This window comes from Homo sapiens, chromosome 8 (genome assembly GCF_000001405.40).
Source record: "Homo sapiens chromosome 8, GRCh38.p14 Primary Assembly".
Lineage (NCBI taxonomy): Eukaryota > Metazoa > Chordata > Mammalia > Primates > Hominidae > Homo > Homo sapiens.
In genome coordinates this window covers 85,425,397-85,569,575 of record NC_000008.11, presented here as the reverse complement: position 1 = coordinate 85,569,575, position 144,179 = coordinate 85,425,397, and the positions used below count along the sequence as shown (strand labels likewise).

General features: G+C 38.4%; 2 protein-coding genes and 2 long non-coding RNA genes across 8 annotated transcripts, besides 8 other annotated features; 1 reads left to right on the top strand and 3 right to left on the bottom strand.

The window, feature by feature from the left end:
* Positions 1 to 34,815: 34,815 nt before the first annotated feature.
* LOC105375937 (uncharacterized) lies at positions 34,816 to 73,883 on the bottom strand. The gene is made up of 7 exons (XR_929129.4): positions 73,760 to 73,883; positions 72,508 to 72,603; positions 68,391 to 68,521; positions 45,451 to 45,715; positions 44,717 to 44,999; positions 35,927 to 36,053; positions 34,816 to 35,174 (listed from the first exon to the last, which is right to left on the bottom strand). It is a non-coding gene; the product is annotated as an uncharacterized LOC105375937 (long non-coding RNA).
* Positions 88,083 to 105,569, bottom strand: CA2 (carbonic anhydrase 2). 2 transcript variants are annotated; one of them, NM_000067.3, is made up of 7 exons: positions 105,461 to 105,569; positions 104,107 to 104,304; positions 95,765 to 95,883; positions 95,160 to 95,252; positions 93,716 to 93,778; positions 92,301 to 92,456; positions 88,083 to 88,906 (listed from the first exon to the last, which is right to left on the bottom strand). In NM_000067.3, exons 1-7 carry the CDS (start codon positions 105,492 to 105,494, stop codon positions 88,787 to 88,789), a joined length of 783 nt encoding a protein of 260 aa, NP_000058.1. In that variant the 5' UTR covers positions 105,495 to 105,569; the 3' UTR covers positions 88,083 to 88,786. The 2 variants fall into 2 exon arrangements, with proteins under 2 accessions (NP_000058.1, NP_001280604.1); NM_001293675.2 differs by lacking the exon at positions 95,765 to 95,883.
* CA3-AS1 (CA3 antisense RNA 1) lies at positions 104,661 to 127,770 on the top strand. Of its 4 annotated transcripts, none has more exons than NR_121630.1 (3): positions 104,661 to 104,994; positions 106,775 to 106,840; positions 127,339 to 127,770. It is a non-coding gene; the product is annotated as a CA3 antisense RNA 1 (long non-coding RNA). The 4 variants fall into 4 exon arrangements; NR_121631.1 differs by lacking the exon at positions 104,661 to 104,994 and adding an exon at positions 105,243 to 105,348; NR_121632.1 differs by lacking the exon at positions 104,661 to 104,994 and adding an exon at positions 106,522 to 106,644.
* Positions 104,961 to 105,460: an enhancer, noted in NCBI's record as "H3K27ac hESC enhancer chr8:86376345-86376844 (GRCh37/hg19 assembly coordinates)". NCBI's record gives its function as "activates a minimal SCP1, AML or CMV promoter by ChIP-STARR-seq in primed H9 embryonic stem cells {active_cell/tissue: H9 hESC(primed)}" and the evidence as "EXISTENCE:reporter gene assay evidence [ECO:0000049][PMID:30033119]".
* Positions 104,961 to 105,573: a biological region, named in NCBI's record as "H3K27ac hESC enhancer GRCh37_chr8:86376345-86376844".
* Positions 105,104 to 105,573: a silencer, noted in NCBI's record as "silent region_19340". NCBI's record gives its function as "represses an Ori minimal core promoter by ATAC-STARR-seq in GM12878 lymphoblastoid cells {active_cell/tissue: GM12878}" and the evidence as "EXISTENCE:reporter gene assay evidence [ECO:0000049][PMID:35858748]".
* Positions 105,684 to 106,003: a silencer, noted in NCBI's record as "silent region_19339". NCBI's record gives its function as "represses an Ori minimal core promoter by ATAC-STARR-seq in GM12878 lymphoblastoid cells {active_cell/tissue: GM12878}" and the evidence as "EXISTENCE:reporter gene assay evidence [ECO:0000049][PMID:35858748]".
* Positions 106,074 to 106,333: a silencer, noted in NCBI's record as "silent region_19338". NCBI's record gives its function as "represses an Ori minimal core promoter by ATAC-STARR-seq in GM12878 lymphoblastoid cells {active_cell/tissue: GM12878}" and the evidence as "EXISTENCE:reporter gene assay evidence [ECO:0000049][PMID:35858748]".
* Positions 107,361 to 108,056: an enhancer, noted in NCBI's record as "OCT4-NANOG hESC enhancer chr8:86373749-86374444 (GRCh37/hg19 assembly coordinates)". NCBI's record gives its function as "activates a minimal SCP1, AML or CMV promoter by ChIP-STARR-seq in naive and primed H9 embryonic stem cells {active_cell/tissue: H9 hESC(naive and primed)}" and the evidence as "EXISTENCE:reporter gene assay evidence [ECO:0000049][PMID:30033119]".
* CA3 (carbonic anhydrase 3) lies at positions 120,536 to 130,717 on the bottom strand. Its single transcript, NM_005181.4, has 7 exons — positions 130,633 to 130,717; positions 129,667 to 129,864; positions 127,385 to 127,503; positions 125,450 to 125,542; positions 124,358 to 124,420; positions 123,279 to 123,434; positions 120,536 to 121,542 (listed from the first exon to the last, which is right to left on the bottom strand). The coding sequence occupies exons 1-7, from the start codon at positions 130,664 to 130,666 to the stop codon at positions 121,423 to 121,425; spliced, it is 783 nt and encodes a 260-aa protein (NP_005172.1). The 5' UTR covers positions 130,667 to 130,717; the 3' UTR covers positions 120,536 to 121,422.
* Positions 130,358 to 130,880: an enhancer, noted in NCBI's record as "H3K4me1 hESC enhancer chr8:86350925-86351447 (GRCh37/hg19 assembly coordinates)". NCBI's record gives its function as "activates a minimal SCP1, AML or CMV promoter by ChIP-STARR-seq in naive H9 embryonic stem cells {active_cell/tissue: H9 hESC(naive)}" and the evidence as "EXISTENCE:reporter gene assay evidence [ECO:0000049][PMID:30033119]".
* Positions 130,881 to 131,404: an enhancer, noted in NCBI's record as "H3K4me1 hESC enhancer chr8:86350401-86350924 (GRCh37/hg19 assembly coordinates)". NCBI's record gives its function as "activates a minimal SCP1, AML or CMV promoter by ChIP-STARR-seq in naive H9 embryonic stem cells {active_cell/tissue: H9 hESC(naive)}" and the evidence as "EXISTENCE:reporter gene assay evidence [ECO:0000049][PMID:30033119]".

Genomic DNA, 144,179 nt, shown 5'->3' with positions numbered 1-144,179 from the left:
GGACATTATGAAAATTTAATAAAATCCTTTTCTGAAATAAAAAAAAAAAGCTGCATATATACATTATATGGTTTTTTTCCAGGTTATTCATTCTTCATTTCTGTAATTAAATGGGACAGAGAGGAGATTTATTTAGCTCTGAACTTGAATTTTCCCTTTCTTTAAGGGAAGTGGGTTCAGTTAGAAGCCAAATAATTAGGTTTTACATTGGGAAGAAAGATTCACAGAACACAAAATACCTGGAGTACAACTTTTATTTCTCCCTCAGATAACAAGGAAAGAAATAATTCATAGCACCAACTTCAGTGAAAATAATCCCTCTTGGAAGCCAGCTGCTGCCAGTGTCATGTGTCTGTTCAAAACGGCAGAAACAGGAAGAAGAGATTCTTCTTTTTTTTTCCTCAAAGAAATGCTCGAACTCTCTGGGCCTAGAGCTCAGAGTAGTACACAGAAAATCTCCACAGTGGAGTCTACAGTCTGGAAAACAACCATCTCACACAAATGTAGACTTTGGAGCCCTGGGTCCAAGGGTCCTTTGAGTCTCAATTAACATTAACTAATGGAAGAAAAGTCTTAAAGTCCTCAATACCTAAACCTTTAATAGATATCAAGACATCTCAAATGCCATCTGAAATGCTTAAAAAAAGACACTTTAGATTTATAGACAGGCTTTTTCTGAAAATAAAATTGCACCAATATGTATTTCTGACCTTACTACACCATCTGGAGAATAAGCATTATTTTATTATTAGACCAGTCCTCCGGCCCCCCTTGGCCATGGGAAAAAGTAAACAAAGAAGGAATTCATACATGCAGTTATAGCCTGTCAGTTATGGTAAGAATTGGAATAAACAAAATTCATATTTAGCAAACCATGTGTATTTCTAACCTCACCCTCAGAATCACTAACCAGACACAAACAATAAACTGTTATTCCTAAATCCAGAAATATAACAACATCCGTAGATTTTTGCTTGATCTGTGCTTCTTAGGTCACTCATGGTGGCTTAATAAGTGTCTTCCAAATTTTTCCTGACCTCATTAACCTGTGGACTCAAATGAGATCAGTGTGTTATTTAGACTCCCCTTTAGCTCAATGACACTCACTACTTTGACAAATTCTGAGGGTCCCTCTCCCTCTCTCTTTCTTCTGAGCGTCCCCAGGGACTGTCTCTGCCAGCTTCTGGATGGATCTGGACCCATCATCTCCCTGGTGTACCCTAGACCAGGGCTTGTGAAGTTCTACTTCAGCAGATGCCAGTTATTCCCTTGCAGCATCCTCAGAACTATTGTTCTGTTGTGTGCTGCTGCTCACTGCAAACGGCCGCTTAGGTGGTCTACTCAGAAACTTTCTCCTTTGGGAAATTAGGAGGAAGCCCCTTCCTCCTCTGGATCAGCAAACTTGTGTGTGACCCAAGCTGCAAGAGCCCACTACATTTAAATACAAATCTTCCTCCCTATGGTATTAGGAAACTTCCAGTTTGTCTGGTATCAGGGTGGGTTCCGGTTCCAGCCCTACACCAGTTCCAGATGCAGACCCTTCTCCGAGTCTCCCCACTTTGAGTAAATTCTTTCAAGGGGCCCACAATTCCTTCTTATAATTTGCTTTCTGTCATTTTTCCCTCTTCTAATTAATTGGGCACATATATATATTTGAATTCCTATCATAGACCATGTTCTGGTTCTTCTCACAGGTGGTTCCTCTGCCATTATAAAGTTGGCCAATGAAATTAGATAACAGATAGGAGGTGTTACCTAACCCTATATCCCAAGTGTATATATATATATGTGTGTGTATATATATATATATGTGTGTGTGTTTGTGTGTGTGTATATATGTGTGTGTGTATATATATATATGGTATATGTACATCCAATTAGATGTGTGTGTGTGTATATATATGTATACACACACATACATATATATCTCCAATTAGAAATAATTGCTATGTGTATCTCTAATTGGATATGCATATATATATAAAATATATATTAGAAATACATATTAAATACATCCTGCCTTTGCCACCCTAACAAATATAGAGAGTAAACATACATATATATATACACAACTAGTTTTCCCAGATCTCACCACCTATGATGCAAATGAAGTTATCTTAATAGATATTCAAACTCTACTAGCTTTTATATCTGTCATTCAAACTATCTATCATTTTACATATATATAATGGGATATAGGGTTTAGAATCAAATCCCTGGATTTGATTCTAAAATTTTGGGTTCTGATCTTAGGACTGCCACTTACTAGAGGTACAACCTTGGCAAGTTACTTAACCTCATTGCAGTTCAGTTTTCTCATCCCCAAATTTAGAACAATTATACTTAGTAAACACTTCTGCTTTGATATTTGAAAGAGATAATACAATGGGAACTTTGTAAAAAGTTCTTAGTATAAAGGATTTCATATGTGGCAAGAGTCCTCACTTGACCTGTAGCCAGGGTTCAAGAGCACGTGAATGTGTCTGGGGAACTTGCCTGCCTGGGCCAGCTAAAATCTTTTTGCAAGAGGGCTGAAGAAACTTCCGAGAGAGACTCCAATCTTACCAAAGGATTCAGATACAAGGGACTTGACTCAGTAAGGAGATTTTGGTCTTCAAAAAAAAGGGTTTATTTTCAGTTTAAGATGATAATATACCTCTCTTTAAGCTCAATCCCCAACTATGCTCAGGTCTCCCTAAACACCTATTGAGGAAGCTAAGCTTATTTTTGATCAGGGCAAGCTTTTAAAAGCTAGTAGAGTTTGAATGATATCTATTAAAATGACTCCATTTGTATCATAGGTGGTGAGATCTGGGAAAATTAATTTTGTGTGTGTGTATATATATATATATGCTTACTTTCTATATTTGTTAGAGTGGCAAAGACAGAATGTACTTCATGTGTATCTCTAATATATATTTTATATATATATACACATATCCAATTACAGATACACATAGCAATTATTTCTAATTGGAGATATATGTGTATATATATACATCTAATTGGAGATATATATATGTGTGTATATATGTATACACATATATATATTAGAAATACAAATTCCAATTAGAAATACACATTAAATACATTCTGCCTTTGCCACCCTAACAAATATAGAAAGTAAGCATTTCCTAAAAAATTATCCTGTTTACTTCATTACTTTATACAATTTTTTCTGATACTACTGAAAGTTATAGTTTCCATTTCTTTATCTTTGATCTACAAAAGTACAGAAAAGTACAAGGTTTAGTTGGTCACCAGAAAATGGTTTGGGCAATTACAATTAACAATGAATTACTACTTTAAAGGAAATTGTATATAATGGAAATGCTCTTTCCTGTTTTGGAAGGTAGTTATCAACTAAGATGAATCACTGGTAATGTTTACTTCTTTGTGACTTGGCAAGAAAACAACAAACAAATCTCAAAGGAAATTGATGAATAAAGTCTCAAGGATAATATCATTCTTGCTTGAAACCGTAACCAACTGAAAGACTAAAGGTACAAAATTCAGAATTTCAATGTTCTTCAAATTGCTAGTGGACAAATGGGGAAAAAACCAGGATATTAATTTAACTGTTCACAAAACAACTGAAGGCAGTTACAATAAGTCAGTCATGGCCGGGCACGGTGGCTCACGCCTGTAATCCCAGCACTTTGGGAGGCCGAGGTGGGCGGATCACGAGGTCAGGAGATCGAGACCATCCTGGCTAACATGGTGAAACTCCATCTCTCCTAAAAATACCAAAAAAAAAATTAGCCAGGCATGGTGGCAGGCGCCTGTAGTCCCAGCTACTCAGGAGGCTGAGGCAGGAGAATGGCGTGAACCTGGGAGGCGGAGCTTGCAGTGAGCCATATAACAAAATCTTGAAAGCAAAATTACTGTCTCAAAAAGTAAGGTGACAACCCTCTTAATGTGCTGAGTCATGCCTCCTCAAAATTCATATGTCAAGTCCTAACCTCTAGCACTTCAGAAGGTGACTGTATTTAGAGACAGGGCCCTTAAAGGGGTAATTAAGGTCAAATGAGGTCATATGCATAGGCTCCAATCCAATAAGACTGGAGTCCTTATAGGAACAAAGACAGGATTAGAGGGAAGGTCACATGAAGACAAGGGAGAAGACAAGGCAAGAGAGTCCTCAGAATGAAACCAGCACTGCAACACTTTGGTCTTGAACTTCTAGCCATCATCAATGTGAGGACATACATTTCTGTTTGTTTAAGCCACTTAGTCTGTGGTATTTGTTATGGCAGCCCTACCAAACGAATATAGTCCCCTACACCAAAAGCCTTCCCTAAATTTCACACAAAGGAGGGAGGGCCATAACTCTTTTTCTTGAATCATGAGGTTGTAATCATCTCTTATGTTTGGATCTTGCTCATAATTTTGCTTCGTATCTGTTATCTCCTGTGTGCCCCATGACAGCCCCATTTAATGGATGGCAAGATGGAGGCTGAGAAGAGAACAATGATTTTCCTTGCTCAGTGCCAGACTAAATACCACAACAAAACCTTCTGGTTCACTTGTACGGTGGCAGCTAAGGTTTAATGAGGACAGCTATACCATCCCTCCATGTTTACTGTTGGGGAGACTGAGGCACCATGTGACTAGGTGACCTACCCAAGGTCCGCCCAGCAGGAAGACTACTGCCGGGGCCCAAAGCCAGGTCTTCAGATGTTGGGTCCCATAAGGTTTCCACTGTTCTATGAGAAAAAGGCATGCACGGCTGAGTGTGGTGGCTCTCGCCTATAACCCCAGCACTGTGGGCGGCAAGCCAGCAGAATCACTTGAGCCCAGGAATTCAAGACCAGTATAGGCAATATACTGAGACGTCATCTCTACAAAAAAAAAAAAAAAATTTTTTTTTAATTAGCCAGGCGTAGTGGTGCAAGGCTGTAGTCCCAGCTACTTCAGAGGCTGAGGTGGGAGGATCATTTGAACCTGGGAAGTGGAGGCTACAGTGAGCTATAATGTCACCACTGCACTCCAGCCTGGGTGACACAGTGAGACCCTGTAAGGAAAGAAAGAAAAGAAAGAAGGAAAGAAGCAAAAAAAGAAAGAAAGAAAGAAAGAAAGAAAGAAAGAAAGAAAGAAAGAAAGAAAGAAAGAAAGAAAGAGAGGGAGGGAGGGAGGGAGGGAGGGAGGGGGGAGAGGGAGAAGAAAGAAAGGAAGGAAAGAAAGAAAGAAAGAAAGAAAGAAAGAAAGAAAGAAAGAGAAAGAAAGAAAGAAAGAAGAAAGAAAAGAAAGAGCAGACATGCATTTTCTCTGCAGTCCCAGGACAATTCCTGGCATCCTTCCTTTCCTTCCTGCTCCTTTCTTTGCCAAGGAGATGCCAGCCCTCAGGCCTAAAGAGAGAATAACCGGTTAGGTTAGGCGTATACTTATAGCTTTTGAAAGAAATCTTTACTACAAAGGCGAATTTGTATTTTTCTGACTTTAACTTTCGTTTCTAATAAGAAAAAATTCAATCTCTACATGACAAAAACAAACATATTAAACATATAAGTAACTACAATCATACATACATGTTATTGTACCCTTTTAGGGAGGGAATAGATTGTTTTACATAAAGAAAATCATTTAAAGAGACAGACTGGGGACTAGGTTTGGGGGTTTGTAGAGATTTATATAACCACAGAACATTTGTGGGAAAGGAAAGATGTCTAATAGAGGTTTTTAGGAAACTTAATTTGTAATGTATTGTGTGAACCCTGCTGTATCCCAGCCTCCTTGGATGTCTTCAAGGACTGTTCAGTAGAGGCCTACATTACTTTTCAATGATTTTTGGAGCCAGAATTGTATTTCTTTCTTTGAATGTCATACAGACAAATATAATCCCCTAGGACTGGTCTTAAAGAAGGACAATTTTGTTTAGATACAATTATTTCCCATTAATTTCACTGAGGAATAGAAAGCAGCTTCTGCTGCAGAATGAGATAGTGTGAATTCAAGGGAGCGGGCAGCTGGTAACCAGCCAGAAGAACCTGGAACTCTCTAGACACCAAAATGTGACTACCGTACAGAGTCTCCCAGATTACCCAATACCTCTTAGCAAAAGTCACTGAAGACTGAAAAGGAGCAGTATCTATTTATCTTTCTACATTTATGTCTATATATTCTACTAAGTAGTTTCTGTATACAGATTTTTGGTTCACAAAATTATCCCATATGAAAGTTCCAAAAAAGAAAAACTATCCATGACTAAAATAACTGTAAAATCAGAGCTCCTGTTTATAGCTCAATTTTCCCCAGTTGTTGACAATCGACTTCCTGTCTCTCACCTTCATGAAATACAGCGCCAAACGGTGAAGGAGTAAGGATAACACAGTCTTTAATCAAAAAGGGGAAAAAACCTCTAAAAAATGGTTCCCAATTCTCTTAAGTGTTCTATCAGAATCTTCTCTTAGTCTTTTAACATTGTTAGTTCACATTTATCAAACAAAATCATCTGGAAGGCAATCAAATCCAGCCAGGGATTGCCAGAGGGGCTGGGCAGGGTCTTGGAATGAAGACATGCATCTGAGCACTCTTTTAGCATGTCCCTGGTTACTCGTGTTAGCATCTCTTGGAGAATTGGTGGTTGTTTGCATGAGAGTCATTGAGATTCCAAGTGATCTCTAGAGACTTCCAACTGATATCCACCAGTTAAGGAATTTAGCAAGAAGGCCATTGCCAAGAGTTAAAATGCACCCCGCATGTTAATGCTCAGGCTGCAATGGAACTGCGTCCATGATGTCAGACACAGTCAGCAACTCCTATAAAGCAAGAAGAAATGGACTTTGGCTGAAAAGCCCCGAAAGAGAGGCCAGAATTTCCCAGACACAATCTTAGATTCAGCCTTTCCTGGTGTTGTTGTGGCAGAGAAAGCTAATGCTCTGGCCGTAAGGAGGGAGGCTCACCTTTTCTGGAAGGTCACTCCCTCCAGCAGCCCAAGAGCTTTGGGCACCTATTCATTCTTTATTTAGTAATAGTCTACTCTGCAATCTGCTATTCCCAACTGTCTCCTCTATTTTTATCCATGTCAGAGCTGGCTCTACCTAGCTTATATGCTGTCTGTATCCTGACCCTCTCATCCACCCAACTCCATCCCTAAGGTGCTCCCATCAATAAATACACATAGTTCAGCAGAATGTCTGGCTGTTCTTGGCTGAGTTCTCCTTCTCTTGCCTTAGCTATGTGCTCACCCTTCAACCCCTCCCTTCTTGACTCATTGTGTGGAGGGCTTTCTAGAGCACTTTCCTCAGACATACCCCTCCTAGGAGAAGGTTAGTCTTAAAATAGTTCCCAGTTTGGCAAGGCACCGTGGCTCACACCTATAATCCCAGAACTTTGGGAGGCTGAGGCGGGAGGATTGCCTGAGGTCAGGAGTTTAAGACTAGCCTGGCCAACATGGTGAAACCCCGTCTCTACTAAAAATACAAAAATTAACCGGGCTTGGTGGCATGCACCTGTAATCCCAGCTACTCGGGAGGCTGAGGCAGGAGAATGACTTGAACCCGGGACATGGAGGTTGCAGTGAGCTGAGATCATGCCATTGTACTCCAGCCTGAGTGACAGAGCGAGACTCTGTCTCAAAGAAAAAAAAAAAATTCCTAGTTCATTGCCCATCTTCTCACCTACATGGTTTCTATTTTAAGTCTCTAAGGGTTTTCTTTCTTTTTTTTTTTTTTTGGTCAAAAGATTATCACATGGAAATCCAAATACTCCTGGAAATTATAAAGCCTTATTAGCAAATGAGCAAATATTTTAATCAGAAAACAGTTGAAACAAGACCCTATAAATGCTTGATGCCAAATAATGGGTTAATGATACTCACATTGGATTTTCAGCTCCTATTTTTCTCCTGTGCTTTACACTTATATATTCAGCCATAAGCTAGGTATTTCCTCCTGGATATTGTCCATATCCTTCACTCTCTACATGTCCCATGTAGATATGTCTACATGTACATATGTACATATATATGTATATATGCATATATATATATTTGTCTGTATATATATATGTATTTGTGTGATGATGATAAAGCTAAACATAAGATAGCTTTATTTGCATTTATGCAAAAAGGCTTAAATACTATATTCTTTGAAAGGGATAACAAACATGTAAATCAATCCCAAAGTAATTTAAACTATTTGATATAGCACTCTCCCATAGAAATAAAATGCCAACTACATTGTAATTTTAAAGCTTTTACTAGCCACATCAGAAAAAGTAAAAAGAAACAGGTAGGATTAAGTTTAATATATTTAACCTACAATAACTGTAATAGTCATTCTGACATGTAATCAATGCAAAAGTTATTAATGAGATATTTCGCATTCTTCTTTTTGTACTGTTTGGTAATAGGTATATAATTTACATTTACAACACATTTCAACTTGCACTAGCTACACCTATGACTAGTGGCTACCAAATCAAATAGTGCAGAACAAAAATAATCTCAATTACGCCAGGTATGATGGCTCATGCCTGTAATCCCAGCACTTTGGGAGGCCGAGGCGGGTGGATCACTTGAGGCCAGGAGTTTGAGACCAGCCTGGTCAACAAAATGAAGCCCATCTCTACTAAAAATACAAAAATTAGCTTGGTGTGGTGCCACATCCCTGTAGTCTCAGCTACTCGGGTGGCTGAGGTGGGAGAATCGCTTGAACCAGGGTGGTGGAGGTTTCAGTGAGCCGAGATCACACCACTGCACTACAGCCTGGGTGACAGAGAGAGACGCTGTCTCAAAAAAAAAAAAAAAAAAAAAAAAAAACTCAATTAAAATATAATTTGAAAAAAACTTCTGACATTATTCTAAAATTTATCAACTTTAAATTTCAGAAAAAAATCTGAAAAAGAAGAAAAATAAAGTATTAGACAAGTAGAAATATAGAAACTTAGATTAACGGGGGCAGCAAACATTATAGATTCAGTTATAAATAAGAATGTAGTTAACTCCAAACAAAGGAGAAAGGGAGAAACATTTAATAAACAGTTTTAAGATCATTATTCAAGGAGGTGAGAAAATAATATTTTTAAGACTCCCACACCTTTTTTACCATATATAGAAATAAATTGCAGAGCATATAAAGTATTACGTTTAAAAGGAAGAAAGATAAATTAATCAAAAATAGAAAAATTATTATATCTTCAGAGAACTACTAATTTTCCAATAGATGATATGATAAAATAAATTACAAAGGAGAGGACTCACAGATACAATGACAAAACAATTTAACACATGTGTAGAAAAAGAATGTAGACAATAAAAATATGTGAAAAATTTGAAGGAAATGTTCTTTAGATTTACAAGAAATGATTAAGATACCAATTAGAAAAGAATACAAATAGATCATTATATTTAAAAATCAGTAGCAAGTATATAGAATCACCATTAGTCAAATAAATGAAAACAACTGCAAGTAATACTTTATATAGCTTAAATTTACTAAGTCAATATTTATAGAGCATGTAATGCATGTAAGAAATTCTTTAAGGTTCTATGGATGTGCAATTGAACGAAACAAGCAAATACTACTGCTGTCATGGAGTTTATATAGTCTATTTTTTATATTCCATTGTGGAGAGAGAAAATGAATTTATAAAGATGTAAATACATTCTGTAGGTGACAAAGACCAAGGAAGGCAAGTACCCAAGAGTATGGGTCAGGGAGCAGGAAAGAGGGGTGCTGTCCGGGAAAGCCTTGCTGCTAAGTGCATGTGAGCAGAGAACTGAGGGCTGTGAGTGAGTCAGTGGCTGATGAAAAAGAGGACATTCTATGCAGAGTGAAAAGCAAGTGTCAATGCCCTGAGTAACAGGGTAGAAGCTAAGGAAAGTAGGGCGGTTGGAGATCCATTTTGTGGGTGTTTCAGGCTATCATAACAACTTTGGCTTTTACACTAAATAAGATGAAAAGCCATTTGAAGTTTTTAATCAGGGGAGTGATTGATCGGACTTTGTATTAAAAGCAGTGCTTTTGCATGTGGAGGGTAGCATATGGAATGAGGGTAGCATATGGAATGCAAGGGTGAAGAATAGACTGTGGGACCAGAAGTAGAAGCAGGAAAAGACCTGTTTCAATACTTCAACAGAGAGGCCACGGTGCCAGGATGAAGACGGTGGAGACGGCAAGAAGTAATCAATTCTGGGGATGTTTTGAATTTAAAGTTCTGTCGATAGATCATGTATGAGTTGTGAAAGAGAAAATTCAAAGATGAATGGAGATTTACGTCCAAGAAAGGGGAAGAACTGTTCTGTTCCCATTTCCAAGAGGGGAAAGATACATGTGAATAGAACATGTTTCAAGAATGGAGGTGGGGCGATGACATTAAGAAAGTTAGAAAAAAAATCAGCAATTTCTTTTTGGATATGCTATTTTTGTGCTACATAATTGATATCCAAATGGAAAAAGGTTAAGTAGGCAGTACATTATTAGAAAATGTATCAAACAATTTAGTAGAATAAAGAACAAAAGAAGAAAATCATTTTAGAATCTCAACAGGTGTAGAAGAAGCATTTCTTACAGCACTTAGCTATGAAAAAAATGTGAGTTTTTTTTTTTTTTAGAAAGTCAAGTATGGGAGAGTACTTTATTAACTTGCAAATAATATATTCCAAAAACCTATTGTGAATATAATACTTAGGTTAGTTTCTTTAAATTTCATAATTGTCATAAATGTCTGCTTTCTTAGATGTTTTTGCATTCTAATGGAATCTAATGGAAATCATGGCCAACAAAATAAGAAAAGAAAAGGGAACGAATGGTGTAAGAATTAAAAAGTAAGAGATAAGCCATTAGTGCTGACAACTCTTCAGAATGACCACATAATACAAGATCAATAGAATGCCTCCACTCCATGTGCTTGCACACTTTTTCTGTAAAAAACAAGTTAGTAAATATTTTCACCCTTGCAAGCCATAAGTCTCCATCACAACTATTCAACTCTGCCATTGTGGTGTAAAAGAAAGCAGCCATAGACAATCTGTAAGTGACTGGATGTAATTGAGTTTTAATAAAACTGTGCTTACTTACGAAAACAGGTTGGTGGGCCAGATTTGGCCCCTCAGTCATAGTTTTCCAATGTTACGTCTTCTCTATGCCAATGTTACCAACCAGAAAAGGGAATCAAAAATGATATACCTTTCTTGATAGCAGCAAAAACTGTGAGGCTTTTAGGAATTAATTTAAACAATATGGCACAATACTTTTATAGAGAACATTTTAAAATACTCTCAAGGATATTGAAAAAGACTTGAATAAGTGGAGAAATATACTGTGTTCACAGATGGGAAGTCTCATTGTGAAGGTATCACTATTTCCCAGATTAATCTCTAAATTAATTTAATCAAATAGAAATTTTAGCCACATTTTTCAAAAATATGAAAACACTTATTCTAGAATTTATGTGGAATATAAAAACCACAAATAACTAACTCAATAAGGCAAAAATAAGAGCAAAGCAGGTTGCATCTTCTACTATATTTTAAAGCTATAAAGGCTTAGTAATAGAAACAAAATTATATTGGTGGAGAACAAACTAATGAAACTTAGTAGAGACAATATGCATGCATGCATATATATCCTATATATACATATACATATGTATTAAAACTATATGAGAAAAGGAGCATCAAAACCAATGAGGAGAAAATTCCCCATTTAGTAGATTATACTGGAAAAATTTCATTCAGTATACAGAGCAAAATAAACTAGATCCTAACTTTGCTTGTTGTTTGTTTGAGACAGGATCTCCTGTCCCCTTTTCTCAGGCTGGAGTGCAGTGGTGCAATCACTGCTCACTGCAGCCTTGACTTCCTGGGCTCAGGTGATTCTCATGCCTCATCCTTTTGAGTAGCTGGGACCACAGGTGTGCACCACCACACCTGGCTAAATTTTTTTTGTGTGTTTTTAATAGAGATGGGGTTTCTCCATGTTGCCCAGCCTCATCTTGAACTCCTGGACTCAAGCAATAGCCCACCTCAGCCTCTCAAAGTGCTGAGATTACAGGCATGAGCCACCGTGCCCAGCCTAGATCCTTACTTTACAAAATATACTATAATGAAAGCCAGATTAAAGATATTAATTTAAAATTAGAAAGTCAAAATAGTAAATATAGTGGACTATCTTTATAATCTTGTAATGGAAAAGAGATATATTTACACGAAACACAAGATATGCTTGTCAATTTGACAAAAATTAGAGATACCTTTTTTACAAATAATATTATAGGCAAAGTTAGTAACAGATGACAGAATGGCAGAGGATATCAATAATATCTGAAACAGTCAAGGGATTAAAATCTTAATAACAGGAAACTCTTGCACATCAAAAGAAAAGAAAATGGACAAGTACTGGAATAGAAATCACACAAAAAAGGAAAACTGAATGGATTAGAGATCCTAAAACTCATCAGTAACCAAAGAAATGCAAATTAAACAACAATATCACTTTAGAGCCATCAAATTAGCAAATTTTTAAAATTCAGATACTGCCCAATACTGAAGAGAATGTAAGTCAACTGGAAGCTTCACGCCTAATTGATGAAAAGATTTGAGTCACTCTGAACAGCAGTCTGACAGTTCCTAATGAAACCTATTGTGAAAAAAGCCTGTGACTCAGCAGTCTCATTCTTGGGTATAAATCTCAGAGACATGCTCTCAAAGTCCATTATGTGATATTTGCAAGGATATTCATTGCAGCATTATTTGTGTTTCCTGGAAATACGAGGCAACTTATACAACAAAATGCCACATATGTACATTTAAAACTCTTGTAAATATCATGTTTTAGAAGGGTGCATACATATCCAAAAAGCTGATGTCTACTAGAGAAGGAAATGTGTTTGCGAGTCAGGAATAAAGGGAATTAAGAAAAGGGGACAAGAGAAAGGTCTCAATTGCACTGAGAGTGATGGAGCTTCATAAACTGAGTGTATGATCAATTCTACACATGAGGCTCAAATAGAGAAATGTCTTGCTTCTATATTGCAACCAAAAATTGTTGAAAATCATAACTAAGAGTCATACAAGAAAGTAGTGTAGAAAAAAGCAAAGATTGGTGTGTCTGAGTGATAAAATTATGTGAAAAAAATTTTCCTTTGTTGTTATAATGTTGTTAGTGTTAATGAAACTTCTCTTTAAGCACAATACAAGGTAAATGCTAACAATGATGCTTGTTGTCAGTGCTGAACATTTTCCAGGGGTAGTGGATAAGCAAAATTAATAGTCTGAGTAAAAGTACTAATTAGTTATTTATTTGGAGCTTTGTTAATTTTTTTTTAACCTCATAATACCATGGTAAGTATTTTGGCTATTTCTAACATGTCACAATAACTTAGTTTCATTCGTTTACGTAGCACATTTTTGTTCGGTTTTAATTGCTGAGTACGGTAGCCTCCGGTAATAAGCTTTGGGATTAAGGAAAGGCAGTGGTGCTCTGCTTCAACATCCACTGGCAGATAAGTCTCGACAGTGGGAAGATTTTAAACCCTGTACATGACCTCCTAAACCAAGAGTTGCAAACCCCTAGTCTAAGTTTTTCTTGATAAACCCAAAAACATGAAAGGACTCACTCAAATCCACTACAACCTGTTCTCCTTGTTAAATCCTCACAGAGTGGACTCACATATCCTTAGCCATCTAAGAACATTTGCCTCTCTCTATACCTCATTTTTTTTGTTTCTTTGTTCTCCTTTTCTCCTGACCAATTTCCATTGCTGTAACATATAAAACCTCTGTTCACTACCAGCCAGGGTTGTCCCACTTTGGGAATGACCTTCCTGCTAGCAGCAAATAAAGGTTTTCATGTGGTTGCTCCCTGTGGCAGTCTTTAGTTTAGGACCTTTCTAGAGTGGCCAATCCGACATAAGGCTCTGGAATTCAGCCTATACCTATTGTGGCACACTTTTATAAATTTCTGAAAGTCTACCCTTAGGACCAACAGGTTTCAGACCAAATAGTCTTTTTGGACTAGTAAGTCTTCAGTATGCCTACCATTCTGTGGCTTCTAAGTCTTGAAAAAGAGCAGATAATTTTTTTTCTTAAAGGGAGAGAAAGTGATTTTCAGGCCCATTGTGGTTTTCACTCTCCTTTTCTCTAAACTAATGGTCAAGCATGAGCCTAAAGCCAGATGACTGGGTTGCAATACCATTTCCACCACTTACTATCTGTGTCCTCTTGGGTAAGTTACTTGGGTAAGTTACTCTTGGGTAAGTTAACCTTTCTGTGTCTCAGTTTCCTCATATGCAAATTGGAGAAAATAGTAATAATCTCATAAATTTGATGTGAGGATTAATTGAGCACCTAAGTAAGTACTCATTGCATTTCTTCTATTATCATTGTTACTATATGCCAGCCACTTCAGGCTCTGTGCTAGGTTTGCCGTGATGAATCAGACATAATCTCTGTTCTCATATTGCATCTAACTTAACAAGAGTCATCAATCTGTTATTTAGCAGCAAGCTTCCATTGACTAAAAGGCAAGGCCCTAGTTGCATATCCCAAACACTAGGATTCTTTGTGCCTCCAAATACCCTCTTCTACTTCATTTGTTGGGACCAGAGCTTTCAGGGATTCCTATCCGCTAATCTCTCATTTGTTGCTTCTCAGCCTTCAGGGGTTCTTAATATCAGAGCCATCTGCTCCAATATCCCCACTCGCTAGAATGGCAGACCTAGTTATATAAGAAAGAGAACACCAGGAAGAAGGTTGTGAACCTGTTTGTAAATAGAGCAAAGGCAACACCCTTATAGCCCCTGTAATGATAAGTCAACAACTTATGTTGCAATTGAAATCTTCCTCATTGGATTTATGTTAATGTGTCAATGAGGAAAGAGATTAAATGTAGTACCAAGGGTGAATTAAGAGTAGAAAAGTTTTATGAGAAATTACAAATTTAGGCTGGGTGTGGTGGCTCACGCCTCTAATCCTAACACTTTGGGAGGCCAAGGCAGGTGGATTGCTTGAGGCCAGGAGTTAGAGACCAGCCTGACTAACATGGTGAAACTCAGTCTACAAAAAAATAAAAAATTTAGCCAGGTGTGGTGGTATGTGCCTGTAGTCCCAGTTACTCAGGAGGCTGAGGCACAAAAATCTCCTAAACCTGGGAGATGGAAGTTGCAGTGAGCTAGGAGCATGCCACTGCACTGCAGCCTAAGCAACAGAGCAAGACTCTGTCTCAGAGGAAAAAAAAAAAGAAATTACAAATTTAAATTTGGCTCAAGAAAAGCTGAAAGGCAAGTAGTCCAATCAGCTTGGCTACAATATGTGATCCAGGCAAGGCTCCATCTGATTTAGATGCATCCTGGTGTAAACCTAGCACCAAACAATAAAACTAAACAATACTGTAGTACAACTGATAAGAAGCTAGCTTCATCACAGACAAGAGATGCAGAAAAGAAAATAGATTATTGGGAAGAAGACACTGAATAATTCCAGTGAAGACTTGACGGCTGCAAAGGTTTATTCAATCCCTCTGGGCTTATGAAAATAAATCTCTAAGGCATATTATTAACACTTCAACCCAAATGGACTTTTCTTACCCACTGTTCTCCCTTGGAAACTACACAGAACAGGTATAGTATGTGTGAGAGTGTTGTGTATGTGTGTATATAAATTAAGTAATGGAATAAGTAATGCAATCAAGACTTTAAAATTTGAAACTTGAATCTCTTGGTGAATTATTCTAAACCTATCCACCTCCCAGCATGTCTTACACTTATAAAGTTACTATTTGCCTTTTACTTGCAAGAGGATAAAATTTGGAATCTTAGACTTCATTAGGCTGAAAGGAAGCATCTAGATAGACTGATAGGATGGTGATGTGGTTGGGATATTATCCCCTTCAAATCTCATGTTGAAATGTGATCCCCGGTGTTGGAGGTGGGCCTAGTGGGAGGTGATCTGGTCATAATGATGGATACCTCATGAATAACTTGGTGCCTCATGAATTGCCCCTCTCTCGCTGTGTAACAGGCCTACTCCCCCTTTGTCTTCCACCATGATTGTAAGCTTCCTGTGGCCTCACCAGAAGCTGAGCAGCTCCAAGCACCAGGCTTGTACAGCCTGCAAAACCATGAGTCAAAAAATCTCTTTTTTAAAATAAATCATTCAGCCTCAGGTGTTCCTTTATAGCAACACAAAATGAACTAATATAGATGTCCTGTCCTTAGGGGAAAGTTATCCAAGTCCTAGGATTAGAAATATATTTTCAATAGCCTAGCCTCTGGAACAAATTATATCTAAAATTTAAAAAATTTGAAATTAGTTGAATCTAGAATCTGGTAGGTAGATAGATCTAGTGGGCTGAGAGGAGGCCCAAAGTGTGCAACTCATTTCTTTGATTAATGAGGTACTAATGGCTAAATGTTGTTCTAGAATCATGTGTCTCCAGTCCTGCCTGAGGCAGGACTGTATAATGTATATATACTCATGCCTGAGTGTACTATCCAACCAACAACAAAACAAGCTGCTACATTTAAATGCTAACTTCTGCAGATATACAAATGACCACACACTGACACTCAAATATTTATTCTTATTAATAATAAACCTCAAAATCTAGAGTACTGGTGCAGACACCCTGTTTATTTAAAAATATTCCAAGATAAAGCCACTGCTCCTCTTGCAAATATATGTGCTACTTTGTTGAATAATTTGATAGGAATTTTAGGTTAAACAACTATTACCTTTTGTCCCAGGCCAAGTTGCCTTTTACTGATTTAAATGTTGACTACAGCAAGTGGAAAGCATAAAAAATATAATGATACAGCCCTATAAAAAAATCAAGAAAGGAGAGGCGCAGTCCTGCCTGAACAAATATCATTAAGCCTAACCATACCTAGAGGGCAGGGATTTGTGTCAGTTTTGTGTCTCCGGCGTCTAAGAGAATGCTTACGAGCTGGAGACACAAAATACATATTTCTTAAATGAATGGTCTTCAATTTTTAAATTCTTTTCCATTTCTAATTATAAACTCTACATCTCATTCTCTCATTTATTTTATTCCATTTTCTCCTTTTTATGTGTAATATCTTCAGTATCTCTAATAAGCACATCTCTGTCTATCCCCAAGACACATGCTAAGCAGCTTAATGTGATGCCCATGCATCTCCAAGGTGTTTCCTAAGGGAAAAGGGAGATTTTGGAATCTTGCAGGATCAGATTTTGTTCTTTGGAAATAATAACTGAGTAGATGAAAATCTGTAAGACAATCACTCTTTAAAACATTTACTACCTTGGAAGACCGGGAGGATTGAGGGTTGAGTCAAGAACAAGCATCCTTACTAAACATATTTTATTTAAATAAGAAAGCTTTTGACCACCAACAAAATTGTTTTTAAAAATACAGCAACAACAACAAAAACCAGTGATCCTGTGAGATGTAATTACACCTCAGGACACCACATAATTTTAATTATGCCAGAATATGTTGGAATATGGTGAAATGTATAGAAAACGTGTCCATCTGAAACCCTTTACTGGACGAAAATGTATTTCACAATAGCAAGCTCAAGCAGTAATGAAACCTGCAGTGTATCAGGATGACCTTTCAGACTGTGCCAATATTGACAAAATCAAGGAACTCTTTGGAAACCTAGATAGGACAAGCAAATAAGAAACGCCAAGAGATCACACTACATACTTAAGTCAACCAAACAAAGTTTGTTTGTAACTTGACAATATTCCTATGAATCAGAAATTATAATGCCTTTAAAAAATGTGTTGGGGTTCTAAATTTTAAATTTGATCTCTTGGAATTGTTCATATTATTTTTAAGAAATTCCCAGACTAGCAATTAGCTCAAATAGCTTTTTAAAAATCAACTTGCATTAAAATTAGTTAGCATTAAAATGTTCTATATTATTGAAATATGTCGAAGCCACTTCAGGTGTTTGCCTGGAAATCATGGAACCATATGTATGCATATGGTTATGTATGCATGTGTATGTATATGCATGTTTATGTATGTGTATATTTATGTGTGTATATACCTATATATGTCTGTGTATGTATGTGTGTGTATATGCATAATGTTTAAATATCTTTAAGTATAAAAACAACAAAAAATTCCAACGCAGTGCTTGTTTAGGGTAAAATTCAATGCAGATTCTCAAGCCTTAGCATATTAATGCTCTCCAGCTCAAAAGATCAAATGTCAGCATCCCACAGTACTTGTAGCAGATTTAAGACAACAGGGAACAAGAATCCCAGATGCTTTGCCTTATCAGCAAATCTTTTTCAGGTAACTAATCTTTAGCTCATCATGCAGTTTTGCCACCTAAGAGATTTCTTTTACTCCCTCTCTTAAGTGTCTGTCTGACTGCATTTGTTCTAACAACTTAACTGCAGTGTCCTGTCATTATTACCTGATTTATTAAGTAGCCAAGGGTCAAACATGCTTGAATGTCTACAATAGGTATCAACAATGTGGGCAGCATAATAAAATGAGATCCAAATAAATGACTGTGTTATAAATATTTTATGTTAGTGAAAAAAATGGTAAAAGCTTTTGGGCTTCTCTGAGTCCTTCTGAAAGGATGTGGTTTTTAAACAACAGAGCCACTTCAAAACCAAACTCTAATTTTAATTCAAAGATGATGTCTCTCAGTGTTCCACACCTGAACTCCAGTTGGTATGTAATTCCTAATAAAATTTCTAGGTAAAGGACGTCACTGTTTTTGTCACTGGATAATATTCTGAATACCATTTCCATCTCAGTAGCCTGTATTTGGCAGCTTAATAGTGCTATGAAGTGAAAGGCATGAAAGAGGACTACAGTGCTGGTGTTTGGGGAGTGAAGAATATTTTTAAAGCAGTTAAGGCAGGAAAGAATAGTCTGGGTCTAGGGAAAATAACTTATTCAAGATTATTGGAAAAAAAAATGCAGATAGCATCACAAAGCTAAGTCTCCTGCTTTCATGTTAAGGATGAAGGATATTTCTTAGCAATTTTGAAAGTCAGCCAGCCTTTAGTTCTTTTGCATTATAATGAGCCACTTCCTTATTCCCTGCGTATGCACCCTGTTGTCCTTACTGACCTTCATTTCTTTCTATAATTGTGGTAACATTTAACATGAGCTCTACCCTTTAAATAAATTTTTGAGTGCACAATACAGTATTGTTATCTACAGGTGCAATGTTCTATAGCTGATCTCTAGAGCTTTATTCATCTTGCCAGACTAAGACTTTATGCCCATTGATAAGTAACTCATTTCCTCCTCCTCCCAGCCCCTGGCCACTATCATTCAACTTTTTCTATGAGTTTGACTACTTTAGATAGCTGATCTAACTGGAATAATGAAGTATTTGTCTTTCACACTGGCTTATTTCACTTAGCACAATGCCCTCATTGACACATATGGCAGGATTTCATTCTTTCTTTAAGGCTTAATAATATTCCATTTTTTGATATATATCATATTTTGTTTATTTACTCATCCTTCAGTAGACATTAAGGTTGTTTCCACCCTTGGCTATTGTGGATAATGCTGCCATGAACTTAGTAGTGCAAATATCTTTCAAGATCCTGATGTCAATTTTTTTTAATAAATACCCAGAGGTGGAATTGCTGGATCATAAGGAAGTTTATTTCCACACTTGCTCTCATCTTCATCAGGGTTATCCCTATTCACTCATCAGGTCACATCTTAGCTGTCACTTCCCAAAAGAAACTTGTCTGGCCCCACCCTCTCACAATTGTATTTCTTGACTTCAAAGTGTTACAACTCAATAAGCATAGACCCAAGGTCACCACACTTCACCAAGCCTTCTTATCTCCTTCTGTGTTCTTCCCTCAGGGAATGGCTCCACATTCATGCAGCAAATCCATCCATCCACGCAGGGGCCCAAGACAGAAATGTGGATGCCATCTTGGTTCCCCTGTTTTTGTTCCCAACATCAACTTGGTAAATAAGGTTCTCAGTCAAATCTGCCCACTTCTCACCATGCCTACCCTGACTCCTCCGATTCAGGTCACCATCATCATCTCTCACTTGCTTGATGACAACCTCAGAGTTTCCTGTTCTTGGCTCCCTGATATCTGTTCTCTACTTTATTGTCAGCCATCCTTCTAACATGTGAATCTAATCATTTATTCTTCAGTGCTACCCATTTACTAGTCTCCGTTGCCTTCAGGATATAATCGAAACTTCTCATCACGATTTACAGGGTATTTCATAATCCCTAATCCATAATCTGTGTGGTAGATATTATCACCCTTAGATTGATTATACAGAGATACACCTTTGATTATACAGAGATAATCAAATTAGAGTCTCCATGATATTGAAAACCTTGATTAGTATCATACAGCCAGGAATTGGTGGTGTTAGAGGTGAATTCATATTATAAGCTTGAATAATGCATTCAAGTTTGATTCATATTTAGAAGTTTTAATTTATTTTTTGCCCAGCAAGATATACATTCTAGGGTCCCACTTAACATACTTATGATTTTATACACAGTATAGCACGGTTAAATTTCATTAGAATGTTACTTGTGTATAAGTTTTTAGACAACCCTTACTTGTTATCTTAGTTGGGTTCTCCTCAAAACAGAATCTGATAAAGGATTTGTGTGCAGGTAATTTACTTGGGAGGTGATCCCAGGGAGCAGGAGTGGGGAGGATTTTGAGCCAGGGAAGGAGAAATAGTCAACAGAAGTATGTGTTAAGGAATGCCAATGCTATGACATTGGGGCTTAATTTTGTAAGGACCTCATAAAAAGTGTCCTGGATGCCTCCCAGAATTCCTACCTGAGGGACAGAAAATGGAGAACTTTCCATCAGCTTCTGGCCTCATTGGCTAAGAGTAGCCCTCAGGGGTATTAACTTCCCCCAAGGTTCTAAGCTGCACATATGCAACAACCAAGCAAGATCCTGCCAGCTCCTGGGATCTGCAGAACTCCAGGTCAGAAAGCAAAAACAGGCAGCACACATATAGTCTCTCTGCCAGAATGATGTGAATTGAAGACCACATAGACCTGTCTAAAACAAAATCCGAGATAGTGGCCTTGAGGATAAATCTGGGCACCAGGCATCTAAAACATCCATCTCAAGAATGAAATAATTTAGAAATAGAATGCTATTTACTAACATTTCTAGACTCAGAACAAATTTCAAGTACAAATCATTGGTTATGGATTAACACAAATACGTTTTTCACTGATTTTTCTCTGCAGAAAATAAGTATAATTGAATTATGTGTATGTGGTCTTATTAAATGATTCATTTATTGCAAATAAGCACTAGGTATTTAGCTGCAAAGCTGGGGTTAATTAAGAAATCATTCTTTCTGGAAAAGGAACAGAATTCTCCACTATAATAGTCAATTTATGGAAATATTAAATATTAAAAACTCTAGGCCCTGAATTTTTCACACAGAAAATGGTTTTAACCATTGGTAAGAGCCTTTGAAGTCATATGGCTGACATTTTTCCTTCTTTTTATTCTCAGTCAGTTCTCAAGATTCTTTGCTGACTTATGTGTTAGGGCATTAAGAAGTATGTCAGGATCATCTATAACTTTCAAAAATGAAATATTTCACATATTTTTGAAACATAAACTCTTTATATCTATTTTGCTTCATTTAAAAATGTATGTTAATATATCCCCAGGCAGGGATAGGGACAAGATAGGAATAGGATGTAATTTAACATAGTAACAAAAGTGACTGCTTGATGTTGGAATTAAAGGAATTTTATTTTCTTCCTTGTGTTATTTCTGGATTTTCTATAGGTCTTACACAATTTTTGTAATATGAAACAATCCTACACTATACATTTTTGAAAGTTAAATTAAAAAGAAAATACTATGGTAACCACTTTTAACTCAAATGTGGCCCAAGATACTTTTTATGAAAAACTCACAACATGAGCTCAAGTAGAAAAGTTTCCCTTGCTATGAAAAAGTCTCAACCATTTGATTGTGTACTGAGTTAATCTATTTCCCATTTGTCAGAGGTGTTAATATCTTTGGTTTGGAGCCCATGCAGAAAGGGCTTGAGAGGTGATGAGCAATATGTATACAGAAGTGGGAGCTACAGTGGGGAAAAACTACAGTGTCCTTTTTGTAAGATAGGTTGCAGCAGAGCCTTCCAGGCAGGAATGAGGGAAGAACTGCAATATCCCACTGGCCTTAATTTTGACTAGATAGGGACACACATAGCATTGTACCATTTGTCATTTCATGTCATGCCTTTCTGGGTTGGTGATGACCTTGCAGTTTCTGGATAGATTTATCCATATGCTCCTGTTAGGAAGGTTCTTCTGGATATATTCCACTGTATTTCTCCTCCTGTGTTAATGGAAACTTCTGGGAAAGAACCAGAAACTTTTTACCTAAGGGAGCTGGTGAGCCCATTAATCATTAACCACTGTAATCACACCAAACCAGCCAGAAAAATAGGCTGATAGGCATAGCCGATAATTGCGTCAGGCTCACTGCTTACCACTGGCAAACCCTAGGTGGATCTTTATGCTGTTAACATGAGTCACTTCCGAGGCTCTCCTTTTCCACAAATTTCTGACATTGGTCAGCTGTCGCAGCATTTCTAGAGCTGCAGCACCTTGTCCTTCTCTTCCCCATGGCTGGCTGCAGAGTGGAGCTCCGTCTTTCTCCTCTGCCATGTCACTTTCAAAGACAGTCACATAGGCCCTTCAAGTTTGTCAGAGTTTTTGGTTTTTGTTTTTGGGAGGTTTGTTTGTTTGTTGCTTTGCATCATGAAAAAAAATGGGCATAACTGAAATAACAAACAAGGAACAAAATCTAGTTTCTGATCATCATAGCCCTCATGCTACAATGCTGATGCATTACTGAGATGGTATCTAGTTCCAGTCTCTACTTTCATTCTTCAAGTTGTTGTTTCCCAAATATCCCATCATTTTCTGACCTCCTCATTAGAGAAAGGAATGCAGAGTCTTTCCTATTCAAAGTTTTTTTATTCTGTGTATGTTGGCAAGGAAAGAAACTAGGACAAAACAAATGTGCCCTTTGTCTTTAGTGATTGATTTGCCTCTCTGTGAATGTCAATGCTAGACATTAGAGAGGCTTTACCTAATTCCCAATCTCCCCACCAATATATGCTCTCTAAATACTACATATTTTCCCTTTACAGCAGGGTTTCTCAACCTTGACACTGTTGACATTTTGGGCTGGATGATTCTTTGTCATGCAGGGCTGCACTATGCATTTTAAGATGTTTTGCAGCATCCTTGGACTCTACCCACTAGATGTTGGTAGCACCACCCCACCCCTTATCCTGGTCATTCATTCCTCAAGTTGGTGCTCTCCAGATATCCCGATTCTGACCTTCTCATTACAGAAGCGAATGCAGAGTGTTCCCTACTTGAAGTCTTTACTTCTGTGTATGTTGGCAAGCAAAGAAAACAGGGCAAAACAAATGTGCCCTTTATCTTTAGTGGTTAATTTATGACAACCAAAAATGTTGCCAGACATTGCCAAAAGTCTTCTGAGGGGGAGGGGGCAAAATTACTCCTGCTTGGGAGTAAAAACCACAGCTCTAGAGAACTTATTAAATTTGTAATTATATGTTTATTTGTGTAATTTTAAGTAATTACTGTCTCTTCCACTAGACCGTAAATTCCAGAAGGCTAGGATCATCTCCATTCTAAAACATGCCTAACTTATCTTCCTGGCACATAGTAGCTACATATTGAATATATATTGACTTAGTTAATGAATAAATGATATGGTCCATTTTATGAGCAATTACAATAATTCTGAAAGATCCAGGTTAGTGTCTACATCACATTTCATGAGAAAAATGACTATTCTTGTTATGCAACATAAATTATATTTACAAACTTTAACAATATATAAGGGACATGACATTTGAGACATATGAGTAACTTTTTTCTTATATTATTATTTGAAAAACTTACAAGTAGAAGAGTTAAAATTTTTTCAAAAATTGATTTGAATTTTAATTTATGTTGTATTTCTCCACAAATTATATCTGAATGTTTTTGAGTATGTAAGTACATTTATTAATGCTGATGGCAGAATAATTGTTTAGTTCTCTTAAAACATTTTATTAACCGGGTGTGGTGGCTCACACCTGTAATCCCAACACTCTGGGAGGCTGAGGTGGGCAAATCACTTGAGGTCAGGAGTTCAAGACCAGCCTGGTCAATATGGTGAAACCCCGTCTCTACTAAAAATACAAAAATTAGCTTGGCATGTGGCATGTGCCTGTAGTCCCAGCTACTCACGGAGGCTGAGGCAGGAGAATCTCTTGAACCCAGGAGGCGGAGGTTGCAGTGAGCCGACATTGTGCCACTGCACTCCAGTGTGAGAAACAGAGCAAGACTCTGTCTCCAAAAAAAAAAAAAAAAAAGCTAAATTTATTATAATTTTAAAAATTTTAATTACAAAATTAATATTCACACACTCTAAAAAAATAATTTAAAATAATTTAAACTATACAGATAAAGTAAATCCCTTGACTGTTTCACAAACTAGTGTTGTCCTCATAGTTGAAAACCGTAGTTTTGTTTTTTAATAAGTATTAAGATATTAAGGTTTCTTCCCCATACACACATTTATTTCCTGGCCCTTGACTCCAGTTAGCGGCATTCATCACCTTGGAGGAGAGCTAGCACACTCAAATGAACCAAACAGCAAGTCTAGTTCTTACGTTTCTAAGCAAACTTTTAAAAATCATGACAAAAACCATAGTCTTGAAAACCTTTTTTAAAATTTTTGATTACAAATATGGGGTTTTCGGTTTTGTTTTGAGTTTTAAGACTCAGAAGTAAAATTTGGGCAGAGCTGAGTAAAAGGGAAAAAAGCCACAAACAATAGCTTGAAAAGAGAATAGCTGAAGATTCAGAACAACTACCCCACTTCCATCCCTTCCCCCACCAGCATAGTAGATAATACCAGTCCTGGGAATGGAGATAGAGCAACAGTCAGACGTCCATGTAGGTCTTGAGGAAGAGAAAACTTTGACCAGGTGCTACAAAATTGATGGAAGGAGGGCTGTTGCAATGATCTATTACTGCATAACAAATTACCATAAAATTTTAATGGTTCAAAACAAAAGTAATTATTTTATTACCTCTCACAGTTTCTGTTAATCAAGAATTCAAGAAGGGCTGGGCTGGGTGGTTCTGGCTCTGAGAAGCCTATATATTCAGTGACCATTCCTGAGAATGGTATGATACCCCTGTCTGCGTGGGCAGACACCAAGTGGAGACCATTCCCGAACGTGATGGCCCTTCAGCACCTGTGAATATACATGACAGCTAAGGTAAGAGAAAGTCCTGAATTGATATCTGGAAGTGACCAGATTAAGTTTTCTACCATCAGTCCACATTGGAGCTCAACATATAATCTCTATGTTGATTTACAGAAAAATAAAGAATGCTATTAATTTCATTTTCGTATGATACCCACTATATTACTATTCCCTCTTGGGTGAACATTTAGATTGCTTCCAATTTTTTACCATAGAAATTATGCTGCAATGACAACTTGTACATGTTTATATGTGTACATGTCTATTTCTCTAGAAAAGATAAAATTTAAATAAAAATTCAACAGATTCTTTGTGCTTTTCCACAAAGAATTATCCTGCCCAACCGTTCATTGTATTACTAGAATATGAGCTACTTGAGGACAGGGATTTTTGTGTGTTCTGTGAATATTACTTGTACAATAAACTTACGTTGAACACAGTTATCCTTTATGTATCAAATAACTCTATTCTTTCTACTCAATATGTTTATCTTTGGAATAATCTCATGAGCCCTTTTTCTCAGAGAGCTCCATGTTTCCTGAATAAAACTAATGCCACAAGCAGTCTTACAAACCAGCTAAGGAAGATTGAGTAGGAATTTGAGTAGGAAGCTGGCTAGGGGACCCTTGCTCAAGAATATCAACCCTGTCATCTTTGAAGCTGTAATTTTTACAGCATAGTTGTTAAGGGTCTTGAGGAGGTTTGATCCTCTACTAAATGCAAGTATTCTCAGTAGATAATAAATCTTCTGCCCCCACCCATCACCACCAATAAATTTTACCATAATTATCAGCTGGTAATTTAAACATGGCTTGACAGAAACCAAGAGGACCAATTTTAATTGAGATTTTTTAAAAATAAGGAGACCAAAAAGAAGGACACCAAAGACATAAAATCTCCTAACTTCATTTTGTCTGGAGCCCACTTTGCCTGGGATTAGAGATGACAAAAGTTTATACTTAGAGAGCTTCAGTTGCTTGACAGTTACATTTCATTTGTGAATGTCACTCACTCTCTACTTCTCAGGTTTTCTTTTACCAATGTAAATCCACTGGATAAGTGCTATACCTACTTCTACTTAATGTATGAAGAAGGTTGCATTATTAGACATCAATAAGCATCTGTAATGTCACAATGCTGTCATTAAAATGTTCAGGTTTTATTTCTCTTTTCACACAGGACAGCCCAGGCAAGTAGAACAATAGTGTTTGCTCTCTCATCCACACAGCACCACCATAGTGGATATTGGGTTTTTTAAATCCCAAACCAGTCTGGGTGCAGTGGCTCACGCCTGTAATCCCAGCACTTTGGGAGGCTGAGGCGGGTGGATCACGAGGTCAGGAGTTCAAGACCAGCCTGGCCAACATGGTGAAACCCCGTCTCTACTAAGGATACAAAAATTAGCCAGGCATGGTGGTGCACGCTTGTAATCCCAGCTACTCAGGAGGCTGAGGCAGGAGAATTGCTTGAACCTGGAAGGCAGAGGTTGCAGTGAGCCAAGATCGCACCACTGCCCTCCAGCCTGGCGACAGACCGAGACTCTGTCTCAAAAAAAAAAAAAAAAAAAAAACAAAGAAAGAAAGAAATCCCAAATAAATGACTAAACAAGAAAAATGCAGACCAAGGCTTTTTCTGGGAGATCTTAAAACTGTTGATAACTTTTGTCAGTCAGCTTCAGATTTACACTTTTAGCTAAATATAATTGTGGAATAAATAGACCTTGGGAAAAAGACAGGTGGGAGGGAAAGGGAGATTGCTCATGCACCCTCAAGGATGTTCTTGAGACTTTCAGGATTACAAAAGGCATGTTTTCTGCTTCTCTAAATCAACCAATAGCAAAGGTTTCACATAAAAATGTTCTTGGGAAAAAAGCAAGACTAGTAAAACAGTAAAACAAATAAAATAAAAATCTATATGAAAAGAATTATTTTTCATTCTTATTTCCCTTTGACAATTGGCTAATGATCAGTTAGAAAATGAGGATATGATAGATCCACTGGCAGTCTAATAATTTAAATTTTTTTCTGAACTTGGCTTCCATGTGTGTTTCTACAGAAGGAAGCTCTTGGCATTTCAAAAGAGTATTAATAACCCAAGACTTCATCGGATTGCACAGACCTGGATGATTCCTTCTGTTCCTGTGGCTCATTCTTAGCTGATCTTCGAATGTCATTTAGATGACATTCAACAGCTATTGTATGTCCATGCATATTGAATATTCACTGTGTGCCTCATAATTTATGCAGCTATCACATTTAATTATCATAACAACTTTATGACTTGAACACCAATGTTAACCCCATTTTGGAGTAGAGAATGGAGGCGCATGGTGCTAAAGTCATATGTGTTTAGCTGTGTGTATGGGATTAAAATGCAGGTAGCCTGACTCTGAGGCCTATGCTTAACCTTCATGTAATCAATCCTTCAATCTGGCTATATGCTTTCCTATATGCACCCATGCATCCAAGCACTTACACTATTCTTGAACTTTTAAAATATCACTGTGGCTGCCTGCTAAATTGCCTGTCTCTCCTACAAGATTACAAGCAACCTGAAGGCATAAATATTTTCAGTCATAGTCATATTCCCAGTGCCTAGCACATTGCCTGGCACATAAACAAAAACATTTCAAATGAATATTTTTCCCTCTAGTGATAATAATAGTGAATAGCTTTAACAACTAATCTACCTGGATTCAAATCTTGGTGCTGATAGTTACTTGCTATGTTGACCATGGAAAAATCATTAACCTCTTGGTATCTGTTTCCTTAGAGATAGTAATAGTCTGCTTCATAATATTGCTGTACAGATTAAATGTTAAAATTAGAGAAATTAAAATAGTACTTGGCACATAGGAAGCCATTTCATGAGGAATTCAATTCACAGACATTTTCTTTTAATGAAGAAGACAATACACTGACGTTAAAGAAATAAAAGAAATTATATTATTAAAAAGAGTCTATTAAGATTCAAAGGAGGATCACATGCTAACTAATGAAAGACAAGATTGATATCTTACACAATAGATGACTATTCTTTGCAATTTAGCTATAATTAGAATTTTACATATTAGACAAATATTATCCTTGGCTGCACTTCATGCTTCGGAATTATGGTTATTGACCTCTAAAAACAACTACCCATAAATCTCAAAGCATTACCTCTAATAGTTCCTCAAAGTGGCTGATCATAATAATAACTTGAGAGTTAAAACACACACACACACACACACACACACACAGACACACACACACGTTTCCTAGCCTTACCCCTAGAAAGTCTGATTCTTCAGAACTAAAGTGGAACAAGAGTTTGCATTTAGAGTGTTTTATTGATCTTTTTTCCATCTGGGAGTCATTGATTCAAGAGAGTTCTACTCTGGTTAGCTACAATATGCTCCCTTTTTGACCCTGTTTTTCAAGAAATACCAGCAGAAATCAGGCCACAGCTGAGAGATCATGCTGCTCCAAACTCCATCCTGGATTTCCTTGATGTTGTTCCTCTACCCCGTTCAAGGATTTCCCATCAACCACATTTTGCCTCTTTTGCTGGGATTTACTAAATACTGAAGATTTTTAAAATATTTTTAAGAAGTGTATTGGAACCTAATATTTCATTTTGTCAGTAATTAAAACTGTGGTTGAAATTATTGACTAAAAAAACACATTTTTTGGTAAACACTATCTTTTTTCAAACAATTAAAGCAGGAAAATTATTCATTTCCATGAAATAATAAAGATACTACTAACATTACTGAGCATCTACCCTGTCTCAGACACAAGCTGATTTTACTCTTTATAATAACCCTGCAGAGTAGGCATGATTTTACTGTCTTGTTGATTAGGAAATTGACATTCAGTTCAGTTGAGTAACTTGTTCAAGATCCCATGGCCAGTAAAAGGCTGAGCTCAGGTTCCAATCCAGATTTCTGATTCCACATTCACAGCCATTTCCTCCTTCACTGGCCAGTAGGGGCACATCTCCCTTCTGCAGTGAAAATTACATTCAATTAGGTTTTTAAAAAATGTAATGCATTGTCAGCATATAATAACATTTTTGGTAACCTTACTTTTTAATAGGCAATGTCTTTTTTGTTAGAATTACTCCACAGTGCACTGTGAATAGGCTGTGAAAATTGGCAGCACAGGCCAGAGTCTGATTTAGTCAAACATCAATCTACTTGTAAAAGTTCTCAGAAAACAAAAAAATGCCTTTAACACTTTGCCAAGCATGGGGAGGAGGCTGGCTTGAGGGTTACATGTGCTTTCTTCCTACAGTACAGAACAGTCTACTTCACATCTTCAAACATCAGTACATATATTTTTCCTCTTGTTTGATCACTTTGAGTACGCTTGGAAATGCATTTGCTCCATAAGACACATGAAACTGCCAGGTAGCCCTCCAGGTGCCCACAGGTGCCCAAAACGCATCATTTTGGGCTAGGTGCCCTTCTCAGCTTGGTCAATTTGCTGCCAACAGGAAGGGAAACATTCGCATCCTCTGAGTGGGCAGCCACTGCTCCCAACACCTGCTCCAAGACCTTTGTCTTTCTTCATGTAAAGCCTTTTTCCAAAGTTCCTTGGCTGAGCAAGATGAGGAAAATCTCCTCAAAATAGAAGACTGAGCATTTATCACCCACTTTAAAAATCTTGCATGGCTGAGGTGAGCTAGTGACTTGGGGTCATTTTCCAGCTTCATCCCATTTTCATTTACTCATTTATTCACTCATTCATTTATTCAATGCTTTTTAAGGGGCAGCTGTGCGCCATGTGCTCTGTAAGCACTAGGGATGATTAGTTATCCACTGTCCCTCCTCAAGAAGCTGCCCGAGAGATGTTTCATAAAAGGCAGCCTGATAAGTCCAGTGATGGAGGAATGTGCAGGGCACTGTGGGAGGAACAGAAAAGGTTTATCCATCCCAGCAAGAGGAGGTGGGCCGAGGGTGAGGGAAAGCTTCCCGGGGAGGCAACCCCTTAGTTCATTCTGACAGGATGAGTGGGAGGAATCCAACTGGGGTGGGAGACTGGGACTTGCTGAGGGGCATTATGGACAATGAGGACAACATGAGCCTAGACTTTAAGGAGTTCACTCTGTGTGTGTGTGTGTGTGTGTGTGTGTGTTTGCATCTGTATGTGGGAGCTGTGGGGATGCGTGTGGTACAATGTGTGTTGGGGAGGAGCAGAGCTGCAGCAGCTCTGCATGTCTAGGGTGGAGGCTGAGGTAAGAAGCCCCAGCAGATGAGGCTGGAAAGACAGAAGGTGAGGCCACCCTGGTGCTCCAGAGACAGTTAATGAAGTCAGTTCATCGTGTCATCAGGGAGCGGAACAAAAAAGTTAAGAATGAAAGACTACACTCATAGCTGCCTTGTTATGCCTCTGTAGTTACTGATCAGAAATCCTGAGGTGTTCCAAGATCTAACAGCTTCCGAAAGCATGAAAATTAAGACTGACACTCCGGAGGATCCTTGGCAGCTCTTCCTCAAAGGCTTCTCTGGGCTTTCGCTTCTTAAGTGGGGAAGTGAAGAACCAGAATTCTGGAATGATTATTCACGAAGGCTCTGAGGTTGACTGCCTTGGTCTGCATCCTCACTCCAATAGCAAGTTCTATAAGCTGAGGCCAATCACTTAAGTCTCTTTGCCTCAGTTTCCTTGTTTATAAAATAAGAAAGATTATGGTTTTTATCTTTGAGTTGCCCTATTCACAAAATATTCATAAAGAGCTTAGAAGCTTACCTGGCACAAAAGAAGCACTCAGTGAATGTCCACTATTACTGTAATTGTTGCTATGGAAACTCATCTTAAATCTAATACTTTAGGACTCCCCAGTTATCTCAGATATTTACTGCATAATTTTCATTGTAAAAGTTTAGCAAAGGTTTAGAGAAAGAAAAAGATTTGTGGGCTAGAGTGTCATAAACTGCCACATTATAACTATGGAAGCATTTTTTGCCTGTTTTCTTATTGAAAATATAATTTATAATACCAAAGCTCAAGATATGTACATGTAATTTATATAGTTATTTTAGGATTAAATAAAAGGAAGTATGTAAGGATGCTGAAACGCTTGGTATAGGCATCTGGTATACATATTCAATATGAAATAAATAATTACATTCCCCTTTATTCAAACATAAATAGTTACTATTTCCATGAGAGGAGAGAGAATATAAAGAATAGAGCATATGTAACTTTTTGATAAGTCCTGCAAATGTAAGGACAAGAAGACACATGAAATTATAGGTATTTTATCAGAAACAAACAAGGTGGAAATACTTTTACAGCCACCTGTGGAATTGGGGTTATTGATAGCCACAGATATATATTTAATAACAGTGCTTTATGGATATCAGTGACATCCATGAGTGCTTTATGGATATCAGTGACATCAACATCATGCAAGCTGAGTGATGGCAATGACAGTTTAAAAACCTTGGGATGTACACCTGGAGGGTGCAGAAGAAATCTTCCCTCAATACAAAGCAAGAGGATGGAGACTTATAAAACAAACTAAAAACATGGGTGATCAAAAAGGTGTTCTTAGAAATGTTAATACTAACCATGATGCAACAGATATATTAAGAAAAAGTCATCTTGTAAATAGCATAGAATTATGTATTGAGTAGAAACAATGCATATATTTATGTACATGATTAAGCTAAAAGAAGAGCTTTTAAGTGGGATCTAGATAGAAGGAAAAATAATCATGATGAGGCTTCCCCACACTGTCACTGAATGTCCTGTGGGTGACAACAGCTCCCAGCATATGCTGAGAGAGTGGCAACTAATTATTTGCCAAACCTATTCCCATGCCTCAGCCTTCTCTTACATCAGCCACCCCTTCTATTCCATTCCCTCACTGAAAAGTTACTTTCAAGACCCCTGCAATGAAGCAGACTAGGAAAATACTAACTTACTCTCTTACTCATAGAGGCAGCCTCCAGTCCTGCTAGCCACAATAATGGGACACTTTTTTATTTAAATTACCAAACCCATACAGTCAATCAATAAATATCTGGTGTTTTTCCAGAAAGTTTCTAGGGAAACTTCTAGGGAAGTTTCCCAGGGAGCATCTAGGACTCATGGAGATGGCAAAAAAATACATTTCATTGATGATGCCTTCAGTTATAAGGTAAGCAATAATTTTATGTCAACTCAGAAGGGAGAAACACTTCCAACTAACTGATGACACAATGCCATACTGATAGTATGTATGCACGCATGAGTTGGTCATATCAATTTTCATTGTGTTACATTTTTTTCATCTATTAAGAGGTAATTAGCAATTTCTCCTTTTTTCATCACCTTGCCTTGCATATGATAAGCAGTCTTTTTGCCCACATTTTAATAAAAAGTGTAACAAAGCTTCAACCATTTATGGATATCTTTCTTAGGTCATGTAAAGCACTTCATAATTGCTTTGCAAGAAAATATGGAATTGTATTCATCCCTCCAATCACTAACATCTGCTTCATTACTATTACATGTATGCCCCCACTTTTCTATTTCTGCATCTTGCTATGTACAAATCACTTTCATTTCATTATTGGATTATAATATATTCTTTCTATATTCATTTTAAGTGGCAATTAAATTCAACATGTGGAGTATCAACAATGCCTCAACAGATGTGATGATATTGTCGAGAGCTACAACCAAGTTCACCCACGTGCAGGCAATGACAGCTCTGTCACCATGATGATGGTAACAATCCATAAATTATAAGACACATCCTGCTTTCAGAGATGCTAAAATATGGAGGTCTTGGATAAGCTCATCTTAGAGTGGATAAAATGTAATAATAAGCTTGATTCCTGTCTCCCAAATGTCCATACACCATAATTTGTAAATAAGACATAGGCATATAATATGACACCCACAAGTCAGTGACTTGCATAATTTCCAAAAGGCTGTCACAGACAGCAAGTTCTCTAATTTTTCAGTGCAGAAAGAAAATACTTAATATTGATTTAGATTCCTTCCAAAGAAAAGGATGGAGACCCAATTCTCTTTAGTATTTTCATTTCCTGTTGTCCTATTCCTACATGTCAAAATAGTGTACAGTAATATTTTATGCAAGGTAATCTGACACCTCCACCTTAATTCCCAGGCATTAAAGAGGTGTAGAGTGTTATAACACAATCCAGAGTGCAGCAAACATTTACCACACAGGCATTAGTGCAGCAAATAAAGAGGAATGGGGAGTGTGTGTTTTGAAGGTCAAAGTCTCTACACAGACCTCCTGCCAGGCAGGCCCAGGTGCTGTCTCCATTAGAGTTGGCATATATGTGGATCTGTACGTATTTATTCTCAAACCATGTCCCCAACTCAAATATTCTCACCTAGCCTCAAACCACCAATCATTTAAAGAAAGCTCAGCTTAAATCCTCAATAAGAAAAAATGAGGTTTGAGGATTACTGGCCACAGGAGGGTGATCAGGGCACTGGAAGAGAACAGATGGACCATTACTAATGGTATCACCCAGAGGACATTCAGCATCTACCAGGGCAGCCGTGCAACCATCCATCCTCTTCCCATTCAAGCCCTTCAGCCTGCTTCCATAGTAGAAAACATTTAAATCTGTAAACCAAAGGGTATAGTCCTTAAATCTGAGCATAATACCTTTCGTGTATTTTGTGGTTATTTCGAAAGATGTGTAGCCAGCATGTCATGGGTGGAATTGTATCTCCAAAAAGATAGGCAGAAGTCCCACACCCAGTACCTCAGAATGTGAGAATGTGACCTTATTTGGAAATAGTCTCTATAGAGGTAATCAAGTTCAAACGAGGTCATGAGGGTGGCCCTAATCCAATAGCACTGGTGTCATCATAAAAAGGGGAAATTCAAACACAGAGGTGGATACATACAAAGGAAAAATGTTGTGAAGATACAGAAAGAGAATGCCATGTGAGGATAGAAGGTTAGAATGATGGTTCTGCAAACCACAGAAACCCACTGACTGCTGGCAAATCATCAGAGGCTAAGAAGAAGCAAGGAAGGATCCTCTTTTTCAGGTTTCAGAGTAAACATCGCGATGACAACACCTTGACTCATGACTTTGAGTTTACAGAATTATGAAACAATAAATTTCTATTGTTTTAAGCCACCCAGTTTATGGTACTTCCCTCTCGCAGCCCTCCCTGGGACATGAATACAGCATGATACAATCTTTTTTTTTTTTTTTTTTTTTTTTGTGAGGCAGAGTCTTGCTCTGTTGCCCAGTCTGGAGTGCCCTGGTGCAATCTCAGTTCATTGCAACCTCCACCTCCTGGGTTCAAGCAATTCTCTTGCCTCAGCCTCCAGAGTAGCTGGGATTACAGGGGCACGCCACCATGCCTGACTAATTTTTTTTTGTATTTTTTAGTAGAGATGGGGTTTCGCCATGTTGTCCAGGCTGGTCTCAAACTCTTGGCCTCAAGTGATCCGCCCGCCTTGGCCTCCCAAAGTGCTGGGATTAGAGGCATGAGCCACCACCCCTAGCAATACAATCTTTTACTTAGTGGGTTCCTAAGAATGATAAAATGTCAACACTTCATCTTTTGTTCAAAATATTTTTAAACATAGAGGAAAAGTGTGGAGAAGAGGAGCCAAAATACATCTATTTATTTGTTACAAGCTACCAGAGTCCAATGAATGCAGTAGATAGCAACATTTTTGCCCGTGCTGTTTCCAATAGCTACCATAGGAAGTGCTGATGTAAATTTGGCTAAGTGGCTGTTTCTCACTGGAATGTGATTAAAACAAAAGCAATGCTAGACCACACCAAGGATTTCAGGCAAGATGCCAGCTTTTCCAAGGGAGAAAGTTGAAAAGTACTTCAGTGGTTCAGAAACTGTTACAAACCAAACACGTCACTGTTGCTGTGAAAAGGAAAGGTCATAAGCATGTTGTTCCAGTGTTGAGGAATTGTGGATGTAGCTGCAAGTTGGTTCCCTGGGAATAAAAGATTTTTTAAATTGAAAAGCTTGTGACTGAAACCTAACACCCAATACCAAAAGCTAATGGATTTATTGTTAGGGTATCCATATCCTATTATCTACTTGAGCATTTTCTAGACTCTAATAGCAACCCAAAATTCATTAAACCTTTCTATAATTCAAAGAAACACAAAGTCTGAGATATACAGGTTTCAAATCACAATCAAGGTATGCTATAACTTAAAACACTCTCAAAATATGAAGTTTCACCTTAATCCAAAAGATGTCAATTTTTCCAGAAAATGTAGCAAGATCTACAGATTTATATACTCTGTTTTTTGATAATACCAAAGATGAAATATACAGTAGGTTTTTTTAAAGAAAAATGTTATCATTCAAATATTTGTTAAGATGACATTTTAATCAAGTATCTTGAGAAATATACCAAAATCAGATTTTATTAACAGATATTTCAAAGTAGAAATGTATTTCATTATTACAGAATTACCCAGCATGGGGACACTATAAATTCTCTTTAGAAGATAAAACGTTATTCAAGTTTTTACATATCTAAAATAGTATAAGGAATAGTTCTCTATAGGTTTAATAAGATGCTAAATAAAACTTAGTTTGTGTTTTAATACTGATTAAAAAGAAAATGGTAGATTGTCTATAACTGTCTCAATTCAGAACACTTCTTTCATTTGTTTCATTGGGATTTGTCACTATTTTGGAAGTGAAAACTTTCACTTTCCGTTTTTTCCCTACCTGAAACTCTCCTGGACTTCTTTTGGTCATTACATTCAAGCCCAAATTGTTTATTCATTCACCATTTCTGTCTTCACTCTACAAACTCTTTATGTCATCAAAGCCATGTAGGAGTCTTTAGGTATGACTAAAAGGAAGACGAAAAATTAGTAATTTTTAACAGGTAGTAAGTAGTCTTCTTTATATAAAATTCCAAAATTTTCCTCTTATCCCAAACAGCTTTTCTTCTATGTCTTATAGAGCAACTGAGGCAATGAGTTACTGCTCAGCCCTGTGTTTTCTTGGAGTCCTAATAAAGATCACAGCGATGCGGAGGAATGTGGTGTCATGGCTCTTGCTTTTTTCTTAGGAGCTAGCTTGTGGGTCCTCCTTCTGTGCTAAATAACTTTCAATGATTATTGCAAGGGCTGTGCACAAGTTTGGATACCACATGAAATCAATTTGTTAATTTTCACTTGTTTCCCAAAGAATAATTAATCTCTGTGATAGAACCAACTTAACACTTCCATTTTGAGGGTCCGTTACCTGAACCATGTCAATACAGAGATTATTTTCAAAGTTACTGAGTCAGTTTTTTAAGGGCCACTGGATAGGTTTTAATCATGACTTTTAAAGTCAATTAATTACAAGTAACTCAGATGTGTTCCGTTCTGAGACTGTTTCCACACGTTTGTTAAAATTGATTCCCCTTTGGGGTCAGGTTGTACTTGCTTTGTTCCTGCTGAAATCAACATTTTGGACTCAATGAGTTTTCTTGAGTCCTATTATTTTCAGAAACTTTGCTATGGAAGAATTACTTTCTCTAACACTCAGAGTTGACATTCCATGAGACTGAGTATAACACATCCCGTACCTTCATCTACCCAAGTCAGGATTTACGCTGGGATCTGAAACTCATACCGTCGCTCAGTTCAAAATATTGCTTTTCCCCAGAAGAATATTTAGGAGTCATGGAGTCAGAAGAGATTAGCACAAGGGAGGCAGAGGATGATGGCAGTGTGGTTCTAAGAGGAATCTCAAAGGGCTCCTTCTCTAAAGGTCTCAAGTTTTACACCAATGATTGCCTGAACATGTGGGTAGAGTTGATTAAAAACTGGAATGAAAAGTATGTTATTCTTAAGGAACCAGGAGACCCAAGTTACATCTGGTAGGGCCTGGATACCATTTATATTCAGGAATAGAACAGCAACTATTTTTAGATGTAATTATTCATAATAATAAAAGGTAGCCTTATTATGCTCTTCACAGATGATACTCATGCTTCTTTAGTTCAACCAAATCTAAAATGCATATATTATCACTTCGTATTCAATGTCATTGGTTTTTCCTCATGTTTAGTTACTGTATTGCAATTACATTGCTTTATTATCCCTTTCATTTTAGATGAACAATTCCACAACCATATTAAAGACGTAATAATCTTTTCCTTGTTATTTTGAAAAACCAAGTATACAATTTCTGTTAGAATGTGCATTGTAATTTCAAATAAAAGATTTTAAAACAAAATTTTGCAGTATATCCATTTATGAACTGGGTCCTGATGGTCCTAACAGCTGAGTCCAAGAGAACTGCCAGAAGGGGAGAGTCAGTAGGGAAGGATGTGGGGGACCACAGAGATGAACTTCTTTTTATAGGGAGATACATTTAAAGAGGGTAGTAATTAGACTGGGTACGGTGGCTCACGCCTGTAATCCCAGGACTTTGGGAGGCCAAGGCAGGCGGATCACACGAGGTTAGGAATTCAAGACCAGCTTGACTAACATGGAGAAACCCCCACCTCTACTAAAAATACAAAAAATTAGCTGGGCATGGTGGCGCATGCCTGTAATCCCAGCCACTCAGGAGGCTGAGGTAGGAGAATCTCTTGAACCTGGGAAGCGGAGGTTGTGGTGAGCCAAGATTGTGCCCTTGCACACTCCAGCTTGGGCATCAAGAGCGAAACTCCGTCTCAAAAAAAAAAAAAAAAAAAGCAGGTAGTAATCGGTGAGGGAGTTTGGGGTTAGTGCTGATAAAGGGAAATTTATTGTGTTGAAGGAGAGCCATAGATTAAATATGTGTTGTCAGTGAATTCTGAAGAACATATTTCTCAGCAAGACATTGAGAAAAACAAACTAGATAAAGAGACTGTAGAATGTTTATATTCTTCTGACCAACCAAAGTAAGGCAGGCCAAGTTTATGGTTGGAATTACTCCAAATGGAGAGAGGTTCCAGCTACATTCAAAGCACTGGCACCTCTCCCAGTTGCTCTAGTGATTGACCCCCTCCTAACCTTAATGATTTTATAATATAAGGTAACATGCAAGCAAAATAAGTCTTACATAGGAGTAAGGTCTGCGGAGGAAAGTGTATGGGTGAAGGATGAGATCGTGAGGGAAGACACTTAGGTGAACTACATGGAATACTGTCACCCTGAGTGCTACAGCTTCTCACGTTTTAATGCACACACACATCACCTGGAGGTCTGGTTGAAATGCATATTCTGGCTTAGTAAGTCTAGGGTGGAGCCTGGGACTCTTGCATTTCTAAAAGACTGCTGCTGATCCATAGGTCACATACCCTAGACGTCTTGCCTCTCCCTCTGACATCAGTGTCAATAAATTATTCATTCCTGAATCCATCTCAACTGTTCTACTGTGTAGAATTGGTGTCCAGTAGGAAGTCCTGGAAGTGGGAAACTGGGAATCTTTCTCCCTGGGACTTTTGTGAACTGGCTTGACTGTTAGCTGTGGCCACTTGCTGTCTTCGCCAGTTCCTTGGCTTTTGCTATCATCAAACTCATCCAAACGGGTTAGGAAAAGTAGAAGCAGGCCCCAAAGGGGATATTATTTATTAAGTAAAAAATAATTTTGCTTGGATGAACAAGACATACAATATGATGTTGCTAAGAGTGCAAAGATTTATCAGGGCCTCCAAGTCCTAAGAAACTTTTGGTTTAGTACAGAGGTTCTCATCCTCTGGGGAAAGGGAAGCTTCTATCTTTATGTCACTAGCCATTAACTGAGATGTACTACTTCTTTCCAGTATGAAAGTATGTATCACCATGATATTAGAAGAATCTACAACTCCATCATTAATGGAAATCTCAGATATTTTTATATTACATTATTGTTGCAAATGTCTCTCTCTCTCTATATGTATATATAGAGAAAGACTAATGACAATTCCATCACTGTTTTGGAATTGCAGTCATTATTATACTGACATCAGGGTTCACATGATTCTAGTCTTTCTGCCCACAAATGTTATTGTAATATAAGTTGGCCAACTATTGGGCAGTTTTGAAATTCATTTTGATCAGCCACCTGACAGTGAAGTCATGTGTAATACCTTGGTGACCTCAGCATCCACATTTCTTTCCCCATCTACAATTTCGTATTAGTCAGTATGTGGAAAGAGATGGGTCAAGGACCACTCCACAGTTTAATAATCTTACTTTAGCTAAGCTACAGTAGCTGATGTTTTAAAAAATAAAACTAACTTGCTGACACTTTAAATGTCGTCTTTTTCTTCAATGTGTTAACAAAAACATATGTATACTACTATAACACAAATTTGTTTTTTAATGTTTTGATAACTGTATTTCACTATTTTAAATAATTTCTTTTATAATCCCATGCATTATATTTCATGCATTAAAAAATTACTTTGAGAAGGGGGCTGTAGGCTTATTGACTGCAAAAGGTGTCTATGGCCCAGAAAAATGTTCAGAACCCTTGATCTGGTAGAATAATGCCCATTTGAATAGTTCATTACCATAAAAAATACTTTTTTCATAGAGGTAAGCTAGTGACTAGAGCTACTCCAAGGTACTGGGCAGCTCTTTTGTTAAAAATTCTGCAAGAGGCCAGGCTCAGTGGCTCACCACGCCTGTAATCCCAGCACTCTGGGAGGCCGAGGTGGGTGGATCACGAGGTCAGGAGTTCGAGACCCGCCTCTATTAAAAATACAAAAATTAGCTGGGCACATGCCTGTAATCCCAGCTACTTGGGAGGCTGACGCTGGAGAATTGCTTGAACCTGGGAGGTAGAGGTTGCAGAGAGCCAAGATAGCACCACTGCACTCCAGCCTGGGTGACAAGAGTGAGATTCTGTCTCAAAAAAAAAAAAATCCACAGGAAACAGACACTGAGACATTAAGTTCTTGCCCATAATGTGGTGTAGAGTTATCCAGGGAGAAACTGGTTCTGTCTCCAAGGATCTAGTTCCCTCATTTTTTTTTTTTTTTTTTTTTTGAGACAGAGTCACTGTGTCACCCAGGCTGGAGTGCAGTCGTGCAATCTCTGCTCACTGCAACCTCTGCCTCCCAAGTTCAAGTGATTCTCCTGCCTCAGCCTCTTCAGTAGCTAGGATTACAGGCACATGCCGCCACACCCAGCTAATTGTTTGTATTTTTAGTAGACACAGGATTTCACCATGTTGGCCAGGCTGGTCTTGAACTCCTGACCTCAAGTGATCTGCCCACCTCGGCCTCCCAAAGTGGTGGGATTACAGGCATAAGCCAATGCACCCAGCCTCATTCATTTATTTATTTTTGGCTGGTCATGTGGCTAATGCCTATAGTCCTAGCACTTTGGGAGGCCGAGGCAGGCCGATTGCTTGAGCCTAGGAGTTTGAGACTAGCCTGAGCAACATGGCAAAACCCCATCTCTATAAAAATACAGAGAGAGAGAGAGAGAGAGAGAGAGAGAGAGAGAAAGAAAGAAGGAAGGAAGGAGGAAAGAAAAGAAAGAAAGAAAGAAAGAGAGAAAGAAAGAAAGAAAGAAAGAAAGAAAGAAAGAAAGAAAGAAAGAAAGAAAGAGAAAGAGAGAGAGAGAAAGAAAGAAAGAGAGAAAGAAAGAATTAGCCAGGTATAATGGTGCATGTCTATGGTCCCAGCTACTTGGGAAGCTGAGGTGGGAGGATCACTTCAGCCCAGGAGGTCGAGGCTGCAGTGAACGAAGATCAAGCCACTGCACTCCAGCCTGGGCAACGGTGTGAGACCCTGTCTCAAAAAACCAAAACAAACAAAACAAAGGTTTCTTAGTTCCTACCTACCACATGCCAGGAACAATTCTACCTGTTGGGGATAATAACAATAACAAAACAAAAAGACAAACAAAAATGCTATCTCCTGAAGCTTATATTCTAATGGGTCATCTTTCCTCCACTGCAGATACCTCAGATAAAGAAACCACACTTAAGAAAAACAGTGAGAAGGCAGGAGATAGAGACACAAACTTCAGCTAACAACCAAATAAGCAATACTCTTTTTGAGACAGCAAGAGACTATAATTTACTGCTTTCTTCATCCAAAGTGTCTTGTATTTTAAAAAGTTTCACTTTGGTCCTTTCAAAATAATTTATAATTATTTAAAATGAATAAGCAGAACACTAGAGTCAGGATATTTTCATGAGTTTTAGGTTTCTAGGGCATAATAATTGCAATAAATTTATCTGAGAGAATTTGATATTTATACTACTTGAAATTGTATTTTCCACTGGCACCTTTTTCTGAAATATTCCAGTGGCCACATAAATAATCTTTGCAACCTTCGCCTTAAAAACTCCCAGGCCAAGTTGTTTGAAGTGATGATGTGTAACCCGGAACTTTGGGGACTTAGTCACTAGTGACCTACACACTGGAGCAGCAGGAGAAGTGTTTTCTGAGGAATATCTTGTCCCGGCATCTAGGCAGTACCTTCGCCTACCTTTCTGCTACTGCAGGGTGGCCATTCCTTTCAGGCATGTGTCTTAGTAACAGACTTTACCCCTACCCTCTGTTTCTTCCATATCTGCACTGCAGGTTCTTGGCAGAAATGACAACTTCAACCATTTGTTGTATAACTTCTCAATAATAGCCTCATTATGAGAACTAGTAAATGTGTAGAAATGCTTGAAGAACATATTCAATTCTCCAGTTATTCTAAATGTTTTCTTCGGACCAAAACAGAAAATGAAAATAAAAACAACCGTTCTTTGAACACTTATTCCATATCACTGGCTAAGACATTTACTTAATGGTGTGCTAATAACAATGCCATGTGTAGCTATTAATTATCTTTATTTTGCAGATAAGGCACGGCGAAGTGATCTGCCTGAGGTTGTACAGCTAGTAAATGGACTACTATTCATATCAGTCTGTCTAATCCTAAAGAGAGTTACCTTTATCGCAGTAAAAGGTTCCACATTAGAGTACTACATGCTTAAATTATGTTGCTTCAGACCTTTATGAATTATTTTTACTTAAATACGGGTTAGCCTTCCTTTACCAGATGTCATTGCGAAGTGCTCCAATACATATCCACACAAACTGGCAATGTTGATGATTATTGTTGCATAAATGAGGACACATCAGAAAATATTCCCGAGGGTATTGATCAAATAAGTTTAAGATAATTCTGAATAACTTTTTTTTTAATCTTAAGGATACTGAATGTCATGTAACTGATCATGTTTTCTTCTTTACTTTGGCTACCAGGATGCACAAAGACAATTGATGCCAATCTCTAGCAACTGTACATATGCATTTCAAAATGTCAATTTTACCATAGATATATTATTTTTCTACTCACACTTTTCCTTTATCCTAGTTCTCTCACTTATTTATTTTAGGTATTTTTTATTGCATGTATTTTTAAGCCTGCTCAAATCCTTGGTGAAAATAGGCATAGTAGATTAAGTAAATAAATGCAGCATATTCAAAGTGATTCTAATTACTGTATTAGTCAAGAATTTATGAAGTGCTTACTATATTACCAAAATTATTCTAGGCACTGCATTTATATTGAAACCTAAAAAAAAAAGCCTATATATTATTCTGAGGTTTAAAATATAACTTCTACTTCTTATTTTACTAGCCAAGCAAATGTCTGGACAAAAATAAAAAACATGGACTAATAAAAACTTCCTAATTCTGGTATTCTGCTTTCCTGTACTATAATGTATAATGACCTTTTAATTTTTTTTTTTTTTTTGACAGTTTCGCTCTGTCACCCAGGCTGGAGTGCGGTGGCACAATCTTGGCTCACTGCAACCTACACCTCCCAGGCTCAAGTGATTCTCCTTCCTCCCGAGTAGCTGGGATCACAGGCGCCCACCACCACACCCTGCTAATTTTTTGTTTTTAGTAGGGATGGAGCTTCACCATGTTGGCCAGGCTGGTCTTGAACTCCTGGCCTCAAGTGATCCACCTGCCTCAGCCTCTCAAAGTTTTGGGATTACAGGTGTGAGCCACTGTGCCTAGCCTTAATACGTACTTCTTTTTTTAACTATATTGAATATTATCAGCCTGAGCAGTGTAATGGATAAGGCATGCAGATCAATTACAACCAAAACATATTCATGAATGAAGCTACAGTAGAGGAAAGCAAAAATAGAGTTTCTTTGACATCTTAACAACCATTAATTAATACTCAAAACTACTTTTTCTCAGCTAGATAATGTTCTTGCACCTCTAGGCTGAGAAGAGCAATGCATTACGCTTTATAAAACCTTTTCCATGAGATGAAAATGAAATGCAATAGCAGAACCCAGATGTAAGCCAGAGTTGCCTGTTATGACTACTAATCTTATTTTACAGAGAAAAGAAGAAATAAACTAAGAAAATTAGTCAAGATTACCCAAAACAGACATGTGTAATTCAGTTTTGTTATCCTTAAAGTTTATCTCACTGAGTGTTCTGACCACCTTTGAAAAAGTGAATTAATTATTAAGCAATTTCCATAAGGCTACTTGGTCAGCTTTTTCCTCCCACCTCAAGAGCAATAATGCACACAAACGTGTCACAGAGTGGGAGGCAATTAAACCTTCAAATGATTTCAATTATTGACAATACTTCAGTTAAATTAGGGGTTTAGGATTTCTTTCCCTGGCTATCTTTTATTTCCTAGAAAAGTGAGAAAATAGATGTTTTAAAAGTCTTGACCATTTACTTATAAAACACATATTTTAATGTTTTTTCAATACAGTAACTATTATCCACTCTTCTTTTATGAATAGAAACTTCTCTAATTAATGGACTTAGTGATTTTTCATAGTTATTTCCAGAGAAGATTGCTACTTAATTCTGTCAAGACAAAACAAAGTTCCTAAAAGGTCTTGAGAAAAGACAATGAAAATAATAAGCTAATATTATAATTATTGACCTCTAGACATATCTTCAATAATTGTTGAAATGTTCTGACTTTATCTATGGTAGCCTGGTAAAATGACTTTAGAATTAGATAAAATGCATTTTTATTTTAAGAACAAAACTGAGATATACTTAGGAACTCAATTAAAAAATCTTTTTCTGATGTGCAGAATTCTGTGTCAAAGTTATCAAATGTTAAATAATGATCCACTCAAGGTAGGGTTTACCTTTGAAACAAAAACATTTCTGTAGATTCATTTGGGCAACTCTTTATGATTAGTGTTACTGACAAATGAAAATTTAAAACAGTTTTTTGTTTGTTTGTTTTTGTTTCTTTTTTCATTTTTTTGAGACAGAATCTAGCTCTGTCCCCCAGGCTGGAGTGCAGTGGCCCAGGCTGGAGTGCAATGGTACGATCTCAGCTCACTGCCACCTCCACCTCCCGGACTCAAGTGATCCCACCTCAGCCTCCCAAGTAGCTTGGACTGCAGGCGTCTGCGACCATGCCCGACTAATTTTTGTATTTTTTGTAGAGACAGGGTTTCGCCATATTGCCTAGTTGGTCTGAAACTCCTGGGCTCAAGCGCTCCTCCCTCTTCGGCCTCCTAAAGTGCTGAGATTACAGGCTTAAGCCACCCAACCTGGCCTAAAACAGGATTTTAATCACAGTTAAAACATACGCTGTTTGAGTTGTTTTCTGTTGTGGGTCTCTGACAACGTTTCCAAACTCGCTTGAACAGTAACAAGAGGTTGATTGGCCCCAATAACTGAGGTCTGCCGGTGCTGGGGCTTCAGCGTTTCCATGCCACTTTCTCGTGTTCCTTCAGCTGTGTCCTCTGCTGGGTTTTGACTTTGTCTTTAGATGGAACTCCCATCATGGAGACAAGATGGCTCTGATGTTCCAGACATAATATTCGTGGACCACAACATCCAGGAAGAGATCATTTCTTTGAGTAGCTTTCTCTAAAGAGAAACAAGGGCCTCCGTGACCAAAGCTCACATCTCATGAGTTTGAACTGAGTCACTTACCCATGGGGCGGGGCTGCCCTGACAGGCGTGACCCAATCACAGCTCCCCACAGGGCGTGACGAGGGGCGACGCCCACCCAGACCACAGGCTGCCACGCGGGCCGAGTCAGGTTGGATGCCAAGCAGACAACTGCAGGGACCACTCCAGTCCCTAAACTTCTTTCTGCCTTTTTTCGTTCTACTGTATTTAAGGGTGGTGAGGGTTGGGGGCTATAACATGAAACCCAAGCATACCAAGAGAAGCTAAAAATAATTCTCATAGAGAGAAGCCTAGACATCATGTGAGTCCTGACTTTCCACTTGTGACATTTTGCCAAAGACCCAAACACCGAAATTTACTTAATTCTAGATCAAAGTAAATGTGACTTTTCATAGTATTTTCTCACCGTTCTTAAGAGAAACGTTACTGGCAAGACTTTACTGCAACTGGCTCCCGGGCTTCCTCTGATTTGGGAAAAAGCAGCAGGCATGAGGATTCCCATCTCCTTAACAACTTCCTGGGAAAGGCTGCTGCTCGGTGACATCTCGGTGTGAGAGTCCAACGGCAAAGAAGCTACTAAGTGAGCCAGAGCCCAGAGTTAGGTGATATGTCCTTGTCATGAGCACAGAGACAAAGAGGCCTGCTGAGCCAGCAACTCCTCGTGAACAGCACTGGAAAATAGAAAGAATAGACATGTTGAAGAATGTATCTAAACAAATCTGTAAATGAGTCCACAGAGGCAAATCATTTCTGAAATAAAAACAATCAACCGTGCCACTAAACTTTATCACTGAATTTTATGTATCTTAGCGACTGTTACAAAAGAGAACAGCAGTATCTAGGCATCTACTGAAGGATTCTAGTACCTCTCTTGTAAAGAAAAAGATATTGTATTCTAACCAAAATAATAAATAAATTAAGGAATTTGTCCATAGGAGTACGCATTACCTATTCATGTGACAAGTTGTCATTTAAAACAATAGAATTCACAGTGTTTTCTATTTTGATTCTTTCATTTTTAAGTCTCTTAAAATTGAGTTACTAATAAATTCTGTCAGCTTCACAAAAAACACATCACACCCAATTAATGAAATTCCTGTCAGTGGCCAAGCAGCAGATCTGTTAGTGCCTAGAGGAAGCCAGAGAAGTGATCCATCTTGATTTAGGCAAACCGTTAGACTGTCCCATTTGGCATGTACTGGAATAATCTAGGAAAATATGCTTTCTAGAATTCCACTGACTGCAGAACGGAATCTGTTCATTGATTCATTCATTTAGTCAGTCAGTCAACAAGCATAACATGTGCACCTATTGCGTGCCGGGCACTGGGCTTGGTGCAGTGGTCTCCAACTTCACCACTCCCAGAACCAAATGGAAGTTGCAAGAGAAGATAGTGAGGGATGGAAAAAATTGGGGGCAGGAGAGAGGGAAGAAGAAAGAGAAGAAGAGAACGAAGAAATGACAGGAGAGAAGAAGGAAGAAGTAAAATGTACCTATTAATGACCAATTAATGTTGCTGGCCAGACTTGTTTCCTGGCCAAGCCTTTGTTTAGTGAGAATGAACAGGAGAAAAGGGAGAATGGGGTGGAGGCAAAATGTGAAGGGGAGGAAGACCTGCCTTAGAGGTCTCTACCACACCCATTCATTAAGTCTCAGTGTCATTCTTAATTCTCACATCAACCCACCTCCTAGATTCAGTGTCATGCCTCTTAATACTGGTTACCTTATCCCAGATTGTTGGGAAGACAACTCTAGTGCCTTGAAACCATCAGTGATGAAACAGAAGATGTACACCTATCTCCTTGAGGCATAAATCTGAGCAAATATTCCAGTGACGTCAGCTAGAGTCTCTATTACTGCATACAGTAGTCCTGTAGAGTTATTCTTTAATTCATTCACTCATGCGTTGAAGATCTTCTATTTCCAGTCACTGTTTCAGGCTATTGAAGGCAATGTTGAACAAGACTTTCCCTCTTATGAAACTTACCTATTAGCTGGGGACACATAGAATGCACAAGGAAATTAACAAGAGAATATCAGGTGGTAGGTTTTTTTTTTTGAGCTATGCAAAGAATGGAAACATGATAACATGTTTAATAGAATGATTAGGTGGCTAATCTACACTGGGTGTCAGAGTAGGTTTCAGTAGGTGTCAGTAGCTAGGCTGAGTCTACTAAGCAGGTGCACCCAGTGACATTTTTCTTAATGTCTGGAGGAGAAGGAGTCAGAGAACTGCATTCTAAGTGAGAAAACAACTTAGGCAAATGCCTTAAGGTGAGAATAAGTCTGACTTATTCAAGAATCTTGTGGAAGACCAGTGTGACTGGAGCACAGACAGTTAGGGGAGAGTGGTGTGAGGTGAGGTCTGCAAGGAGGCAGAGGATGCCTCATGAAGGACATCATGGGATAGGGCAAGGGATTTGAGCTTTACTCCTAGGGTAAAAGGAGAGTATTGCAGTACAGTGGCATTGTACACCTTTAGCATTGTCCGTATATACTGCAAACATACAACATGCTAAAGAGGTTTGTGGGTTTTTCCGGGGTCCAAACCACCATATGAAAAATTGTTTCTATAAGAAATGCTTTCTGAATGCCAAACAAAAATTCTCACAATTTATTCGAAGCCTGATCAATTTATCATCAGTGCTGAGATCTTTTTTAAATATGGCTTGGGCATTATTTCAATATTGCTTTTATTCCTGATAATAAATTTGGAAAATGGGGAACTGCTGTTTGAATCTTCCAGGCCTCAAGAAGAAGGTGGCTTGTCATTTATCTCTCTCTTCCAGTGTACAACAAGGCTTACCACTTGCAGAATCTGTTTCGGGATGGTCATTTATATTATCTACTACTGAGTCTACAATTCTTAGGTCATTTAGTTTGTATTTGAAATGTTTTCTGACAAAAAATTTAATTCACACCATCTTCTCCTTCTTGATCTTAATTAAACCAACTTTCATTTTGAATTTTTCTGTAAGCCTTTTTGACCTAAAAAACATTAGAAGTAAATCTTTACCATTTTGAAAATTTCATTAGTAAGCAAAATGTGAAATGCAATTATATGTTTAGTTATTTGTGAAAATTATTCTCTAGGGTTCAATTATTTTATTTTGGGAAATACATTTCTTCTAGGATAAGAGATTACTCTAGTATATATCATGGGCCACATCAAATAATTTGAAACAAGTTGGAACTTAAATAAATATGTAAATGTAAAATGGTGTTTTCCACTAAGTCAATGACTATCTCATCCACAAAAGACTTCGCTTCAAGCAAGTTACTAAGACAGAAAATGATTATGTTTTGTATTATCATCTTAAATTGAAGCTCACTGTATCCTTACTGTAAATTACTTTCTGTAGGAAGAGATTTTGGGGAGTGTTTTTAAGACCTTAGATAGAGTCTTATAATGGAAGCTTACCAAGTAAATTTCACAGACTCAAAAATCCAGAAGCTAAATAAATTGATCAAGTAATATAATCAAATTAAAATAAATTTTATTTTCCAGTTATGGATACTCACCACACAATATTATCAAAATACTTTTTTAAAACTTCATTTTATGGAAAAGTTCAAACACTTCCAAAAGTAGAAAAAATAGTATAGTGAACCCTCATTTATACACCATCCAGTTTCCATAATTATCAGCATTTTGTCCATTTGTTTCAGTAACTCCTCAACTTTTGAGAACATTATTAAGAGCTGAAAATAATTATATGCATAAATTGGTCATTAGTTTGAAGTTAACTACAAGATCACTCTCTTTCCTAACACCATATATCTCTTTATGGTTTTTCTATTTTTAATCATAATTATTAGATTTAGTCCTAATTTCTTAAGCAAAAATATGGTCTTTAGTGACTTCCTGTCATAGTTTTTCAGAGCATCACATCTTTCAGTGCCTCGTGGGAATTCAGTAAAAAAAAAGCATTAATGGTTTTGGTTTTTCAGAGCCATAGTGCTTAGGTTAACAAGAGAGCAAAGCTGTGAAATAATACCTGAAAAGGACAAAACAGGAACTCCTTTTTGTCTGATAATTGTTGAGTTTAGGCCGTGACGGCGTTAATGACAGGAGAGCAATCTCACAAAATGAGAAGCAATGTAAAGGAATGTAATCTTCTTTTGTGCTTTTGCCTAATGAATAATCTTAGATTTGTTTCCCATACAGTAGAATCGAGTTTAATAAATCTTCACCTCTGCAGCATTATTTTATTTAGGATTTCTGTTATTTCCCCCTTGCAGCTCTGTGATTGACTGTCCCAACACCAGTATATTTTTGCATACTATCTACCTTTAGTCGGGGAAAATATTTATAAAACTCAATTTTAAACATGTTGAAATCCTGCAGAGGTTCCTCATTGACTTCAGGGTAACAGCCATCACTTTAGCATGACTTAGGTGAACATTTCAAAACTGACTCCAATTTCTCTGTCTGCCATCATAATATGTTGAACTTGTTGCATGAACTGGAATGACTGTCCAGAATGCCCCTTTTGGGTGAAAACTAATCACACCGTCTATTTATTCTTCAGATATTCCTTCATTTAGGGGCCCTGAGTCGTCATCTGTATGAAGTGCTCCTCCTCTGCTCTCACAGAACTGAGCAGGTTATGTTTGTTTGTTGGTTTGTTTTTTGAGACAGAGTCTCGCTCTGTCACCAGGCTGGAGTGCAGTGGCGCGATCTCGGCTCACTGCAACCTCTGCTTCCTGGGTTCAAGCGATTCTCCTACCTCAGCCTCCCGAGTAGCTGGGACTACAGGCATGCAGCACCACTCCCAGCTAATTTTTTGTATTTTTAGTTGAGACAGGATTTCACCATGTTGGCCAGGACGGTCTCGATCTCTTGACCTCGTGATCCACCCACCTCAGCCTCCCAAAGTGCTGGAATTACAGGCGTGAGCCACCGCGCCTGGCTGTGAGTAGGTTATGTTTTAAATGTCCATTTACATCCTCATTCCCAACCACATAAAATACTCCCTGAGGCCAGGGATGGTGTTGTACTCATCTTTACATCCTCAGTGTGTTTCCCGTTGCTCTGCATGTACTAAATATCCAATAAAGAGTTGTTTAATAAATGGCTGAAGTAATGAATGAAAGATGCACAATTCTGCTTTTATTTAGTAAAAGCATTTTACCAAAAGGAAAATGGAAAATCATCATTTGGAGTGTCATTTTCTGCCATAAAAGTTATGGTGGCAACTTACTTCTAGGCAAGTATAGGATTCTAGATCTATTTCTTAAATATACCTATTCCAGATCTATAATCCTAAAATATTATTCACTGATATCAGATCCATGTTAACAATGTACCCCGTCAAGATTTCAACAGTACATGTGAGTTTAATAAAAGTCCTCTGCTCTCTCATATCACATGGGTTGGTGAGCCACAACCCAGATAGCTATAGGTTCCCTAAGAGAGCTCCAAGGAAACAACAATGAATAAGAAGAAGTTGAGTCTATTTTTTCCCTCAAGAAAACAAGCAGACCTTTCCCAGAAACTGATAGACAAAAGTTACTTAGGTTTCTTGTGGGATTTATTGAGTTATGTTATGAGTGTGTATCATTGTAAATTTAAACCATGCGTATATTTATACACTGTCTCAAGTCCTTTCAGAAACAGACAGGAGCATAAATTTAAAACAAATAACAGTACAAATTTATATATAACTACAGAATTGTTGGCACATGCTACATGATATGCTGGCATACTCGTTTCATATTTGTAAGATCAAATTGATCAGTGTTATTACCAGCAGTATGGCTATATTGCTTTGCTTTATTTCTAAGAGATTTGAACCTTATTACTTTAAATAGAAAATGTGACTGCATCATTTAAATTGCTCTGATCGTAACCCAATGCAATGCATAACAGAAAAAAAGAGTTGAAAAACTGTACCCTTTTTAAGAACCCAGGGAATACGTAATTCTTTCCAATACATTTAAGAATAGTTTGTCTTGAATGTTGTAATTCAAGTTACAATTTATTCTTATTCTTTCTTATATGCCTTGTACAAAAAAAAATAAAAACGGTTTGCATCTGTCTCTAACAATGCATATTTATAATAAGGCTATGAAAGAACTTTCAGATTTAAAGTACGCAATATTTTTTTAAAGTTCTCCAATCTTTGTTTTTTGTTTTGCTGTGTTTTGTTTTTGTTTGGAGACAGGGTCCTAACTCTGTTGCCCAGGCTGGAGTGCAGTGGTGTAATCACGGCTCACTGCAGCAGCGACGTCCCCAGCTGAAGCGATCCTCCCACCTCAGTCTCCCGAGTGGCTGTGACTACCAACGTGGGCCACCACGCCCAGCTAATTTTTTGTACTTCTTGTAGAGAAGAAGTTTTGCTATGTTGCCCAGGCTACTCTCGAACTCCTGGGCTCAAGCCATCCTCCTACCCTGGCCTCCCAAAATGCTGGGATTACAGGCATGAGCCACCACACTTGGCCCTAATTCTCCAATCTTAGTCTAAGAATAATAGGAAAAATTATACGATTCAGATTCAGATTCCACAAACATTTATTGAAAAGCTACTACAGGCTGGGCACAGTGGCTCATGCCTGTAATCCCAGCACTTTGGGAAGCCGAGGTACAAGGATCACCTGAGCCTGGAAGATTGAGGCTGCAGTAAGCCATGATCCTGCCACTGCACTCTGGCCTGGGTGAAAGAATGAGAATCTAACTCAAAAAAAAAAAAAAAAAAACCTACTACATGCCAGCCACTGCACCAAGTTCTTCCTATGGTATCTCATTTGCTCTTCATAACAATGTGGTGAGGAAAGTATTATTACTGTTTCTATTTTATAGATGGGCAATTGAGACTCATGGGGTAAGATGCTTACTATCACACAGGTAGAATGGAAAACGCCCAGGAAACAGTCCAGCACACAGTAGGCATCAGTAAATATTTGCTGAATCTGAAAATACACTGCCTTTTAAGACAAATTTGCTGCTTTTCAGCATTCTTAGATCCTATCACAGTGGGTGAGTAAACATGAGGTTTGGCAATCATTTTAGCTTTTTGTGTATTTATTTTTATACGTGTTTTCTTTTATCTGAACAGGTTATTAAACTGTCTGCCAAATGTTTTACACTCTTTAAACATGTTCGAAGTCAACCTTTTCAAATTATATTGTATTATTAACCCACTACATTTCTCTGCCTTGTTGTTTTATAGAGTATCTAAGAAATTGAAGTAAAGTAGTTTGAGTTTAGTTTGATAAATCTGGGAAAACATCCCCTTATGTTCGATCAATGTTTATATGTTCTGACATTACAATTTGGACATGAAAATGGCAAATTGCTTTAAGGTCAACCTTTACGTTTTACTAATTTCTTGTCCCCTCAGAACATACCACAGTGCCTGGTACATCATAAATATTCAATATGTTTATTTATCAGATAAGTAAAATAATGAATGAACAACTCTTATATTGCATGCTACCTACATATAAAACAAGTAATTCTTTCCTGCAATGTTTGTTTTGGTTGCATTCAATCTGGCTATTTAAAGACAATGTTAAAACTCTGCCACTTACTAGCTGTGGAAACTTGATCAAATCATAGAAAGAGGGTAAGCCCCAATTTTCTCCTCTTTAAAATGGGGACAGTAAACTCTATTTGCAGAATAAATTATGAAAGTTGATGGAAGGTAGTTTTGAAGTTTGTACCTGTTGTGGATTGAATTGTACACTCCCCACAAGAATCGTATGTTGAAGTCCTAACCTAGATTACTACAAAAGGTGACCTCACTCAGAGATAGGATCTTTACAGAGGTGATGAAGTTACAATGAGAATAATATAGTGGGTCCTAATCCAAAGTGCCTCGTGTCCTTACTCAAAGGGAAGTTTGGAAACAGGTGCACACACACACACACACACACGGAGAATGCCACGTGAACATGAAGGCAGAGATTGGAGTGATGCGTCTAGATGCCAAAGAATACCAAAGATTACCCCAAAACCACTAAAAGGTAGGGAAGAAGCATTGAACAGATTCTTCCTCACTGCCTCAAGAACGAATCAACTCTCCTGACACTGGATCTTGGACTCCTAGGCTCCAGAATTGTGAGACAATAAGTATGTTGTTTAAGCCACTTAGTTTGTCACATTTTGTTATAGAAGCTCTAGGAAAGTAACACAATGTCTGATTATGATTATTTCCTGAGTTAGGAACTTATAATCGCCAGGTGCAGTGGCTCAAGCCTGTAATCCCAGCACTTTGGGAGGCCGAGGCGGGAGGATCACTTGAGGTCATGAGTTCGAGATCAGCCTGGCCAACATGGCGAAAACCTGTCTCTACTAAAAATACAAAAATTATCTGGGTGTGGTGGCAGGCGCCAGAAAGCCCAGCTACTGGGGAGGCTGAGGCAGGAGAATCGCTTGAGCCTGGGAGGCAGAGGTTGCGGTCAGCCGAGATCGTGCCATGGCACTCCAGCCTAGGTGATAGAGTGAGACTCGGTCTCAAAAAAAAAAAGTTAAAGTCACCTTCTGGGAGGAAGGAGTTGGCATAGAGCTAAAAGCTTGAGAAGAGAGACTCATTCTACCTGTAGTTACTGGACATCTCCCATGCGTCAGCTACTATGCTTTGTCACCAGAGATATAACCGTGACTAAGAGTCATGGCTACTACCCTCACAGAGCTGATTGCCCAGCAAAGGTTTGAAAGTGCTATGGTGGAGAACAGGTAAAGGAGGCAACTTGGGTTGAGTAAACTAATTGTTAAACCCTACCAAGTTCAAACTGTTGATAGGCACAACCTTTTATGAGTTAGATTTTACCTGCTTCTTTGATTTCATTTTCAACCTTCAATTGATTCCTTCCCCATCACTCCACATATTGTGTACATATATGCTTGTGCACATGTGCACACAGATGCGTGCACACACACACACACACACACACAGAGGTTATGCTGCCACCACACTCACTTGCATTTCCCAAAACTCCGATATTTTTTGTCTCTCACCTTTGTACATTCCATTCTCTCTGCCTGAAAGTCCCCTCTCCCATTTTATTTACTTGGCAGGTTACCAAGTTTTCCGGTGTTCTAAACTCAAGCATTATCCTCACATTTTAAATTTTCTGACCACAGCCTGAGTTAGAGGTGTCCTTCTGCTTCCATAACACCAGACACTCATTATTATACTGGATTGCAATTGGCTGTTGGTTTGTTTGAAACCAGAGGCTGAGTGTTTTTCATCTCTCTCCTTCATGCTAAGCACAGTACCCGGAACAACATAGATATGCAAAGCACATTTCTTGAGTCAAATGAATAATTAATTAATGCAGAAAAATGTCATATGCAAAGATATTCAGCAACCCATACACACATGGCAAAATACCCCTAGAGCTGATTTTTGGTATCACAGGCACCTGTTCCCTGATCCTGTCTCACTCTGTCCTGCAGTCTTCTGCACCCACCCTCCACATCTTCATCCACCACAAAGGTACCTCTCACCATTAGCCCAGCTTGCCATCAGGTGCTGAATGTGTGTCTCCACCCTTCATCATTCACTAGGAAGCCTCTGGAATGCTAGCATTTATCTTCTGAAAAGTTGCCAAGCACAACAGTAAAGCTGTGTGGTATTTTTCAACTGTGCAACTTTAACATGTCTCAAGGAGGCTCTGAAAAAGTCATAAAGTATTAAGTCCCTCCTTAGTGGCATTTCAATCCTTTTGGAAATAAGTAAATGTGTAAAAATAAAAGGAAAATAAAGTCTGTTGAAAGATTTCAATTGTTTTCTTTGTTCTTAAAAATTTATTTTATTTTACTTTTAATTGACAAATAATTGTAGATATGTATGATTATAGTGTGATTGTTTTGATATATGTATATATTATACCACCACATATCTTCAGTGGTAGATACAAACAAGTACTTCCTAAAACAGTCATGCAAGAATTAAGAACCATAAATCCTAATGTTTTACTCTGCCTCCTCATTGGATTGTGACTTGGCTTTAATCTCTTACATTTAGAAAATTTGGATTTTCTCCTGTTTATAAAATAATTCAGGTATTTCTCCTACAATGCATGTTCACCTCTGTAAAATTGGACACTAAAAATAAGAGAGCTTATGGAAAGAATAGAATTGGGACAAATTCCTCATAAGCTATGGAATTTTGCAACCAAGACACTAATGAGAATAATTAACCCTCCTAATAGAAATACCAGCATTGTTAAATCTCTCTTTGTATTTATGTCCAATCAGTTAATCTTCGCAATTTTAACTCCTGGTTCTGGTGATTTCCCTTTGAAGGAGAGATCCTAGAGGACACTCTCTTCTAGTAGATTATTTAACAAATATTAGAAATCTTATCCAGAGTGTACCTTTTTTTTTTAATAGAAGGGAAATGTCATTGCAGCTTTGTTATCTGCAGTAACAGTTTACCCAAGAAGCTTGGCATAGTAGAAAGGGTAGCAATTCTTGAAGCCACTAACCTAGTCTCCACCTGCAGTTCTGTAGATTTCCAGAGTTAATTCACAGATTGCTAAGGCTCTTTCTTTAGTTGTAAGAAAGCCTACTCTGACCACTTTAAAACATTAACCTGCTGGAAAAAAAATTATACATGAACTAAGACACAACTGCTGTGTTATGTAGACATTATTCTCCTATTATCTCCTATTTGCACAAGGGAAGCAGTATCAATGAAACAGCTTTAAAGTAGAACAGATTGTAGTTCTAAATACTTACTTAGTTTATGAACAAAATAATTAACATGGCTTAATAAGATCATGTCAGAAAACTCTTTAAATTCCATGAGACAAATCTACTATGCAGCAATCAGTATCTCTTTGGAGCCTCACAAATAACAATTGCTACAATCACTTCCACTTTCACATTTAAAGGAAATGTATTTTTAGCTAGGGCAACTCCTACCTTGGCTACCTTCCCAGAAAGTTGTGTGTGAAATATATTGAGGCAAAAACAATGAAGACTTGGTCAATTTTTGCTGTTGAAGTTCTTTTGGGCTTTTCCAACAGATACCTTACTAACCAAATGATTTGGAGGACACAGTTCTAAATTCTGCAGCTCAAAATGCTTCCATTGTAGTATGTCATTTTATTTCCCTCTGGAATAAGGACATTTAAGTACCATTGGAAAGGAACTGTGCTGAATCTGGCATAAATATAAGTCATCTCTTCCTAAGCCTACCAACTCGACTCAAAAACTGTTGAAATATAAGCAAGAATGATACTGGAGTGCATTGGTACAAAATGAAAAGAAGTGTTTCATTACAGCAGGGATACTTTTAATTTTGCGTTTTAGTCTGAAACTAGGTTACGCTTCTGGAAATTGGATGATAACTTTATGTAGTATTCTTCTGTGAGGCTACTGTTTCAGAATAGGTATTTAGCATTTTTACCCTTCTGCGTTGATCCTAGGTGAGTTTCTATAATATTAGATATATGTACTCACAATTCATCTACTCATAGAGTTACAGATGTGCAGAATGTTAGAATAGATTGGATCTTAGAGGTCAGTTAGATCATCTGTAGCTTCCTTTCATAGGCCACAACATTAAGAGTCACACGGAAAAAATGAATGGTGGGATATTATAATATTTCTTACAATATTTTCTGGGTTTTTTGAGGGGTAAGGGTGGGAAGAAACTATTATCAGCTGGCTAAAAGGAGAGTGATAATGTGTGGTTTTCTCGTGTGTATATTAAAGCTTATGAATAAAACTACTAGGTATAAGAACTTACCCAACACGCAGTGAACCTCAAAGGAGATGGTTGCCCATCTGGTTTCAATTTGATTAAGTTTATGTTCTATTTGACGCTTATTATGTGGAAGACACTGAGCTAGGTGGTTGGCATACAAAGATAAGCAAGAGAGGCAAACATAATAACACTGTTTCTTGAAATTAATCTTAACTTACTTTGAGACCCAGCTCTACCACCTATTAATTTATTATTAACTTATTATTAATCTTGGGCAAATCACTTAATCCCTTAGACTTTCCATTTTATTTATCTGCAAAACTAAGATCCAGTTTGTAAAGTTTGGTTTAAGGAATTAAATATCTCATATGCAGTTACTTAGCACAGTGCCAGGTATCCAAGAAGTATTTGTCTCCCCTAGATCTAGAGCCAGAAGCCTTAACTTTAAGGAACTCATAATCCAATAGAGACATGAATAGTGCCTTACTGATGCTGAAGAACGGACATATAATGAATATATGGGAGCACATACACAAGAGACCGTGTTTCTGATGAAGAAGGATTAAATGTTGGAGAATAACAAAGAAGTGTTAGGGAAAGAAACCAAGGGATTTCTGATATGGAAATAGGCAGGAGATGGAAATATTTGGGACAAATTCAACACTGATGGAATAAATGCTGGTAGGACATAGACTGCTTATATATAGTACATCTACTTTGTTGAAAATTGGAAACTTTTAGATTAATAGAGAACAAAGAATCATGATTTGTATTATTTCATTTATGCCGATTTCATTCATTCTTTTCACAAATAGCTTCTATGTGTCAAGCACTATACTAGGCACTGGGAATCCAGAGGTAAGCAAAAGAAGACAGTTCTTATTTTCTTGTAACTTACAGTACTGAAGGACAAAGAGATCACTGAATTGATAAGTGCTGATAAAATGCAAAGTGCTGTGAAGGAAATGAAGATGCTGTTACTGCCCCCTTGGTAGAACAAAAGGATTTAGATAAAAGATGCAGGAATACTTTCCTAAGCAATGGTGAATCCTGAAGGGAAAGAAGTAGCTAGCTACACTGAATCAGGGAAGAAAATTCCAAGCAGAGAGACCAGCAGGAGAGATCTAGAAATGGAAATATGTGTTGGTTCTAGAATACGTACACTGTATTGCTGAGAATTTCAGCACAATGCCTGGAATGTGCTACTCAACACTTGACTAAATGAGTGAACGAATGAATAAATTCTGAAAAGACTGATTAGTTAACAAAGCTTTTGAGCAGGAAAATGACACAGTCAGATCAATACTTTAGAAAAAGCAATTCTACAGCCATCACCAATTAAGATAATTTTGCAATAGCACCAGATTAGAAAGACTGAGAGTATATCTAGGACAGTGTTTGTGAGAGACCGGGAGTGAAACGGTTGGGATGGAAATGACAAATAGCTTGATATTCCTACCAATGAAAGGCTAGCTCGGCCATGGTGATAGAGGTAGATCATGGAGGTCCTATGTGTGTTGCTTCAGGCCCTAAACTTTATCTTGTGGAAAACAGAAAGGCTTTGAAGAGTTTTTAAGCAGGGGTGTAACTGGTTGCAATTGCATTTTAGATAGGGCATTCTGTGACAGTATGGAAGATAAATTTGAAAGCTCCTCAGATGAAAGGAGAGTAGAAGGATGTTGTAATATTCCTGTGAGAAATAATGAATAAATTAGATTAGTGGGAAGTAAGCAAATGTAGGAGGCTATTGTAATATTCCAGGTGAGAGAAACAATGAGTAAATGAAAGAAAGCTGTATATCAGATAGAAAAAAAGAGCATTGACTCAAACTACTTCGGAAGCAGAATACTCATTTTATTTTGTTTATTTTCTTATTTTTGAGATGGAGTCTCACTCTGTCACCCAGGCTGGAGTGCAGTGGTGCTATCTCAGCTCACTGCATCCTCCACTTTCCGGGTTCAAGAGATTCTCCCGCTTCAGCCTTCTGAGTAGCTGGGATTTTGGGCACCTGCCATCATGCCCAGCTAACTTTTTTATTTTTAGTAGAGACAGGGTTTCACCATGTGGGCCAGGCTGGTCTTGAACTCCTGACCTCAGGTGATCCACCTGCCTTGGCCTCCCAAAGTGCTGGGATTACAGGCTTGAGCCACTGTGCCTGGCAGAATATTCATTTTAGTGCTTAATTGGGTGTGCAGGGAGGAAGGAGTAGGAGGAGTTCAGGGCGATTCACAAGTGTATGACAGAGCTGATTGTGCCATTGAATAAGCAAGAAAACCAGGAGGAAGAGCTGGTCAGGATAGGAAAAGGTCATGGGGGTGAGAGTGAGACGTAAAGTCTGAGGAGCCTGTGGTACATCCAAGCGAAGATGCTCATTAAGCATTTGGATATTCAAGTTTATATCCCAGATGTGAGAGCAATGCTATAAAGATAGACGGATGGATAGACAGATAGATACATAGATAGGCAGATACCTAGATAGAGAGGATAGATACATACATACGATGGATGATAGATAGAGTCATCTTCATATGAGAGTTGTTTAAACCATGTGAATCACCCAGAAAGACCTGTTGAATGGAAGAGCAATGGGTAAGAACAGAAACTGGAAAAGCAATAGCTTGAGAGGGCAGGGTTAAAGGCCCATGTATGATAGTAAGAAGGGACGAGAAAAGAAATCAGAGGATGACCAGGGCGGACAATTTTTATGATAAACAAGAAAGTTAAGAGTTTTTATTTAAGAAAAAAAAAGATTGACAACATCATCAAATGCTACAAAGTGGTCAGGTAAGATGAGGGCTGAAGATAATCCAGACATATTTGCAAGAATAAGGACTGAACATTTTGGAGATTATGGCCAGAATAGGATAATGGAATTGAAGATTTCTAATAGGAATTAGTCTAGTTGGTGACCAAGTCCCAGGTGAAAGTATGACTCTATGTGGGACTGAGGAGGAGGGGCAGTCAAGATCCTTAGAGATGAGGAAGTCAGAGGACTGTGAGGGTCAGGATTTCAGACAGGACATCTACATGACCATTGAGGTCACCAATATGTTGGCAGGACATGAAGTACAAAAAAAGACAATTTTCCACATCCTTTACTTTTGAGAAGTCAGTAGGAGACCAACTGAAGAATTTATACTAAAGACAATGAAGTTTTACACAGGGAAAAAGAAGCAATTGAGTTTTCTTAAATCAAGTGTAGTCTAAAGACACCTCCTTGCATATTTTAAGTTTGGCCTAAAGATTTCTCTGTACATCGTGAACTATAACCTAAATGAAGGTGTATACAGACTGTAGTCTACTCTTGTGCCAATCACCAAGTTTCAGCCAATCAAAGCTGGCCAACCATTCAAACCATGTTCAAATAAGGCAAATGCTGAGCTGTAACCAACCTGGCTGTTTCTGTACCTCACTTCCATTTTCTGTGGGTCACTTTTCTTTTTCTGTCCATAAATCTTCCACCACCTGGCTGCGCTGGAGTCTCTGACCCTACTCTGGCTCAGGAGGCTGCCCGATCTGTGAATCATTCTTTGCTCAGTTAAACTCTCTTAAATTTAATTTGGCTAAAGTTTTTCTTTTAACGATTTTGATACAAGAACTGTGATTTAAGAGATTATTCACTCCACTTTGTAATCTCATAGTTCATGAGGCCCTCATGATATATAAGTTCAGGATTGGACTGAAAAGGAAAAATGAAATATTGGCCATAAATAGGAGGCACAGAACAGCATAAGTTGAGATCAGAGAGAAGCCAAATGGTTTACATTTAAGGAGACTTATCAAGGGCTAGTGAAGAGCTTTCAGGACAGCAAGAATTAGCGAGGACAAAAAATTAAACCGTGGTCCCCACCCTCATGGGATATATACTATTGGGGATAGATGTTATCAAAGACTCGATACATGTAAGATTATAGCCAGATAAGGGATAGGAAGGAAGTGAACATGGGATGGGAAAGCAGGTTATAGGAGGGGTTGTCCTGCTTAGGGAGGAGAGGCTTCCTGAGAAGTAATAATTATGCTGGGTTCTGAAGGAGCTGGTGGTCTGAGGAGAGGGCGCTCTAAGGGGAGTGAGTGGACTGGGGTAAGAAGATAGTGCATGCAAAGCCCTGTGGTAGGAGGACTAGGAGCATCCCACGTGGGGTGGGGCACACAGCACAGTGAGCATGTGCCATGGAGAGAAAAGCTGGAGCTAATCCTGCCAGGCCTTAGCAGCTTCCAGGAAGGGTGGTCTTTATTTAACGGCATGTTTTGTCCTGTGACAAGAATCCCCAAACTATCCATGTAAGGCAGATGGGGAGGCCCAAACACATCCTATTTGTTCTGATTGACAAGTCAGTTGGCAAGCACAGAGAAAAAAATTTATCGTTTGCTCCAGTGAAGGCTACTGTGATGCTCACAGTTGACACTTTTTCAAAACGATTATAACATCTTGGGGATCTTACACAGTTGGTTCTTTGTATCCACAGGTTCCACTTTGGTGGATTCAGCCAACTGCAGACTTAAAATATTTTTTAAAAAGCAATAAATAATTAGCAATAAAAAATAATAGAAATAAAATACAATACAATATAACCACTATTTACATAGCATATACATTGGATTAGATATTATAAATAATCTAATCTAGAGATCATTTAAAGAATATGGAAGGATATCCATAGGTTATGTGAAAATACTACACCATTTTATTTAAGGGATGTGAGCATCCAAGGATTTTAGCATTAGTCCAGGAACCATTCTCTGCTCTGTGAAAACCAACTTTACTTGTGAACAAAGCAAGCAGTTTAAAGTGTCACATGAGCCCATCCTCCCCACGCTGCTTCCTGTCTCTCTCCCCTCCATGGGTAAAACAGCCTCTTTTGCCTGGACAGTGGTGGAGGGGGGAAGTGAATTAGAAGATGACATAGATGTAAGATGCCTTTTGATAGAGCAGTTTCAAGAAAATTGTGTGCATAAAAATCAAGTTGCTGTAGGTAAACAAGGAAATAAAAGTGTTTAGCTAGACAGCTATTTCCAAAAATGTCAAGAGAATGAGAGGGAGAGAGATGAAAATGAACCCTGAAGAGAAATGAGGTTAAAGGAAACATACTTGTTCATATGGCCTTTTGCAACAACTCTTTGAAGAAAAAAGTTCAAACATACACAAAAGTAGAAACAATAGTAAAATGAACCATCGTAATTCACTCAGACTAAACAGTTATCAACAATCAGATTGCTACTTTTGCAACATTTTTCTTTTCTCCTGCTCTTTGTGAAACTGCCTTTGCAAAATTATGACAGGTTGAGAAATCTGACATGGCTGACTCCATCTTGCTTCTTTCTTTATAGGCTGGCTGTTGTCACTCACTCCTGGACGTACGCCAAGCTAACTTTGGGGAAAATTTAGTTTATAGTTTAAATGATAATAGGCCTTCCCAAAAACTAAACTACCCTTGTAAAACTAAAGAAAGGCCACAAAGTTACAAGGATGAGAGGGTCCTGAACTCTACTACAATGTAGGCACAGTTAAATAATTACCAATCATTATTGTGGAGCTCCCAAGACTTGTGTCTTCCCCAATTACTTCTGCAGACAGCATCACTACTGTAGAACCTAAGACTGGCTTTTTGAGATGTCTTTTCAGGCTTCTGCATTTCTGACAACCAAATGGCCCCACTGGGACTCACCAGTAGTCCTGTGGCCCCACCCAGGAACCAAATCAGCACAATTGAACAGCTTCAACTCCGTATGATTTCATCTCCTACCCAACGAATTCCTGGCTCCCTACCCACCAAGCTATCTTTGAAAAACCCCTAACCTCTGAGCCTTTGGTGAGATTGATTTGAGTAATAATTCCATCTCCCACAAGGCATGGCCGGCCTCCCGTCAATTAAACTCCTTCTTTACTGCAATGATGTGGTCTCTGTGAATTGATTTTATTTGTGCAGCAGGCAGGAAGAACTCATCAGGAAATTATATCTTTTCCCTAAGTATTTTATGGCAAATCCAAGATATCATGAAATTTAACGTAGTCTTCATATTCTGACCTATGCTTCACTAAAAATATATTTTTTTATATAAATATAATGCTATTGTTACGTCCAACCAAATTACCAATAATTCCTTGTCACAACCGATACTCAATTCATATTCAAAATTCTTTCATTGTCTCAAAAAAATATCCTTTTACAAGGAGCTTATTGGAATCAAGATTCAAACATGTTCCAAGTATTATATTGGATTGCTATGTCTGTTTTAATTTTCCTGCCATCTAAAATAGCCCCTTCTTATGAGTTTTTTGTTGTTGTTGGTTTTTCATGCCTTGGATTACCTGATAAAACCAGTCAGTTTTTCTACGTCCATATTTTTTATAAATAAAAGTTAGCTTTAAAGCCTTCATGGGTGGATTTCATTGGTTTGTTTGTTTTTAGTGATGAGGAGGGCTTAAATATGTCAAACACAGAGTGAAATAAAAAAGTCGAAGATAGAAGGAAAGGCAAAATAATTTTTAGTGCAAAATGATGAAGAGGTGGAACATAAAAGTTACTTTTGGACTGAAATCAAAATTTTCTTTTTCTGAAACAAGAGACAGAGATAAAAATGAATAAATATATTGGTAAATTTTGAAATGGTAACAGATGTGATAGTCAAAATATTGATTAATAAGCATAATAGTGATAGTCAAAATCAGCTTGGAAATGAATTGAATTATACAAATCAAGTCTTATGCAGACTGGTCCTGGTTATGAAACAACATGCTGGCAACTTCACAGCATCCAGATAGTTCCAGCAGATTTGGGAGGCCTGCCAGTTCCTACACACAAGTCCCTTGTAGACTAAAAGACGTAGAACATTCCTCTTGTGGGCCCCTCTTGCCTCTCCAAACCAGAATGCCTGCCATGTTTGACATGGACATCAATCATATGAAACAGATTGATGCAAACAACCCATGTATGTGAAGGTATTGGTTCACATCAGTTACATGTCTGTTCTCAGTGATGGGAGGGAACATTGATATTTATGTCTAATGGCCTTTCTTTTCTCATTGAAATAGAAAGTTAAGTTATTGGATCAAAGGGAAAGTTAGGGCATGGTTGGAATTTTTACAGGTGGGTATTTGGGGTGACTGTAGTAGTGAATGAGAAAGTATGTTAGCCAAGGATGAGGTAAAGAGTTCCTATCAAAATCAAAGACCCAGAGAGAATAATTCAGTTTTGGGTCCTGAAGGTACTTGGTTGACTGGTTATAGAGACAAAGTGAGTGAAGTTATTAACATTGGTGAAAAGATATCCAGGAATCAACAAAAACAATATGACTTGCATATATACAAATCTTACTGGTGTTGTTTTTTAAATTAGTAACTGAGGAGAAAAGACAAAGCAAAAATGATTAAATATCAACAAGTGTTAGGGCCTGGCACAGTGGCTCACGCTTGTGATTCTAGCACTTTGGGAGGCAAAGGCAGGTGGATCGCTCCATCACTCCAGCTCAGGAGTTCCAGACCAGCCTGGGCAACATGGCAAAACCCTGTCTCTACAAAAAATACAAAAATTAGCCAGATGTGGTGGCACACGCTTGTAGTCCCAGCTACTCAGAAGACTGAGGTGGGAGGATCACTTGAGCCCAGGAGGCAGAAGTTGCTCTGAGCTGAGATCATATCACCGCACTCCAGCCTGACAGACAGAGCAAGACCCTGTCTAAACAAAACAAAATGAAGGAAACCAATTATTAGTAGAAGATAATGAGAATATGGGTATTTATTTTATTTTGGATACTTTTCTAGTTTTCACTATTTATAAAACCTTTAAATAATTGACAGATGAAAGCTAGATTAAGACATACAAAGTTGAACTAAAAATCAGCTTTAATGAAAATTATTATGAATATATACTTCTGTTTTTAAATCAGATACTCATAATAAAAATATGAATAATTAAAGAAAGTTAGAAATTAGAGAAAAAGGAAAAATCAGCCAAAGCATCATAATATTAGCACCCCAGTTTATATATTTCTATTCTCACTTCTTAAATGGATTTTCATTTGGGGAGGGGCACTCAGTGTAGCACAAGTTTGTGTAAGTTTTTATTTTAAGAATATATAATTACAATTTCCATATTATTGCATAAATTTTGTAGCAATTTTTCCTACAGTTTTGTCATAATTTTAACTATTTTTAAGGAAATAGTTAACTATTTTTAAGGAAATAGTTAACTATTTTTAATTAAATATTGTACTTAACTATTCCCTGTTGAGGTTGCTTTTAGATTTATACTCTTATAAATAAGTGAATATCTTTTTTGTTAAGTTTATTTTCTGAAAATACAGATTTTTTTGGATATTTATGAGTCAAAGGATATGAAAATTACTAAGGCCCTTCATAACAGGTTTAAAGTCTTGCTCCACAAAGCCCAGTTGCTTTCTAAGAGGATTTACATTTCTACCAGCAATGTATGAGACTGTCTATTTCACCATACCCAATTCAGCATTAAATAGCATTTACTGCTATCTAATGGATAGCTAATTTTCTAGAAGAAAATTTACATTTTAATAATTATGATGGCTAACATTTACAGAGTACTGCTCTATAAGTACAGTTAAATACTTACAAACATTCATAAGATATGCCTTGCTACTGTCTGGATCTTACAGAGAATTAAAGCATCCAGTCAGCCAGCCAACAACTATAAATGAAAGAAGCTCCCGCTAAGTGCCAGACACTGTTCTGCATGCTGGTAATACAAGGATCTCACATAGCACAGGTCAGAGAAACGAGATAAACAAAACATATAAATAAGTACAATAATATCAAATAACAGTAGGTGCTTTGCAGAAAATAAAATAGGATGATACACAAGAAAGTGATGGAGGTAGGGCACTGGGGGAGCTATTTTTACTAGGATAGTAAAGGAAAATCTTAATAAAATGGCATCATTTCAGCTGAGACCTCAAATGAGAGGGAATAGCCATTTGAAAATCTCAGGGAAAATCATTCCAAGGAGAAGGAATAGCAAGTGTAAAGCCCTTGAGGCTCTGGAATGCAGGGAAAGAGAGGAGGTCAAAATGTTTAAAGAGGAAGGCAGGTCAGATCATGTAAGGCCTTGGGGGCAAGGGAGAGAGTTTGGATTTCCTTATTGATTCAATGGGAAGGCACTGAAAGCTGTTATGGAGGGGAGTATATGATTTGATTAATGCTTGTTTGAGCTCTCTGCCTCCTGTGTAGAAAATAAACTTCAGAGTAGCCAGAGTAGAGGGAGAGAGACATGCTGAGATGTTATTACAGTAGTTCGCGGAAGATATAATGATAGTTTGGATAGGGTTGCATGAAGAATGTTAGACAGAGAGAGGAATCAGATGTGAGTTGCAAGTGTTTGGCTTGAGAAACTGGATGGAAGATGATGCAATTTACTGACTTGGAGAACACTGAGAATGAAGAAGATTGCACAGACAAGCTCAGTTGGTATTTTTGGTCATATTAAAGTCTAAGATGCCTCTTAGACATCCCAGTGGCAAAGCTGAATAGACAATTGGACATGAGAGGCTGTGGTTCAGTGGGGAGGAAGGACACAAATGTGATAGTCTTCAACACGCAGGTGGCATTTGAAATGGAAATCCTGGATCACTCAGGTAGACTGTGTAGCTAGAGGAGGAACAACAAAGAGTAGGTGCATAGGGAACTCCATCGGTAGGAGGTCTGGCAGAGAAAGAAAAGCCAGCAAAGTGGGTAGCAAACCAGAAACTAAACATTGAAGCCACTGAAAAAACATTTAAACACAGAAAAAGCAGGAGTGATGAGCTGTATCAGTTGCATCATGATGTCAAGTAAGATTAGGACACAGAAGGGAGAGTTTGCTTCATTTAGATCTTTGTGATTTTTGTGTGTAGGTCTTTGTGATCTTAAATTAGTGCTATTTCAATGGTCTAGTGGAGACAAAATGCTGATTGAAGTGAACCAGGGAAAGAAGAGAATGGGGAAGTTGAGACAGCAATTATGAACTACACTTTCGAGGAGATTTGCTGTGAACAATGACATGGATTTATAGGTGAATTGGTTGACATAACTTGTCCAGGTGTGCACAGAGAGCAAGCCTTCAGATCTTTACTTGGAAACAAAAATGTTCTGACAAGCTCTTAACCAAATATACTGTTTTGATTTGTATCTAAAGAGCACTTTCTAAAAGTAATTACTTAACTGTTTCTTTAATTTTTAGAAAACGATATTACTATAGTCATTGAGACAGTTGCCTGATGTTGAGATGCTGCCAATTCCTAGATAAGAAGTCTGGAAATACTAGATAGCTGGGAGGGGCCCAAAGAATGCCAGAGTGTGGCGCAGATTGTATCACTGAAGAGATCCATGTCTATCACAGGAAGAATTAAGTGTATATTGTACACTATTGGCTTCCAATTTCCAAAAGAGAAATAATTCCCACTTCCCAACTGCATGCAATACTTTACTGTAGAAAGAGTAGAGCTAAAAATGATTTCATCATACTTTGTCTGAAAGCTTATGTATGACCAAGAAAATGATTGCTCTTCAGTTTGTATTTAAGGTCTGCCAGTTATACGTGACACAGGAAGTGAACATCACATGAAGTGGGACTGACTCAGAATAATAAAATATATGGTATCTAGGTTTGGGGATGTGATTCTTGATGTAAAACTTAAAAGGAGACTTTCAGACTGCATGTGGCTTTATTGATAACAAAAATTGAAAGGAGGAAGGGAAGGAGGGAGGGAGCAAAGGAAATTAACCAACAGTTATTGATTAGTCATGTGCCCCAGCACTATGCTAAGTACTTAAAAATGCATTATCCTTTTCAGTCCTCACAAAAGAACTTTTAAAGTTACTATCTACATTTTTCAATATGGTAAAATTGAGGCTCAGGGAGGTGAATTCCCTAAAACCACATAGGTGAATTAAAGAGCCAGTGCATGGTCTAACTAAATTCTAGTTCTAGCAATTAAATATAATACCATCATACACTAGCAAAAACTTTGTCAATCATCTGTGACATATTATGTTATTTCAAGTTTATTTTGAAAAAGAAAAATAATGGCTGGAATTCTTAGAATGGTACTCAACAATGTTCCATTCATCCTTAGATGTAATTGCTTGTCATGTGCTGTTTGTGGGAACATGTCACATAAGGGAAGAAATCCTTGCACCCCTGGCTCAAAATGGGCTTGTAATTCATTCACAAAATCTTTCTGGAACACAGAAATAGAGACTGAGTACAGTTTTGCTAATAGAAGAGACATATTTAAGTGGTCTCTTGTATAGATTTTTAAAAAATTAATTAAAAAATTTCTTCTGTGTACTCCCGGAATACTGGAAATCTCCAGCACAGAGCCCAGCACCTAATGGGTAGTGGCGATGGGAGGAAGGATCTCGGTAAATATGCATGGAAAAATGTGGTCTCTGATTACGCATATGTAGACACTTTGGATTATTTAAAGGACATAATAAGTCAGGCCACCTTAAGAGATGGGAGGTTAAGAATTTACATAAACAGACCAGACGGAAACAAAGAGCTGTCAGAGAGACCCAGACAGCTCTGAGGACTAGCTTCTTCATCCTCCCCTCTGAGTTTTGGGGTTTTTGTCTTGAAGGCTCCCTGTGCTGTGTTGTTTTCCGTTCTTTGTTACACAATCCTCTTTGTAGCCTTCAGGCTGTTTGTAAAGGAAGACTACCTGATAGGCTCACCTATTCATTGTTGTCTCTTCTGGGGAGAGATCTTGATTTCAAGTCACTTCTTGGTCCAAATTTGAGTTAGGTCTCTTCCACAATCCAATAAGTGGTCAATGGTGCTCAGAGAATAGCAGACCACTGCTTTCCTGAAATTATTGAGAAACAACTTTAGCTGGAATGGGGCCTGGCAAGGTGATTATGACCAATTGCGGAGGCTAATGCAACTCCACCTTGGATGCTAATCTGCCGTGTTGGCTTCTGATCAACCTCTGTTCCTGGAGGGCCTCTAAGATTTCCAGTTTATCCATTGCTTCTCGCGCAAAGGTATTTACTGTAAATCTTACCTTTAGGTCAAACAACCTAATATACTTCAGTTATCATACTTCAGATGTCCTACACATCCTTTTGGAATTATCCTTTCCCTGTGGTATGTAAGCCCTGGGTTGGTGGGGTAATAGCATGAGTTTCCAACATCTTGTCCCACCACCTCCCGAGATACCGACCAGACACAGCTTCTGATCATAAGTTCCTATTAACTATTTCTTTCTAAGAAACTGATCTGTCACTCCTCCTTTGGCCTCTCAGCTTCCTTGAATTTTGGGGTTGGTTTGCATAGACCTGCTCAACATGGAACACCACAGCATTAGTTTATATGATCTCTAACCTAATGATCTGATTTAATTTGCATCAACAGCAAGGAGTTTGCCTAACTCTCTGCCCAAAGCCTTTTCAATACAAGTCTAACTCATTTTTTTCCAGTCTTTGAAGAACAATGGAAAATTATATGAAGTGTTGCTTCAGAATTCTTTAAAAAAAAAACATAGTATTTGAACTCCAGATGTGCCAGAGTATTAGTTACTGAAGAAAAAAGCTTGAAAGTGAATTGTTTCTCCTTATAGAATCAATGAGTTGACACAAAACCCAATTCATGCTTACTTTATACAAAAAGTACTTTTGTCACCTAACAAGACTGTGACAGCTTTATTTTACTAAAGATTAAAGAAATTTGATGCACTGATAACAATGTCATGTTCTGACATGTATAGAAATAGCTTTGCAGCCAGGCACTGTGGTACACGCCTGTAATCCCAGCACTTTGGGAGACCGAGGTGGGTGAATCACCTGAGGTCAGGAGTTTGAGACCAGCTTGGCTAACATGGTGAAACCTCATCTCTACTAAAAATACAAAAATTAGCTGGGTGTGGTGGCAGGCACCTGTAATCCCAGCTACTTGGGAGGCAGAGATAGGAGAGTTGCTTGAACCCGGAAGGTGGAGGTTGCAGTGAGCAAAGATGGCGCCACTGCACTCCAGCCTGGGTGACAGGAGTGAAACTCCTCTCAAAAAAAAAAAAAAAAAAAAGAAGTAACTTTGCTCTCATTGTAAAATAACAAGTCTTATAACTATAACTTTATATGGATAACAAACATACAGGTGAAACACAGGACATGAACGAGACGCACATTGCTTCCTGAAAAATGAGGTTTGTAACAACATACATTTGAAGACATCAGGGACATGAGTGCAGCTTGATAAAGTGTTTAATATTTCTAACTTGGGACCTCCACAAATATTCTGTAAAAATTTTCGCCAATCGTGAAAGATTTACATATAATATAAACACATGGTACATTAAAATGTGCTTTCTTTCTCCTTTTAAAATTTATATTGAATCTGTCACAGTAATTAAAACATGCCATATATATTTTATGAAGTTTTTTAACAGGAAGCAACAATGAAATAAAGTGTAGGCCCAATTAAGACACGTTTAGCAATTAGTGAAGAATAAAGTTTCCCTTTGTCATGTAACACAAATTTTTGTGCGGAAAGATATTTTGAATGGTGTTAAGGGTTGAATTGTGTCTCTCCCCCTCAAAATAATATAAGGTTGGAGTCCTATTCATTGCCGATGGAATTAGTTAAGATGAGCTCATCTTAAGTAATGGAGTAGAGTGGGCATTCCATGGTATAATCCAATATGACTGGTGTCTATAAAAAGAGGATATTTGGACATAGATACACAGGGAGCATGCCCTGTGGAAATTGGTGGTATGCTGCCACAAATCAAGTAACTGCCAGAAACTAGGAGACAAGTCTGGGACAGAGCCTTCTCTAGTACCTTCACAGGTCTGGCCAACACCTTCATCTTGGTCCCAGGGTCCAGAGTTGCAAGACAATAAACTATTGTTTAAGCCACTCAGTTTGTGGTACATTGTTACAGACACTCTAGCAAACTAATACATGGTCAACCACAGTTGGTAAGTGGATATAGGAATCCCCTCTCACTCAGTGAATCCATAAGAAGGTTAAGCTTATATGCTGAGGAGGAGCAGAGTTAGACAATAGCCCAAGTATCTGTTAGAATGAATTAGTGTATATAAGAGCTGAAAATCTACCTGCCTTTGAAAAAGATACAAGAACACTGACCTCACTGAGATTCAACCCTGTAAAAATGCATAAACTGGGGTGATATGTGATTGAAACCAGATTGCATCATAAAAGGGAAAGCACCAATAGGGAAGATGATGCCTGGACCCCAAGCTGTCCTCAGTGTGAAGGCCAAATGGGGCCTGCGCTGTGGGAGCACTCGAGAGACAATGACGTGTGTGTGTGCATGCGTGTGTGTGTGTGTGTGTGAAAGAATTGTGCATGCCAGCATTTAGAAGCACAGACAGTTCTAAGCCAATACATTATAATATAGATAATATAGAGAGAGACAAGAAGGGATTCTACTCACCTCTTTTTCTTTTTTTTTTTAATTTCTTGTGTCTTTAAAACAATTTTTTTTATTTCTGTAGGTTTTTGAGAAACAGGTGGTATTTAGTTACATGAGTAAGTTCTTTAGTGGTGATCTGTGAGATTTCTGTGCACCCATCACCAGAACAGTATACACTGAACCTGATTTGTAGTCTTTATTCCTCACCCTCTTCCCACCCTTTCCCCCTGAGTCCCTAAAGTCTATTGTGTCATTTGTATGCCTTTGTGTTCTTATAGCTTAGCTCCCACTTATGAGTGAAAACCATATGTTTGGTTTTCTATTCCTGAGATACTTCACTTAGAATAATAATCTCCTTTCCCATCCAGGTTGCTGCAAATGCCATTAATTCATTCCTTTGTATGGATGAGTAGTATTTTATCATATATATGTATTTATCATATATATATTTATCATATACACACACACACACACGCACACACACACCTCAATTTCTTTATCCACTCGTTGATTGATGGGCATTTGGGATGGTTCCACATTTTTGCAATTGTGAATTGTGCTCACCTCTCAAGAGCATCACAACTTGTGTGAGTTGAAGGAGGTATGCACTAAGGCCATGAGACTATAAGGCTCAGCTAGAAGCCCTGGCAATGGTGACAGTGCTACCAGAGATGTGAGTGGATCCCCAGCCCCAGGACAATGGCAGATCTCCCTTTCCCTCACTGGTAGCAGGAGTGATGGGAGGAGACAGAATCAGAGACATTTCAGGGGACCATCACCTGTGGAATTTGCCCACAAGAAATGTCTGTGACTTCCTACTTTATCAGCAGGCAATAATAGTGAATTATGCCCAATGAATGTTTCTTGAAGAGATGTATATACCTCTCAGATCTGAAGAAATCTCTGGAGAGAAAGAATCTTTCGCAGATCAGACTTTCTTGTGAGTCTATCAGGTAGGATCAGAGCATCAAAAATGTAAAACTCAATGTAAATGTTTTCTGATTTGTATGCAAATTTAGATATAGCAATCTCACTAGTCTACATGTAAAGTCAATTTCTTGTCTTCTATACAAATATAAAATTAATGATTTCAAGGACAATGGCATTTTTAGAAAACATATATTATGTTCTCATGGCTATAGCCACCATTTTGTAGTTACTCAGTGAATTTACCTGAGAGGTAGGTAAATGAAAACTAAGCAAGACATTGAATTGCTTGCTACTAGCACAGTAGAAAAGGCTATGAAAATGCTTGGGAGTGTCCCAAGAAAAGTGCTTTTTGAACTCTACAGGATCAGCTGAAAAAATAAATGGTGGAGCCTATCAGCCCCTGACAGCACTGTCTACCAAGGAAGGTATCAGATACTTGTGTCTTCACAAACTCATTCTAAGGACTGTCATTCCACAGGGACCATTACCTGCTAAATGACTTCCATTCTGGGGTGGGTGTTCCTTGACCAATACCCAGAAGAATCAGGCTTTCCACTAGGCTTGCAGCATGACCAAAGTTTGTTCTGAAGTAAAAGAAAAATTCAACATGGTTGTTGGAGGCAGCCATATATTCACTTATTTGGTTACACATTTCCAGAAGCCTGGAAAAAAACCCCAATTGCCACATCGTGAAGTGAATTTCTGCATGGTTGATTCAATGAACTTTTAATAACCTCAGATAGCATTTACTGGTTTAAGTTTTACCTAAATTATCTTTTTTAAATCCTCAAAACAACCCTTAAGAAATAGGTACCTTTATCATTTCCATTGAATGGATGAGGAAACTGGAGCCCAGGAAAGTGATAGCTAAGCCAGTGTTTAATTGTCAGCGGTCTGGCTGACCTCACATCTTACTGTACCTGAGTCAGCCAGAAAGAGGCTGATGTGATCCTTAAGTAAGACTGTTGTTTGATTGGAAAATATATCTTATTTTGAGTATATTTATAAGAATAACCATTTATTGAGCACTTACTATGAGCCAGACTACACTGGTGCTCTTTGTGCATAATTCCATTTACTTCTCACATTGACTCTCTGAAATGTATCACTCTCTTCATTTTATACATGAAGGAGCAGGTCTGAGTCACTGATTCATTAAGTAACACATTCAAGGTCACATAGTTAAAATACAGGCCTCTCAGTCGGATTCTAAAGACTACATTTCCCACTCTAACTTCCTTCTTTTACTAAAAAAATTCTCATTTAATCAGTTTCTGATATCTTACCTATTATCCCTGATTAATAATAATGCTGCATATGAAATATTTTTCCTCAAATATGATATTTGTCTTTTCATATTACATTAGACTAAGATAAGCTGAGAAACTGCTCTCGGTTCGTTTCACCACAGTGGTCAGTAAGTAAAACAAGTTAAAATGCCAGTCTGAAATAGATTAATCATCTCCCTTTCAAAAAATAGAAATTAAAGCAAAAGTGAGAGAAGGGGGAGAGGGAATCCTGGCAATATGGAGTTTGTATCCAATACCACCTTGCCCAGGAGCAGTGGAATAGTTCTACAGGTTCCACTGGGGGAAATCAAGTGTGGCTTACTTGATTCATACAAATTTTTAAAATATAATCTGTAATGTATTTGGGAAGGCAATGCAATAGGAAGCAATTGGATTTTATTTTCTGATTACATAAAAGCTTTCTACACTTTGAAATAAATGGAGAACATACTAGATATTTATCCATCTACAATTCACTCGTTCCTTTACTCAGCAATATTTCACAGAATGATCAGGAAAGGCATGCATTCTTGGGGCATTATTCAAGAGGGCAGCATAGAGAGTCTTCTATACCTAGGTAAAAGAGAGGAAAGATGACACATCAAGTCACTCATAGCTGTTTACAAGCAGGAGCCTGGTTTGAGTTAGACTGATACTGAAGGCCCTTCATTTTTAGTCACTTTCGGAGCCTTACTAATCATAGTTGGGATTTTTTGAGTGCTTTCAAAGCATGACAGTTTGTCTCTTACCTGGATTAGTTCACAAAAATCTTATGTGTTAGGTAGTATTATAATCCTCATTTACAGATGAGAAAAAAAGAGGTTTAAAGAGATTAAATAACTGGCCCCAATTCGTACAGCTAAGAGACAAAAAGCCAGGCATTACACCTAGACAATCTGACCCAGAACTCACTGTGGTCAACCACAACATTTGTCACCATTAAATCCAGGTCATCTCGATGCTACATCTTATTTAAGGTCTTATCCATCTTTTTAAGTTAGATTTGTATATATCAGTTTGTTTTGTGCAAAATATGACTACTTTCAAATGGCAGGGAACAAATGAATAATAAAATAGGTGATAATATAAAGTAAATTACTTTATATGGCTTTATATGACTCCAGTCCCCCCATGCACATTTAACTTTTACAAAATTTGTGATAAAATATATTTAATAAACAATTTACCATTTTAACCATTTTTAAACTTACAGTTTGGTGGTATTAAGTACATTCACATTGTTGTACAACCATCACCAACATCCATCTCCAACTTCTCATTACACTTGAATTTAAAACAAATTTATCTATTCATGCAGCAGTGCTATTGAAGTCCAGCTGAACCTCTGCTCTGAGCCAGGTGCTGGACAAAGTCTGGCCCAATTCACTTTCTCAAATTCCCCTTACAGGGCTGGCTGGCCCTGCCTGATGAGCCTTAATCCTTATAGTTTGGCCACCAAAACCAGTAGTTAATTGAAAGGGTGGGGATGGGGGGATGGTTTGATACAGTTAAAGAACAGGCCCTGGGCCATCAAGTGTCATCCTTCACGTGGTGCTGTAGAGAGGAAGTGAACACTAAAGCTTGGGCTTGCATCTCCTTTTTGCCTCATTTCTTGTGGGATTTGGGCATATTTCCTATCCTCTTTGAGCCCCCAAGTCTCCGTTTGTAAAACGGGAATAATGTCAGATGGGTGCAGGGGCTCACGCCTATAATCCCAGCACTTTGGGAGGCTGAGGCGGGCGGATCAGCTGAAGTCAGGAGTTCGAGACCAGCCTGGCCAACATGGCAAAACCCTGTCTCTACTACAAATACAAAAAAAATAGCTGGGCATGGTGGCACGTGCCTGTAATCCCAACTACTAGGGAGGCTGAGGCAGGAGAATCGCTTGAACCCAGGAGGCTGAGGTTGCAGTGAGCCGAGATTGTGCCATTGCACTCCAGCCTGGGCAACAAGAGCGAAACTCCATCTCAAAAAAAAAAAAAAAAAAAAAAGGAATAACATTTATTTTGTTGAGAATATGACAGATAATACAAAAATGATTGCTGACAAGAAAAATAAATATTTGTAATTCTCCTGCCACCTTTATGGAGAGACCTTGAAACTGGAAGAAATTACCTCTGCTAGCCTTTAGCGTGCTTAAGTGTGGTAAAGTAACAAGAGACAGCTATGTGTATGTGCACGTGTGTGTGTGCATTCACATGTGCTTGAGTTTCTCGGTGTACGTATGAGAGTGTGTAAATGTTTATTGGGAGCGAGGAGGAAGAGAAGGTGTAACTAAATTGCTCTGTGTTAGAAATAGAGAAGAAAATGAGCCCCAAGGGAGGCTCCAGGGACAGGGAACTGCAGCCAGGGGAGATTCCAAGTCCTTGAAGGGGAAGGAGAGAGGATGATGAATGGGGATTTGGGCCATGAAACGCTGCACACTGTGTGATATAAAACCTCATTCCTTTTTCATGGCAACTGTAGTCTACATTGTTCTGTAATACTTACATTTTCTATTTTGGGGGCTATATGGTTAGAAGGTGATGTTGGAAGAGATGAATCAGTAAATCCTGCTTCAACATTGGCTCCTGAAGGAACCAGGTGGCTCATCAAGGTAGCCATGTATAAAATATCTTACATATCATAAACACACATATTGCCAGCCTTTATCTCACTCTGTCGCCAGCCTGGAGTGCAGTGGCGCTATCTCGGCTCACTGCAACCTCCGATTCTCTGGTTCAAGTGATTCTTCTGCCTCAGCCTCCTGAGTAGCTGGGATTACAGGCACGTGCCACCACGTCCAGCTAGTCTTTTTGTATTTGTAGTAGAGATGGGGTTTCGCCATGTTGGCCAGGCTGGTCTCAAACTCCTGACTTCAGGTGATGCGCCTGCCTTGGCCTCCCAAAGTGCTGGGATTATAGGCTTGAGGCACCGCGCCCATCCCCCGTGCACATTTCTATAGGCTGAAAGGCATCACTGTACCTGCCAGAACTTTCCAAGCATGCAGACTTGAATTCTTCAGAAAGTAGAAACACAGGTGGAGTGAAAAGAGGAAATAAATGACAGTCCAGTGACTGAGCAGTAGATGGACCCCTTCTGGGAGGGCAGGTTGCCCTCTGCCAAACATGTCAGAATCATTCTTCTAAGAGAAGGTGAAAATACTTCTCTAAAAACATCAGGGACAATCTTTCTTCCAAAGACCAAAGGTATGTGGGAGAAATCTTCAATGTCTGGGTCCTGGTTTGGAGTATGCAGGGTGCCCAGGACTGTGCTGGACTCACTCTCTCCACTTGCACCTGCAGGCTCCTGTTAGCTGAGGACTCCTTCTGTTCCTCAACCTCTTTCTGGGCATCTCTACTTGAAAAACAGATCCTTGGTGGTGGGGGGCCATGCTGTTCTACAGAATGTAACTCCATCAGGGGTGCTGCGTCCAGTCGCAAGCCAACAGTTGAGATTCTCCCACAAGTCCCACAGAGGGACCATCTCTGCCCCATCTCTGTTTCCTACACAAGGAAATTGTGCACTGTTCTATTTGTGGAACATGAACCTTTCAGTATCAGAGCCTTCAGAGTTCTTTTTTGTTTCATTCCATAAAACAAATTGTTAAAGATACCAGATGAAAAGTAATAATGTATTTTTTGGATTAAGTTGGTGGATAGGAGGCAGGACTAGCTTGCAGCTCCTGCTCAGGACAGAGCAGGGTGTGGAGACTCACACTGTAGCAGGATGAGCCGCAGACAAAACTCCTCAGACACCAGATTAAAGAAGGAAGAGGTTTTTATTCAGCCAGGAGCGTCAGCAGACTCGCGTCTTAAGAGCTCAGCTCCCCAAAAAAGAAATCCTTGGCCTTTTTAAAGGCTTACAACTTTAAGGGGTCCACGCAAAATGGTCGCGATACATCAAGCAAGCGTGGGAAACGTGACTGGGGGCTACATGCAACAGCTAACAGAAAAAAAGTTTCACAATGCTTTTTTCATACAGTGTCTGGAATTTACAGATAACACAAGCAGTTTAGGTCAGGGGTTGATGTTATTATTATTACTTTTTTTAACTCCTAGGGCCAGGTGGTGGCGCCCAGGTTGTCTGGCTATTTATCTTACTTTTGTTTTTTTCCAACTTTTTGCTTTTTCTCTCCTCCTGTCTTGTGAACTAGGCAAGGTAGGGGGAGGAGGACAGCAGGAGTAGTAGTGGTCTCCTTCCTTAACATCATGAACTTTTGCTCCAAGAGCTACCACGGGAACATGCCAGGAAAGCTGAGAGAATCCACAGACCCTCTGAAGGAACTGGATCACTGCTGCAGGCTCCCTGAGATGCCGAAAAACTATGAGTCTGCTTTCTTTCTCAACAGGGAGGCCTGTGGTCTGGGGCAAGTTCTCAGCCCTGGTCACTGGCTGCCTGGAAATAGACTCGGTGCTGCTGGGGGGTCACGGTGGGGGTGAGACTGGCCTTTAGGACTGTGGTCTGTGTGGGAGTGGAGTGAGACCTTTGACTGACAGCTCTCCCCCATTTTGCCTGGTGAATTGTATGACTCAGCAGTGGCAGCCATAATCCTTCTGGGAATATAACTCCATTGGCCTGGGAACCACACCCCCATTTCCCATAGCCACCACAGCAAGCCCCACCCAAGAAAAGTCTGTGCTCAGACATGCCTATCCCTGCCCCCACCTGGTGGTCTTTCTGTACCCACCCTGTTAACTGAAGACAAAGGTCATAATCTCTTGGGAATGCTACGGCCCTGCCCATTGCCTAAGAAGCCTGAATACTTAACCACATGTCCCCAGGGCGAGTTTGCAGCATCCCTATAGGATTGCAGCTGATGCACTCTTGAAAGTGCCACCTTTTGGCTGAAGGCCAACCAACACAAAACCAGTACACTAAACAAAAACACAACCAGGGACCCTCGCAGAGTCCTCTGCACTCCCCTGCTACCTCCACTGGAACAGGTGCTGGTATCCATGGCTGCAAGACCTGAAGACAGATCACATCACAGGGCTCTTTGCAGACACTCCTCAGTGCCAGCCCAGAACCAGGTAGCTCTGCTGGGTGGCTAGACCCAGAAGAGCAAAAACAATCACTGCAGTTCGGCTCATAAGAAGCCCCATTCCTAGGGAAACAGGGAGAACACCACATCAAGGAAGCACCCCATGAGACAAACGAATCTGAACGGCAGCCCTTGAATCCCAGATCTTCCCTCTGATATAGTCTACCCAAATGAGAAGGAACCAGAAAAACAATTCTGGTAATAGAACAAAAGAACAAAACAAGGACTTTTAACACCCCCAAAATATCATAGCAGATCCAAATCGAGACAAAATCTCCAAATTGCCAGAAAAAGAATTCAGAAGGTTGATTACTAAGTTAATCAAGAACACCAGAGAAAGGTGAAGTCCAACTTAAAGAAATCAAAAACATGATACAGGATATGAAAAGAAAATTCTTCAGTGAAATAGATAGCATAATTGAAAAACAGTCACAACTTCTGGAAATCAAGGACACACTTAGAGAAATGCAAAATGCACTGAAAAGTCTCAGCAATAGAATCGAACAAGCAGAAGAAAGAATGCCAGAGCTTGAAGACAAGGCTTTCCAATAAACCCAGTCCATCAAAGACAAAAATTTTTTTAATGAACAAAGCCTCCAAGAAGTTTGAGACTATGTTAAACATCCAAAACTAAGAATAATTGGTGTTCCCCAGGAAGAAGAGAAATCTAAAAGTTTGGAAAACATATTTGAGGGAAAAATTAAGGAAACCTTCCCCAGCCTTGCTAGAGATCTAGACATCCAAATACAAGAAGCTCAAAGAACACCTGGGAAATGTATCACAAAAAGATCATCACCTAGGCTCATAATCATCAGGTTACCTAAAGTCAAGACAAAGGAAGGAAACTTAAGAGCTGTGAGATAAAAGCATCAGGTAACCTATAAAGGAAAATGTCTCACGTGTCCATGTGAAGAGACCACCAAACAGGCTTTGCGTGAGCAACATGACTGTTTATTTCACCTGGGTGCAGGCGGGCTGAGTCCGAAAAAGGAGTCAGCAAATGGTGGTGGATTATCGTTAGTTCTCATAGGTTTTGGGATAGATGGTGGAGTTAGGAGCAATGTTTTGAAGGCCGGGGATGGATCTCACAAAGTACATTCTCAAGGGTGGGGAGAATTACAAAGAACTTTCTTAAGGGTGGGGGAGATTACAAAGTACACTGATCAGTTAGGTTGGGGCAGAAATAAATCACAATGGTGGAATGTCATCAGTTAAGGCTATTTTCACTTCTTTTGTGGATCTTCAGTTGCTTCAGGCCATCTAGATGTATATGTGTAGGTCACTGGGGATATGATGGCCTAGCTTGGGCTTAGAGGCCTAACAGAAAACCTTTCAGATTAACAGCAGATCTCTCAGCAGAAACCCTACAAACTAGAAGGGATTGGGTGCTATCTTTAGCCTCCTTAAACAAAACAATTATCAGTCAAGAATTTTGTATCCAGCAAAACTAATCTTCATTAATGAAGGAAAGATACAGTCTTTTCCAGACAAACAAATGCTGACAGAATTTGCCACTACCAAGCCAGCACTACAAGAACTGCTAAAAGGAGCTCTAAGTCATGAAACAAATCCTTAAAAATACACAAAAATAGAATCTCCTTAAAGCATAAATCACACAAGACCTATATATCAATAACACCATGAAAAAAAACCAATGAGGGCAACAAATAGCATGATGACTAGAATAGTACCTCACAACTCAATGCTAACATTGAATGTAAATGTCCTAAATGCTCCACTTAAAAGATACGGAATGGTAGAATGGATGAGAAATCACCAACCAAGTTTCTCCTGTCTTCAGGAGACTTACCTAACACATAAGGAGTCACATAAACTTAAGGTAAAGGGGTGGAAAAAGATATTCCATGTAAATGAATACCAAAAGCAAGCAGGAGTAGCTATTCTTATATCAGATAAAACAAACTTTAAAGCAACAGAGATAAAAAAGACAAAGAAGGACATAATATAATGATAAAAGGACTAGTCCAACAGGAAAACATCACAATTCTAAATATATAGGCACCTAACACTGGAGCTCCGAAATTTATAAAGCAATTACTACTAGACCTAAGGAATGAGTTAGATGGCAATACAATAATACTGGGGGACTCCACCGACAGCACTAGATAGATCATCAAGATAGAAAGTCAACAAAGAAATGGTGGACTTAAATTATATCCTATACAAAATGGACTTAACAGATATTTAAAGAACATTCTACCCAGCAACTGCCGAATATACATTCTATCCATCAGCACATGGAACATTCTGCAAGACAGACCATATCGATAGGCCACAAAACAAGTCTCAGTAAATTTGAGAAAATTGAAATTCTATCAAGTACTCTCTCAGACCACAGTGGAATAACAATGGAAATCAACTCCAAAAAGAACCATCAAAACCACGCAAATACATGGAAATTAAATAACCTGCTCCTGAATGATCATTCGGTCAACAATGAAATCAAGAAACTAAAAAATTCTTTGAACTCAATGATAATAGTGACACAACCTATCAAAATCTCTGGGATGCAGCCAAAGCAGTGCTAAAAGGAAAGTTCATAGCATTAAATGTCCACATCAAAAAGTCTGAAAGAGCACAAACAGACAATCTAAAGTCACACCTCATGGAACTGGAGAAAAAATCCAAACCCAAACCCAGCAGAGAAAAGAAATAACCAAGATCAGAGCAGAACAAAATGAAATTGAAACAAACAAACAAACAAAATAAAATAACACAAAACACAGATGAAACAAAAAGCTGGTTCTTTGAAATGATAAATAAAATTGATAGACCATTAGTGAGATTAACTAAGAAAAGAAGAGAGCAAATCCAAATAAGCTCAATTACAAACAAAATGACAGATATTACAACTGATACCAAAGAAATACAAAAGATTATTATTCAAGGCTACTATGAACAACTTTGCATGCATAAACTAGAAAACCTAGAGGAGGTGGATAAACAACGCTCCTAGATTAAACCAGGAAGAAATGCAAACTTTGACCAGACCAATAACAAGCAGCAAGATTGTAATGGTAATAAAAAAATTGCCAACAAAAAAAATCCAGGACCAGATGGATTTACAGCTGAATTCTACCAGACATTCATAGAAGAATTGGTACCAATCCTATTGACACTATTCCAAAAGAAGAGAAAGAGGGAATCCTCCTTAAATCATTCTATGAAGCAAGTATCATCCTAATATCAAAACCAGGGAAGGACATAACAAAAAAAGAAAACTACAGACCAATATCCCAGATGAACATAGATGCAAAAATCCTCCACAGAATACTAACAAGCCAAATCCAACAGCATATCAAAAAGATAATCCACCATGATCAAGTGGGTTTCATAGCAGAGATGCAAGGATGGCTTAACATACATAAGTCAATAAATGTGATACACCACATAAACGGAATTAAAAACAAAAATCACATGATCATCTCAATAGATGCAGAAAAAGCATTTGACAAAATCCAGCATTGCTTTATTATTAAAACCCTCAGCAACATCAGAATAGAAGGGACATACCTTTAGGTAATAAAAACCATCTACGATACACCCACAGCCAACATTATACTGAATGAGGAAAAGTTGAAAGCTTTCCACCTGAGAACTGGAACAAGACAAGGATGCCCACTTTCACCACTTCTGTTAAACTTGGTACTGGAAGTCCTCGCCAGAGCAATCAGACAAGAGAAAGAAATAAAGGGCATCCTAATCGGTGAAGGGGAAGTCAAACTGTCACTGTTTGCTGATGATATGATCGTATACCTAAAAATCCCTAAAGACACCTCCAAAAAGCCACTAGAACTGATAAAAGAATTCAGGAAAGTTTCAGGATGCAAGATTAATATACACAAATCAGTAACTCTGCTATACACCAACAGCAACCAAGCTGAGAATCAAATTGAGATATCTCAACCTCTTCACAATAGCTAATAAACAAACAAATAAAAAAAAAACTTAGGAATATACCTAACCAAGGACATGAAAGACCTCTACAAAGAAAACTACAAAACACTGCTGAAAGAAATCATAGATAATGCAAACAAATGGAAATACAGCCCATGCTCATGGATGGGTAGAATCAATAGTGTGAAAATGACCATACTGCCAAAAGCAATCTACAAATTCAATGCAATTCCCATCAAAATACCACCATCACTCTTCACAAAACTAGAAAAAAAAAAGACCTAAAATACATATGGAACCAAAAAAGAGCCCACATAGCCGAAGCAAGACTAAGCAAAAAGAATAAATCTGGAGGCATCACATTACCTGACTTCAGACTATGCTATAAGGCCATAGTAGCCAAAATAGCTTGGTACTGATATAAAAATAGGCCCATAGACCAATGGAACTGGATAGAGAACCTAGAAATAAAGCCAAATACTTACAGCCAACTGATCTTTGACAAAGCAAACAAAAATATAAAGTAGGGAAAGGACACCCTATTCAACAAATGGTGCTGGGATAATTGGCAAGCCACATGTAAAAGAATGAAATGGGAACCTCATCTCTCACCCTATAAAAAATCAACTCAAGATGGATCAAATACCTAATCTAATACCTGAAACCATAAAGATTCTAGAAGATAACATGAAAAACCCTGCTAGACATTGGCTTAGGCAAAGACTTCATGACAAAGAACCCAAAAGCAAATGCAACAAAAACAAAAGATAAATAGTTAGGACTCAATTAAACTAAAAAGCTTTTGCACAGCAAAAGAAATAATCAGCAGAGTTAACAGACAACCCACAGAGTGGGAGAAAATCTTCAGAATCTATACATCTGACAAAGGACTAATATCCAGAATCTACAAAGAACTCAAACAAATCAACAAGAAAAAAGCAAATAATCCCATCAAAAAGTGGGCTAAGGACATGAATAGACAATTCTTAAAAGAGGAATTACAAATGGCCAGTAAGCATATGGAAAAATGCTCAGCATCACTAATTATCAGGGAATACAAATCAAAACCACAGTGTAATACCATCTCACTCCTGCAAGAATGGCCATAATCAAAAGATCAAAAAATAATAGATGTTGGCATGGATGCAGTGTAAAGAGGACACTTTTATACTGTCGGTGGGAATGTAAAGTAGTACAATTACTATGGAAAACTGTGGAGATTCCTTAAAGAACTAAAAGTAGATCTACCATTTGATCTTGCAATCACACTACTAATTATCTACCCAGAGAAAAGTCATTATATGAAAAAGATATTTGCACATGCATGTTTATAGCAGCACAATTTGCAATTGCAAAAATATGAAACCAGCCCAAATGCCCATCAATCAACAACTGGATAAAGAAAATGTGATATATATATATTCCATGGTATGTGTGTCACAAAGGTATGTATGGGTATGTGTGTCACAGAGGTACGTATGGGTATATATATATATGTAGTATTACACGGTATGTGTGTCACAGAGGTATGTATGGGTGTATATATATATGAGCTGTAGCAAATAAAGCTATATATATATATATATATATATATATATGCATACATACCTCTGTGACACACATACCATGGAATACTACTCAGCCAAAAAAAGAATGAAATAATGGCATTTGCAGCAAACTGGATGGAATTGGAGACTATCATTCTAAGTGAAGTAACTCAGAAATGGAAAACCAAACATCATATGTTCTCACTCATATGTGGGAGCTAAGCTATGAGGACACAAAGGCATAAGAATGATACACTGGACTTCGTAGACTCAGGGAAAAGGGCAGGTCAGTGGTGAGGGATAAAATACTAAACGTTGGGTACAGTGTACACTGCTCAGGTGATGGATGCACCAAAATCTCAGAAATCACCACTAAAGAACTTATTCATGTCACGACCTGTTCCCCAAAAATCTATTGAAATTAAAAATTAAAAATTAAAAAAATAAAATAAAAGTAATGATGCTACCTTTGTTAAACATATGGAAGCACTATAGATTACTTATAGTAGAAGCAGAGGTCAGGGGCGGAGAGGAGATGGAGAAAGGAGAAATAGAAGTTGAACTTCTAGATTTTACCAAGTGGGCTAAAGAAATCTCACTGAGTCTTTGGCAGCAGCATATTGCTAAGTGTAACATGGGTCTTAATTTTGAAATATTTTCTGATGGCCCTTCTCCTGTTGTAAAACCAATTTTCTTTCTGTGCATTTTGTCTGCTATTATGACTCTGGGGAAGGCGCCAGGTGAATGCTGCTTTCAGAAAGAAACAGGGTACAAGAGAATATGCCTCCACCCAGGGAAGAATTACACAAGGACAAACTAACCTTTTCTGACCCTGTGTGAAGAAGGAGAGAGAAGAATTAAGCAAAGATGTCAGGTACCAGTGTCCTTTTTGCCCTCATTCTTTAAGGGTGCAATCTGGGTGATGAGGAAAAGCAAGGAAACTGGTTCTTCTTCAGAAGATAGGTTGCCTCTGTGTGATTCTTCCTGTGTGACAGAGGCTTCCCTTTTACTGTTTCTTTCTGGAAACAAGATTCACCTGGACCCCTCCCCAGGGTCATAAATAAAGAGCACTAGACTTTGCAACTAGAGGCAATGGTGGGGATAAGCCTTCAGTTATTAGTACCTCCAAAGACCAGGTGGAACAGACAGAACACCAGCAGACACAGATGGAGCCAGGGCTAGCCTAGGACACCCCACAACAGAGGCTAGCAAGGATCTAGGGGGAATTATACAGATCCTGGGCCCTCTCCTCTGTCACCCAGACACCATCTGTGTGGGCTGGTATGAGTGGGGAATGAAAACCTAAAAAAAAAACTGCTGAAACCTGAACAGACTGAAATGCCCTTTACTGACAGGTTTTAATTGCCAGCCACCCTGCCACCACTGAGTGGGGACTGGAGACGAGGGTGGTCCCAAGGAAGATGAGATAAGCTGTAGCAAATAAAGTGCAATGATCCAGCCTGGGCAACATAGTGAGACCCTGTCTCTACTAAAAATACAAAAAAATAGCCAGGTGTAGTGCTGCACACCTGTGGTCTCAGGTACCAGGGAGGCTGAGGTAGGAGGATCACTTCAGCCCTGGAGGAAGAGGTTGCAGCAAGCTGAGATCAAGCCATTGTGCTATTGTAGTCCAGCCTGGGCCACAGAGTGAGATCCTACCTCAAAGAAAAAAATAAGAGCAACAATCCTGGGTCTCACTCTCTACATATACCCAGGACCAGAGAGGTTGAGAAGAGCTGGGATTCAAAACGAATAATCAAACTAAGCACAATTCTTTAGGAAAACAGTTGGGAATGTAAGTTGTTTTGGTTACTTGATCTGCAAAGGTACCAAAACAATTCAGTGGGGAAAGGATAGTCTTTTCTACAAATGGTGCTGGGAAAGTTGGATCCTCAGGCCAAAAAACTGAACTTAAATCCTTACCTCACACCATATACAAAAGTTAACTCAAATTGGCTCTTAGACCTGTGATCTGCTAGAAAACACAGAATAAAATCTTTGTAAGCTTGGGTTAGGTAAAGATCTAAGGTGAGTTTAGGAAATTTTCTATCTAAAGCAACAAGGACTTTTTATTCCCTGACATGTAGAACCTGAGTTATGTGTTCTATTTGGTTTTCCAGAATAACTCATCAGCCAAAGACTCCATGGTCAAGGCACAGAGCTAAATCCAGAAAAGCATAATAGTAAGAGATTTTTATTTCGTTTATTCACTCTTTCCTATCTGTAATAGTTGTATAATTCATCTTTTATTTGTTTGTTTGTTTGTTTAGAGACAGGGTCTCACTCTATCACCAAGACTGGAGTACAGTGATGCAATCATAGCTTACTACAGCCTTGAATGCCTGGGCTTATGTGATCCTTCTGCCCGAGACATCCAAATAGCTATGACTATAGGTATGCAACACCACACTCAAATAATTTTTACATTTTTTGTAGAGATGAAGCCTCGCTATGTTGCCTAGGCTGGTCTCAAACTCCCAGCCTAAGGCAATCATCCTGCCTCAGCCTCCCAAAGTACTGGGAATACAGTAGTGAGCCACCATGCTCAGCTTAATTTCTCTTTTTAAAATTCAAATTATTCTTTCACTTCTGGATATCACTAGAATTCCCTTTTTGAATAAAATGAACTTTTATTTATTTTTTTCCCAAGGGGCTTATATTGATTCAGTGTGCACACTCTTCCCCCTTCTCTACCTTGCTACTTTTAATGTAATCATTTCTCTTGCAGGATTAATCTTCATAGGATTGTCAGGAAGATCACATGAATGCTCAGACAGCACTTAAAACCGTACTTGGCATAATAAGTAAATGACTTCCAGAGTTTTTCCTTTTCTGGAGACTTTTTCAATTATCAGTAAGCCAATTAAGATGGCTCATTATTAATAAGGAATTATTGTGAATTGTAAAAGTAGACATTTGTTCCTCCATTACTGTATTACCCACCACTCAGTACACAATAAAATAACCCAGAATATTTTGACAAACCTGACAAAAACAAGAAATGGGGAAAGGATTCCCTATTTCATAAATGGTGCTGGGAAAACTGACTAGCCATATGTAGAAAGCTGAAACTGGATCCCTTCCTTACATCTTTTACAAAAATTAATTCAAGATGGATTAAAGACTTAAATGTTAGGCCTAAAACCATAAAAACCGTAGAAGAAAACCTAGGCAATACCATTCAAGACATAGGCATGGGCAAGGACTTCATGTCTAAAACACCAAAAGCAATGGCAACAAAAGCCAAAATTGACAAATGGGATCTAATTAAACTAAAGAGCTTCTGCACAGCAAAAGAAACTACCATCAGAGTGAACAGGCAACCTACAAAATGGGAGAAAATTTTTGCAACCTACTCATCTGACAAAGGGCTAATATCCAGAATCTACAATGAACTCAGACAAATTTCAAGAAAAAAACAAACAACCCTATCAAAAAGTGGGCAAAGGATATGAACAGACACTTCTCAAAAGAAGACATATATGCAGCCAAAAGACACATGAAAAAATGCTCACCATCACTGGCCATCAGAGAAATGCAAATCAAAACCACAATGAGATACCATCTCACACCAGTTAGAATGGCAATCATTAAAAAGTCAGGAAACAACAGGTGCTGGAGAGGATGTGAAGAAATAGGAACACTTTTACACTGTTGGTCAGACTGTAAACTAGTTCAATCATTGTGGAAGTCAGTGTGGCGATTCCTCAGGGATCTAGAACTAGAAATACCATTTGACCCAGCCATCCCATTACTGGGTATATACCCAAAGGATTATAAATCATGCTGCTATAAAGACACATGCACACCTATGTTTATTGCAGCACTATTCACAATAGCAAAGACTTGGAACCAACCCAAATGTCCAACAATGATAGACTGGATTAAGAAAATGTGGCACATATACACCATGAAATACTATGCAGCCATAAAAAAGGATGAGTTCATGTCCTTTGTAGGGACACGGATGAAACTGGGAACCATTATTCTCAGCAAACTATCACAAGGACAAAAAACCAAACACCACATGTTCTCACTCATAGGTGGGAATTGAACAATGAGAACACATGGACACAGGAAGGGGAACATCACACACTGGGGCCTGTCGTGGGGTTGGGGGAGTGGGGAGGGATAGCATTAGGAGATATACCTAATGCTAAATGACTAGTTAATGGGTGCAGCACACCAACATGGCACATGTATACATATGTAACAAATCTGCACGTTGTGCACATGTACCCTAAAACTTAAAGTATAATAAAAATAAATAAATAAATAACCCAGAATAGAATTCTGAATTTTATTAGAGAATATATCTAAAATACAATATTTATTAAGTTATGATATATTGTCTGAATGGAAATATACTCTGTATCACAACTCTAATTATAACAATTTTTACAGATAATACTTCATTTATATCTCTGTAATTCAAAAGTCATTAAATTACAACAGAATTCATATTTAAGATAACTTTGCTATAAATATATAATAATTTTTAAAGTTTTTCTTTAATATAACATCTTGAAATCATGAACATTTATTTTTTCTGGTTTACATTACATAGAATCATGACTATTTTACCTGATTTGCCTTAACTAGCTCAATTTATCTTGTGCTATGGATTTGCACTCAACCATTCTACTTTCCTATGTTTTAAAAGCAGCATTTTAGTCAACAATTGTGAGTGCTCATCACCCTACATGCTGTGAACAAAGTCAAGGTACTTTATTCTTATTTCTTATCCTATATTCTGTGTTACAGAAAAACTACTACCATAAACAAAGCACCAACCAGCCACAGCAGTTGTGTCAAGCATGACAATTGGTCTAGTCTTCACATTTTATTAGTAAGTCTATCAAGTAAGAGATGAAGGGTCTAGAAAACTAGACACAAAGCAACCAGGGTCCAAATCACCAAGGTAGATCTGTGCTTAGCTAAAGGGAAACACCCGAAGATTCATTATTTGGATACAGACTATGGGACCATCTTATTTGAAGGAAGCTTTGATTTGCCTGTTCTTCAGTGGCTGAGCTGGGCGCCAGTTGTCCACCATCAGTTCTTCGGGTTCACCCTCCCCATTGAAGTTAAGTTTACGGAATTTCAACACCTAAAAGACACAATAAAACATTGATAATTAATGTTTCACAATGGTATTCAGTTATATACTTGTGTTATATCTTTAAATACATTCCCCGGCCAGGCGCAGTGGCTCATGCCTGTAATCCCAGCACTTTGTAAGGCTGAGGCATGAGGCGGGTGGATCACTTGAGGTCAGCAATTCGAGACCAGCCTGGCCAACATGGTGAAACCCTGTCTCTACAAAAAAAAAAACACACACACACACACACAAAAATTAAACAGGCGTGGTAGAGCACCTGTAATCTCAGCTACTCAGGAGGCTAAGGCACAAGAATCATTTAAACCCTGGAGGCAGAGATTGCAATGAGCTGAGATTGCGCCACTGCACTCCAGCCTAGGCGACAGAGCAAGGCTCTGCCTCAAAAAACAGAAACAAAAACAAACAAAAATTACATTCCACAACATTCAGTGCTGTGCATCAATGGCCAAAATTCAGTTTGATTCCTAATGAATACATAATCACATATAGATTATGTATGTATGCTTTAATATAACAAACCAATTTATACAAAATACACAAATTCGTTGGGGTCATTTTTAAGGGAAATTTTCAGTGACCTTCTAATTTAAAAATCTAACATCAAAAGTCTATAAACTCATACCTTTAGATGCAAAATAATAACAATTTTAGTTCCAAATTAAAGCTTTGTTTTCTGCCCCAGGGAAGACAAACTACCACATCCATACAATTAGATCAAGTGATCAGGACCTGTAAGCTCCATGGGCTGAGTGACGAGCTGGCATCTCCAAATACACAAAAACACGGAAATGAATTTGCCTAGGCTGATTTGCCTTAAGAAGCTCAATTTATCTCATGCTATGGATTTGCACTCAACCATTCTACTTTCCTGTTTTAAAAACAGCATTTTAGTGAACAATTGTGAGTGCTCACCACCCTACATAGCCCTACTGGCATTTTGCCAATATATGCATTTAACATTAGAACCCCTTGTCACTGGTTGATTTTTATTCCCTTATAAACTTGTTTCAGTTTACTGGCCACCACTGAGATACAGGCAGCTGTTGAACAGTCTCCCACTTCTTCAAGGTTCTCAAAAAGTGCTACTTTCCCCCCTCTAACCAAGACGTGATCCAAATGCAAAAGGGTGGTTTGGACAGTAATATAGCAGCCCATGAATCAACAGCCTTTAACCTGATCTCTTTTGTCCAGTAATAGTCCCTCAATCACCCCCGTAGAGCCACCTTCCATGCACATACATTATAACATGCACAGCTATGGTTACTGAATGCAAGGGAGCATTCTAAGGATATATAGGGTTGATTCGTTACAACAGAATTCCAGCAATCTGAAAGAGAGTCTGTTCATAAAGTGTAAACAGGTCAAACTTTTGATCAAACCAGTATAACCGATTTCTGCTACTCACTGCACCAATTAAACTACACTGTCACATTAGTCAACTTGACTCATTGTTTTAGCATCACAGAGACAGAGCCTGGGTATAGAAAATAAAGGTAGCAGAATTAGCAGACCCATTTATACTGCTTACCTAAAATCCACGCCCCCCCATACTTCCTCATTAACAGACATCCGCCCTCTCCCTGTAAGCCTCAGTGGGGTAAACCTGCAGGTCTTAACTGACTGTGATGATCACATTCCCGGGCTAGGGACTGAGCAAGAAACACAATTCTAGCCAGTGAGAAGTGAAAGGTTTTCTAGGGGCCTTCAGGAAAGAGCTTCTCTGCTCTTAGGAAGCCAATGGAAGAGGTATTCATTTCCTCCTCAAGAAGTGGTTATATCTAGATGTGATGCTCAAAATGCTATTACAACCACCTTGAGGATGAAGTCACCAATTGGCAAGGCCAAGTCAAGGGACTCAGATAGAGGAGGACCTGCAGCCCTAGCTTCCTGAGCTGAGCATGATCCTTCCTCCAGATTCCATGTTATAGGACAAAAAAAAGAGCCCTATTGGTATTTTGCCAATATATACAATTAACATCATTAGTTTAATACCACTTTCAACTTTAAAGAGCAAACTCAGGGTACAGGGATTAATGCAGTAGGTTCAACTGCCCTTATCTATATGTGTATTTCTGCCTGTGGGTGTGTATACACCATAAATCCATTTGTTATAATGGCTCTAAATGTCAGACTATTGCTTTAAAGTTGCATTGCTCTCAGTGAAAGAAGAAAAAAAAATTCATGTTTTAAATTATAATGTAAACACTGCATCTACAAAAAGAAGGGCATTATAATCTTTCCTTACGCTACACTTCAAGAAGCTTACTCAAATATGTTATTACTACAAGGTCAATCTTCAAGTGACATACCAAGCATGCTATTTTTTAGGCCCACTTTGATATGCTACAAGTAATTTTCCAGTCAGATACATATTTCCTTTAAAGAAAGATATGAAGTATCTTCAGCATTCATAAGTTCATATTCTAAGGGAGGACACAGGAATAGAATCCTTGCTCCCAGGCCTGATTCTGTTGCAAGGTAGCTGAGTGGAAAACACTTCAATTTTCCTGCATCTCAGACTGTTGATCAATGTGATTCAAGCCAGTGAAATGAGAAAGTTGGACAACATGATCTCTATTGCACATTGCAGCTCTAAACCTCTATTATTCAGCATTTTTGTAGGTTTAAATCACACTACCACTACTCACATAGTTACCATTTTCAAGACTGTTGGCTCCTAAAGCTATCCTTAAATTATTCAGGATCCATCCTCTTGTGAATCCTAAGGAATGTTCACTTTCTACATTTCAACTGTGCGCTAAGAGGTAAGTCTAGGAAAAACTCATTTGTATCCACTTTAGTGGCTGCTCATCAGTGACTTAGAAGCTGCACTAATCACTTGACGATCACACACTATATTTTATTGGAAATGTAAGAATACCTGCTCTAAGCCTCTAAAGCAACCTGGAGTGAGTTTTAATAGATACATGTTCTCCAAGGGATGACTCTCATCTGTCAGGATTCAGAAATGCATTCTGATATAAATAAAATAGCAGAAAGCCCTTATGTGAGTGAGTAGTAGGCTGGTAACTCACTGATACCTGCGTAACCTTGAATATGAACTCTCACTTTTCTAAGCCTTAGTTTCCTCATAACTGGCAAAAAAAAAAAAAGGCATTTATTAGGTGACAGACATCTTTCTCATTGAATCCTTACAATGACTATTCAATTTTAGAGACTAAACGAACTAAGTTTATAGTTAATAACAACAAAGATTTACTGAACGCTGTTTATTTGCTAGGCACCATCAAAGGCACTATTTCCATAGCAAGAAGTAGCAGGAGAAGGATTAAATCTCAGTTCTCTCTCACTCTGGAGGCCAAGGTCTTCTGCCTTGACTAAATGCTCCACCCGTAAACAGACCTGTCATTACAAAACAAACCTGCTCGCTGCTGACGCTGATGGGTTCCTTGAGCACAATCCAGGTCACACATTCCAGAAGAGGAGGGGTGGTCAGTGAGCCTGGGTAGGTCCAGTAATCCAAGGATTCAGGAAGGAGGCCACGAGGATCGAAGTTAGTGAAGTCAGCACTCTTGCCCTAGAACAAGGCAAATACGCAGCTTCAAACTATCACATTGACAGAGTAGGAGGAAGGTAGGAGAGCAGCAGACACAAATAGGTATACTCCCCTCTGATGGTCAAAAACACTTTTTAAAAAAGAGGTTCTATATTCACTGGCAAACAAAATAAAGAGAAATTAACAGAAGACATTCAACTTGAAAATATGTGGCAAGTCGTAGTAAAAAAAAAAAAAAACTATTTTCACATGTCCATTTTTCATCTTGGCCTTTTATCTAAAATGATCCCTTACATTCCCCATTAAGTCATTAGCTGATCACACCCAGTATTTAAAGTGAGACTGCTGCCACTAAAATGAGGTGACTTCAAGTTGCAATAACAGAAATATGGTATCCTGATGAGGAGGTGATTTTCTTGCTCTAGGTCAGAATCAAATAACTACATTCTGTTTTGGACACTACACTTTTCAAGCAAACAGGAATGATTTACTGGAAGAATGACAAGGTGGTGGCAAAGAGAGAAAACTATATCATATGAGAATAGTTAAAGGAAACTAAAGATAATTAGTTTGGGGTAGGTGAAAAAACAAAGTAGAGACAGAGTAGAGTTATTTGGAAGAGAGATCAGGTTTATTCTATGAATTCAAGGGGCTCAAGCCAGTGAGTGAGCATTTCAGAGGATAGATGCTGCTTCAATGTGAAGATCAGCTTTATAAAGCCAGGGCTGCCCCTGGTGATAAGTTCCCCATCACCGGAAGTGACTGTAGTGTTTAAACAGATGCTCAACGACCTCAACACAACTATGCTGCAGAGAGGATTTAAATGCAGGATGGATGAATGCAAAGAGGTCATAGAATAGAAATCTCCATGAAACAGGGCCTTGTTTATCTTGTTCACCATTGTGTCTACTAGTTTGCAAAGCGACTGGCACATAGTACATACTTAACAAATATCTGCTGTATGAATGAGTGAATAATTTGACTAGAGGACCTTTGAACCTCCTTGCAGGCATAAGATTCTCTGACTCTTACATATGGATGTCCAAATGATGGGGGAGCAAGATTAAATAAATACAAGTCTTAGAATTATGCTAGCATTAGGATCAACTTTGTTGAAAGAAACGTTAATTAAATATTTAAGTAATATTCTACCTTTACTAACTGCTCATCCAAACACCACATGTCATTGAGACTGTGCAATTTGATCAAAAGAAATTTCTAAAACCAATGGAGTATTGAAAATTGGTACCCTAAGGAGGTGGCAGAAAATTCAAATTTACCTTTGTTTTAATGGAATCCAGCACATCAACAACTTTCTGAAGGCCCGGTTTAGCGCTGCCAACCTAAAGAAAAACATAAAGGGCAAGATACTATCACCCAGTTGGTACTGTACCAGTTTTTATTTTTATTTGGGTAGCTCTATTAGAAAACATCCAAATAGTGAGCCCAAATTCTCCACTTCATACATGACCCCCATCAGTACTGGCTTGATGACACTGACACCATAGACTTGCCTACTTTCACTGAATCTTCAACTCGCCTCTAATTCCACTCAGAGAGTAGTCCTGAAACCACCAGCTCAATTGTCCCCAGTGACCTCTAACTGCCAAAGGATACTCCTCAAGGGCTTGCCTTGATTTCCTTGTAGGACTTTACACTATGGTCTTCCCTTCTTTTTAAAAATTATTTTCTTCTTTGGCTTTCCCTACGCCTTCCAGCAACCCAAATCTCTCTTGACTCTCGCTTTTTTTTTTTTTTTTTTTTTTTTTAGAGTCAGAGTCTTGCTCTGTCATCCAGCTTGTAGTGCAGTGGCATGATCATAGCTCACTGCAACCTCAACCCCTAGGCTGCAGTGATTTTCCTGCCCTGGCTTCCCAAGTAGCTGAAACTACAGGTGTATACCACCATGCCCAGCTAATTTTGTGTTTTTGTTTTTGTTTTGTTTTTTTGTTTGTTAGTTTGTTTTTTATGCCCAGCTAATTTTTAAAAAAATTTTGTAGAGATGGAATTGTGCTATGTTGCCCAGGCTGGTCTTGAGCTCCTGGCCTCAAACTATCCTCCTGCCTTGGTGTCCCAAGGTGCTGGGATTACAGGCTTAAGCCACCACACCTGGCCCCTTTTAAGTTGTTTAATTTGCATCTCTCCCCTTGTAAAGGCCTTACATTTTGCAGTTTCTCAGGATTGCTCCCTGGGCAGATTTCTCATCTCCCTCTTCGTGCTGTACTTGGATGATTTCATACACACCTGTAGCTTCCACCTCAACATATGAATCAGAGCTCATAAATCTCCAGCCCAGACCTTTCTCCATTCCCCTTTACCACTGTTTAGAGGGCAGCTCAACCGGTTCTGTCCCACTGTTGCCTGAAATTCACTGTCCTTCCCCTCTTCAGAACCTGATCTTACTTTATCATAATATAGTACTGTCTAGCCTCAGGTTAAATGAAAAGAAAACAAACAAACACCTAGCAGTCACCCAAGTTGATCTCTTTATGTTCTTCACATTTACATCCAAAAGGTACCAAATAAGTACCTCTCCTATTGTCTTTCTGCCCTCCATCTCCACTGCAACTAGCAGATATGAAAGGAGGAGATAAACTTGAAAACATTTCAGGGACAAAGGCATTTCCTAAGCTCTTTTGTAGAATGTCCTGTATGTTACAAATACTCTGTCTGGTCATTCTTTATTAAAAATAGGGAAAAAAAAGAATTGGGTCATCAACTAACCTTCAAAAAAATACCTAGAACGGCCAGTCCATCAGGTTGCTGCACAGCTTTCCCAAAATCCCCATATTTGGTGTTCCAGTGAACCAAGTGAAGCTAAGGCCGAAGAGACAAAGCCACAGTGAGTGATTTACATAATCAAAGCTGACAGATTTTATTCAATGGTCTTTTTCTCACAATAAAGGTTACTCAGGAAATTGAAAATATGGATAATTTTAAATCAAAATTTTCCTTTCATTTTAATTCTAATCATCCACACAGTACTTGGTATAACAGCAAGTGTTTTCATCAATAACTCTAAGACAAATAAATGTACAGTTTTGACAGAAGGCACACATTTTATTTCTAAATTTCTGTTAAAACAGGATCCTCCAGTTTGAGTCCGTTTACTTTTTGCAAATGGTGGAGTTGGAGACAGTAGAGAAAGTTTTGCAGCGTTAAGTATGATGTCACAATTAAAGGTTATAAAAAGCAAATGTGAAGGTCCTTTGTAAAAGAAGTGGTTCACTGGGCGTGAGTTGAATTTACAAATTAAGCTTTTGAAATTAATGCTAAATATCAACTTATAAACATTTTTCCCTGGAAAGAAAAAAAAAAGTATATCTTACTTCTGCAGCATATTTCTTTTTATCCACAGTATGCTCTGAACCTTGTCCATCAAGTGAACCCCAGTGAAAGTGAAACTGAATCAATCTGTAAGTGCCATCCAGGGGTCCTCCCTTGAGCACTAAAATTAAAACATATATATATATGTAACATATATGTATGTATCTGCATACACATATATACATAGGTATACACACATACATACACACACATGAAACACATGCCTAAATATTACAATCTTAATTCTGTTTTACAGTACTAAATGTTTGCCTTTAATCACATTTTACTCTGAAAATTCAATCCAGAGTCAAGTTTAGTCTACGGTGCTGAACAAAATCACTTTACCTGTTTTTATTCCTCACATGCGTTGTCTGGAGAATGGATGTTTTTCACATCTTTCTTTCTGAGCATACTGATTCCTTTTTCTGGGTTTGTTTTAGAGTCATAGATTCAGGTCCAGAGAGAGAAAATTCTAAGTGAAACTAATAATCTGTGAAACATTTAGGAAGTGCCCATGCAGCTACTGGCCAATAAATTGGTCTGCTACACACACTTGCAAACGTGAGACCCTCTCTTCCACCAAGGCCCGATTGCTGCCATACAGCCTGCTTTGCTAACCTCTGATACCAGTTCTTAGACACCCGAATTTGTGAAATCAGTATTCCATTGATCTTAACATTGCAAAATCCAATTATCCTTATATAGGCTTCCCAAATTCTTTAGAATTTAGACTCTCACTGCTGCTGGCTAGCTTTGTTCCCTTAATTTTTTTTATTATTTATTTATTTATTTATTTATTTATTATTATTATTATTATTTTGAAACAGAGCTTTGCTCTGTTGCCCAGGCTGGAGTGCGGTGGTGCGATCTCGGCTCACTGCAACTTCCGCCTCAAGCAGAGTTCAAGCGATTCTCGTGCCTCAGCCTCCCGAGTAGCTGGGATTACAGGTGTGCACCACCATGTCCAGTTAATTTTTGTATTTTTAGTAGAGGCAGAGTCTTGCCTTGTTTCCCAGGCTGGTCTGGAACTCCTGAGCTTGAGTAATCCATCCACCTCGGCCTCCTAAAGTGCCGGGATTACAGGCATGAGCCACCGTGCCCGGCCGAAAATTTTTATTAAACCTCTTTGACCTTAATTTACTCATCTGTGGACACACTAAATCATTTACTATTTCACTAATAATTTATGGATCATCTTCTATATGCAGTGTAATGTGCTCTATTATCTCCAAGAACTTAAAATTCTAACTTGATAACTATTCCACGATTCTACTATTCTGGCATTAATGTAACTGCATTAAGCAAAATCAGTAACAAAAATCACATCCATCGGCTACAAACTATCTGTATATAATTAATAAGTTGCGTCTTGACAGAGGATTAAAATAGTGTGAAATCAGTCTTTCTTCCATCCACCAAGAAACTCTGTGCCTAACTTTGTATGTATTAATGGGATTTAACCAATATATTCAAAAGCTTTTAAAAGTAGTTTAGTTCTACAATTTAAATTTTATTTTTCTAGTACTGGGAATTAAACATTTGTTGCTATAAGTGTATTTTATTAGCTTTACTTTATAATTCCATAAAATAATGAGCCCAAATTTACTTTGGCATTGCAGAACAAAGGGATAACTTCTGTACAACAAGATTTGTTCATGAGCTTCACCTAAATATCCTTACATGGTAGCAATATCCATTCATCTATTCAAAGTGAAAGACTGCTTTGAAGATATTTAAGCAGTGGGGTCTTTCTGTGGTTCCTGATACAACCTCTGGCTGCCAGATCTGCTTTACAATAGGCCAGGAGAAAAAAGGAAGAATGAAAACAGAAAGAATTATAAATGGTGTTATGTTAAAGATCTGCTAAGAAATATGAATTTGGATGTATTCTGACAAAGTCACATCTCTTGGAACACAAAAACAACTTATTACAACAGTTTGTTTCCTGACAATTCTATAAGGAAATATTAGCCTCTAATTCTAGACTTTTTTAAAAAAGAATGAAATAATTCCCTTTTTTCATAATAATATATAAAAATTAAATATATGTTTATGAAATAAATTAATACTGAAAAAAATCCTTTATAATAACTCTTTAAAGCTAGCAACCAACTGGCTGATAATAAGAAGCAAATGTCATTTGTCAAATCATTAACTCTACCAAGTGGTAAAACTAACTAACTAAAACCATACTAAGAATCTGAGATAACCAATTTTCTAAATGTATCTTCTTTCCCCCCAGTGAAGAATCATAGCAGGATCTTACATTTTAAGGAGAATAAAGTTTATTGCTGTTTCTTATTCTTTCTCTAACAAATCTTAAAGTTTCATCTTAATTTGTTTCTAAAAACATTTAGAATTAGGCAAGAGTGTGTGCAAACCTTTAGTAAACAATACTTGCTAACAGCTAACACTAAAAAAAAAAAAAGATAAAGTGCTCTGGGCTCAATGATTAAACACATTCAGTGCTAATCTGTTATCACCAGATACCTGTTTTAGCCCCTGTTAAAATAAAACTTGTTCCTATGAAGATTAGAAACCCACTGTAACTAGAAAATGTTATTAAATCCTTAAAGTTTACTTGCTACAGAAGGCAGCATTTCTGGCAAACTCTTAGCATGGAGTTTAGTCAATGAAGTCCTTCAAAAACATTGTTATAATAAATTGCCATAAACTCAAACTTTTTATTTGAGAAACATAAAACATAATATCTTGGTTTAAGTTAGGGACTTTATGCTATATTCTGGATCTACTTATTTATTTAAATGACTACATGCCATTTTCTAAACTGTTGCAGTTTAAAATGAAATCTATTTTCTAATGTAAAAATAATTTTAAAAAATAGCAGAAATTGCTAACTGCCTATTTTTTCTCTGTAAAATCCAGCCATGGCAGTGGTGCTTTAAAGAGTCAATGATTCATTGTACCCCAGAAATGGGTTCTGTGAGGGATGGAGACATAAATACAGTTTTCTACTCTAATGTTTTTTTCAAGACCCCCCCCAATTTAATTTAAATTCAAATCTCAACACCAAGAGCTCCAGCCAATTTTAATTTTCATGATTGTCATCAATTATACATACTCTGTATATAACACAAAACAAGCACTAAGTATAATGTTATAGAATAATCTTTCTTCCTATACATATTATTTGAGGAAATTATATAAATTACTTTTTGAGAAAAATAAGAAATCCAGTAATATTGAAATGAATCACATTACTTATACAAATTAAAAGCTGAACATTTAATATTTTTTAATTTTTTCTCCCTAATCACTTAAACTAAATTAAGATGCACTGGAGTAACAGACTAAAGACCGTAATGAATGTCAACAGTTTCTCCTAAGTCCAAAATATAAATAAACTAGTCCCAGTAATCTTTAGTTTAAAAATAAAATTTAAATGATTTCCTACTAATAAAGCAAAAGATTAATTCTACAGAAAACATGTCATTTTCGGTACCATCTTTTCTATAAATAACCTGAAAAATTTTAAATCATGCATTACTGTTTTGCCTGTTGGCAGCAGCCAATAATCCTAGGGCTACGTGCCAATATAGACAAATCTGGGGGGAAAAAATACACGTATTCCATTTGTTTTAAAGCAATAAGATGTTTAGCTGTCACTTTCGCTAGAGTAAACACAGTTGAAATTCAACAGAAGTCGTGGTTTAAACTATGTGGCAATTATATAGGAGTAAAAAAAGAAGCTGTTTTGATGTGAATATAGTAACTACAGTGTTTAGAATATGTTGGTCCATTTTCTAGATATTTAAGGTTCGGCTGACACCATTACTGCGTGCATGACAAGCCCTTTCATTTGTTGTTATGCTTTCTTTTAACTTAGGACTGCTGTGAAAGAAAACTTTTAGAGCTTCAAAAGCAAGTCCCTGAAAGTCAAGCAGGATCCATGTATGAAGATCCATTACGTCATACAGACAATGGGTCACTTAAAAAGAGCACAGGTAAACTCATCCAGCTTCCTTTACTCTTTTCTTGAAATAACAAACAGATTTAAAAAATTCCAATTTCTGAAAAACAGAAATGATGTAAGACTTGGATAAGAGTTGGCCCAATAATTCTGGCATTGACTTTCAATATTTGTCCCTAACTTTGCAATAAAGCAGGAGAGTATTAAACTCATTAATAAAAGTTAATAAGTTAGCAGGAGTTAATAATTTGACTACTATTATTTTCTCCCAGATAAGGCCATTAATAAAACATCTCAAGCAGGGTGAGTTATTTTTTAATAAGTTTTTTAAGAACCTAAAGGGATTAGCAATTTTTCATTAACTTAAGGTGAATTTATGGTGGCTTATTTTCAAAGGAATTTAGAAGATTGATGAGAGCTCTAACCCAAGTTTCTAGTTAAATCCTATTAACTCCGTAGTTTAAAAAATTCTCTCAAGCTTAAATCAGCAATAAAGTCAACCCGCTCAGTTCCTGATACCCAAGTTCTTAAGTTTGGATATAAGAGAACATTTAAAGCATATTGGAAAACCTCAATCTATGAGAAGTTCTAGAAGGCTGAAATCTCATTGAGGCAAAGAAGACAGGTAAATGAACTGCATTTAAATGCAGGAAATAAGAGGTATAGGAAATCTAAAAATGTTACCACCACAAAAATAACTCCTAATAAAAAGAGATGTTAAACTGCCGATTTTTTAAAATTAAGTGACTAAAATAAATAACTTTTTGACTTGTGTACAGAAAAAAATGCCAGCTTTTAAAAAACATGGTATGTATAAACTAAATGTCAAATAAGGTTATCCTTCAAATATTTTTATTCAAAATTCTATTTTTAAGTGATTGCTACTTAGTCCCTCCAGCAAACTAGCAAGGAGACGACTTAGCAAGTTATTTAAACTCTTCAGCTTCTGTTTCTTCATGTTTATTAAGGTGAGTTTAACTAGAGTATCTCTATTCTTTGTTTTGGCTTTGAGAGCCTAGGATTGTTTTATTTAAAAAAAAAAAAAAGAAAGAAAGTCTAAAGGGAGTTTTTCCACATGGTTTTGTGTGTGTGTGTGTGTGGTTTTTTGTTTGTTTGTTTGTTTTGAGATGGAGTCTCGTTCTGTCACCAGGCTGGAGTGCAGTGGTGCGGTCTCGGCTCACTGCGACCTCCGCCTCCCGGGATCCAGCGATTCTCCTGCCTCAGTCTCCTGAGTAGCTGGGATTACAGGCACATGCCACAACACCTAGCTCATTTTTTGCATTTTTAGTACAGACAGTGTTTCACCCTGTTGGCCAGGCTGGTCTTGAACTTCTGACCTCAAGTGATCCGCCCACCTCAGTCTTCCAAAGTGCTGGGACTACAGGCGTGAGCCACCGTGCCTGTCCCCCACATGGTATGATTTTTAAAAATTTATTCTGTAGATGTCTTTTCTCTTAATATTGACATTTTAATATATTCTGCATTCTTGTTTAACCAAAGTAACTGAAAATGTGGAAAAGAGAGGCAAAATTACAAAGGAATCTTTCATATGCAAAGGAGGGCAAGTCCTTTCTGACCTTGCTTTTAGTATACCTTCTTGCCTTTCTGGAGCACATGCTGTGCTCTCTTAAGTCTCCTGGTATTTCCTATCTCCCTTTGCCTGGACTCTCGTCCAAGACATCAAAATCCTTCAAGCCTCCACATAAGCCTTATTTACCCTGGAAAGTCTTTCCTGTCTTATCAGTTAAACTGCCAAGCCTCCTTCACGTTTCCATAGTTCCTTGGAGTACTTCCTTTCTGCACTTATCAAAGTGGCAGTCAGGGTCTACTATTTCTATGTCTTTCTACTTTAGATATTTCCAGCATGGGCTCCGGGGAACAGGAGAGGGACCAGGCCTCCACCCTGCTTTCATGATGCTTAGCTTCCCATGCATTTAAGTGGTGTTAATAATGACTTTTTTGTAGAACTAGGTGGATAATACATGTGTCTCTAAAGGCATGGGTGGGAGCTCCTACCGAAACCCTGTGGTTTTCATCTGTTTCACAATCTAAACATGGCCAACTTCTTTAAAAATGTATGCATTGCTCTCCAGAAGAAATAGCTGTGAAAAATGTAGCTAGATCTAATTAGTTACTGCTTATAGAGAAATCTGTCAAAGTTTAACAGATTCATGGTAAAATATGTAACTATATAATAACTTCATACATAAAATAAGTACATATTCAGTATGATAAACAGTATGCTTCAGAAAATATAAAAATAAAAATTTAAAATACATCAAATGATGGGAACTAATCTTAAAGCTGTTAAAGAAAAAGTTTATTCAGAAATCTTATCGCAGGTGCAACATCTACAGCAATGGTCTAACAGAGGTGGTCGAAGGGTTCAAGTTGTGACAACAACAGAGGCCATTTATTGAGCAACTTCTATGCGCCAGGCACTGGGCTAGGGGCTTTACATATACTGTCCCATTTCATCCTTCCACTGTGGCAGACACTATTGTTACTCCAACTTTACAGTTAAAAACAATTAAAACCTAGACAGTATTACTCCCAAAGTCTCTGAGCTAGTTGCCGGCAGCTCTAGAACTCAAATCCAGGTCTCTCTGACCCCAGTCTATGCTGATAGCCACCAGACCATGTGTTCAAATCCACTTTCCAGTAATACATATTACTAGAATAATTTATTTCACTATCCATTTTTTAAGGACTATTAGGAACCTCATCTGCTTTCATTTGTTGGAGATTTGTTTCTTCAGTGCTCCAAAAAAGACTTAAACTATCCAATTTCTATGTAGCATCCAATGAGATACATAATTTGGCAGACATTACATCCATTGAAAACAATGACATCATTGTGGCTCTTTAAAAAAGTACAGCTACAGACTAAAGTAGCTCACTTCTTTTGGTTTGTAAATGACTAGACGTGAAATGTTATAGTATTCTTTCTGTATGTGTAATACCTTGAGACCTTTGGCCTTGTCTTGTTATAAATATACAGTATTCTTTACAAGAAAAAAATTGTTTAATTTAATTATATGAGCACTGTTCCTTTGGAGTGAGAGGAATGCTTGGGAAAGCAATGTAGCAGAATCACCGAACTGTTTTCAATGTACAACCTTTACTTGATTCTAATAAATCATCATACTATGCCAGAAAGTGTGAGTATGATTGTAAGTGTGTGTGTGTGTGTGTGTGTGTGTATGTATGTATGTATGTGTGTACTGGGGAGGGGTGCACACAGACAGGCACAGGTAGGTTGAAAACATTTCTCAGATGATCTCCACATTATCCCCCATCAAATTGTCTTCCAGAATCACCATTTCAGAAAGCCAGGTGTTTGCAAATTTTTTTAAAGTTGAAAGGAGGGAAGAATTCTTTTTTCAAAACCAAGTTGACTATATAGGATAGCTGCTGACAAAGAATAGTCTACCTGACTAAATGGTTATAATTACATATTATATAATATATTAGTACCGTAGGTCACTACTCCAAAACTTTCTCATTTTGTTCCACCACTCCCCTCACTCCCACACCACCACCAAACAAAATGTGTTTGCAGCACCATTTCATTCTATGACCTTCAGAGGAAAGCACTCAGGAAAATAGGGCACTGGCAATTAAATTAACTGCTTAGCAAAGAAGGCAGCTACTATGTGTGAATGGGATTGTTCTCTTGTTTCAAAAGAGAGAGAGATAAAAAAAAAAAAGCAGGATTTTTTTTCTTCTTTCTCTTTCTTTTTTTTTTTTTTTTTACAGTGAGCATCCTGTAAACAGCTCTATTACCAATAAATACGGTAATTGGTTTTGTCAGTAATGGGCCAGGTATGTTCACCAACTCTAAAACATCTTCGTTTGTGAAATGAATTTCTGAGTAGATATCAAAACATGCTGCCATCTTTATCACACTAGCCCAATACTAAGAAATACTCATAAGTAAAACATTTTCCCAGAATTTCAGTATTTTAAATTGGCACGTTTTTGTTACTCTTCTCGCTGCTAACTTGAAGATAAGGCTCACTAAGATATACTTTTTAATGGATATGCATCAGCTCTGCAAGACAAAATATTTTACAATCTTAAAAGTTCAATTGGTGCAAATCTCATCGTGACTGATCTTTATTGCGAGGGGACTTTGCACCTTTTGTGATTTTTCACAGGCATATCGCAGTTATTCAATGGCCTTCATAGAAGCCAAGGGTTTTACAGGGAAGAAACGGCCCCGGGACACTTCAAACTAATTAGCCTACTTCTCAGAATCTGAGACCTAATGAAAATGATCAGGGTGGCATCCTTGAGTCCTGAGACAAACTGTATTATTAAGAGGGTTCCTGCCACTGTTCCTGGCTCCTTCCATTAAGCTCGGAAAACAGCTACTGGCTAAAAGACACAAGTTATTTTCTAAACACTGACCTGCTTTGTCCTGAGAGTCATCAAACTCCACGTTGAAAGCATGACCATTGTTGAGGATCCTCAGGGAAGTTGCTTGATCATAGGAAACAGACAGGGGCTTCAGGGAAGGGTCATACTTGGCTGTATGAGTGTCGATGTCAACAGGGGACTGGCGCTCTCCCTTGGCAATGGGGAAGTCCTTATGCCAGTGCTCAGGTCCTGGGGGAAAGAAGACATGTGAATCCCCCATTGTGGGGAAAGGTACACCCAGACCCCTAGAGAAGAGCAATCATTCCGGAGCCAATCTGCTCAGTTCCAATTTTAGAAGCATCACTTAACAATGGGCTAAATTTTGGGAAAACACGTAATCTGTGCCTCAGTTTCCACATTTGTAATATGGGATAATTAGAAATCTACCTCATAGATGTCGCTGTAAGAATTAGAATCGATATATGTAAAGCTCTTAGATCACTGAGTGCTATATAAATATTAGCTATTTTAAGGTCGTTTTACTGAAATTCAGCAACTGAAATCGGGCAGACACTAATGTCAGGGCTTGTGGTTGCGATTTTGGGATATGCAAGCTCACTTAAGACATTCAAGGAGGTCTGGATCCTTTCCTCACTGCCCAGGCCCGGGCCCACCCCACCTTTAACCGTCAGGGTTCCCCACTACCTGGGAAGCCCCACACCCTCCAAAGATGCGCTAGGTGCGCCAGACGCATGCTCCTCTGCTCCGCTGGCTCCGAAGAACCAGATCTGAGGCCAAGATAAAACCCGATTCCTGATGTCCGACCCCCTAACATTAGAAGTCGAGAGATGAAGGGAAAACTCGGAAATCAGAGCCATGGATTCAAACCAGCACTGGAAAATGCCCCGGGACAGTTCGTGCTGAGCGCCTTAGCCACAGGTGGTGCTGAAGCTGGAGGGGTGGGGTGGGGGTGGAAGGTGGGGGAGGGGGGAGGGGAGTCTCTTAATTTCTCTGCGATCAACAACTAGAATTTTCCGTTACAACCCTTTCCCGCCTCCTCCTAGGTCCGGTTAAAATGATCCCCAGGTCGGGACCCGGGAGGGACTGTCCTCGGGTCCCGCGGCCAGGGCTGCGCCTCCCCTCCCTCGGGCCCTACGCGCCTCCGGCGGACGCGGGGATTCCTCCACAGTGGCCTCGCAGCTGGGGCAAGGGGGACATCCCCGGCGCCGCGGAGCCGCGAGCGGAGCGAGCGCCCGGGGCGCACCTGAGCCTCCAGCACTCCCCGCGGCCGCGGTAAACAGCATGTGCGGGCGCTGCGGGCCCCGGGCCGGCATCCGGGCTCGGGGATCGGGGATCGGGGATCGGGGATCGGGGCGCCCCCGCGCTGGCCGTCGCCGGCACTCACCGTTGTGTTTGCCGTACCCCCAGTGATGGGACATGGTCGCGCTGGCGGTCGGGGCAGGGCAGGAATCGGCACCGATCTGGCGGCGGCGGCTTGGGCGCCTGCACTGTGTGTCCGCGGGTCGCGCCGGCACCAGCTTTTATAGGCTCCCGCCAACTTCGTGCTCGGGGGCGGCCCGGGGGAGGGGGCTCGGGTGGACCTAGGCGACAAGGGGAGGTGGTGACGGGCGGAGGTGAACTCCCCGCGCTCGGGGCGGGGCGGGCCGGGCGGGCGAGTCTCCGGGGGCGGGGAAAACGCCCTCTCGGCTGGCGCCCGGCGGGGCTCCGGGGCTCCGGGGCTCCGGGGCTCCTCTCCCGCCGCCCGGCTCCCCTCGGCCCACGGCAGGGCCCCGGTGTCCTGGGCTGGCAGCGAAGCTCGGAGCTCTGGGCGTGCGGCGGCTGCGGTGGCTCCTGGGCTCCTCCGTCCAACCCGGGCCGCGGAGCCTCTACGCGCACCCCATCCCCCTCCCGGCTGCGGAGTCTGGCGGCGGCGGGGACTGCTCGGGACCCGGACCCCCGGCGCCTTTCGTCCCCTGTCCCCATTGTGACCTGTCTCTTGGCCCCGGAGCCCTCCCGCCCCACCCGCGCCGGGGTCTCCAGCGCGAAGGGCTCAGTCTCTGGTGTCCCCGGCCTGGGGCTGGCAAGCTGGGTTAGGAGCTATGACCTTGGGGCAAATAGGGATACGATCCTAGAGGCGCAGGGGAGCGCGCAGCATGAGTGCTGAGAGGCACGCGCCCTCTGCTGCACGGCCGTGGAATAAAACGAGACAACGGCCCCACAGTCCCCTGCCCGCAGCCCACGCTCGGGCGAGCCTGGAGGATTGCATTTCCTCGTAGGCTGGCAGAGCCTTACATGAAGCGCTCATCTTCTCCTACTTTCCTCCTCTTTAAAAAATTAACGTGGGTGAGGAGACGTCCTAGTTGAGTACATATTGATTTGAAATAACCAAAACTTTTAACAAATCACTTTTCTCAGAAGAATCCAGTAAGAGAAAGATAATTTCTTCCAAAGACATGAGACGTTCCCTGGCTGGCCAAGAAAAATTGGCATCTGGCATACCTAGGAATCATTCAAAATAGTTTAATAGGAAGGACATTTTGAGGCCAGCCAGCATTATGACATTTGTGGGTCCTACGGCATTTCACCTTGGTGGGTCCCTTTTTCATAAACACGCATTTATACCAACACTGACATAAAGATAAATATCTTAATATTATATATTTAAACATTTTCTTTAACCAACACCTAATTTTTTTCTTTTTTGTTCTTATTTTAAAAGGAAACATTTTCCTGGGCATCTAAAAGTATTGTGGACCTGAGACACTGTGCTTACAGGGCCTACTGGGTAAGTGAGGCTGTTTTGAGATATAGAGAGAATTCATTTCCTACAAGGGATTTTGCCACAGAAAAATCCGGGGGTTTGTGGGAAGGAGTTCGGTTCTGTGGTCTCTGCAATCTCTGAGGGCAATAGTATTAGAGTTACAGTTGGGGAAGCAGGACACAGTTTAATGTGATTGTGTCGGCCTTGACATCACATTACTTACCTTTGAAAATATACAGATAAATACAAGGATAAGTTATTAGTGGACATTTTTGCAATATGTATCTCAAAATCACTCTTTACTATTTATTTCAGTCAATTTCATCCAAACAAATATGATTCATGTTTAGACTTACTTGTTCTAAGATTCTAGAAAATTGTGTACTTCTGCTTATGTGGGTTTTGGGTTGATGTCACAGGGAATTCTTAGGCAAGAAAGCAGCAATAAAGTTTTTAAATTTTTAGGACCATTACAAAATGGAGTTTGTAGCAAAGAAGAAGCTTTTATTTGTGCCTCTGTAGGTGCATTGTATCTGTTGGGGCCCATTGATGTAATTTTGTTTCTTTACATAATTTTCAAATATTAACTTAGTTGCTATGAGACTCTTCACTTGGCCCTGGAGATATGGCGTTGATAGGTGCCAAGAATTGAGTGCAAAGTTTGTGAATGTAGAGTGGCTTCCCGGGATTCTGTGGAGGGAGCCAGGCGATTTGATCAGCAGGAATCCTTGTCTTTCATTTTCCGTGAAACTGGATTGTGGCTTTCCTAACAGGGATGAAGTAAGAGCATGTTTGATTCTTAAATATGCGTAAAACTTCAAACACCACCAAACTGCAGTTCACCAAATGGATTATTGTCATGGGAATTTTTCCTTATCTCTCACTTCTGGAAAGTGAATTAATTCTCAGTGGGAGCAAGCCCTCCCCACAGAGCTGCTGTTAGGGAGAGTGTCACATGTTCACCACAGGGTGGAGAGTGGTTCACCTTTGGTTACTCAGAAGCAATCTAAATTTTTTAGCAGCGTTTTTGGTATTACAGTGGTTGGCTTAGCATTGTTTTATTTTCCTGGTCAATTTTTTTTAATGGAGTTAACTTTATGCATTCATGTTGGTCAGTCCCAACCTAACTTTATTTTACTGAAGGCATTCTTCTTAGCAGGCTGTCATGATTCACTAGCTGCAAAAGACTACTCTAATACTGGATTTGTTCAAATAAAAAAAGTGCTTATCTTATTATGTACCTATCTTTCCATTAGAGGGAAGGATGGGTTCATTTCAGAATAATCTTAAGTAAAGGAACTGACAGTAGCTTAAGAAAAGTACTTTTCTTTGCCCCAGAAAAAAAAAAATTCAGGCAGTATATCAGGAAAATGTAATGTAAAAAAACTTAAAGTCTGTGTTCCAATTATTATAATAAAAAAGCTTCTAACATATTATTCTTAGTAAAAATGTGAAAGTATTTGCTTTTTCTCAAAAAATGTAAAGATATTGTTAAAATATTTTACAAGGTGAGATACACATTATTTATTAAATATTTAATTAAAAAGCTAATAAAAAGCCAGATATTCTCATATTTGTTACCATTATAGTGTTTAAGTAGATATCTGGGGCTGGACTCAGTGGCTCCCGCCTGTAATCCCAGCACTTTGGGAGGCCAAGGCAGGCGGATCGCTTGAGGTCAGGAGCTCAAGACCAGCCTGGGCAACATGGCAAAACCCCATCTTTACAAAAAATAAGAAGTTAGCCAGGCATGGTGGTGTGCCCCTGTAGTCCCAGCTGCTTAGGAGGCTAAGGTCGGCAGATCGGAACCCAGGAGGTTGAGGCTGCAGTGAGCCATGATCATGCGACTGCACTCCAGACTGGGAAACAGGAAGACACTGTCTCAAACAAAATAAAAATAAATAAATATCTATGAAGGCCAAGAGCCATTTGTTTCTTGGGGCTCCCATAGGTCTTTGCATACACATCCTTCTATCCTAATATTGGCAATTCTGCATTGTAATCAGACACTCTATTGTAATCATTGGGTTATAATCCAATGCCCCAATAAGCTGTTGACTGCTCATTTGTAAAGCAGGAATAATGACACTCACCTCATTGTTGTAAGAATTCAGTCAGTGAGCATAGATAAATCACCTGTCACGTGTAGGCACTCAGTAAATGATGGCTATTCAGTCCCTCCTAGACAGTGCTAAACAGTTAGAATATAATTTAAGGAATGCAAAATTAAACACCTGGGCCAGGTTCATGGGAAACATTTAAGAGGAATGAGTCTCCACAGCAGGAGGTGTTTTTTTGTTTGTTTTGTTTTGTTTTTTTTTGTGAGAGGACAGAGGAGTGTTTGGGTCATGGAGATGTCCATTCTACCACGCTTATGTTTTTCTTCCTAAACTGTGCCCCCTGAAGTTGAGTACTGTGTCACATTATTTATCTCTGTATCTTAGGCACCTAGTACCCTTTACCTAGCCTGAGTCCCAAGATACATATAGTAGTTACTCACATAGTACTCCTTGAAATTATAAACTTTGAAAAATCCAAATGGAGATAATGGCAGTTTCACTTTGCAGAAGTTAGTAAATAATTTTGTTACAGATTATAGTTAGCAAATAACATTGTGCTGAAATTAGGTTGGTTTTGAATCTGGGTTAATTTACTAGCTTTGTGACTTTGGGCAAATTTCTTGATTGTGCTAAGATTCAGTTTCCTCATCTATAAAACTAGGATAATAATAATACTTACCTCACAGAGTTGTGGTGAGGACTAAGATGATACAGTGTGTGAAGGATTTAACCTAGTGCCAATAATTAGAGCTTGATCAATGTCAGTTATCATTACTACCGTTACATGTTTCTCAGCTCCTATTTTGTGCTTAATATTTTCTATGTGCTAGGTGAGCTACACAAGATAACTTGTCTCATCATCCATTCACTCAATGAATCATTCTGAATGCTATTATGTGTCAGGCATCAGCACAGAGGCTATAGCCATAAACCAGATCAACATGACTCCTGCCCTCACAGAGTTTACATGGGGATGGATGGGGGTACTGTACAATAAATGACTCAAAATAAACAACAAAAGTAAATTTCCAATACTGAAAATTAGTATGAGGAAAGTAAAACAGGAATGAGGTAAAGAATAATGAGTGAGGAAATCCTACTTTAGATGCGGTGGTTATAGAAAACCTATTGAAGGAAGTACATTTGAGGAACCACTAAAAAAAGATCTGGGGGAGGGCATTTCAGGCAGAGGAAACAGCAAGTATAAAGGCCCTGAGAAAGGAAGTTTCTAGAACAGAAAAGCTTGTGACTGAAGCATGGTGACTGAGGAAGAAAAGACAAGTAGTGGAGTCAGAGACAGTCAGGGGCTACAGCCTGCAGAGCCTTGCAGACAATGATAGCAAGAAAGGATTTTATACTAGTTGCGCAGGGAAGCCACTAGGGAGTGGCTTATGCACAGGTATATTATGTGCTGGGAGGATATAATACAAACCACAACAATATATCATTGTAGAATTAAAAGAAGTTTGGAGGTTACCTGGTCCAACTATTTATTTTATAGATGAGGAGACTTGTAGAAGTCCCCAGATACAACACGCTGTTGCCTAGCTCCTTGCTTTTATTCATCTGACAACTTCCTTTACAGAAAGATCCAAACTTCTTCTTCTGACTATAAAACCATTTAATCCTGTCTCTGGCTTCCCTCTTGGACTCTGAGTCTCTCAATATCCTTCTTTGGTAAGATGTGAGGCAGCATCACAAGTGGCCAAGAGCCCAGGTTTTATAGTTTGGATTCAGCTTCGAGGGCTTCTTCACTACATGATCTTATATACTTATTTCACCTCCTCAAAGCTCAGTTTCCAAAGGTGAAATGTAGTAAGAGTACCCAGGGCTGCTGATCGTGGTAAATGGACTAGTTTGTGTGAATTGGTCCTGTGAATGAACATGATTCCTGGTATGTTGTTAGCTGCTCCATTAGGATTATTGTTATTGTAGTCAAGAACCATAGAATTGTGAAATGGGAATCGACTTTGTAATAAGACAGACCTGAGTTCATACTCTGACTCGAACACTTACTTGCTGCATCACCTTCAGCAAACTAAGCAATCCCTCTGAACTTCACATGCTTTATTTGTAAATGGGGACTGGGCGGAACGGGGCGAAGGGAATTCTAGCTCCACAACGTGATGAGAATGAATGTCTGGAAGATGCTAGATACAATCCTGGCATATTTTCTTTGTTGAATAAATGGTATGATTGTCATTACATATAATATTTTCCATTGTCAAATAACAGGTTGACTTTCCTAGTTCTCTAACTTGGATGAAAATTCACATGTATTTAATTGACATTATTTGAGTTCCTGATCTATAAAAATAGCTAACACTTATTGAAAACTGATTACGCACCAACACAGTTCTGAATGCTTCACATAGTCCTACTCTACAGCTGGTGTCATTGAGGCATAGAGGTAGGTCAGATTACCCCAGGTAACTCAGCTAGGAAGTGATGGGGCCAGGTATGAAACCAAACAGTTTGAACTGTTAGCCATCTGCTATGTGGTCTCCCCGAGGGCCAGCGAAATACCTTCAAGGAGCTTATGAAGGCAACTGCCTCGTGGTGATGTAATAGCAATGCATTAAGATTATGTGAGCAGTACTCCTCTATAAAATAGAATGTCTATCAAAATGCTGGCCATTTTTAGGGTTTCCTGCCAAACTCCTTTTAACTATTTGGGGTAGCAGGGGATAACAATAACTTTACATATAATAAACAGTTGAATTCAACTTCCCTTAGTAAATAGCTTTTCAGACTTTTAAAAATTTAGTTTCTGAATGTGTCTTTGTTTTTTCATAATAACTAGTAACACTTAACTCTTCTATAAGTAATAGAATCTATTTAGTTTTGAAGAGTAGTGGATAGATTGCAAGCTCATTACCTAGTTTCACTTTCAACCAGAACTGGAAGAAATATTAAGTGGGACAATTACACTAAAAATATGCAAAGTATACATTTTAAGTATTTTATGTTCCAGAACAGCTGCCACATGTGATACTATAATCAATCTAATAGAAATAAAAGTCCACCTCTTCTTAGAACATAGGTTCTCCACTGGAGGCAGTTTTGCTCCCCAGGGGGATGTTGACAATGTCTGGACACATTTTTGGTTTTCACAGCGGGGGGAGAGAGGGACTGTGTGCCATTGGCCTCTAGTGGATAGAGGCCGGGGATGTTGCTAAACATCCTACAATGCAGAGAATCACCCACTGACGACAATGAATTTTTCTGTCCAAAACGTTAACAGTACCAAGATTTTGGAACCCTACCTTAAGAGTATACATAAGGTAATGCTTTTCTAAAAGGTCTGTGTTAGAGTTGCATATGTATCCAGCAACATGTGAGCCCTAGGACAGGGCTTTGCCCATAATACTCCCTCACTCATCTTTTGTTTATTGGATTGAGTAGAAAAGAACAAAATCCAGCCTCTACACCTTAAGATTATTGTCTATTCACTTTGCTTCAACACATTTCCAATGATGGCTTTGCACCTAAATCACAGTGGTTTGGTCAAGTTAATATTAGCTTCGCCACATGATTAAACTTCTCTTTTGCTTATAAATCACCATTTTGTATAGGGGAATTTCTGACTTCCCTTTAGTTATAAGAACAATTTAACATTTTCCATGCCAGGGGAATTGTAGGCATTACAAATACATTTTTTCCTCCTGTTCAAGGGCAGGAGTCCTCATTCACCGGTGTCACTAACTGACAACAGTCTTAAGAGTATACAAGTGGAAAATCAGCACTTTATAATCCTATAACATATGTGGATAGGCTATAGGAAACAAAGATAATTACATTTTATAACTGTAGTTTTCTCATTTGTGTTTATCCAGGTTGATTCTAAAGAAGAAAGAAAATCTATATGCATGAAAAGATGTCTTAAAAAGTTTTGAACTACTCAAAGTTAAGATTTGGGGAAATAGAAATAGTATATAACTTAAGAAAATTGCCACTGGCTGTGAACCCCCATGGCATTTTCTTTGCACTTTTTTGCTTCTCGTTAGATTGTATGTGTTTTTACCATTTCACACAAACTTTTAAAGATTATTCCACGCCGTTAGCTCTGTGCTTCTATTAGTGTCTCTATCTCTCTTTCTCTCTCTCTTCCATCTGAGTACAATGGCTAGAAAATAATACACACTTGAATGAATAAATGTCATTTAAATATTTTAATAAACAGAAGGAATAGTACAATATATTTCCCTTGACCAATGTATTGTGATTGCTTTTTTCTTTCTTTTTTTTTAAATCTTTTGCTGTCTTTGACCAAGCCAAAAGAGTTACAACCAAATTCAAAAAGCCACCCAACCCAAGATCAAAACTGGATGAGTCAAAAATGTGTGCTGTTCCTCCAAGAACTCATTGACATGCCAGTCTCTGACCTTCCTAGGATGAGGCCACAGCTCCCAGTAGCTCATGAACCTAGACTGGCATTCAGTATTTTAGGAGTTTCATTGCATCATCTGTCCATCCATCCATCCCTCCATTCCTTCAACCATGAAACAATTCACAGCAGTCTTAATGGCTCTTTTTTTAAAAGATTTGTTATAGAATTATCTCCTTCTACTTCCACTCTCAGTTAATCCCCACTCAGTGAGTCAGTGAATAAGATAGTAAGCCAGCATGGCTGGTGAGAAACCACAGGACAGAACAAAGCGGACCAGTTGGCAGGAGACTCTGTAGCCTGTTTTGTTAGCATTCAACTCTGCACCAGCTGCCCCCCACATGACCCTGCACACACTTCAGGGGTGCACATGATGACTGCTCCATGACAGGAAGAAAATATGAGAAATTCTACTTATAGTTAACTTTTTAGCCTCTAAAGTTTTCTACTTTGTTTATATTTTATAAAATATAAAATAATAAAATACTGTGAATATATACTTTATTTTTTAAAAATGCAGTGTTGTAGGAACATGTGGAAGAACTGTGTCCCAGGGGCCTTACATCATTCAAAAAGCGTCTGGAGTCCATTGCTGACCCAAAGACCCAGGTGACCCAGAGCCGTGTTTTGCAGGTCGCCTGTACCCTCAGTCCTGCTATCTGTTCCTTCTTTCCTATGGCACTGATATCACTGTTCGACATGTATTTCATGCCCAGTGTGTTGGGCACTGTGCTTGTGCCCGATAAGCCCTTTCCTTCAGTATTCACAGCCATGTCTAGTATCATTTCTCTTGAGCAATGTTTGGAAGTCGACTTTATCTTTCAATTTTTTTCTTCTCCTTGATGCTTCTAGGTAGTTCCTTAACCTGCTTTTATCTCTTCCGCGTTTGACACATAAACTCTTTTGAAAAGCATGAAACCTTTTCAAAAAGAGCCTTTCTTATGGCCGGGCATGGTGGCTCACACCTGTAATCCCAGCACTCTGGGAGGCCAAGGTGCGCAGATTACTTGAGGTCAGAAGTTTGAGACCAGCCTGGCCAACCTGCTGAAACCCCATCTCTACTAAAAATACAAAAATTAGCCAGGCGTGGTGGCACATGTCTGTAATCCCAGCCAAAACCCCGCCATTGATTGCACTCCAGCCTGGGTGACAGCAGAGTGATACTGTGTCTCCAAAAAAAAAAAAAAAAAAAAGCCTTTCTTTAGTCATCTGTGTATACTTTTAAAATTGTATACCAAATAGTGAATACTTTTGCCCAGCTGAAAGCATTACCCTGAAGCTATAAACTTTCTTTTTTATGCCTTGTGGTTATTTCATAATTCCTCTGCAACTCTCCACTCCTCTTGGGGCCTAATCAATGTTTCATATCAATTAAGCTCCCAAGAATAAGAGACTTAGTACACTTCACAATCTTGACAACAGGCCCTTTGTTATAGAAAACAAATTAAAAGGAATGAATTAGACCTTCTCAGATAAGGCGTCATTAAAATACTCTTTTAATTAAGAAATATTTATAATAGGCTCTCTGAAATTTACATAACAAGTTACAAGTTAAGCCACAAAGTACTTACTGTTCCACCCTGCCACTCCCCAACCCACCACCATCATAATTGACCATGACTTCTAATAATTTACTGTCTGAGGTAAAGCTTTTTTTAAAAAAATTCTCAGCTATCCTATAAAGTTCAAGGTAGTAATTATCAGTACCTGAACATACATGGGGTGTATATGCCTATATTGTTTGTGGAGGAAATTTACCTGAATTTACCATCTATTTGGCTGGTGTGGAGTGGAATATGTCAGTTGGAAATGCTTTTTGGATTTTCAAAAGTTATCATACTTTGCTAATCATGACTGTGAAACAAAGATTTGTGTTAGGAAGAGGTATCTTTATTATGTACGTGAACTTGCCATAAGCATCTCTACACAAAACTGAATGAAATGGAGAACTAAAGTCGCTAATGAGAAAATTAAGGCAAACTTAGAGAAAAGAGAGAGTGGGTAAGTTCAAGTACCAGCATGAATCATGCCAATTAGTGTCATCAGAGTCTAATGCCACAGACTCATTGCTAATCTACCTCTTCAACTTGCACTTTAGAAGCATGAGTGCTAAAAGAGATAAATATGTGGGGAGAGACTCTGCTGTTATATCTCCTAAAACATGTCTCTTTTATACTAAGTGAAATTAGTTATTAAAATTAAAATTTGCAAATGATAAGCTTTGGATATAAGTAAAGCTGCTTCTCTTCTTCCATGCACACTCTTTTTATAGAGAAGCCTGCGTTGCAGCAACAGACATCTGTATATTTCTGCAAGAACTCTTTGAGAAGCCAGTCTCTGGCCTTCCTAAGATGAGGCCACAGCTCCCAGTAGCTCATGGACCTAGACTGGCATTCAGTATTTTAGGAATTTCATTGCACCATCTGTCTGTTCATCCATCCATCCCTCTATCAATTTATCCATCCATCTATTCATTCCTTCAACCATGCAACAAATATCTTTGAGCTCCATTCTAGGTTCCAGATACTGTGTTAAGTGCTGGGGCTTCAATAGTGTAATGAAACCAATAAAGTCTTTACCTTCATAAAACCTCCCTGTCACCACTACTTATCACACACACACACACCCCAACTTTTATATTACAAACATAATTTAAAAGTGTTGTTGTTACTCCTAAAGTTCCCAGTGTGAGAATCTGAGCTCCTATATATTCACTGATGAGCAGCCTTCTCAGTTCTTAGTTCTTCCCAGCACTTGGCCTTGCCCTTACATCTGCTGTGCTTGGCTTGTACAATTTTCCTACCCTTAATAGGCCCCCTTCTTTGGGGTCCTGATCCATCCAAGTGCCCCTTGTGATGCCTTAGATCTTGCTGTAAACTGATCTCACAAGAGCAGAAGTGTAAATTCTGTGAGCGCAGTATTTTCAAACACTTCCATTTGTATTATAGTTCCATGGGAGCCAGGTTCCTTTTAGGGTAAGAATTACCCTGAACAAATGCGTCTGGAACCATCCAAATTTCAAATGAGCTGAGTACATATTATAGAAATGTATGGACATGTTGGAACAGAGAATATGTACACTTAATGGCCAAAATATTTCCCTGGAATTCCAGTCTCCTCTACCTGAGAAAGATTTAAATACAAGGGAGGATCTGATTCCTGTTTACTGAGCAGAGTCAATTCTAACCTGGCTAAAATTAGCTTTTAAATCACTGGGTTTTATGCTGCTGCAGCGCACATGGTCCCCTGTGATTACACCATTAGATTTGCTCTTAACTCCTGCTGATTACCTGTGATTACTTACGCGGTCAAGTTGTCAAGTGGCAGCGCCTACTAAACACCTTTACATCTAAAGTAGTTCTTTAACTCTCTACTTAATTCCTTTATGCTGCATTTTATGCCTAGACTGTTTTATCTCCTTTTTTGTAGTCGAATCACCCCAAAGTACAAGCTCTTCCCTCAGGTGTGACTTGTGCATCTCATTTAGGATTCTGACTTTATGGCATGCTCAGACAAGTCCAAAATTAATTTCATGGCAGGAGACTTTCTGTATTTACTATTAAGATAGATTTTTCCACTTCGCGCTGCACTCCAAGGGATTCTATCTTGCCAACATTTGAAAATCAATATTGAACTAAATGAATGCTATGGTTCTTCCAACTCTCCTCTTTGGTTTATTTTCTGGATGTTTTGCTAACTCTATATGCTTCTCAGGAAAGGGGCAGAACTCCTGGAGCAGAAGCTTCCTCAGGAAAAGTTATTTGGTCCTCCTCTGAATCGCTGCTTCTAGTGATGTGCTGGTTTCCAATGTGACCACATCTTGTTTTGCCTCCTATATATATGGGACAAAAGTTATTGTTATTTAAAATACCATTTTCCCCAATAACAAGCAGAGGTGAGCCTGTTATAGAAACTCTTTTAATATTACCTGTTGATGAGGTGTGGATTCACGATATTACTAATGGATACCTAAAGAAAGAAACATGATTTTAGGTATTGAATAAGGCATCCGATTTTTTCTTGGTTGATGTAAAATTAATTAATAAAAGATCATCGTTAACTCTTATTGCGAGTTATGTCAGAAGGACTATTCTAAGTGGTTTACCAGTAATTCTTAAAATCTCCCTGGAGGCAGGTATTACTCTCATTCCTGTTTACAGATGAGGAAACTGAGGCATAGAGAAATTAACTTGCCTGATGCCACACATTCAGCAAGTGTTGTGTGACTTCAATCTAGTCCTCCTGAAAACTGAAGAGGGCTTTAAAATGTTAATTTCCCATTATTTAAGTTTCAGTTCAATTCCTACTATTCTTTTATCCCTCAGGCCTTATTTTTAGCTATAAAGACTCAAAAATATGTAAGAATCCTTCACTCTCTTTTCTTTTGCATAGATATTAATGGCTAATAGTAAACATTTGAAAAACAGAAATAGGCTGTCAAAAACAATTTTTAAACCTTATTGCTCTGCAATTAGTGTGAATAAAGAACAGCATGGCTTTTAATGTCATAGTCATTTTTGTAATTATTTTGCTGCCATCTAGTGACTCACATGAAATTTTTAAATGTTTTGCTGCCATCTAATGACCTAAGTGAAAATAACATTCAAACATGATTTTGCTTTTCATTTGTATTTTAAGACTTTAAGAACTACTTTAGGGGTAGGTTTTAAAAAAATCATTAAATTTCTATACCTCAAATATGAAATTTTAAAAATCTGACATTCACAGTTATCATTCATTTTTCTTACCTCTTCTCACTTCTTCTTCTTCTGCTAAAATAATATATTTTGCTCATAACTGGAGATCGTCTTTAATATCAGATAAGAAGGCATTAGAAAAGAACCTAGAGTCTAATTAATTTTCTTTATGTGTGGTCTTTGATGTGGGTTTAGACCATATGTATTTCTCTTAGGCCAATTTTATTTGTGCCAATTCTCATCTTAATAACTGTCATATTAATTTTTCCACATGTATCCAAGCTTGTTAATAGCTGATCAATTTCAACTATATTTAATTACATAAATGATTATGGTTAAACACTGAGAGCTCCAGTTTTGCATGTTCTATGTAGAATACTTCTCACTCATCTACATAAATACTCACTGACTGTACAGTTTAAAGAATTTTGGATCAATATTCCTGAAATTATTTGCCTTTTCATAAATATATCCTGTCTGCTCATTTAAAAGGCAGGTATTACATTAACAATATATTTGCACCCTTAGTCTTGGCCGGGCGCGGTGGCTCGTGCCTGTAATCCTAGCACTTTGGGAGGCCGAGGTAAGCAGATCACCTGAGGTCAGGAGTTTGAGGCCAGCTTGGACAACATGGTGAAACCCCATCTGTACTAAAAATACAAAAATTAGCATGTCATTGTGGTGCATGCCTGTAATCCCAGCTACTTGGGAGGCTGAGGAACAAGAATCGCTTGAACCCAGGAGGCGGAAGTGGCAGTGAGCCAAGATCACACCACTGCACTCCAACCTGGGCAATAGAGTGAGACTCCATCTCAAAAAAAAAAGTTTTATATATATATGTAAATATATATATGTAAATATATGTAAATATATGTAAATATATATGTATATGTATGTAAATATATATTTGCATACTTTCAACAATACCCTATGTTAGATAAATTCTTGTTAATTCTGCTCTATCCATAGGTTTTTAATGATATGATCATTGGAATATTATGAAACACAAATTCAAATTAGTTTCTGCCCTATTTTGAAATTTTAAAATACCTACAATGATTATACCCTGAAGAACAAAAGTTGGCAGATGCTGAAATCTTTTTATCACAGCAGTTCTTGGCCATGCCCCTTTGTAAGGCTGTGTGTATCTGAAATGCAATTGTTTGAGGGCCTGTTTATGATCAGGAAAATGATCCCCCTGCTGAATAAGGACACAGTATGTCTTTAATATTCTAATGGACATCTATAATATCACATATCACAGAACTCTGAGTTCAGCACTTTGAGAAGCTGTGAGGAAATTTTAAGATGGGCGATAATTGTGAGCATTGACAATGACTCAGACTGGAGGGAGGGGGAGAAGTATGTTCTACTAGAAAGCTCCCACCTGAAGCTAGTGAGATCATTTTCCAAGGAGATTTAAACTAAGATAAACAAAAACAATATTCCTATTAACCATGTGACGTGTTGTTCAAGAAGGTAAGTATTTTACCTGGATTCATCTACATTCATGACATCACTTATTCAACAAATATTAATTAATTATTATGTGCTGGACACAGTATCAGACAACAAGGTGAATGTCAGCATGCAAGACGCATATTTGTGCCCTCATAGAGCATATGGTCTACGAAGATAGCCTCTTTTGATGGGGCATTTTCCCTCAAAACAGTTCTAACCTTGTTCAGCTTGTATACTGGAATAAGGACCATTTGTAGCTGACATTAAGTCATATGTTCCTCCCCCACATAGAGTCAATACTGGATACATCTTTTACAGTGCATAAGCATTACTAAGTAAGTACCTTGAGAGAATCAGCTTGTGTATTTTCACTAATGATCAAAGCTCCACACCTCCTAATTTCGAGGGATTTAATTAACACTTCCAGTTCACACTGACCAACCTGGCTTGACTTCACCTGGGTGGTAATCTATTAAATAACTTTGGCCTCATAGGACTCTGTCACGTGATTTGACTTCTGGCATCTCAGGACTCTCCTGACCCAATATTATTTCATTCCTTAGGGTAATGAGCTTATTCCTGTCACTTTCTAAAGTAAGTTAACATATTGGCCAGTGAGTGATGAAAGACGTATCAAAGCCACTAACTGCAAAATTAGACTTTATGTCTAAAGATATTATATTAAATGGCTTAAAGGTCTAAATATATGGATTTTTGCAGTGTTAGGCCAGCATCATCCTAAAGGCACAATTTTTAAAAATATGGATGTAAAAGCTACAGTCTGACTTGATTTCACGCCCCTAAAACCCATTGCACTAGTCTGAACCCCAGAATCCTAAACCAATTTTGAGGCCTCTGGAAAGTATTTCCCACTATCAGATATATGGCCATACATTCCTCTTCTGGTCTGCAGTTTCCTCAGAAGGCCTTCACTAATTGCTTTTTAATTTTTTTTCTGGCCCTCCTTGAGGAATGTAGCATCCAAACTCAGAATTTCAGCCCTTAGTGCCATCCTTCAGCTATAAAAACAAACTTACAAAGTTTGTTGCTCTTAGTTAAACTCCATTTTTGTCATTTATGATGCCTTTCCATTTAAAAAACACAACACTCAACGTTTTCCATTTATGTCTTTATTGGTTCTGGTGATCAGTACAACTGCTTTGACTTCAAGTGTCATCATTCACTCTTTTGTGTTCTAGTGATCATTCATTCCAGCCTCCAGTGAGAAACACAACAGAGGCAGTTTTTATTTTAATAATCATGCAAAGAAAAATGTAGTGAAATTAAAAATAAATGGCCCTCCTTCAGGTAAAGAAAAATACTAGGATAAATTCAACTACATTTATGAAGAAGAAATTCAAATACTGAATCAAAAATTTGAAAACTCCTGATTGTATTGTGTTTTCTTTTCACTGGTAATCAAAACCAAGTAATCTTAGTAGCTAAAACTTCAATAAATGACTGACTTCTTGCTGGTGTTAAGAGTTAAAACATATTATTAGCTCAATTCTTGCTGTCTATAGTCATTTTAATTTCTGGCTTATGTTTAATTGTTATATGATCTTCATACACCTCTACTACATGTAGAATTACTCATATTTCTTTAAGATGGACAACTCATAATATAAAAATAAAAACAATGAAGTTGTGTGAAATTTTAGATAACAGAAAAACTGGTGCCCAATAGCTAGCCATTTTAAAAATATCTTTACTCTTCCATCTCTGTTTCTTCTTCTTTGAAACTTTACCAAAAATGCTACTTTTATAGGAAAGATGATTATTACAGAGATCAAATGTGAAATCTATGCTTTCATATTAGATCTTGTCGAAAGTAACTTTCTTTCAACAAGTAACTTAGATCTTGGTGACCACATCTCTCACATTCATTGCTCAGTGTGGAAAAATGAAATAGACTTGGAGTAAGGAGCACCAGAAGGAGGCAAGGAACCAAGCTCTCCAATGGTAGGTTTCCTTTCCTGAAGAGGGCAAGATCCAGCAGCCTCATTTGAAGGAAGCTCTCACCACCCTGTTATTGATAGGCTGTGGAGGTCGCCAGTTGCTCACAAGAGGCACTGGGGGCTCGTTCTCAGCACTGGAGAGGAGGCTCCGCAGCTTGGCCATCTGCAAAGGGCAGGGGCAGACTGTTAACAAGACATTCGGATCAACTGGACACACTACGTGACAAAGAGGTATAAATACTGCTGGGGTTTTTTTTGTTGTTGGTTTTTTTGTTTGTTTGTTTGTTTGTTTGTTTTTGAGACAGAGTCTCGCTCTGTAGCCAGGCTGGAGTGCAGTGGTGTGATCTTGGCTCACTGCAACCTCCACCTCACAGAACTCAAGCGATTCTCCTGCCTCAGCCTCCCGAATAGCTGGGATTACAGGTGTTCACCACCTTGCCCGGCTAATTTTCTGTATTTTTAGTAGAGATGGGGTTTCACCATGTTGGCCAGGCTGGTCTCGAACTCCTGACCTCAGGTCATCCACCCGCCTTGGACCCCCAAAGTACTGGGATTACAGGCGTTAAGCCATCGTGCCTGGCCAATACTGGTGTTTTAAACATGACAAGCAAACCACACAACCTGTCCCCAGTGTCCAGTCCAGAGCTATTTAGCTAGCAGCTCTAGAGTGACACACATTTTTTCTTTATTTGTAAAGCCCTTTTCTTCATTCTATACAGGATCACTGTGCCCTCTGGTCACAACCTTTTCCTGTTGAATCTGAAACATTTACTTTTTATTTGAGGGGTCAGTATGAACTACATACTTTGTTGGAGAGGATGACCACATCCATATATCAGTGTAAATAAAATGTAGTAGACCTTTATTATATAAGTTTATGGAGTCAATTATTTTAAGAGCAAAAAGAAATCAAACTCATGCTACATTTTCAATTTTAAATTGACTTTTCTTTCTTAAAGGATAAGAAAATAAGAAATTCTCATTAATAACACTATGATTCTATATTAAAATATTTTTAGATTTCTCCTTGAAAAAATTTCATTCTTTCAAAATAGTTATATCACTGAACAAGGTTGTTATATCTGATCTTTTAATAAAAATGTCTTTATAAACTTGAGTTTACAACTGACATAAATATGAAAGCTGTTGCCTTATGCAAGAGACACACACTGGGAAACTGATTTTACTATTAGAGTACATGCATGCTCTAGGTTGTGAGTCCCTGTGTTGTTTACTTGCTTCAATCTGTTTTTCTCCATGTTCTTGCCCACTTATTTTCTCCTACACAGCTTTTCCTTGATAGTGTCTTTAATGAATGTTACCAGGACACTCTTTAGATCAAACAGTAAGAAGGGAACCTTGAGAAGAGATGCCAAAAAGTACTGGAAACAGTTTGGAGGTGGGATTAGAATCCTGCACTTGGCTGTGTGATCATGGACAAATTACTGAACTTTTGAGCCTTGAATTATGTATCTGTAAAACTGCAGAAATAATATATAGCATACAAAATTGTTAAATCCTTTCCATTAGCACCTTTCTCTTCTCCAGGTCTGTATTTATCATCCCATCTCCTTACCAGTGCTCAGTATTTGGCAACGTCCAAATTAACAAAGACTCATATTAATCTAAACCCTTTAAAGTGTTTATAGAGCATAAACTCAGTCATGTTCGGTATCAAAACTACTTTTAAATGAGTTGCATTTATCCTGGTACCCTTTGGGGGCCAAGTTTTAGAAAGCTGAACAGGCTGGTTGTAATTAACCAGGGCAGACCATGAAATTACTGGCCATAGAGCTGTTCAGTGAGTATCCAGTTAGTAGCTATGTATTTTTGATTTAGCATCTGTATCTTACATAGGCAGACAGCAACATAAGCCCACGTGTTCACAAGGCTGCTCACCTGGTCAGAGCTCACGGTCATGGGCTCCTTCAGCAGCAGCCACACAATGCATTCCTCGCAGGGCGGCGTGGTGAATGAGCCCTGGTAGGTCCAGTAGTCCCGGCATGCCGGGAACAGGCAGGATGGGTCAAACTTTGTGAAGGGCGCCTCCTTGCCCTGGGTAAGAGCAGGTTGCAGGTGCAGTGAGTGCATGCATGCACATGCCCACCCACCCCAATGCCCTCACCACTTTATTTGTAAGAATGAATTTCAAATGCAATAGAGAAAATAGAACTTCTAAACAAAGTATAAGCCTTTCAGAAATAAAGATCAAAGCAGGGAAGCTGGTTTGCACATTATTACTTGATCTGACACAATCACTGTCATACTGTGTTCCTTAGTGTTTTAGCTGTGAGTAGAACTATCTGTGATAATTCTATCACTCAAGAAAAAGGAGAAACTGATATCTCAAGTGTAATTGAATTATTTAATATAAGTTAATGTTTTGTTCTTGATGATACCAAAAAATATCAGGCTTGTATTTTTATTGAATGATCTACTTGGAATGCTTACTTTCTCTGTTAATGAAACTCAATAATATTTGATTAGAACGGTCAGAAAAAAAATAATTAAAATGTTTCTGTTACTTACATGAGTCTATTGTGAAGATTTTAAATTTTTAAGTGCTTCCCAGAAAGCTCATCACCAAGACTCAAAAGACCAGCACTGGCTGACATTTAGTAGCTCCGTGATGGTATGCATGCATATATGCAGTGTGTGTGTGTGTGTGTGTGTGTGTGTGTGTGTGTGTGTGTTGGGCGAGGATGCGGTGACCACTCAACTTCTCTGACTCTCACTTACTCCATTGAGAAAGTGATTATCTGACAGGATGACTATGACCATTAAAAAAACTGATATATGTGAAATTGCTCTAAAAACTGTATGCCATACAAATATAATAGCATTTATTTTTATATGTATGCTTAGCATATCCATCAAACTTAGTAACAGATTTTAGGTGAAAAAAATACTTGAAAATATGTAAAGAAAATCTGCATAATCTGCTTTATGTTTTAGGAGGGAAAATGATTTTTGTTTACCTTTGTCTTAATCTTGTCCAATGCATCAAGGAAAATCTGGAACTCGCCATTCTCATGTCCTATCTGTAAGAAAACAGAAATCCAAGTATAGTTCTTTTACTTCTCCATAGTTTAGGATTGTCTTCAAAGCTGATTTTGATCCATCCATCTGCAACTAGTGTTTATAAATCTGCCAGAATATCTCGTACTAAGCAAAAACATAAGTTTATTTTTCCTCAAGATTTTAGAGTATATATTTTCTGATCTAAATTTGGACTCCAGGCTTCTGAAGTACAGGACCACAAAATTACACGTTCATCTAGTTCTGTGTCTTTGACCTTCTCTGCAAAGTCATTCCACTTTTCTAAAAACCAGATTTAGAACCAAAATGGACCCTATGTATCCCAAACTAAACTCATTGTCTTTCTTCTCAGACCTACTCCACCTCCTGCTGTTCTGTGCTCAGGTACCAAAAATGACCCAATGAATTAAGAACCTAAAACAAATTAGGTCATTCAAAGAGAAAGAAGCCAGATTTTCACCTCTGGCTTGAAATCTAGATTATGTTACCACTAACTTCATGTGTTAATGACACTAAGTCCTCTTTAAAGCAAGGTTGGCTCAACAACACACACATTCCATGTGCTATCTTAGCCTGGGATCACGTGAGTGGTGACCACCTCAAGCCGAGGGGATGTCCAGCCAGGGACTTGGAATCATATGGTTCCCAACACTGACTTTTCTGGTTTCCAGTGCAATTGAAGTTGAGCAGTGAGAAAGGAAAATAAATATATGCCACCTTTGCCCTTACCACCACCGTAATAAGCTCACTCTAAGGCTCTGTCCCCAACACCTACACACACACACACACCTCCCACATCTGGGGAAAATTTAGAAGTGCTAGGGGTCCTGGAGTGTGGTAAAAGATACACTTTTAGAGAAAAGTAAGACATTTTGAGCTGATCTTTGCAGAAATATCTTGATTAGTTGAATGAATAATAAAATGCATATGAAAGGAGGAAGGTAAAAATGAGGAAATGAAACTCAAACTATGCTAACCATTGGCAGGGAAATACATTTTGGAAGAAAATATATAGTCAATTTTTACTTTACCTTCAGAAAAATGCCAATCACAGCGATCCCATCGCGCTGCTTCAGGGCTTCTTTAAAAGTGTTATACTTCGGGTTCCAGTGAACCAAATGAAGCTGAAACCATAGAAGACAGATTAGAAGGTAAATTCCTGGAATATGGAAATAAGTACAACATTATCCACAATAAACCCAATCATTGTACAGGCTAAGGTTGCTGAGCACTCTCATAAAAGCTGAGAAAATTTGAAAGAGTAGCATGTAACATTTTGGTAACATTTCTAGTGGCTCAAATAAAAAGCATATAAAATTATTTATTTATCTCCTTTTATCAACCAGAGCTCTGAAACCTGGTGGCAACCTGACCTTAATTTAGAACATGAGCACCAGTTAGGTTAATCAAACTTTCTATGCTGAGTTACAGAGAATGGCAAGAGGATACAATCATTTGCAGCAGTTAAAAAATGTTTTATTCAAGACCAAAAGTATGAAATAATCCCATGTGCAAAGGTCAAACTGAAAGCCTTGCCTGCATCTGTAAGAAATATACTCAACTTTCCCCATTTGGTTGGGGAAGATGTCTAGAAGGCATTCTCAATACTTAATTTATCTTGCCATGGCTCTCTAGATTGGCTGTAAAGAAACAGAAAGATCACAGTGAAGTACTTTGGGTTTCACAGAATTTAATTTAACCAAGAACTAAGATGCCTAATGATTCTGCTTAAGAACATGTTCATAGTGTGTTTCTGAGCTTCTGTCACAGCCCCTATGTTAACCAGAGCCTATCTTTGGAAAAGAATAAAGCAGGAAAAATGAATTGGTCCTCACCTCCAAGGCAATTGCCACCACTTATTGGTTTGGCTTTATAAAGAGAACATGTCAGAGGCCTGTCTTAAACCCTTGTAATTTGATGCGTTGATCTGAGTTAAAATTCATGTTTTTCTTTAATGAGTTAACTGAGACAGAGAGTAGTATGTGCTCAGATTAAATGGTATGTGTGTACACATATCTCTACGTGTGTGTAAATATGTATGCATGTGTATATATAGATATACACACACACATATATATGCACACGGTTCATTAAGAGATTGGAACATAAGCATTATTCAGAATTTCTAAATGCTATTTTTAGAGCACTATATTCTTATAAAATAGGCAGTATAGGGCACTGGATAAGATGATGAATTCTGAAGCCAGTCTGTATCAGGTAGAGCACTAGCACTCACCAGCCGTGTGACTTTATTATGTGTCTTTTCTATGCCTTCTGTTTCCTCATCTGTAACCTGTCTCATAAGGTAGCTAAGAGGATCTAATGAGTTAATACATGTAAGCATTTAATAAGTATTAGCTATCCTTTTTCCAGTTCCATTGAGGACCCTGGGCTTTCTTATTAAGTAGCTATCCAATTTCTAACTTTTAGGGTTTTTCTTTTTTCGAGACAGGGTCTTACTCTGTTGCTCAGGCTGGAGTGAAGTGGCGCAATCACAGCTCACTGCAGCCTCGACCTCCCAGGCTCAAGTGATCCTCCCACCTCAGCCTCCTGAGTAGCTGGGACCACAGGTGCATGCCACCATGCCAGGCTAATTTTTGTATTTTTTGTAGAGACAGGGTTTCACCATATTGCCCAGGCTGGTCTCGAACTCCTGGGCTCAAGCAATCCACCTGCCTCAGCCTCCCAAAGTGTTGAGATTACAGGTGTGAGCCACTGCACTCGCCCCAGTTTCTTAACATAACCTTGGAAATCTTCATGTTTGATGCCAACTCACCTATACCCTTTTACCTGTCTAGCCTAGAATGTTCAGCAGCTTCAGTTCAGCTAAAACTAGTACAGCTCTTTTCATAACTATAGACTTGAAACAAAAGCAGTGGATGATGCTTTGTTGCTGTGGTTCTTATTTTTAATTTTGCAGTTTTCACTGTATGAGACCGAGAATGGATTATGGCAGTTCCTCTTACCTCCGCTGCATACTTGACTCCATCCACGGTGTGCTCAGAGCCATGATCATCCGAAGAGCCCCAGTGAAGATGAAACTGGCGAAGTCGGTAGGGTCCAGGGAGAGGACCCCCTCTCAGCACTGTGATTCAGATAAGCTTGGTCAACAGTGAATTCATGCTTCTTTTACAGAGCTCTACTTTAACCAAGTGCTCTTAGAGCCAAGGCTTAATGGACAAAATGTGGTCAGTTTGCTGGGTGGATGGTGCCACTCCCAGGACACTGGACTCCTCACAAAATGAAGTCTGGGGATATGTCAAGATAAATGATTGTTCTTTTCTGTCTTTCTTATTTTGTTTGCTTGTTTCATTATTATTGAAACATCATTTTAACATTTAGGAAAGCAAAATTAAAACAACAGATAGACAATGAGGATGCATACACCCAAAGAACAAGTCAGTAGTGTGGTGCAGTGGGAAGAACTGGACAGTTGAGAACCAGGTGGAGGTAGGTTTCCAATGCTGGCTTCACCCCTTGCTAGTTCTGTGGTCTCAGGCAAGTTGCTAAACTTCTCTGAACCCACTTTCACATCTCTAAGAAGGTGATAATAATACCAAACTTTCAGAGCTGCTGTGAAGATTAACTGAGATTAAGCACCTTAAAGTGCTCATCATAGTGCCTGCATGATGATCACTGAGCAGATGTGAATTCCTTCTCCACGTGTTGCTTCCAACTACACTTTTCTTCAAGACAACGAGCAAAAACTTTCATCTACGTCTAATTTAGACTGTGTCTATTCAAATGAGATGAAATGGAAAATTCAGAAATTTCCCAGAAAACCAATCAATGTGGATGATTAAACTAGATAATTCTCAGCAGCATTAATTTGGGCTTGTTGATAAACATCTCAACCCATTGCAGAGTGATTTAGAGGTTCAAATGTCTTCCAAAGTATATTGGAAACTATGCAGAAACCCTAAGATCAAGATTTGGCAATATAAGCTAGATCAAAATAGAATTCAGAGCATAGCTATTTTAGAAGAGGTTGCCCACACTAAGTGGCCCAGGGAAAGCCATAAATATAGACCTCAAACAATGAGGCTAGGCCTATATGAGTTTGTTCAGGTAGAAATGGAGTGGTTCAATTCATTGCATTTTTCCTGTCCAACCACTCAGAACAGTTATTATAGGGACATGTGAGTCCAATTTATTAGAAGAAACTATATGAAATTGACAATATTCAACTATTTTTGCACACAAAAATGGCATTTTCATATGGTTCAACCTAATAGATATGTTTAATTTTGTTATGTTGCTTTCAAAATGGTACTTGATATATAAGGAGAAGGGGAAAAAAGGAAACAATAGCAATACGAAACCACTGTTTAAGAAAATTTAAATTTCTGTAACTTGGAACCTCCTGGTAGGTAGGAATTATGAATATCATTCTTCATTACAAAATCATTAAGAATGTTCATTTATGTATATCAATAAATATAACTTTATTAGAGATGGGGCTATAAGGAATTATTTTGCTGTATATCAAGCACCAAAATATTAAAGGAAGATTCTTTCTTACCTCATTTATCGTGAAATAAAGTATTTCTGACTAGTCTTCTTTTATTATACTGATTTGCTTACTAGTGTAGGTGAAATAAAGAGATTTGTTTTTTCTAAACATGTATTTTTCAGTCGCTGTCTCACACACAAACTACTACTCAAGAAGAAATTGTCAGATATTTCAAAAATACTCACCCAAATGATTAATCAGATGAACCCCACTGAAGGCTTGAAGGCAAGTCATCTTGACACCTTCAGTGGCCCTGTTCTCTCCCCTAGATTGGTCACCTCCCAGGCACCAAGGGAAGAAAGTGCCTATTTAGGGTTTCTATTGTATATCTGGCTTTGTAGAATGGAATCTATGCAATTGAGAGTGGAAGCCTGGCTCTCCAGACCATGGACAAGAAGCACAAGAACCCTCAGGTATAGGCCATCGGAGTCTGAAGAATACTCATTTGAGTTTATTGTCATCTCTGTCCTATCGTGTTCCATTTCAGGAATGCATTGCCAACTTTTAGCTTGGACATGGGGCCGTTTTCACAGAGACCAAGTTTGGAGGGTGTGACATTCCTCTTCAATACATAAATATAATTATTCATGACTAAAGCAAAGTCAAATGTCATCTGCATTTTAAAAGATAAAGTGCTCCCTCTCCCCATTAATTCTGGTACTGTGTCATAAACCACATTTTGTCAATATGGACCTTGAAAACATCCATGTGATTCTACCTCATTGTCATACTTACTTGACCTATCATAAGTATCATCAAATACAACTCGGCAGGTCTTCCCATTATTCAGGATGGTCTTGGCAGAGCCACCATCATAAGACACAGACCATGGCTGCAGAGAAGGGTCATGCCTGATGTCTTTAGTATGCAGCTCAACGGGCGACTGGTTTTCCCCCTTGGCATTTGGGAAAAGTTCATGCCAGTGGTCAGGACCTAGGAAATAAAGTCGAGGAGATGTATTTATTTGGTGGCACAACCCAAGGCCTCTTTCTAATTGACTAAACCAGCAAAATACAGAGAGGCTAGACAGTGATTTCAAAAAGGTCTTAGGTTTCAGACTGGGCAATAAGAGACTTAGCATTCATTTCAGGCCTGTTGGTAGTTTTGTGAATAGCACACATGGAGACTATTTAACTCAGTGTGTTCACTCTGCCTGCTCAAAGGCTTATTTTTCAGATAAACTTTATCACATTTTTTTTTAACCAATGACACCTTCCATCATAGAGTTGGAATAAAATAATATTGACCACCTACATTTGAGCATTGTGTTGTGGGTTTCAGAGCACACCCATGTTCCTTTGCCTTGGATTAGGGAGAAGCTTAGGCAGAGCAGAGATTCTCACACCGGCACCAAGCTCAGGTTAGGTGCTTGTCCAGTAAAACAGAATAAGGGCCAGTCACACCTGACCTCGGGCTGTCTGACTTCTCAGAGGCAATGGGATCTTAGGCAAGTGATCCAACTTCTCTGCACTTCAGTTTTCTCCAAGGGAAATAAAAACTCCATACTAGGGAGAACCAAATGAGATGAAGGAAAAAAAGAAGCAGCAGCATTTGGCAGTTGAAAAGCCTCAGTAAATGTTAGGTCTTATTCTACTCCTACATTTTCCACTGCAGTCTCTAAAGTTGCCCATTTCTGTGCAATGGCAGGGCTCTCCTGGACTGGCATCCCTTCCTGGCCGGGTCGCGGCTGCCTGCACTCACCGTTGTGACTGGCGTAGCCCCACTCCTTGGCCATGGTCGCCTTCCTCCGTGCTGGACGGCTCCTGCTTTCTCTTCCCCTGCGTGGTGCAGAGTCGCCGCGAGCCCGCGCTTTTATGTAGCTCCCCCGCACACTGCATGGCCTTATTAGGTCAGCGAGGGTGGGGCGGGGGGCTAAACTAGATTGGGGTGGTGTTTGGGAGGCCGGGTAGAGGAAGCCAATGAATTCCAAGAGCGGGACAGCTGTCGAGGTGACGGGGGCGGAGGTGGGCGAAGGGGCACCCACGCCCCTCCCTGCGCTCTCCCGGGAGTCGTGGCTCCTGGCCCCTCCATCTCCTCTTCTTCTCTCTCAAAACTGCAGGGTTTCTAACCGGCGCCGACGTGCAGAAATGCAGGCGGCCCTCACCTCGTCCTCTCTCCTTCCTCCATGCATTCTTGGGGATGGGGTGGGGGCAGGGACAGGGTGTCGTAGTTGTGCTTGGCCACGAACTAAAATCTACATCCCGGCGGCTCTTGCAGCCTCACTTAAAAGTTGCTTCAAGCGCAGGCTGGCTGTCTGGCTACGATCTCTGGACACTTGTGCGAGTTTATTTCGCTCTAGCGATCCGGTTACAGAGGCTGGAAAGAACTCGTTTGTTTGCCTGCCCCCTAAGTTTGACTCCCTTTGCAGGCAACATGTAAAATCCTAGGAGCAAAGGATGGGAAGAAAGGGTCCGGAGCAGGGTGAGAGGGTGAAGAGGCCCTCCAAGTCCGTTATCCTTAAAGAGATGGCCCTTTCTGGAATCGCACCAGGCGGCATTTCCCAACCTAGCGGATCCTTTTGGCTTGCAGGAAACCGAGGGCTGGATCTCAGAGAGCGCCAGATATCCAGGAGATGTCTGGATCCCAGGTTCACGCGGAGCTGGAGACTGGGACTGATTTAGCCACACTCCCTGAGCTGTACCTCTGTTCATGAAAAATCAAGAATATTCTGAAGTATTGGAAGGCCACTAACATAAAATGAGTCATATTTCTTAAAACCTGTGGTCTTGCTCTCCAAGATACAATGAGAGATTGCAAGAAAAGAAAGAGGGAAAGATTTACAGAATGGCTTTTAATTTTTTTCTCCCCCTACTAAGTTGTTTTCTTATACATTGAACCATGCAAAGGAGAATAAAAGTGGCATATCTAGTGTGTCTACATGACAAAAGTATATTTTTAAATGTCTGGTTATGGTTCATATCAAAGAGGTCAGTAGTAGATATTTACAATTTTAAGAGTATATTGTAAAATTTCTCCTGTTTTAATTCAGTAATAATTTTTTAAGACAATGAGGAAAGATAAACCTAATTTCAGTGCTATCTTGAACAATATTTCGATATACATTTCCTTAATTAACTTTTATTGATAATAGTATTTAGTATTTGGGGATTACAAAACTCGAAAAGGAAATCGCTCGTCATGGCACAGATAGCTCATCCCTAAGGCATGTGGAATGACTGACCACACTCATAACCTGGACGCCAGGGGAGTCATTCCCCAGGGTATTTTTGTGACAAGGGATTATTTGATCCACACAATAGCAGTGTGGAATCAGGAACTAAGGCAGTTCGGAAAATCCAAGCAAACATAGTAAACAAATGCCCTTAAACTCTCAGCTCCTATCTGTCACTGTTTGATCAGAAAGACTGCAGTGGTTAATGGAGATGTTTTGTAGTTCTTATAAAATGTATAATTATTTGTATGAGTAAACCAATCCACTCAATCATTACAATATTCTTTTTCTGGTATGAGTGGTTAGAAGATTGGCAAATAAATTTCATGTTATTTGATATAGTAATCATACAGAGAAGACAATAACATTTATACCAAGAACGATCTAGAAATTCATCATGTTGTTATTATTTATGCATAGAAGGATACCTTTTTTAAAAAAAGTGCTATTTATGATTAATTTTAAATGCGCACAATAGCACATAATTTCAAATAAATGCTAGGTAAACTTTGCAAAGTGAAATATTTAATAGCTTTAGATGTGCAGCCTTTAAAATTACGATTTGTATTGCATTATACTTTCCCATAAGAAGTTAATAGAAATTGGAATTTCAAGACAATTTATATTAAGTCATGTAATTTTAGGCCATAGTAAGTTTTTCAGAAACTTTATCTAAATTTTTCTGCAAATACATTTTTCAAAAACCTCATCGGCAAATTTACTATCTGCATCTTAGTTGATTTATTCCAGCATGTTTGCCTATACATTTCAAAATTCTCTGTCAATAAACAGATAATTCTAAACTGTGTGTTCAAGACTTTGAGATTTCTGGAGTTCACCTGAAAAAGAAAACTGTTAGGTATACACTGAGATAAATAATGCCAGAAAAAAAAAAGAGTGAGCAATGATTAACTACAAATTATCTCCTAGCATATTGGCAGCATTTCTCACAGTGCCATTACTGAAAAGTTGATATATTGGGCAATTTGTAGGAAATGACTGTACACATATAGAGAAAGAGAGAAAGAGAGAGTAAGAGAGAGGAAAATATTTAAATAAACAAAAGTTATTGGTGGGGAAATAGTGTCCAATATAGAAGTTTCATCTAGGATTGTACGTTAACATTATAAACTTGAAGAGCTAAGGATATAAAATTTAACTATATTTTACTCATGACTTGGCATTTTGTTTTGCAAGGTATCAGGTAATATAACTAACTCAAATCTTCTACAAGTTACCATTTGGCATTTCTATTGCACTACAAAAAAAAAAAAAAAAAAAGAGTGAGAAATTGCCCACAAAGTAATTGCAAAATTTTGCCTAGATATTTTACATATTATAGAGGCATGCACTTTCTATTACATTTTCATTTTTATGAAACAAGTTCTGGCATAGAAAGGTGAAAATGGCTGATAAAAATTAAAATTGTTGATTAATCTACTGAACTGTCACAAATAATGTAACTTTTACGTTCTTCCCTGACAATGTTATTTTCCAAAGCTTGACTCACTAGGTTGTATAAGAACATGATAGGCCCAGCCCCTGAGTGTGTCACCAGTGACAGCTGGGCCACTTGAATCAGGTCTTAGAGTTTGGCTCCTGTTCATGGCAAATTTGTAGGAGAGCAGCCTAGGCCTTGTCCCAACTGGTCTCCCTCCCTGGAATGTATCAACCTAAGGTAGTCACTTTATTTGAGAGTAGGAGCATGAATCCAAAGACGAAGTCCTCCCAAATCTGTGCAGCAAGATTTCATCATCAGGGTCAGCAAATGCAAACTATTTTCTTTCAAAAACAAATTCTTCTCTTAAAATATATTAATAACACCTTAAATGGAGGAAAGTTCCTTAAACTTTATGATTTTTTTAGGATCAAATTTAAATGCTCAACTTCAGTTTTCAATAACTTGATGGCATTTGCTTATAGAAATAACAGGTGAAATTTTGCTTTGACATTTCAGAAGCATTTAGGTGGCCATTTGCTTAAATTTTTCTTTGACCCCATTCACCTCATCTTTGAAATGGAGAAAATAACCCCCCTTGCAGGGTTCTCGTGAGGCTTAAACGAGATGCTATATGTAAGGCAACTGACTAGGCCAATGAAGTTAGCACTCAGCAAAGTTAGTGCCCTTCTCTGGCCTTATTCATTTCATCTAATTTCTCTCTGGGCAACCAGCTACCCTAAATAATCCTTGTTCCTTGTTGGCCATAAACAGTGCCTCTTTGCATGTCATAAAGCATAGGTGCTAACCTGCAGACATCACTTAAATGAAGGACACATCCTGCTTATGTAGGATAAAAATTAATGCTCACAGCATTCACCCTTTTCTTCAGCTGTTTGAGCTGTGTAATCTAATCACCATTTACTCTTCCCATAGTGGGAGTCAAAGTAAACCTTTTCAACCATATGTGACCAGTTATGCACAAAATGCATTCATCTAACATAATTAATGGAAACTAATAGAATCTAAACAATAAAAATCATATAATTCCGACAAAGCTTAAAACTCCTTTGACATATTATTTGAATAACAAGTTTTTTAAGGTGAAATTCAAACTCCTCTAAATGGCATTCAGGAGTTTTCAGAAGCCTCGGTGCCTACTTACTTTTCAGCCTTATCCCAGCCTTTCTTCCCAAATTTGCCCACCTTCTGCTTCAGCTACAGAGCATCCTTTACTCTTCCCATAGCACACTTTATTCTTTCCCGCCTCTGTGCCTTCTCACACATTATTCCCTTTGGCTCAGTTGTCCTTTCCTTCATTTATACCTGACAAATTTCAGCTGTTTATACCTATAGTTATTCAGACTGTGTAGGTAGTGAGTATTTATGTAATATTTTATGTGAAAAAAGTTATTGTCTTTTTAAAATATGCATACTTTATAAAACTTCTCATAGATTCAGTGGGTACATATGCAGATTTGCTACATGAATATATTACGTAGTGGTGAAGTTTGGGCTTCTAGTATATGCATCACCTGACTAATGAACATAGTGCCCAGTAGGTAACTTTTCAACCCTCACTGCCCCTCTCACCCTCCCCTCTTTTGGAGTCCCCATTACCTATTGTTTTCCTCTGTATGTCCATGTGTACCCATTGTTTAGTTCCCACTTATAAGTGAGAACATGTGGCATTTGATTTTGTTTCTGGGTTATTTCATTCAGGATAATGGCCTTCAGCTCCATCCATGTTGCTCTGAAAGATATGATTTCTTTTTTTTTATGACTGCACAGTATTCCGTGATATATATATGCCACGTTTTCTTCATCAAATCCACCATTGATGAACACCTGGGTTCATTCCACGTCTTTGCTAATGTAAATAGTGCTGCAATAAACATACAAATGCAGGTGTCTTTTTGATGTAACATTTTTTTTTTCCTTTGGGTAGATACCTAGTGGCAGGTATTGCTGGGTCCAATCGTAATTCTGGTTTTATTTCTTTGAGAAATGTCTATATTATTTTCCATAGAGGTTGTACTAATTTACATTCCCACCAGCAGTGTATAAGCATTCCCTTTTCTCCATAACCTCACTAACATCTGTTTTTTGACTTTTTAGTGATAGCCATTCTTACTGGTGTGAAACAGTATCTTTCTTTTTTCTTTTCTTTTTTATTTTACTTTAAGTTCTGGGATACATGTGCTGAATGTGCAGGTTTGTTACATAAGTATACATGTGCCATGGTGGTTTGTTGCACCTATCAACCCTTCATCTAGGTTTTAAGCCCCACATGCATCAAGTATTTGTCCTAATGCTCTCCCTCCACTTTCTCCCCACTCCCTGGTAGGCCCCAGTGTGTGATGTTCGCCTCCCTGTGTCCATGTGTGTGAGACGGTATCTTATTGTTGTTTTAATTTGCATTTCTCTAATGATTGGTGATGTTGCGTTTTTCTTGTGTTTGTTGGCCACTTGTGTATTTTCTTCTGACAAATGTCTGCTCATGTTCTTTGCTCACTTTTTAATGGGGTTATTTGTTTTTCTAGACCCTATCTCTCACTATATACAAAAATTAACTCGAGATGAATTAAAAGACTTATATCTAAGACCTGAAACTATAAAAATCCTAGAAGAAAGCCTAGTAAAACTCTTCAGGACATTGGCCTACGTAAAGAATTTATGATTAAGACCTCAAAAGCAAATGCAACAAAAACAAAAATAAACAAATGAGACTTAATTAAACTAAAAAGCTTCTAGACAGCAAAATAAATAATCAATAAAGAGACAACCTACAGAATGGGAGAAAATGTTTACACACTATGCATCTGCCAAAGAACTAATATCCAGAATGTATAAGGTTCTCAAACAACTCAACATGAAAAGTTATTGTCTTCAACCTGCTTTCCTTGGCTCCCTGCAGCCATACTAATTCAAGGCCAAGCCACTGTTGGAGTTGCATTGACTCATATTTGGAGGGTGGAGGTGGGAGGGTTCTATTTTCACCGTAATATAAATTATTTTCCTTCCTTGGAAAAAATCAAGCATCTACCTCATGTCTATAGCAGCTAGGAAAACAAAACAAAACAAACAAATAAACTACAAAAAAAGTTCAATTTTACATCTGGAGCTTCCTTTAAAGTATTGTTACCCTAGGCTGGTTGGCTAACTTCTCAGAATAATAATTGCCCTGGATACTTCACTTGGTTTTTAACACTAAATGAAGAAATACATGTCAAGCACTTGAAAACTAACATTTTGCATGTATTATTCTCATTTTATAAGTTTAATTAAATAAATACTTAAGATCTGGGAAGTTTTCATGCAGGAAGCACGATTTTTTAAAATTACGTCATTTAAAAAATAAAGCATCATTTAAAAAATTGCAAGTGCCATTTTGCAAGGCAAAACCTGGTGAACTGAAGATCATAACATCTTAAAGACATTAAGAGACGTTAGAGATTGCCTTTCATCAAATTTCCAAATAGCAGTGCAGAAAAATATCTGCACTGATTGCTTGAATTTTATAGCCCTTTAATGTTAGTTATTTCTTTATTTTTCTAAAATTAAGTAATGAAGACTAATAGAAATCTTTCAATTAGTATAATGCCCCACAAGCTATTTTATCTCATTTACTCCAAATAAGTAATAAAATTTAAATAATATATTCTTAAAATTTTTTAAATACTGATATAATGAGGCATGCAATTTTCAGTATTTTAAGGGTAAACATGTCTGCTATAAAAATGCTACTTAAAGCAGGACCAGAGTATATGATTGGTCTGTCATAAGTATTTTTAAGAAACATGGCATTGGTTAAAGGTATGATGAAGAGCACAATGAAACAAAATGAACAGATAAAATACTGTTAGATAAATTTGAATCTCACATTTAAAAAAATCAAGATTCCAATTAATTAGCAGCAATTAACTCTTTCCACAATTCATTACTTATGGTTTTCAGAGGTTAATTTTAAAATCAATTCTCTGTATCTATATATCTACCTATCTGTCTAGCAATATATGCATGTTGCCATGGATGTATATCTGTAAAGTATTCTGGAGAGTAAACAAGCTTCATAATCATGGACAAAGTATGTTCTTTATGTTACTGGAAACAGTTCCTGACCCCAAGAGAGGGTGCTTGAATCTCATGCAAGAGAGAATTCAGGGTGAGTCCATAGAGTAAAGTGAAAGCAAGTTTATTAAGAAAGCAAAGGAATAAAAGAATGGCTACTCCATAGACAGAGCAGCCCTGAGGGCTGCTGGTTGCCCATTTTTATGGTTATTTCTTGATTATATGCCAAATAAGGGGTTGATTCTTCACGCCTCCCTTTTTTAAATCATATAGGGTAACTTCCTGATGTTGCCATGGCATTTGTAAACTGTCATGGCATTGGTGGGAGTGTAGCAGTGAGAACCACCAGAGATCACTGTTGTTGCCATCTTCGTTTTGGTGGGGTTTAGCCAGCTTCTTTACTGCAACCTGTTTTATCAGCAAGGTCTTTATGACCTGTATCTTGTGCCAACCTCCTATCTCATCCTGTGACTCAGAATCCCTAACCGTCTGGGAATGCAGCCCAGTAAGTCTCAGCCTTATTTTACCGAGCCCTTATTCAAGATGGAGTTGCTCTGGTTCAAATGCCTCTGACATTTATATGAAAATAAATTAACCACCCCATGCCCTACATTACAATGGGAACAAAAAGAAAATGCTACTCAGTATTTCTACTTTCTCCACTGATCCTAAGATGAACTTATTTTATACTCATCTACAAAAAAAAAATGCTGTCAATTAAACCATAACACACTGCATTTTAAAAATCCCACCAACACTGTCTTAGCACTAAGATTAAGATATGATTAGTTTTTATCTGTTGGCTTTAGAAAGTTATTTGGACACTTTTGATTTTGCCTCTAAATGATGAGGAGGCACCTTGTCATTGTAAAAAAAATATGTATTTTTTCTTTAGATATGGCTCTATAATGTTTGTTACTTTGCTTTGCTTAACCTAATCCATCTTCTTGACTTGTGATGTTTTTATAAAAATAATTACTGTGATATAATATGAATTACTCTTATAAGTTACAGTCAACTGAAATCCTACAAATATATATTGGCATATGGTTTGGTATTTGGTATTTAAATAATTTTAAACTGGTATGAAATCCCTAAGTAAATTTTTTCAAGCCAGAGACATCCATTTTTCAAGCCAGAGACACCCACTGATACTAGTTAACAAGTATCAATGTAAAGAAAAATGCAATTATGGAATATAATATGATAAGCTACATAGTCTTTGAGATGGTTATAACACATACTCATTTATGTGGAACGTAAAATTGAGAAAGGGAATTTCCAATTTGAGCGTGAGTAGCTATATGAAGCTAATTGCTTCTATGTGCTCTGGTACATAAACCATTTACTTTGTTTTAGCACAGGAACGTTTTTAATGAAACAGGAATGTTTTTAACTATATCTTAGAAAAAGATAGAGAATTCTCTTTCTATGACCTTGAAAAGCACAATGCAAAATGAATACCTAATGATTTGAAATTCTGCGATACTAAAAGGGTTGAAAGAGATCAGTATAAATATTGATGTCTAAAACAAATGTGTTGTGTTACATGCTAGAATAAATGCTTTTTCTGGAGCCAATTCAGTATGTAAACAGAATTGAGATCTTTGGAATTATAGCTTCTTATCTGTATATCTATAGTTTCTTAGCTATAGTAAGATGTGTTTTTCTTTGTACATCAGAAGTATCAGATGAATTCAAAAGACTGAGAAATTTAGTTTCAATACTAAATAAATTCCTTTGTAGGACCCAGTATAGTTTAACCTTGAAACACACTATTACTTACTAGAAGCAAGAGCTAGTCTTTGTAGTTTTAATTTCTCAGTATATCCTATTGAAAAAGGAATATAACTGAATGAAAAGCACTTGCATGACATGTAAAAGTGAATTGCAATGCTTGGAGCAGCCAGAGAACCTTTCTCGGGGCAATGAAGAGACTCCATGTGTAATTCTTTAAACTAGAGCACCTAATTATCATTAGTTAATATTTATAAATGTCAACAAGATGGAAAAATTGGAAAGCATATCCACAATTTAGGAGCCAAAAAAATTTCAATCTAGACTTGATACTTAACGTGGACAGACAAGAACCAGTGGGGAAATGGTGGTCGTATGGGGAATAATATGATACAGAGACATGAGTTGTCTTGCTCCTGCTTGAAGATCTATCCTGCCGCCTCCCCACTGCTAATCCTTCATTAAATTCTTAGGTTCTATTGACATTAACCCTCAGGACAGTTGATCCTTCTGTAAGGTCAGAATTTGAATCCTCAAGGGAGGCTATCCTGACCAGATTTTTGTCTTTTAGTTTCACACACAGAAGTAATCATTTATTATTGATGTTAAAGACATTCTTCTTTTCAGAAGGTGCCAGGGTAGAGAAGACAAACAATTCACACAGAGAAATCACCATTCAAATGAGAGGGGTGAACCATGCTGTCCCTCTTGGGCAGAAGCACGCGTATAAATACATTGCTTACAGCCAGATTGATGCACACGTCTCTTCCAAAATAAACGGGGCTAGATTTTTTGTTTGGCAACCGTCGTATTAGGACTCACAGTTACTTTTCTAAGGTATTCTTTTTTACTCACAAGGATCAGAACTGAGCCTGAGAGGAACAGCTGTTCAGATCTTTTTATCTTTGGCCTAAGTCACAAACTTCCCACGTTGATATTTGATTGAAAGAATGAGTAATGGGTATTGTTGACTAGGGTTCAGTACTCAGATTGCAACCAACAACACTGCCTCAACTGGGACAAGGCGGCGAGAGGAATAAATGGCAGCCCAGTGTGTCTGATGTTGCACATACTTTCCCCTTAGCGTAATTAAAAGGTGGCATAATCCCCAAACTGAACTTTTTGAAAATTAGTCCATTTGTTCTGATTTAGGAACACCCATTTCTTCACACTTTCACGTTGCTGAAATGTTGCATTTCAGCAACAAAAACTGAAGTTTATGTTGATTTTTTTTAACGTTGCCTTATTTAAATAAATTAAGGAAGATCTCTCTTTGGCAGTGGTAAACTAGAAACAGTTGTTCATTACTTCTTATCCTGTAAAAATTTCAGGGAGGGGAACAACACAGGGGGTGGGGGGCAAGGGGAGGGAGAGCATTAGGACAAATACCTAATGCATGTGGGGCTTAAAACCTAGATGACGGGTTGATAGGTGCAGCAAACCATCATGGCACATGTATACCTATGTAATAAACCTGCAAATTCTGCACATGTATCCCAGAACTTAAAATAAAATAAAATAAGAATTTATTGTTCTTTCCACAAGAATAAAGAAAAGAAATTCAGAAATGTAAGCATTTAATCACATGGAAAATATAAATTATAATAATTTATTTCATAAATTTAATATGCTTTGACTTGAGCATATATTTTAAATTTAAATTTTCCTGCAGATACAGTAAATGGCATGCATAAATCTTAGTGCAAATCTTCAATCTCTCAGAAGTGGTTTCTTTGCCAACAAACAAACAGAAACTTATGAGGCACCACATCCCATTCTACAATTTTTAACTCATTACAGTATAAGAGTATATTATTTTGTTCAATGACTAGACCAACACTTTTCTACAGTCTGTGATACTGGTGACTAATCATAGTAAGCTACTACTTTTAAAGTTCCTATGGATATTGAAACCACCTTTGCAAAAATTATGTCAGTGAGAAAATTATGGCAGTGGGGGAGATCTGATCCAGCCAACCCTCCCTCTCGCCTTTAGCTTTCAAGCTGCTTTATTCCTAGGCTTGGGCTGAGTTAACTTTGGAAGATATAGAGATTATAGTTTATTTAAATATCTTGCAGTTTGGGCCTTCCCCAAAACTCAACCACCTTTAAAAAGTTAATGAGACATCAGCAGGCTAAGGGGAGGAGAAGAGCCTTCATCTTGCTAAGGTGTAGACTGGTCAAAAGATATGCAGTTTCTTTAATTACTGCTGCAGAGAACATCACTGTTGTAGATTGACCTTTTGAGATAACTTTTCTGGATTTTTGCATGTCGGACACCCATTGCTCTACCACCTGATCCCACTTACCATGGCTTCTGTGGCCCCACCCAGAAGCAACTCAGTGCAAGAGGACAGCTTCAACTCCCTATGATTTCCTCTCTGACCCAACCAATCAACAGCAAGCACTCACCCATGGCCTAACCATCTCCACCCCTTCCTCTAAACTACCTTTGAAAAACCCCTAACCTATGACCCTTTGATGAGATTGATTTGAGTAATAACTCCATCTCCACGTAGCATGGCCAGCCTTGTGTCAATTAAAGAGTTTCTTTACTGCAATGCCATGGCCTTTATTTGTGCAGTGGGCAGAAAGAACCCCTCAGTTGGTTACAGTGTCTTTGACATTCTACATTCAATAAATTCCAAATGGAATAATATTTTAGCAAAATCCAATAGGTTTTTAAAATATATCTAAAGAATGTTATTAAAATAATATCATCTATTCATGCATTCTACATATTTATTTAGTGCCTTTTGTGTGCCAAGTTCTGTTCTAGGAACCAGCACTATATCCGGGAGCAAAAGAGAGAGTTTCTCCTCAAGCTTACATTCTAGTTGAGTGGTACTGACAAAAGTAAATAGACAAATATCCATTGTGTCTTGTGATACACACTAGAATGAAAACTAATGAAAAACTGACATAAAGAATAATCAGCTGGTGATAGTGAAAAAGAGTGATCTTCTCTAGATAGGTAATTATGGAAGTCTTTCGGTGAAGGTGAAATAAAAGAACTATAGCATGGAAAGCATTAGCCACTTGAATTCAAGGAAGAGCATTCTTGGCCATGGGAGTTCCAAGAACACTGTGGCTGGAGGGTAGTAATCCAAGGAGAAGGTGGTGCAAGGTGAAGTTAGGATTGATGGTAGGAGACAGGACACCCAGGGCCCTGCAGGTTACAGCTGATCTTTTCGTTTAGGGCAATGGCAGGTTGGAGAGTATAATGCTGAGGAGGAACACAACCTAATTCACCTTTGCAGGTCACTGGCTGATATGTAGGAAATGGAGTGGAAGGGGAGGCAGAAAGCAAACAGAGAATAGTAATTCCTGTTATTATGATTCCAGTAAATAATTTTCTTTATATGATGAAGCTACAGATTTCAAATAGAGTTTCAAATATTCAAACAGTGAAATTTGTCTGGCTGAACATGGAGGAAGAAAGGAGAAACAAAACTCAGTTCTGCATTTCAATATTGTTATCATTAAAACAAGACAATGGAAATATTAAACAATGCTTTGTATTTCTCCACATTAGGAGATGGGATGTAGTTGTCAGAAGTTCAGGTTAACTAATAGGTCATTGATATTGCTCCTGGTGATCTCGTTTTATGATTTTTTTTCTTTTTCTTTTTTTCTTTTTTTTTTGAGTTGGAGTTTTGCTCTTTTTGCCCAGGCTGGAGTGCAATGGCACAGTCTTGGTTCACCACAACCTCCACCTCCCAGGTTGAAGTGATTCTTCTGCCTCAGCCTCCTGAGTAGTTGGGATTACAGGCATGCTGCCACACCCAGCTAATTTTGCATTTTTAGTAGAGATGGAGCTTCACCATGTTGGCCAGGCTGATCTTCAACTCCTGACCTCAGGTTATCTGTCCCCCTCAGCCTCCCAAAGTGCTGGGATTGCAGGCGTTAGCCACCACACCCGGCCTACTTCTCTTAAAATAGATCTTAAATCATGTAGACCAGAGCAGCCTGAGAAAGGGTAGTATAAAGCTTTCCAGCTCCCTCCTCATTAAAGGAAGCAAGAAATGGGTAATGCTAAAACAAGTTTTTATTTCTTCATTTGTATGCTTTTATTTATGTATTTGGTTAGTTAGCTTTAAAATAAAATTTAAGATGACATAAAGCATTGCAATTAAGAGCTGGAACTCTGAGTTCCAGAGACCTGAGACTAAGACTAACTCTGCCACTTACTTAGGGCCAGCAATTTCCCTGAGCTTCAGCTTCCTCATGAACAGAATAGAGTTTTAAGGATTAATTAAGATAATACATGTGAGGAGCGACATCAGGAAGATGGCAGAGTAGAAGATCCTAGCCTTCACACACACACACACACACACACACACACACACACACACAATTAGCTATCCAAGAATAAAAATAGCTCTAGGAGAGCTCAGAAGTGTAGGTAAGATACTGTCACAACACAATGGAGCAAAAAAATCAAGAAATAACTGCACAAAAATGGTAGGAAGAACAGTTTTATTTTGCTGCATTATCTCATCCCCTAGGCCATCACAGTTCAGCAACCAGTGATAACTCCCCAGCCCATGCATGAGCTTCTCAAACAGGGAGAAGAAGAGCAGGGTGAATGCCCAGCTTCCCCAGCCTTTTGGGCATCGCATGAAGGACCCACTTTGGCTTCATCTACCCAGATTGCTGGGGAAACCAACACAGCTGAGACATCTGGAGATGGGTAGAATAAAAGAAGAAGAGTAGGGCCTATCAGTATCAGCCACATGGCAGAAGACACCATGGTCCCCAGAGGCCTCGAATTTGTATTGACAACTTTAAGAAAATTGAGCTCATATCAACTATCTTCTCAGTAGAATG

Excerpts from the sequence above, each read along its gene's own strand:
- CA2 (NM_000067.3), bottom strand. The coding sequence starts at position 105,494 with ATGTCCCATCACTGGGGGTACGGCAAACACAACG. Across the intron at positions 95,884-104,106 it reads TGACTCTCAGGACAAAGCAG|TGCTCAAGGGAGGACCCCTG; the intron begins GTCAGTGTTTAG and ends TTTTAATTTTAG. Across the intron at positions 95,253-95,764 it reads AAAAGAAATATGCTGCAGAA|CTTCACTTGGTTCACTGGAA; the intron begins GTAAGATATACT and ends CTTCGGCCTTAG.
- CA3 (NM_005181.4), bottom strand. The coding sequence starts at position 130,666 with ATGGCCAAGGAGTGGGGCTACGCCAGTCACAACG. Across the intron at positions 129,865-130,632 it reads GGGCTACGCCAGTCACAACG|GTCCTGACCACTGGCATGAA; the intron begins GTGAGTGCAGGC and ends TTTATTTCCTAG. Across the intron at positions 127,504-129,666 it reads TGATACTTATGATAGGTCAA|TGCTGAGAGGGGGTCCTCTC; the intron begins GTAAGTATGACA and ends TCTGAATCACAG.